Source organism: Cynocephalus volans, chromosome 6 (genome assembly GCF_027409185.1).
Source record: "Cynocephalus volans isolate mCynVol1 chromosome 6, mCynVol1.pri, whole genome shotgun sequence".
In the NCBI taxonomy this organism is placed as follows: domain Eukaryota; kingdom Metazoa; phylum Chordata; class Mammalia; order Dermoptera; family Cynocephalidae; genus Cynocephalus; species Cynocephalus volans.
The window spans coordinates 144,832,235-144,976,413 of NC_084465.1; the positions used below are offsets into that span (position 1 = coordinate 144,832,235).

General features: G+C 40.3%; 1 protein-coding gene across 1 annotated transcript; it reads left to right on the forward strand.

The window, feature by feature from the left end:
* The first annotated feature begins 33,097 nt into the window (after positions 1-33,097).
* On the forward strand, positions 33,098-113,291 carry GAD2 (glutamate decarboxylase 2). Its single transcript, XM_063100260.1, has 16 exons — positions 33,098-33,173; positions 33,923-33,982; positions 34,172-34,321; positions 35,466-35,699; positions 40,417-40,507; positions 41,065-41,177; positions 45,172-45,287; positions 58,067-58,146; positions 85,232-85,286; positions 86,777-86,893; positions 89,358-89,422; positions 95,389-95,467; positions 99,891-100,040; positions 105,303-105,410; positions 105,737-105,826; positions 113,118-113,291. Exons 1-16 carry the CDS (start codon positions 33,098-33,100, stop codon positions 113,289-113,291), a joined length of 1,758 nt encoding a protein of 585 aa, XP_062956330.1.
* The last annotated feature ends 30,888 nt before the right edge of the window (positions 113,292-144,179 follow it).

Here is a 144,179-nt window from a genome sequence, read left to right on the forward strand (position 1 = left end):
AGAACTTCCTGACTCTAGGGGGAAAAAGATACCAGATACTTTGTACGTTAGTTTCCCACCTTTAGTCTATGACAGATTCGAGGTGACTGTGTTCTCTCTTGGGGAGAACCTTTGTTTCATTTTATTTCTTATGAGTATAAACACATTTTTTCCAGGATGTTCTACCTACCTCCTACCTTCTCTGACTTCATTCTCTTCCTCTTTTTATATATCTTTTTCCCCTTATTATACACCTTAAGTAGAACTTTGCATATGATACCAGGAGAGAACAAAAGGATGATGTAGAGAGGGGGGCCAAGGTACAGATTAGATAAGGGAGAGCAAACAAATGAAATATTTTTATTTCTTTTGTCAGCATCTACAGCCTTGAGTATAGAGTGCAGAAAGTGAAAATCTCTATTCAGATGTACAAACTCAGATAAACAAGAAATACCATTGCTAAATATTCTTCTAATCAGCCTCAGTCATACTCTTCCTCCGTTACACTAAACTGGTGGGGAATTCAAGCTCAGTAATTATCAAGCTTCCCCTCCCTGGGCTGTGCAAAGGATCCACCACTGAAGAATCAGATAGAGCCTGTAGTCACTAGTTATTTTCCCATGAAGTTACTGTTGGGACACTCATTGTTCTAACTGGCCTCCACGACCCCTTCAAGTCTGGAGACTCTTCTGCTTCCATCCCCTGCAGGCGGCACCCGGAGTCCAGTGAGTCTGGAGTCTCACCATGACAACACACACTCCAGGTAGCCGTCTTCTGTGCAGCCTTGTCACCTCCCACAGGGGCTGCCACTGAAGGGTTCAGGAGTCCCACAACCCTGAGCCCTGCTGACCTCTGCCTGGGAGAATCTGCATTTATTTCAGTGGAGTCTTCCCACGCACTCCCAGACACCTGGCACCATCTTTGTAATGAGTTAGGTTCTTACTAAAGACAGTTGGAGCTGTTGACTTCATGCAGCTTCTGATTTCTTACCTGCAAAAATCTCTGAAGCAAAAAAATACCAAAATGAACTTGGCTATTTGCCTGATGTGGGAGAAAGAGAAACTATCTTAATGTTTCAATCAAGTATTCTGCCACCTTGTTTTCAAGTCAAGAATTTTGGTAAAGCTTAAAAAATGGCTGTGCACAAAGTGACTCTTTGGTGCTCACCCCTGCTGCTCTCCTGCTGTCTGGTCCTGGCCCAGAACCTCTTACTGTGAAAAAGAGAGCTTAGCAAGTCAGAGCCAAGAGGCCCAGCAGTTTGGCTGCTGTCAATGGCCTGTGCCCAACAGGGCCAAAGGCTAGAGCAGAGGGTGGAGGCAGGGGCTTACATTTTCCCATTGGTTGCATATGTGCAATGTGGTGAGTGTGGGGCAGTGAAGGGCAGGTGGTGTGCAGGAGCAAGGGAAGCCGGGCAGGATCCCTGTGCCAGCAGCTCATTCCAGTATTCCTGGGAAAGGCAAGTTCAGGGAGGAGACAGCATCGAGGGGAGGGAGCAGAGGCCAAGGGTGTGCTGCCATGACCTTGCTTTTCAAAGTCTCAGGGACTTTGAACAGGCCTGAAAAGCAGCAGAATTTTACTGGAAAATCAAATTAGTTCACTTTATTTTTCAATCTGCCATTGTGTTTTATGGATTCTGAAGAATATCAGAAATCAATTCTTAGCTTATATGAAATAGATTGTAACTCAGAAGTATTCCTTTAGCCCTTCTGATTTATAGGGAGAATATTTTTGTTCTCTGCACATATGGACAGGTTGCTTATTCTACTACACTTGTTTAAGGCTAAACTGGCAAACATCAGAATTGTCCCATGTTCCCAGGAGTAGCAGAGAAAGTGCCTGAGAGACAGCCTGAAGTGAATCTAAAGACACAGAGGGATCTGGTGGACCTGACAACCCAGAACTCAGGAGTAGGGGAGGAGGTTGGGAGATGTAGTCAATGCCAGTGACCAGAGACTAGACAGGACAAGTTACTCAGCAGACACCCGTGAACAGCCAAGAATGGCTACAGAACAGATCGCACCCTCCCCACTAATGCCCTGAAGCTGCAAAAGTCTCCTATCCCTGCTCCAGCTTACATATGGCCCAGGGAGGAAAAGGAAAGGGTCCAAAACCTAAAATGACTAAGTTTACTCAGAAGACACTAAAAAAAAACTGAAAGAACTGAATTTCACTAGCATTTGTTAAAAATAATTTAATGCTAGAAAGTAGAAATGAGCACTAAGAGGTAGAAATTAAGTCTAGTTTTAGGAAAAGCAAGTTCTATTTTTGTACATCTGAAATGTTGCACATGAAAACGAAATCATTTCACATTTTCATTGTGAAAATGAAATTCTGCTATATATGTAGACACCTGTATTTTTAGGAAACTGTTCTGATTGCATTGTATGGACGATAGAATTTGATGGCACAAAGGGAAATGTGGAAGACCAGCAAGGGATGATGGTGGTTTGGACAAGGTGGTAGCCAAGAAGGTAGTTTCAAGCTGTGGTTAGTTGGTAGATTACAAAGAATTTGGCAATTGAGTGCACAAGAAAAGAAAAGGAAACACTTGTCACATGTTTCTAACCTGATCAGCTGGGTGGATAGCAGTGCCATTACCTGATATGGGAAAAAATAGATAAAAGGCAAGAGTGTGGGTTGGGTTCAGGGTGTGTTAAGTATGAGAAGGCTTTGATGAATTCAGACCACCTCTCGGGTAGGCAGGCGGACACATACATGGTAGCTGAAGCCATGGAGCAGATAAGATCATCAAGGAAGTCCTACAACGAGAATAGAAGAGAGCCTAGCATGAGCGCTCAAACATGTGCAGGTCAGGTCAACAGGAACCAATGGAGAGGACCAACCAGCGTGGAGGAAAGCCAGGGAGTCTGGTACCGCAGAAGCCAAGGGAAGAGTGTTTTTAAGAAGATATTGAGCAGAATGATGCTGAGAGAGCAAGCAAGAAGGGAACTATAAATATCTATTGAATTTCTTATTCATTTATAATTACTTACTGTATTCCCCAAAAGTTACTTAAATATTAGAATAGACACAGATGGAAAGGAGGGATGCAAATAATCATTGGACTACTTTGGGGGAGATTCATATTTATATTCAATATTCGTGGATATAATCTGTGTTCGTATATTTCAACAATCTATTTTTTTAAATCCTTGAATAGCTTATAAAAGTTCATTATAAAATATAGTTCAAAGAACTCAAACTGAGGTCACAAATTGGGCCAGATATTGCTTGGTCAATATTTAATCTCTGCAATGGATCGTGATTCATTATTGTATCTTTGGTTGTGCTGCTTTACCTCAGGATAGGCAAACACTATCCTAAATTTTATACTATAATTTTCTTTACATAACAGCTTCTCTTTGCCAATCTCCTGAACACATTTAACCTAAGAATTCCCACCCTCTGTTCCTTGTTTTTCCAGTTGTAGTGATTTTCACACAGTTATCTTTATACAGTTTACAGATATCACAGAGTAGATTATCAGTACAGTCTGCATTTACTTATCCTAAAAAGTTATGCATATTAGTTTCGTCTTCCTACAATAGATTTTCAACACTTTGCAAGCAGGATCATGTCGTGTACTATATACTCATTTATTTGTCACACAGTAGACATTCAATCACTGCTTATTAATTGTCTGGAATGCTGCTTAATTTCCTTTAAGCATTATGGTGGAGAAAAGTATGGTGGCTAGGGGAGCAAGAATTTGAAAGTTTGGTTTTTATGAAAACATACTGCAATATTACATTTTTTAAATGTTCTTTTATTTTTTACATATTGTCCGCTTTTGAACTCCTCTGGTCAGAAAATAAGGTCCTACAATGTATTAATACCCTGTCTTCTTAGTTAATCAGAATCGCTAGCCATGGAATTTGGAACCTTGCAGTGCAAACAGCTGCCCTCATCTGCAGAGGAAGAATGCAGGCAGATTTAGCTGATGCGCTGCCTCATGGCAATCCATACCTCGCCAGGGAAAATTTCATTTGGGAAACCAAAATCAAGCTCATTTACAAATAATTCTGATGTTAAAATAGCCTACAAGCCACCTATTTATTATTTTATGCATTCCGAAAATCTGCAGTCATCTTCAAATAATTGCTACACCCAACTCTGTTTTAAAAACTCAACAATCCTTAGCTGGATTACATACAGTGGCCTGGAAAAGCTTCTCACTTATTCAGAAAAAAAAAAAAAAGCCCCCTAGAACACATGGATAACAAATGAGAATAATTAAATTTTTCAAATGATCTTAACAAAGTGTAACCTTATTTTAAAAGAGGTTCTTTCTGTGAGACATAATTTTAAATGGGCAGAAGTATCAAGAATAAAATAATGTCTGCATGAAAGCTAAGAAGCTAATTATGAAGTTTAAAAATAAAATAAATATATGAACTACTTATTTTATCTATTTGTTTGGATAATAATTGTTATAAATTATAACTGATATGATCTAACTGCACCTGCATTTTCTTTGAGAGAAATACAATATAGGATATATATAATTAAGGCATGGCTGTTTGATCACAGATCCTAATAAATGCTGTTGTATTTTAGGTATACAATGACATCACCTGCATTGCATTATTTCTCCCTGCAGAGTGCTCCATTTGGGGGATGTTTTTCTTCTTAATTCTGGTACACCTGGCAATCTGTGTTGACCATTGTGAAGAGGAAAAAAAGAAAGATTAAGTAGAGTACAAATAAACCCTGGTGATACGGAAGCATGTTCTCTTTCTCCATTTACAAATAAGCTATAACTATCAAACAGGCTGTAATTTTTTAATGGGTTTCCAGGTTAACAAATAAGGATGCTGTTGTATTTCCCATGCTTCGTTTACATAATATCATCAGTAAGGTCAACACTAAATCAAATCAGTCTCTTGCCATGCACACATACAGTTGATCTAATGAAAATGCTTTTGTGTTGCTTTCAGAGTAAATGTCAGAAAAAAATTAGCAATTTTCTATTTATTTAGAAATGTTTACGTCATTTAGATTAATACAATAACCCTGATATTCTCAGTTATTATGGTGCAAATTTGATGCACTTTAGTGTTTAGGTATCCCTATCATTTTACCGTTGTAATTTGGGCACCTAGCAATGTGTTTTACAAACTATCCAATACATCTCCACATGTATCTGTAAACACACTTACATTCATGTGAAGGCCAGGTCGTTCAAATAATGTTGGGTTATATGTTTTAAAGGAATATGTTTTCATTAAGAGTAGAAAGTAAAGAGATTTTAGAAGTTATATTGCTTCCCACTCAACATACCTCTGGTGAACACTTATCTTTCTAAGTTTGTTAGCTAATACTCTCTCTGCATAAGAAGTAATACTAACTCCCCAAAACTTCTTTTTTAAAAATAACAACTTTCAGGATCTAAAACAAAATTATTTTATTCATGACCTTACAATACAGTGAGAATCACTTACTGTTAATATTTTAATTACATTAAATACTAATTATATAAAAGCTATTTCCTTTACATAAATTTACATTCTGAAGTCTGAAGAATTAACTGAATTAGGTCAGACAGAACACTCGACCTAGAAACCTTAAGTGAAAAAATAGATAAACTTTTTATACTCAATCTATTCTCTTCATCTCATAATTTTTGTCTCTTCTGGAGAGGACATGGAATTAACATGGAAGCAAGAGAGCAATGAACAATATGTTTCCTCCCTACTTCCCATTAAATATTTAATAAAAAATGCACATGCACATAAAGGCCAAAGATGTCAGCAGCACTAGAAACTTGGTTTTTCTTTACATATTTTGACACCATATTATTTAGCTACACAAGATCAATTCAAAGGGAAATTTCATAGTGTATTTAATATAATAATATAGCTGATGCTAGTAATGACACTTTTTTATGTTATTCAGGAATTTCTAGTTCATGTAATAAGACAGCAAAGAGAAGTTTCTAGAAAGTCTAACTATAAAAAAGGAAAAGATAGGATTGTAGGAATATTAGAGACAACATGTTTTTTATCTTAAAAATGCAACAACAACAAAAAAACCCCAAAATAGTGATTTGAACTAGCAATAGAATTTAGTAAAGATATATAGATATAGATATATAGATACTCTTTTCTATAAAATTTTATAATGGAGAAAGAACTCATTGGAAATAACAGACAAAAAAAATTCTAATACTACCTTGAAATAAAGTTAGCAAGAAAACCACAAAAAGACAAAAAAGAATGGGTGCATGATTGCATGGTACATTGTGCTTCTGGACTGGAAGATAAGATATTGTAAACATTACAATTCTAAATTTAATTTAGAATTAATTTCTAAAATTAATTTCTAGCTTCAAAAAAATTACATCCAAAATCTCTATAGATTTTCTTTGGAACTTAAGAAAATGCTCCTAAAGATCATTTGTAAATTTCAGGGGGGAGGGAATAACTATAAATGAGGACTTTCCTTATTGAATAGTAAAATGAATAATGTAATGCTGTAATAATTAAAACCATAAGCCTCTAATACAAAAATCAACACAGATTAATGGAACAGAATAGCCCTAAAAGTGACCCGAAGGTTTATAAAAATCTGTCACTTACAAAATGATAAATCACAAACCAATAAGAAATGGATGGATGATGCTTAAAATTTCTCTGATTTGGAGAGAAGAAATAAAATAGATTCTTACCTTACGCTGAATACCCAAATATTTTCCAGATATATAAAACATGTAAATGTAAGAAATAAACCAAAAGAAGCCAGTTGCAGGAACTGAGTGTTTCAGAATATCTGCTTAGGAAAGGACAAAGCATATGAAGTAATAAAAGGAATTACAAAGAAAAACTGTAATAGATTTGGATTGCATAAACGTAAAAACCTTTTAGAGTTTTGAGAGCATCATTAAAAGTTAAAAAGCTGAAGATAAACTGTTTAAAATATTTAGAACAAATTTAAAAAGGGTTAACATGTGTAATGTAGAAAGAGCTCTTATAAATCGTTAGAGAAAACATTAATATTCCAATGGATAAATGGGCACAAGACATTAATTTATTTACAGAAAAAGAAATGCAGAAGGCAATACTCATTTATATGACAAGTTGCTATATTTTACTTATCAAAATGGCAAGTATGAAAAAAATTTAACAGTGATGAGAATGTGCTAATTTAATTATTCCCAAACATCTGGTGAGACTGTAAAGAGTCAACGTTTTGAAAAGTTATTTGGCAATATGTTAAAAAAGAAAAACTATATAGTTTATATCATTGACCCAGTTAACCCACTTATGAGAACATAGCCTAAAGAAATAAGCAGAGCTGAAAAAGAAAAATTTGTGTACGTGGCAAGAAATAAAATTGGACAATAAGAAAATGAGTAATAAGTAATGACACATTCGTATATGGAATATTAACAGCCCTTAAAATTCATTTTTCAAAGAGTAACCTTAGCAAACTGCTAGCTAATCTGCTACAGGGTAAAATACTGCAGAATTGGAATTGGAGTACTGTAAATAAATCAGCTTAATTTTCCCATACATGAGGTGGTTCATTCACAACAAGAGCACCTGAGTATAGAGTTCTAGAAAAGCCTAGTGACTGGTTGAGTGAGAACAAAGGGCTCACTCTCCAGTAGAATGCATGCTCTCCATCCTTCCCTGACTTGACTTCTGTATAAAACTAAGAATCTGAACAATGTTACTGCAACCTGGTATAGGGCTTCCACAGCGTTAAATCTTAGAGTGTCATCCCAATATATGTTATCTTTGCTGCCAGGCTGTCTTGAGCCACTAAAAGCTTGCTTGACCTCTCCAGCCAGCTTGTGACCAGACATGCTCTAATAAGGAACTATGGCTTTTAAAAAATACTGATATATTCTACCTCACCTTGATATGAACCAAATACCCTTTTGTCTGTGTATTATGAAGTATGAGCAGAGGGCAAGAAAAAACTAAATGTTGCATGTTTAAAATCAGAGAATGTTCTTCCATTCTGTATTTTTAAAAGGCCAATCTAAGAAAATGACTATAAACAGTCAATAAATAATTTTTTTAAGTTTGGCTCTTCAGGAAAAATTAATGAAGGTTTTTACCCAAGGCTATAGTCCAAATATGTTTTCAGATAAATTAAGATCAACATTATTTTGAAAAATAGCCAAGATGTAATTAGGGGCTCTAAATGCCACCGAAGTTGTCTTTAATCTCCAGGAAAGTAAGTATGTATTTTTGTTGTATAACTGTATCTATAGTCCTGTGGATGATCACAAATGGAAGGCTGTTCACAGTTTTCACCATGACAGCTCACTATCCCCAACAAAGATGGCACTCTCAAGACACCATCAGCGTCATCGGGCACATTCTCATGTGCTTCTGTTATGGCACCTTCTTTTGAAGACATATGCAAGAAGGCTGGGGAGTATGGGTGTCATCTGACCCCATGGGCTAGAAAAAAACTAACTGCCTTTGAGGACTGTAGTCCATGATTTTCAGCCCAATGGAGATGACAGAGTAGATGGCAGATATGTAGTGATCATGTCCAAGAGACAAGTGATAGTCCGTAGGGTGAATCTATTCGTCTCACCCCACAAACAGGGGTGCTTTATCTTCTTGTTTTTCCTGTGACATATGAAGAGACATGAAGGGCAGCACCTTACCTAAGAATGTAATTAAAAAATTAAAAGCTCAGTTTTCAAGGCTCTGGGTATTAGTGCAAAGTACCCAAATAAGAGAATGGAAGAAAGCTGAGAGCCCATGACCTAGAGGATAGGTACAGGTGTGAGGTGGCCCCAGGACATCTGTATTTAGTTGGTAGAAAAAGAAGAGCCAAAGGAAAGGGTTGTGCAGTTCAGAATGGGGGTGGGGGCTGGTAGCTGCCTATTGAGACTGTCAGAGAAGACTATGACTCAGATCCACTAGACAGTAAAGTATCTCCTAAGTGCTAAGGACACTCAGAGCAGGACAAGCACCTGCCCTTACTCTTCATCTCAACTAAGCTCAAGAGAACACAGATACCACAGAGTAGAAGCAAGAGGTAAAATCTTGGGTACCCATGAGAATTGTACATATTTCCAGGAGCTAAAGAGTGAGGCAGTGCAAGGCAGAGAGGAGCACTTTGGAATTGAACTGTCCACACAAACTCAGAACCCGCATGTAATCCATGCTGAAGGACAGATGAGGTGAATGGTGGAAATGGCAGCTTCTAGAAGGCAGGTTGCAATCATGATTAAGGTGAGCCTGCCTTTAACATGAAGTAATGAAAAGTTCTCCCTCATAAGATTTCCTGTAGGTCACAGTATTCCTTGAAGGTCACAAACTGTCAGGAGGAAATGTAAATCTACAAAAACTAAAAAATTAATTTCATAAAGAAAAAACTACAGTAACATAAGTATATTTCTGTTCTACTAATATCAGATTTAGACATGTGATACTTAAGTAAATTATACTCTGCATGTATGCTTAATTAAAATAGTGTAATTATCATTAAAATGAGAATAATACTGAAATTTAATTTTCTAAAACAAATATTGGCAATGAATTTTAAATCTTTTTGATCTGAATGCAAAATGTTGAGATGTTTGTCTATTTATTATCAAGAAAATAAGACAATGAAATTATTACCAAAACTAATAAATAAATATCTTACCTTATGGTTATTTAATACGGCAATAACATTTACAAGCTAATATTTATCACACACATCACATAAAATAGACACAAACCTAATTTTGCTAGTGCCAACACTGATATGCTGCTGATAATTTGTGATTATAAATGTTTATGTCACTTTTGCAATTAAGGTGTTAGGATGATGTTCGTAGACAGTGTTTGTACTCCCTCCAAAGAAACAAAAATTCACAGAGCCTTTAGAGGACAAAATAAACTATGCCTCTCTGAAATATTTGTATGCTGATAAGCTCATGGGAAGTTTGGTATTAAAAAAAATAATCTGAAGAAATTTAAGCTGAGCAGTCCAACTCTGGAATACATTCATCAATAATCTTTATTTACTGGCTGCCCTCTTTGCATGGCAATTTCTTAAGTGAGGAGTCCTTTAAGAATATTCAGCCGTCTGCTTTAGATTTTCCTAGAGAAGAAAAAAGTCAATAACCTAACATTAAAGCAGAGTATGCAAAACAGGAATTAACCAGAAATTCTGAAAATTAAACAAATTTTGACTTTTTAATCTCTGTAATATATACACTCCTACATGCATATTTATAATTTTGCATAAATGTGACCATAAATTTTACATAAATTTCAGGGTTCTTTTTAATGAAGTATTTTTTCTTTTTCTCTCTTTTTATATTTCCTTCCTTTTGTTCTCCCTCCCAACTCACATTACTCTTTCCCTGAGAGGAAATTTATAAAACACATATTCTTTCATGTTTTTTGCAGATGTGCATACATGACACTTACACACATATGACATAGTTTTTATCGCTGTTTTATTTAAATAGGATCATAATATAAACACTTAAGCAACTTGCTTTTCTCATTCAATACCATGGCAGGAATCCTCCTACATTAACTAATATAGCTATAATTCATTTTATTGGCTACATAATATTCCATTTGTGGTTCACAATAATCACATAATCTTTTCCCTATTGTTAGATATTCTCTTTCGGTGTTTTGCCACTGTGAAGAATGTTTCAGTAAACATCTCTGAAAATGTTCTTATATACTGGGATTTTAATTTTTTAGAATAAAATTAAAATTTTATTTTATACAATTTTATAAAACTTTATTTTATAAAATATTTATATTTATAAAATTTTATTTTATAAAACCTCACCTAGGGATGGGGTTATTGAGTTGAAAGGTATTTTTGATTTTGATACTTCTTTTTAATCTTTGCTAATGTGTCTAGAGTAAAATATCCTCTCATTATTTGAATTTATATTTCCTGTCTGTTAGTAAACTTGGGTGCCTTCCCATGCTCATTTGCTTTTTGGATTTGCTCACCTTGAACTTCCTATTTATATCTTTTGCCATTTTTCTGTTTGTCTATGTTTTTGTAGTCATTTGTTAACATTCTTTGTATATTAAAATTACCAATCTTTTATTTATCATCTCTGTTGTAAATATAGTTTTACAAGTCTATATATGTCTTTTGGCATGGTCACCATATTTAAAGGTTTTCGTTCATTTTTTAATAGGCAAATATGTCAACGTTTTTATGATTTTTTAAGACATTTATACCCCTAGATTGTTCATGAATACTCTTCCAAATGCTTTATTGGTTATTTTTTTTAACTTATCTTTAAAGAATCAGGAATGTATATGTGGTAACAACAGCAACCCAGTTAACAAAAGTCTATTGAGTATCAACTATTCTCTTAGCACTGTCTGTAAGCTAAAATGGAATCAAACCTTTGAGCATCTCTAACATCTACCACATACAGACCAGCAGTGAAAAGGCAGGAGGACATCAAAGCCTAATCATGATCCACACCATGAGATGGGAGATTCAATAGGGACTAAGAAATTAGGGCAGGAGCTCTTGTGGGGTGGGAGGGTCAAACATGATCTATGCATTATAAAGTCATAAGTATGGAGTACCCTGTGGAAATTGCAGGGAGCTGAGAGGTGGATAATTCAATCCAGGAGGCAAGGAGAAGATCACTTACTCATCCAGCAAACTTTTATTATGCACTTACTGTTTGTCAAGCATTTCCTTAAGTGCTTGGAATACAAATAAGATAAGAAACTTCATCCTCAGTCATGAAGGCAAGAAGTTGATCGATAATGTTTAATGATGAAGAGGTTAGAGATAATAAGGACAGATACAAGGTCTTTTGATTTGTCAATGAGGTCCACCCTTGACCTTGTAGAAGGCATTTCAACAGAGTCTTGGTAAGAGAAATCAGAATGAAAGGGGAACATTTGATGAGAAAATGGAGACAAGATCAAGAATTTGTTTAGTCCCAGAATCTTTTTTTTTTCACTCTCATGGCATTTATTCAGATCATTTGCTATCCTCAATTTAGTGTTACAATACTAATGTTTTGACATTTTAATTATTATGACTTTATATAATATTAAGTCAAATTAAAATTTAGTAACAGCCCCCTTTCATATGTTTCTAAAAATATTAAGAATATATAACTTGATACTATACTTATATGTTTCTTGCTATTTGATTCAAATGTAATATAAGTGAACATGACCAATACATTTTAAAATGATAAAACTTAGCAGGAGCCAATAGAAACTGATTATTTGCTTTTTGGGGGTGGGGGCAGCTGGCTGGTATAGGGATCCAAACCCTTGACCTTGGTATTATAACACCGCACTCTAACCAAATGATCTAACCTGCCAACTGAAGCTGTTTAATAATCAGCACTGAGAGAGAAGTGAGGAAAAGGAAAAATAAAAGACCACCATATATGGTGGTGGCAAGAATTCAGGCTTTCTCATCTTTCCTTGTGCCTGTGACAGTCTAAGATGGGATCCAGAAATGACTTTAGATATTTGGACTTCTTCTACCTCCTTTGTCTATTCCTGTGGAGAAGGGAGAGAGAGAGTGGGAGATGAACTTCAAGGGATTTCTTGAAAATTTCTCTCACTCCTGTCTATTACTAATCTCTATTAACATGGTCTCATTAACAAATATTTCATTTTCTTTTGTTTTATTCAGAAAAGGACAGCACAGGTTGAATATCCATTATCCAAAATGCTTGGGACTAGAAGTGTTTCAGATTTTTTCAGATTTTGGAATGTTTGCATTTTACTTACTTGTTGAATATCTGAATGAAATCTGACATGCTCCAAAGAGCATTTCCTTTTTTGTTTTTTGCTTCCAAATTTTATCAATATACAATGTGGTTGCTTATTGTGGCCCATTACCAAAACCTCCCTCCCTCCTCCCTTTCCCCCCTCCCTCCCAACAATGTCCTTTCTGTTCGCTCGTCTAGTAGCAACTTCAAGGAATTGTAATTGTTGTGTCTTCTTCTCTCCCCACTCCCCCGGGGTTTTTGTGTATTTATTTATTTATTTATTTTTAGCTCCCACAAATAAGTGAGAACGTGTGATATTTCTTTTTCTGTGCCTGACTCATTTCACTTAATATAATTCTCTCTAGGTCCATCCATGTCGCTGCAAATGGCAGTATTTCATTTTTTATAGCTGAGTAGTATTCCATTGTGTAGATATACCACATTTTCTGTATCCACTCATCTGATGATGGACATTTGGGCTGGTTCCAACTCTTAGCTATTGTAAAGAGTGCTGCGATGAACATTGGGAAACAGGTATACCTTCGACTTGATGATTTCCATTCCTCTGGGTATATTACCAGCAGTGGAATAGCCGGGTCATAGGGTAGATCTATCTGCAATTGTTTGAGGAACCTCCATACCATTTTCCATAGAGGCTGCACCATTTTGCAGTCCCGCCAGCAATGTATGAGAGTTCCTTTTTCTCCGCAACCTCGCCAAAATTTATCATTCACAGTCTTTTGGATATTAGCCATCCTAACTGGGGTGAGATGGTATCTTAGTGTGGTTTTGATTTGCATTTCCCGAATGCTGAGTGATGTTGAGCATTTTTTCATATGTCTGTTGGCCATTTGAATGGCCAAAGAGCTTTTCCTTTAAGTGTAACCGTGGCTCACAAAAAGTTTCAGATTTTGGAGTATTTCAGATTCTCAGATTTGGGACTCTCAACCTGTAATGTATTATTGTTGTGGTTTTCTCTGATTAGCAGTGTTCCATACATTACACCTCTATGAAGTGCTCCCATCTAGCTGATCTCCTTTGTCATCCAGATATTTCCCATAAACTTTGAAATGAATAAGCTGGATAATGTTAGAATGTGAATGTTGTTAGGATAAATTTGTTCGTCTAGTGGACTGGTCATAGGACTAGAAAGCTAGACATCTATGAGTCTTGCATCCTAGTTGAAGCTGATTTACATTGCCAGTCACAGTTGTTTACACATAGTAAGTATTAAGTATTAATTGATTTGATTAGATATGACTTGATTTGATTAGTATGGCTTGAGACAATTTAGTTTCTCTGTGTATTTCTACATCTGGGAATTAGGAATCATCACTGCCCCTTTATTATATGCAATAATGATCTATTACTGTCTCTAAGGTTCTGATAAGAAATATATGCTTAGATATCTGTTGACTGTAGCCAGTCTCCAATAAGCACCCATACCCGACACTCACCTGATATATGTGTAGAGCAGACATTCCTGCATGAATGCAGTTGGCAAATGGGATGGTCAAGAATCATGACAAATAGAGATACATGGCAAGAGGCCTCTTAGCTCTGTACAAATAAAGCCACTTGTAATGAACACCGATAACCAAGCATGCAGATCCTCAGAAACTCTGACAGTGTTGCTCCAGCTTTGAGAACTTGGCTATCTTGACAGAAAGAGCAGAAAAAGATGATAAAATTTATTCTTTCTTGGTCAGTATTTTAAAGTCATATCTGAAAATTCTAAATTCTAATAGGCTTGAGATTCTAAATTGTGGTGAAAGAATAAATTAGGCTTTTAGAAAAGAATCAAACCAACAGATGAGCAGTCTCTTTGTCTGGGCCATAACAAATGAGGTGGTGCTTTAAAATGAAGACAACTCAGTGCTTGGTTGGATGGGTCACCACGTGAGTCTGACAGAAGAGGGAGGGAAGGGCCAGCAGAGATTCTATGAGCACAATAACCCTTTCTAATGTTTTTCTGGCAGCTTTGACTCCTTTCCCCATCCATCCTCAGGACTGCTGTACCCTATTCTACATTACCAAATTCTGTGTTCCTTTTCTTCCTCTTCCTCTCCTTAGCTCTCAAAGTCCTAGACCACCAGATAATTGGAGGAAAGCACATAGTAATATGATAAGGGCTGATTGGGGGAAAAAAAGAATTTCTCTTTCTCCCAGCTTTAGCCCTAATTGTATGTATATAACTTCTTATTTACCCCAAAAGAAAAACATTGCTTAATAATAGTCTTTGTAATTGAATACTTGTTTATGATCACCTTTCTTGTAGGTATCTCTAAAGGAGAAGAACCAAAAATATTGAGACCCCCAAGACGACCCCGGAAACCCAAAACATTAAATAACCCTGAAGACTCCACATACTATTATCTACTACATGTAAGTGGCTCGCTCTCTTATCAGATGGGAGCCATAGCAGCCACCAAAGGCCAGCGTGAAAACTGTGGCTACGTTAGGCCTGTTGCCGAGGAGTGCCCGGCACAACAGAGACACCCCTCGGTTTCCTCTTCGGTGCCCTACTCCTGGCTGAGTATCTGGGTACTTTGCTCTCCTTTAGCCACTCTTCCTCGTGATCCAAGCCTTTCCCATGGTCCTGTACCCACCTTGTACTCCCAGCAACTTTCTCTGCTGGTCCATTAGTCTGAGCTGATATGCAAATACCACCACACACACTTATCCATACTGTGGGTGCACATGCACACACACATACACACACGTTCACACAGCATTGTTGAGATATCAGTCACATGCCATGCAATTCACCCACTTAAAATATACAATTAAATGGTTTTTAGTACAACCATTACCACTGTGAATTTTACAACACTTATATCACTACAAAAAAGAAATTCTGGGGCTAGGCAGTTAGCTCAGTTGGTAAGAGCACAGCCTTGTAACAACAAAAAGAAACTCTGTACCCATCAGCAGTCACTCCCATCCCAAACCCTTTACCCCTAGCCCTAGATGATCACTAATCTACTTTCTGTCTCTATAGATCTGCCTGTTCTGAACATTTCATATGAATAGAATCACACAATACATGATCTTTTGTGAGCGACCAACTAATTTCACAAACCAGTAACCTATTATCCTGACTCCTCCCTCTCTCTCACCTTGCATATCCAGAAGTCTACCTCTTAAATATCTCTTGAATTTCTCTGCTTCTCTCCATGCCCTCTGCCAGTACCCTCCTCTGGGCCAGCATTTCTTGTCAGTATTTCTGCATCACTCCTCTTACTGGTCTCTTGGTCTCTTGTTTTGCCCTCTTGTAATTAACACATCTTTCACACTGTATCCAGAGTTGTGATTCTAAAATTAATATCTGATCGTGCGACTCCCCTGATGGAAACCTTTCAATTACTTCCCACTGTCCTAAGGTACAAAGCCCTGTGAAGATCTGGGCCTTGCTTACCTTTCCGGCCTCAGCTCTTGATAGTTATCCACCCCTTCAAGCTCTCCCCTCCAGTGTCCTGCCTCATTAGCCTGCTTTCTCTTCTTCAAATTGTCCATAAACATCTATCCTTGGACATGGTCTTTCCTCAGCCTAGAAAACACTTCCTCTTTCTTTACATCTTTACTAAAACACCCTCATCCTAGATGTCTGTTTCTTCAGGAAGCCTTGCTGACATTCCCAGTCCCAGAGGAGCTCTTCCTTTATCCTCCCTAAGCAGCCCATACTTCCCTATCATGACACTTTACAGTGCTAAAGAGGGAACATCAATGTGGCTTCCATGAGGTCAAAGAGTTTGCCTGTTGCATTTAGCCTATCACGTAGCAGGCATGCAATAAATACTTGCTGTATAAAGGAGTGTAATGAAATAAAAGAACGAAATACAATTAGGAGTAAATCAAGAAAAGCCAAAAATTCCAGATACCTGCATTTGATGGTTACTTTATAAAATCTTAATATAGATTAAGAAAGGATATTGATTTTTTTCTACACTGCTCAAAAAAAAAGCATAGCTTGACATTTATTTATGTAGTTAAATAGAAAGAATAGTAGAGAAAAATATTATAAATTAACAAACATTCCCTATTAACCCTGAATTTAAGTAGTACATGATACTCAGTGACCTTTATTCAGTAACTGAAATGATGATTGTGATGACTTCAGCAACAGATACTATTCTCAATGTGAGAAAAATTTTGAAAAGACTTGAAACAATGTGAAATGTTTATTACTAATAAACAACCAGTCACTGAGAATTATGGAGCAGATTCTGAGCCTCATAAATGAGTCCCTGCCCCCAAGCTTACTTTGTCATCACACTATTATTTTAAATGAATATGAAGTGTTTTAGTACATCCTAAGTTATTAGTGGCTGGAATTTTTTTTATAACCCTGAGTTTTGAAATCTGTGGCTTCAAAGAAATATAAAACACAGAAAACTGGAATATTATTAAAAGTCAAAACACACCATGTGTTCATATTTATCTGGCCTTTACCAGGATTCAGGGTGATACACAGAAGTGGAATTTATAGATGTAATGCGAACCCACTTCCTTTAACCACTAAAACACTTTCTCTGTAATTGTAAATGGTTTTCATGAAAATCTTTCTAAAATATATTATATTAAACATTTTAAACCTTTTTTTGATGATGCTAAGTCACTGTAGTGAGCAAAAATGTTTCTGCTTTATTCAGATCTATGCTTACCAGAAAGGCTGCCTGTCCACCGCGTCTAAGGCAGCACCCGAAATCTCTGTTTCCCCCTGACCCCGCTTCATTTTTCTTCAGATCTTTTGCAAATATTTGTCTACTTGTTTCCTGTCTGCCTCCCCCTGGAGACTATAAGCTCTGTGAAGTCAGGGACGTTGCTCACTGCCATAGCCATAGTACGTGAAACAGCACGTTGCTCAACGTGGCAAGTGGAAGACTATTTGTTAAAAACAAACTACCGCAGTAGGGTACTCTTGGCTGCCGAGCTGTGGAAAATTATTTCCGAGCCTCACAGTTGCCCAACACAAACATCTGTGCTTTCAGTCATTTTACCTACTTTATACCTTTTTTTCCTCCTTGTATGTAACTTCTTACTGTGGTCATTCCGGCTGCCTTGACGTCAATACCAGTTCTCTCCTATGATCTGATGCTCTTAATCTCTTCTATCTAGGAAATGCTGCTGTTGCTGTTCCAAAATAAGAGTAGATGAAGCCTCAGACCCATGCCTGTGGAGCAGAGGGCGTTAGCTGAGCATGCACACCCTGTTCTAAAAGTGTGTGGTGCCCAGCCTAACACTCAGAAGCTGTGCAGCCACCAGAAAAATGACACAGGGCCAACCGTTTCCTATAAAAATGAGTAATTGAACACAGTCATATCAGAGGTGCCCTTCAGTTTTATTATTCTCTCCAGTACTTTCCCTGACCTACAGCAGTAGTTAGACCACGCTAACATTTTTGTGTGTGTGTGTGTGTGTGTGTGTTTTCTATTTTTATGTTTTGTCTATCTTCTTCACCCTTGTGGAGACCTCTAAATAAAGTGTTAGTGTACTTCCAAAAGGAAAGTAAGATTGTGTCCACCATGGTGTAATGGATATGAATTTTAAAGTTTTGTCATAAAATGTGTTTATGTCAGGTGGAGTTGGGGGGTGAGAGAGAGAGTGATGCAGCTGATTAAGGAACAGATTCTTCAAAGTCCTCTGAGTTAAGTCCTCTCTTCTTTCAAAGGCCTCCTCAAGAAATACCCTCACTGGAAAATCTCACTGAGTCATCTTTGTCTCCTTTTTCTCTCTCTTCTTTACTTAGTTCTACAAGAAACTGCCATAGGACATTTGCTTCTTAATTTTCATTTCAAATTCCAAGTTTGTAACTTGTAATTTCAAAAGTTATTATTCTTCTTAGCAATAAATGCCCCGAATATGAAGCCCTGTGTGATAAAATTCTTATTAAATTCTTACTCTTGAAGAACAATATGCTTCTGTGATGTAGAACATGGTGCAATTAATGTGCATCCTTCCCTTTAGCCCCAGCTGCTAGGAAACTATGAGACATGTGTAGGCTCCATCTTTACACATGTGTTTCTTTTGTCTCCTTTATTTCTCATTTACAACTTCCACTTTATTACCTTGATAGTTTAATTACTTCTATTATAAACCATCTTAAATAATTTTTGGAAAAATATATTATTGAATTACATTTCATTCTAATATTCTAGCACCAGCAAGAGTGAAAGAGTCTGGATAGTATTTTCTCTTCTAGGAATTCCTGTAATGAGAACCAAGTTATATATATCATCTCCCAAAAGGAAATGCTGATCTAATATACAAAGGGATTCTTGCCAGCTTGAGAATTCAAGGGCAGAATCTTATCTGATTGTTGGGTGTATAAAGGGCATCTCTGTCACTCAACATAGTGCTATTATTTAAGCATAGAAAAATATTACCAAGAACAAAAGAGACATTTTTTCAGGTAATGGATCAAGAAGGCAGGACCTCTGTAGGAAACTACTGATGTCATATTAAAACAACAACAACCAAAACTAACATCAACTTAATGCTGGGGATTATTAGCTAGACTGCTAGTGACCACGGCAACTATGCTGGTAATATAATTATTTGTAAGCACTTCTTAGCCTGGGACATTGAATCAAGAATGTGAAGCTATAGGAAATGGAAGTAGTACAGGAACATAATTGGTATCCTGCTTCTTTTGTTATTTCTGGAATGGTCTGCTCCCAAACTTGATGCATTTAAGCATTCACTTCTACCTCATTCCCCCATTAAAATACCAGCCAATAAGAATAAAAGAAGCTATGAACTGTTTAACTCTTTTTAATGTTTTAGAGTATTATAAATGATAAGTCATGCTAAAAAATGATTTACTTTATCTCTGAAAATACTGAGGGAAACTGACAATATTTACAAACCATTACTAATTGCCATTTGTATTATTTTGCACTTTTATGGTGCCGGGGAACTTGATATCTGCAATAGGTTCCCACAGTTATAATATCTTCAGCTTGTTCAGGTGAGTATGGTATTTGTTTTCTTAGCCTGAAGGATATATATGCTCTTGCAACATGTAAATGTATGGGCTCAAATATATTGAGGCAGCACGCAAAGAAAACCATTACTAATGCTATGTAGTATAAAAGATAATGTTACTTTGCATGTAAAGTAAAATGCAGTACCATTTTGTTAGTGTTCAAATTGAAGTATTGCTTAAAATATATTTAATTATATGCATACCAAACTATTCTCATTTGTGCCTTGATACATAAAATTCTCAACTATGAAAACATTTCGCAAATGGAAGTATATACCATCTATGCAGCTACCTTTATGCCATGAATGGGCTCCAGTAGGTTCATGAAGTCACATTACTGTTCTTTTTGTGGGCTGTTTGTTGCACTACACTCCATATTCAGCATCTGCTTCACCTGCAGACAAAGATGACATTTAGGCCAGACTTCAAAGCAGCCTAAGTAACCTTCTTAAATCACACCTGTATTGGTGATAGAGAAATGGATTTCCCAAAAATTTTTATGATTTTCTCTCATTTGTAGGTAAATAGACCATCTATAATCTTGTCTATATCTGTCATTGTATGGTAAACTCTTTTTTCGTATGGAATGCAAAAATTCATCTAGTCCAAGCTTGGTATAAATAATCACAAATTCTTAATTTATAAAATTTGAGTAAATTATGTTTCTTTAGATTTTTAAAATATTGTATCTATTTGCTTATTTCTAACTTAGCTTTATAAGGGTATTTACATATTCAGATTATAGTAGTATATCAATTACATTATGTTAAGATTATAATATTATATAGATCTTTTGAATTCTTCTATTCCGTTTAGAAGTCAATCCAAGAAGAAAAACGAAGATCAAGGAAAGACAGGTAATTATTATTTTTATTTTCAATAAGTCATCTTATGCAAACCAAAATATAAATCCATATATTGAAATTATGATTAAAAATCACTTATTTGATGCAGATATATTTGGAAATTAATGTGCTCTTAATACATTTATGTTATAAATATGTGGTTTATATGTAATTTATAGGATCTTGCCTATTGAAAATAGCCAGCATAGTATGAGGCATACACTAAGAACTCAAATATGTTTTGAATGAATTGTACTGTCCCAATATAGAATTTGCTTTTCTTGTTCCATTGAACATTTTTAATTGGGCAATTTGAACATGCCTGTATCCATAAAGTTTCTTTCTCCAAACTCCTTTTCGTTTTTTGTCCTTTGACATACACTAAAGCTCACTTAAAAGTTTTATGGATTTGTCAAGAAGATAAGGTTTGTGTCAGCTGCAGGTATGGCACACTGAAATCCACATTATTCTTCTTTTCTTATAATATTCCAGTTTGTCAATATTTTACTATTTTCATATTATACCACTATTTTGATCAATATTTATGCCAATTAATTTCCAGAAGGTATTAATAACAAATGAAGAGTTCTTCTATTAAGCATGAGTGAACACAGAGTTCCCAATTTATGAATCTGTGGCACTCTGAAAGTTCATCAATAATTGGTACCTCTAACTTAAAAAACACATTTCCCTAGAAGCTGTGTGACACCTTGTGGTTTTCCAGACCTACCTGTTTACTTCATGTGAAATCCCATAAGACTACAGATACTGAGCACCACAGGAACCAGAACTGTGCTTGCTCTCAGTAGATACAAGGATTAAAAATGTCGAGGACACACCCATGTGTACATGTCATGTGCAGCTACTAAAATCTAGCACATTGTATCCCCATACTCGCCAGCCACCAAAAACAAAACAAAATAAAATAATCTAGCACAGAAATTAATCCCCTAAAGACCAATGGGGACAGGGAGGATGGAATGTTACCTGCGAAGGAGGTAGGTTACGATTATGAGACCTTGTGTGTATCAATGTACTGATGGCTGATAAAATTTGAAAATACTGTGCATTAACAAAAAAAGGCCAGCTTTTATCATAATGGTCCAAGGGTCAGGAATGAACTCTGATCTAGACTGGCCAAATTGGAACACTGTAATCACTGGCCATTTTAGTAACTACTAGTTTTCTGCCAACTTAAGCGCAATAGAATTAGAAAAACCTACTCCAGCAGCTAATGTTCTATTTAAAGTAAGAGATGAACATTTACCTTTTTAATTTATGGTATATACTGTTTTTGCACATTTCAAAATTCTCCTATTTCCATTGACATGTATGTATTACTAGTAAATTATAATAAATACTTTTAAAGAAGAAAACAAATATCCTGTAAGTTTAAGTGAGTAGAAAATTACATTGATGCTATGGTATACTTATGTGTTTATTTACAGTCAGGGAAAATTATTAGATTTGGAAGATTTCTACTATAAGGAATTTTTTCCCAGTTGTTCTGGACCAAAGGAATGTAACTCTAGTTTAAGAGAACGAAGACCACAGCAAGAACTCCAGAGTCAATGTTTTAAGGCTAATGAAAGGTAATAAACTATAATTTAAAGTACAGCATTTTCATTTTAAGCCCAATTACATTTTCTAAACAATTTCATTTGATGTAAGGACTATTGACAAAGCAGTTTTATGAATATTGCATTTTATGAGTGATATGTTGTTTAAAAGTAAAATCATAAGTGTTACGGTAGGGTAATCAAACATCTGAGTTTTCCTAGCAAAAATACGTTTCCTTGGTGTAATTATTAATAGCACTCACTTTTAAAAGTACCTAAGTTTAAATAATAAATTCTATGGTCATTTAATTATAAGAGTTACCACATCCAAAATCTATGTTCAAATTTTAACCAATAAAATTTTAATCATTTATTGGTTTCTTAATTATGTTTGTAATTTCTCAGAATCAGTGATATCAGACTAAAAAATATTTGACAGAAAAATTCATAGAAAAATATGCATTTTGGATTTGATATCTCACCTTGCCACTGACTTTGTGACATCAAGTAACTCCTTTTGTAGCTTATCTAGTACTTTGGGGATTTTTTTTCTTTCCTCAGAAAATATTTATGAAGTTTTGAGATCTAGGGTACATCATAAGATGGAAAAATGGTATATGAGAAATGGGAGTAGTGACAGGCAACAGAAAGCTGTTTATCCAAAATTCTCAGCGTAGGGCACTCAGATCCCCTCCCCCATCTCTTTTACAGTGTGACATGGTGGTTAAGAGAAGAGGTTTTAGAGTAAGGCGGTCTTAGATTTGGATCCTGACTCTGCCACTTAGTGGTTGAGTGACCTTATTCATGCTGCCCTACCTCTTTAAGCCTCATTTCCACATCTGCAAAAAGATTTACTAATAACTGCCTCACCAAGTTGTTGTAGAGATTAAATAAAACAATAAAGCACCTAATACTATATGCAGCACAAAAGAGGTATTCCAAAGATGGTGGCTGTTACCACCTTTATTTGCTTTTCCAGAATCTACCTGAACTATGATTTCTGCTCCTTGTCTTCAAAAGAAGATTCATTCTTCCATTTTGGGATCAAGAACTGTAACGCATTGGAGCTTAGAGGTGTTCTAGTCTAACCACAGAGTTCTATACAGGAGAACACCAAGTGCCAGAAAGATGAAGTGACTTGCCAAAGGTTACACACTGAGTGTGTGAACTAAAATTTAAGGTTTTTCACTCCCTACCCAATTGCTTTTTACTGACTGATCTGTTTCCCATTTTAACAGCCCACCCTGCCCTTTCTCCAGTATATCCTTTCCCTTCCCCCATCCCCACCAGAAAATACACATCTATTGTAAAATCATTATATCCCTGAAATATTGCCTGATGTTCCAGTGACCTATATGGATATATAGTCAGTAAACACTAGAATAAGAATGCTAGCAGCTGGCTTTGGTTGAGTCCTTATTTTGTGCTACACACTATGCTATTATATCATTTCATCCTCACAGCAACCTTGTGAGGCAGTTACTATTATTGCTCCATTTTATAGATGAGGAAGCCAAGTCTGCAAAGTTTAGTGACTGCAAATAGTCACCCACATAGTAAGTGATGGAGCTAGAATTTGAACACGGGCCTTCCTGAGTTTACAGTCTATGATCTTAACCACTATGCAGTATTGCCACCCTTTGCAAAGCACCACACTGGGCATTTGAGGAAGGGGTGGATACAATGGTGCATTGGATGTGATCCTTACATCTGAGGAGCTTGATGCTAGAGAGAAAGTGTATTGAAATAACAAAGGTGAGCAAGGTAACTCCAAGAAGGGATTTTTTTTTAACTAAGGAAGCTTAACAGCCAAATGCTGTTTTGTTTCTATGTAGAGTGAATCTTAGTAGGGTCCTGGATTTAAAATAGAAAACAAAACAAAACTGAAAAACAGCTCTAAAGGACATTTGGGGACAATTGGAGAATTTTGAGATTAATCTATATGTTGGAGGATGATACTGCAGAAAGAATATCTTTGTGTGTGTGTATACACACACACACACACACACACACACACCAAGTACTGACAACACCCAGAAAGGTGTGAGTAGGTCCGGGAGTAAGGGACAACAGCAAGGATGAATTGAGTGCCTTGTGGATTTTTTAAATTGTCAAATAAAAATCGTATATATCTATGGTGTAGAACATGATGTTTTGGAATATGTATACATTGTGGTGTGATTTAATCGGGCCACATAACATAGGCTTTACCTCACATATATTTTCTTGTGATGAGAACACAATGTCTGCTCTCTTAGCAATTTTCAAGTATATAATATTTTGTTACCAACTATAGTCACCATGTTGTACAGTAGATGTTTAATTTATTCCTATTATTTAATTGAATTTTGTATCCTTTGATTAACATCTCACCAATACCCCTCACCAAGTCCCAGATAACCACCATTCTGCTCTGCTTCTATGAGTTTGTCTTTTTTAGATTCCACATATAAGTGAGATAATGCAATATCTGTCTTTCTGTGCCTGGCTTATTTCACTTAACGTAATGTCCTCCAGGTTCATTTGTGTTGTCACAAATATCAGGATTTCCTTCTTCGTTAAGGCTGAATAGTATTCTATTGTGTATATATACCACATTTTCTTTATTCATTCATTTGTTGATAGACACTTAGGTTGACTGTATATCTTGGCTATTGTAAGCAATGCTATATTGAACATTGGCATGCAGATCGATATCTCTTAGACATACTGATTTTATTTCCTTTGGATATATACCCAGAAGTGGTGTTGCTGGATCATGTGGTAGCTCTAATTTTAATTTTGGGAGGAACCTCTATACTGTGTTCCAAAATGGCTGTACTAATTTACATTCCACCAACAGTGTGCAAGGGTTCCCGTTTCTCCACACCCTCACCAACATTTGTAGTCTTACATCTTTTTGATAATAGCCATACCAAAAGATGTGAGATGCTATCTCATTGTGATTTTAACTTGCATTTCTCTGATGATTAGTTATGTTGAATAGTTTTTCATGTCCCTGTTGGCCATTTGTATGTCTTCTTTTGAGAAATGTTTATTTAGGTCCCTTGCCTATTCTTTAATTGTTTTCTTATTATTGAGTTGTTTGAGTTCCTTATACATTTCGAGTTTTAACCCCTTATCAGATGTATGGTTTACAAATATTTTCTCCCATTTTGTAGGTTGCCTCTTCATTCTGTTGATTGTTTCCTTTGCTCTGCAAAAGCTTTTTAGTTTAATATAACCCATTTGCCTCCAGCTCTGTTCTTTTTGCTCAAGATACTTTGGCTATTTTGGGTCTTTTGTGGTTCTATATGAATTTTAGGATTTTTTTTCTATTTCTATGAAAAATGTCATTGGAATTTTGAATAGAAATTTTGATAAGAATTGCATTGAATCTGTAGATTCCTTTGGTTAGTATGGACATTTTAACGATATTAATTCTTCTAATTCATGAACACAGCATATCTTTCCATTTATTTGTGTCATCTTCAATTTCTTTCATCAATGTTTTATAGTTTTCAGTGTACATATCTTTCACCTTCTTGGCTAAATTTATTCCTAAGTATTTTCTTTTTGTAGCTATTGTAAGTGGGATTGTTTTCTTGATTTCCTTTTTAAATAGTTCATTGTTCTCATAGATTTTAAATGAATAAAAGCTGGTAGCAGGTAATTGGTGATTAGAAAATGGCATTTAAGGGCAATAGGAGCTGACATCTTGCCTTCTTCTAGAATGGGACCCACTGGAGTCTCTGCTTGGCAATAATGAGATACGTGGGTTTAATTAAGGAAAGAAAATAAATGGAGAATGGAATGGCAAAAAATTAGATGGAACAAGAGCACCTCAGTTAAGGGATGGGGAATCGTGATAAAAGCATCAGCAGAAAAGAAGCAGAGGGATACAGTGGGAAAATCATGAGATTTGAGGCTGCAGAGCTGGGTTTGAGTCCTCAGTCCACTTCTTACGAGCTGTATCAGCTAGAATTAGTCTGTTTTCTCATCTGCAGACTGAGGATAAGGAGAATCTAAGGCCTTGTGGTGCTGTCCTTAGAATTAGAGATAACATGTGCGATGTCCCTGGCAGATGGTTAATACTCAGTATTATAACAGAAATCAGCTGAACAGGTATGAGAATTCAAGTTGGTAACTCAAAAGAGAATGATCTGCTCCATTGATACCCATCATGATGCCACATAAAGACCTTCCTTGTCAAGTATCCACTGAGTTCAAGATGTTCTAAAAGACCAGTATAGCAACAGAGTAATGCATGAAAGGATACTGATACTACCTCGTCCGTGTCCTCTCTTCCACTCTCTCTTGAGCCACTTCACTCAGGTTTCCAATCCCACCACTCCAATGAAGCTGCTTCTGCCAAGGTCTCCAGTGACTCCATTTTGCCATGCCCCACGCTCTATTGTCAATCCTTATCTCTCCCTATTAGCTGCCCATAACACTTATTATTACTCATTTTTTTTCTTTGAACATGTTCTTCCTTGGTCTCCAGGACAGTACTTCCCTTGCTTTGCCTCTTGCTTTTCTCCTTCGCTGAGGCCTCCTCATCTCACTAATCTCAATATTGGAGTGACCCAGTCCTTTGCTTTATCAACACACATTCTCATGACCTTAAATATTGTCTATGTACTTCAAATTCCTGAACTGAAATCTCTATCCTAGATCAAGACTCATATATCCACATTCCCACTCAATAAATATCTCCTTTTGAATATCTAATAAGTATCTCAAACTTAGTATAACCAAAACTAAAATCTTTATCCCTCCCCCACCAAAAACAAACAAACAAACAAACAAAAAACCCATTCTCCTCTGCAGCCTTCCCCATTTGATTAAATGGCAACTCCATATTTCCAGTTGTTTAAGCCAAAATCTCTGGGGACCTTCTTACTTCCTCTCTCCCATACCCCGCATCCAATCCATCAGCAAACTGTTTTAGCTCTACCTTCCAAGTATGACCAGAATCTTACCAATTCTCACCTCCTCCTCAACAAGCCTTATCCAAGCCCCTATCAGTCTTGCTTAGACTATTGCAGAATCTCTTAACAGGTCTTCCTACTTCCACTCTGGCAGCCAAGTCCTTTTATGAGGCATCCTTCCACTCAGAATCCTTCAATGTTTTGCTCACTCTGAGTAAAATTCAAATCCTTACCATGGTCACAAAGCACTATATTTTCTGCCGCACTGTGTTCTCTTTGCTCCTGCTCTCATCTCTCACTATTCTCATCCCTGCTTCTTACTACATTTGAGCCACAATGGCCTCCTTGCTGTTCCTTGAACATAATATGGACACACTAATCTTGGGACCTTTCCATTGGTTGATCTATCATCCTGGAATGATTGCCCTTCCCCAGGAGATCTGCATGGCTCACTCACTTTCTTCTTCAGATCTCTCCTCAAATGTCAGCTTATCAGAGAAGGCTTTCCTGACCACCCTCCATGAAATAGCTTGTACACAAACATGCGCACGCACAGACACCACACAGACACCACCACTCTTTCTCCATTAGCTTGCTTTACTTTTCTGATAGTATCTTTCCTTCCCTGCTGTTTTAAAGTTGTGTGTGATCCTCTCCCACACCAGACTACAAACTCTATGAAAGCAGGGACTTTTGTTCACCCATCACCTACACTGGTGGCTGGCATTTAGTAGGTGCTCAATGAATGAATGACTATGTAGCTGCATTTTAGGGAACAACCTACTTTCCCAGGCAAGCTGCTGAATCTAAAGATGAACATTGGCAGGGTTTCCCAACAGGTTCGGGAAAGTTCGCCCGCAGCCTCCCTGAAAATATTGACTGAAAAAGCTAATTAAGGGCTGGCAGCTCCTGTGTCACTCACTAACAGAGTAATTGGTCAGATTTGGAGGATTGTTTTTTAAGAAACCTTTTAGCAGTTTTAAAATGCAAAATGATGAATGTCTACTTAGGCACTTTGAATTTTCCTGTTTGACCAAAGTATGTTAAAGGTTAAGGCACTAAAATATTTGTTTATTAATTGTGAATTATTTCCACCCAAACGAAGTTCTCACAGTTTTGAACTGCATCTTCTGACGCTTTGCTTAGCTCTCATCCAGACACAGTCACCAGCTTCCACCAGCCCCTCTGCTGCTCGCTCAGAGGAGTTTTGGAAACCTGCTGAGATAATTATCGCAGATACGTTTGGCCATTACGCTGACGTTTTTATTGTGCCTTTCTGAAATGCGTACGATTTGGTGGGAGGTGTGGGGTTCGCTGGGTGGATCCTCTGGGCGGTGAAGCCGCCGACACTCGGGCCCTGGCTGTCGCTCGCAGGTGCTGGGCGGTGGAGAACCCCGAGGAGGAGGACAGCGGGCCCGCGGCCAACCCCTACGACTACAGGAGGCTCCTTCGCAAAACCTCCCAGCGCCGGCGCCTCGTCCAGCAGCCGTAGCCCAGCTCCTGGGCGGCCGCAGCCGTCGGGAAGTGCAGCCTGCGGGGCTGCAGGAGCCAAAGCGGGAAACCCTCGGGCGGCGCTGGTACCCCCGCGCTCTGCCGCTTCGGCCTTGACCACCGCAGGGGTCCCCTAATGTGCCTTTGTTCACTTGCTTGCGACTCCTTCTGTGGACGCGACTGCGCCGGAGCTGCCCCCACCCTTTCCCATGTTGCGTGGCCTCCGAGATGACTTCTTTCCTGGAAACTGCGCTCCAGCCCCGCGGACACTCGCGGGCCGGTTGAGGCTGCGGGAACAAAGCCCGGGTGGGGTGGGGTGTACCTGTGAAGATGAGCTTTATCTCGAACTTAGGCTCTCCCCTCCCTTGGTGATTGAGGGTACTAAATAAAGGAAGAGCCTCGTGAAAGTCTGTTTCGAGGACTGGTCCGCCGTGTTCCCCTTTGGGGCCGGCTTCTGCCGTACGGCTGTGCTGGTGGCGGCGCCCAGGAAGAGGGGTCGGGGTGCCTTCTGTCCCCATCGGGGAACCCCTCACCTCCGCATCCACACGGCCACCTCAAACATACGATCTAAGTTATTAAAAATCCTGTTCTGGTGACACAAACGCGGCCTCCAGATAAAGCTCCAAACCCTCCATGCACACACGCACGCCGCCTTCCCAACCAATGTGGCTTTCTTTGAATCTGTAAAAATTCCGGCCCCGCCACTGGTCTGAACTGTCAGACTTTAGGTTGTCCTGAGTCTGCAGATTTGGGGTAATCTCTGCTCCTCCGATGGGTGTATTTAAGACGGGGGAGATGGTTGGACGGGCAGAGGTTTGCAGTCTCAGCTCCCTGCACCTATTTGAAAACCCGGGTTCAGCTCTTCTGTGGTACTGACCGTCTCCCCTTCTCCGTGGCCTGGAGAGGATGAAGAAGGGTGGCGACGTGGTTCCACAGACAGCTAAATCGGAAGAAGGGTCTGGCCCTCCTGCGGGTGCCTACGGGCCCGAGCCAGAAGACTTTGGGGAAATACTGGAGGAGCGAATGACGGTGTAGTGTCTGCAGCCGGCTGATAACGTTTCTTGTGCCTCTTATCCACGCGGCGTAATACTCTCTTCAACGCAAAGAGTTGGCGCAGAAAGGTCCCCAGAGATGACTCGTGCAACCTCTTCATTTACGAGTGAGATCTGGCAGAGCTGAAACCCCCAGCAGTGACCGGCCGAAGCCCACAGTCCACGTGCACTCTAGGCCTTGCTCCTCTTATTTCTCGGGGTTCGCACCGCGGCCTCGCTAGGGGCAGGGACAGGGAGGGAAGGTGTCGCCACCAGCTGTGCGGACCGTCGGAGGCTGGGCCTGGCCCCGGCACGTACGAAACCTGCGCAGCAGGGCACGGGGGGGGGGGGCAGGAGTGTCTGTAACCCGAGGAGGCCCGGCCCCCTCCACCCCTACCCACCCTTTCACCCAGTGCCAGGAGGCCGAGGAGAGCCCGGCTCTGCTTTGCTGCTAGGCCCATCCTTCCCTCTGGGCTTGGGGTGGCCCCTGTAGACCAGAGCCCTGGCAGCCCTGCCCTTCCCTTGCTGGATGGGGAGGCAACAGACCCCACCCTAAACTCTACCACCACCACCACCACCCCCACACACACACACAGTTTCTAAAAATTAGGCTGGAAAAAATGTCAGACTCTTGGTGAAAGGTTGCAATGGTTAGGAGTTTTTTGTTTGTTTTTCTTTTGTATGTCTTTGTTTCCTCTCCATTTTCTTCCTCTTTCTTCCATCTCCCCTTCTTTGTCTGTCCTTCGACATTTAAGCACTTGCAGGACACAGGGGAAAACTTGTACCAGACACTCTGCTTTGGCAGGTCCTGCGGCGCGACCTCTGGGTAAACCACCGACAAGAAATAGGTCACCCAAGGAAACCGTCCCTGGGGGGCTGCCCCTGAAGCGCAGGGTCTTTCTCCCCTAACTCGAGGGAGAGCCTTGGAAAGCTTCCACCCAGCGCTGGCCGCCTTCCCAGTCGGTGGCTGCCTCCTTTGTGAACTAATGACTGTAATTATTACCTCCCTGAGTTCTTTTGTGGTCTCCAAACCCGAGCCGAGATAGGGAGGAATGGGCTTTTTTTTTTTTTTTTTTTTTTTCAAAATAAAATTCTCTACAAAGCAAATTATCATCTAGGGAGGGACAGCGCGTTAAGGAAAGACGAATCAGATCCCGTCTGCGTCTGAAGTAGGGTGTGTTTAAATTAAAAATGTAAATACACCCATTAGATTCAAAGTGCTCCAGAGCTGCGGGATTTAATGGAGTTTAAACAGTACCATTAAAGTCATTGGTTACAAAAAAAAATGACGATAATAATTATCAGTTAAATTCACGTGATTTCTACTCTGGGATTTCTAGCCTCCTCGTGTTTTAATCCGTTTCTTCCTGTAACGTTTTGCTTGCGTTTTAAACGCTTATATTTTTGACCACTCATCCACAGTAGAAGAGTTCTGCAACCCCCGTCTGCTGGCTTGAAGTGAAATATTTGCAGCATTTCGTGTGGATTTTGACAAAGAACCGGTCTCTCCGTCTCGTATCTGCACAGCTGGATACTCTCCGGATACTTCGTGGCCAAACTCCATTCCTGGAGTTGTCAACCTTTGTCAACTGCAACGTGGGAGCCAGGAGGGCCGGAAAGAGGGACGGAAGTGAAGCTCCCGCAGCCTGGCCCGGGACAGAGCCGAGCGACAGAGCCAGCTCAGCGTCACGCCTTCGGCAGGACCCCTCCAGCGCCCTCCCCGGCTCCCACCTCTGGGCCCGGTGGCCGCAGTGCGGATCCTTTGGCTCCTCCCGTATCCCCTGAACTCGGGCACGTGAGAAGAGGACAAACCTTTGTGGAGAGAATCGAACAGGGGACAGTTGTGCCCGGGGACACAAGACCTGAGTGCGTACGCGACCACCCACGCCCCAGGACACCCCTCCTAAGCGAGGGCCGAGCGGTGGTGGTCAAGACTGAGCATCTGCGGGTCTCTCTGCTTCGGCAGCAGCTTTGGTGGGTGGTTCCGGAGGTCAGAGGAAAAACGGCATCGTGTAAACACGGTGGAAATGACAGGCGCACGCTCGCGGCGCGGGCACGGCCGACTCCGCAGGAAGCGAAGCAGCCCTTTCCCGCCAGGGTCAGTTTCTCCCTCTCCCCACGAGTCCCAGCCGCAAGGCGTACTTTGAAGTTGATCCTGACCGCCAAGAAAAAGTAACGCGAATTCCACAGGCCACAAATCCTGTGCGTGCCTCCCCGTGTTTAACAGCTTTCGGAGAAAGGAAATCATCGTAGAGAAAAGATTGACTTTCTCTTCCTTTCCCTGTTAGAAAGGAGAACGCCCTTTTCAGCAGGCCACAGAGACAGCCAGTCTCCCTCTTGCCGCCCCACCCCACCCCGTGAAGCCTCTCTGGGGTCTCAGGCTCTCTAGAACCGGGGCCCAGCAGGCCGTGCCTTCTTTCCTCCTCAGACTTGGAAAGCCCCGATTGCTTAACTGGAAACCCTGTGCCCCCCTCCCACGTGCACCCAGATTCCCGTCACACGTAAGCAGCGGGCCCCTCCACTCTTCTGCGGGCCAAGGTCACCAAATGACCTGATCCCATCCCCCGCCATCCGTCAATCCTGCCAGTTCTGGCCGCTCTCCCTCGCGCGCTTCCAAGAAGCTTCCGTTTGTTTTGTTTTTTCCCCCAGCCCGAGGTCCTAGGTGATAGACTCCAGCGTGGATTTTAATTGCCTCAATCAGCAGTCTTTCTCCCCAGCCGTCAATCAGAACCTGGACAGTGGGTCCCACGAACGGTGAGCCCCCGGGGACGGCGCGGCTCAGCAGGCAGGCACGAGGCGCTACCAAGGAGCCGAAATGAGCCCATCGGAGCGTAGACGCCTTTGCCCCACCTTTCCCTCCCCAAGCTCATGAATGGCGCCTGATCCCAGCCCGGCGGCCCCGGCTCTCGAGGTCGCAGCGACCTCGGCACCAGCTTGCAGGAACCGTGCTCCCTTCCCCGCAGCCGGAGCCGGACCTCAAACAACACGCCGATCGATACGTATATAAAACTCGCCTCGGCCCCCTCCCCGCCTGGCCAGGGTCTCCCTGGTCCTCCCCTAGCTGAAGCCAGCGCGCAGCGGCCGCGGCAGCACCCTGGACAGCGCGCCCGGCCGGCCGGGGCAGCCCGCACTTCACGCCTCTGCCCTCCCGGGGCCGCCTCCTCTCCTCCTACCCCCTCGCTCTGACTCCAGCTCGCGCGCAGCCCGCCTCGCACCCTCACGATCCAGCTCCCTCCCTCTCCGTTTTTTTCCCTCCTCCTCCCCCTCATTCGTCCCCACAGGGCTCCCTGTCCCTCAGAATCTCGCGCGCGCTCCGCGCCTTCAGATCTCGAGGCTGGGAAGACCCTTCGGTCCCCTTCCCTAGTTAACCTCCACGGCTCGCAGAACGTTGTCACGTCTTTAAGCTTTAACTCTAGCACAGGCACACGCAGACACGCACGTCTCCTGACCCTGTGTGACACCCACCCTCGCCGCGCGGCCGCGCTGGTCCCGTGTGGCGCCCCCCTCCCGCCACACGTACGCGCGCGCAGGGCCGAGCCGAGCCGAAGGCAGCTCGTCCGCAGCTCGGACTCGGTGGCGACCCGCTCCAATCTCTCAACGCCGATGGCATCTACCGGCTCCGGCTTTTGGTCCTTCGGGTCTGAAGATGGCTCCGGGGATCCCGAGAACCCCGGCACAGGTAGGAGAATGGGACCTTAAGCAGGAGAGCTTTGCGGGGGGACTGGGGTTTGCGGGAATACGAGCAAGAAAAAGGGATTTTTCCATCTGAGACAGGAAACTTCTCCGGGCACTTCGCCCAGCTGTCGGGCTAAGTCCTTGACTGATGGCCCAAGAGCCCAAGATCCCCGCAGCCCCTTTTCTCCTGGGAAGATGCCCAAAGAAAGAGCCTCTAATCCCTTCCGCTGAAGGCTGGGAGAGTCCCCCAAAGACGGCGGGGTCTCCAGGACACCGAATTCCGTGGGTCTGGGCGTTGCTACCACCTTGGTGTCTGGACCCTGGGGAGGGACAGAGTGGCGGTGGAGATAGAAAAAATGGGGAAAAAGACAGAATTCTTGGTCTGGAAAGAGGACATGCGAGGAAATGTACAGCTTCGGTGTCTAGGAAATCTCGCCCCAGCTAGGTAGGGAGAGGAGTTTGCCTGAACCGACTGGCACCTGGAGGAAAGTGCAAAGAGCCGCTGTGTGGGCTTGTCCTTGGGAAACAAATCAACGAACTGAGGACCGGTCTGGGCCGGCAGGCCCCCGCGCGCCTCCCGCACCTACCCTTCGCTCCGCGCCAGTGAGCCCGGGGTCCGGGGCGCATGCCGGGGCAGGCGGCCCCTTCCCGGACCCCGGGCTTATTGACGTCGTTCACCTAGAGCAAAATTTCACTCGTGCGTCTGCTGTTCTCTTTCTGCCTCGCTGCCCGTCTGCCTGTCTTTCCTTGCAGCGAGAGCCTGGTGCCAGGTAGCCCAGAAGTTCACAGGCGGCATCGGAAACAAGCTGTGCGGTGAGTGCCCGCGCCCAGGGAAAGGGGAAGGGCACGGTCTGCGCCCGCGGCCGGCGGGGCAAGGTCGCCTTCTCCGCTCAGCATTCCCATCCGCGGAGTCGGGCTTTCTTGGCCGCGGATCGTGGGGGGGCGAGGGAGTCGGGCCCGGCGCGCGGCTGACCGAGTCTGGTGCTGCTTGTCCTTACCCAGCCCTGCTCTACGGAGACGCGGAGAAGCCGGCAGAGAGCGGAGCGAACCAGCCCCCGCGGGCCGTCGCCCGGAAGGCCGCCTGCGCCTGCGACCAAAAGCCCTGCAGCTGCTCCAAAGCGGATGTCAACTACGCTTTTCTACACGCAACAGGTGAGGGCGCCTTGCGGGCCGGGGGCGCCCCTGCCCCTCGCTCTGCTGCGCCCGCCGCGGCCTGGCGGAACCCGGCCCTGGGAACCCGACCCAAGGCGTCGAGGCGGCGGGGGGAGGCGGGCTCTACAGGACTCTTTGGAAGATAGCGACAAACGCTGGGCCTGTCCGCTCTCTCCGAGCCCCAACCCCGGCTCTGCGCTCGCGGAGGGTTCGGAGGCCGCGGCGCGCTCCCCCAGCGCCGCCGTCCGGATTGCGGTGGCCGGGGCACCCGCGCGCCCAAGCCCGATGTCGGCTCTCCAGTGCCGCGGAGGCTCCGAGCGGGACTCGGTTTCCAGATGTCGGTCGTGCCAGGAGATTCAGAACTGCAGAATTTTTTTAGGTCCTTAGATCGTAAGAGTAATTTGTACCTGCGATTTCACAGGAGAGCGATTCTATTGACTTGAGACCAGCGCACGCAGCTTTACCCCCGTTCGCTTACACACCTGGTCTCCCAGATGCACACACACACACACACACACGCACATGCACACACGCGCCCGCACACACACACACGCATGCACACACGCACGCACACACGCACACGCACACACACACAAGCATGCACACACACGCGCACGCACACACGCACACACACGCACACACACACGCACACTAACTTTGGAAACAGCGGGCCTTCCTAACAGGCCAGAGAGTCTAACGTTGCAAGTTCCACTTTGCTTTGTTGCCCGAAGGCATTCGTCAAACATTTCTGACGTGAAGTGTTTTCATACGCATTTAAGATGATTTACTGAGAGATAACATTTAGGACGAACTCCTGTGAAATAGATAGAGAGGCACACTCTCTTTTTCAGAGAGAGAGAGAGAGAGAAAGAGAGAGAGGGAGGGAAGGAGGGAGGGAAAGAAAACAATAAATTATGAATTGAAATGCAAGAATTAATTTGGGAAAGAGGAGAATCGTAATTTCTCTCATCCATTTCCCCTTGCCTTTAAAAATGCCTCCTCCTTAATGAAAATGTTCCGCGTTTTCCGAAAGCTTTTTTTAAAACATAAAATCTCTCAGTTCAAAGAGACATTGCTGATCAAGATCTTGTCTGAATGTTTTCATAGTAAATCTTAAATGTGGTATTTTAATTCCATTCTTTAGACCTGCTGCCAGCGTGTGATGGAGAAAGGCCCACTTTGGCGTTTTTGCAAGATGTTATGGATATTTTGCTTCAGTATGTGGTGAAAAGTTTCGATAGATCCACCAAAGTGATTGATTTCCATTACCCTAATGAGCTTCTTCAAGAGTATAATTGGGAATTGGCAGATCAACCACAAAATTTGGAGGAAATTTTGATGCATTGCCAAACAACTCTAAAATATGCAATTAAAACAGGTATTGTCCAATGAGAAATAATAAAGCTCTTTCTTCTTTTACAGTATTTGCTTTTTCTATAAAAATGTTATCTGTTTTATGGGGCTACTGATATTTTTTTAAATTGCAAAGTTATTTTCATCATTTAAAAAACAGTCATTATCGGAATGATTCAAATCAAAAGTACCTTCTACTATTATTGTTAATGCTTCTGAAGTTGATAATATCAAAAACATTATCTAAGTGTAAATCTTAGATTTTTCATCTCACTTATTTGGCCACGGAGATTAACCACCGGTGTAGAAGCAACCATTTGTCAGCAGAGGCCAGTAGAAGTGACCCAAAATGTAGAAAGAAAGGGAATATGGAAATGAAATCTCAAAAAGTGGGATCTGGACAAAAGCTGGTAATTTTCTTGGCATGATCAGAGACTGGATTAACCATCCTATGTAATCACTGAGCCGTGCCGGAGGGATGTTTTGGCATTGTCTCAAATGGCCAAGACTTCAGATTTGAATTTCAGATTTTCTCCTATTTTTAAAGAAGGGTGTACACACATACAAAAAAACACAATATAGACTAGCAATTCAGCCATTTTACATAAGGATGTGTGTCCCTCACAGCCACGGTGTATGTATGTAAGCTAAACAAAAAAGGGGGAGGAGCAAATCAGATACCTTTAGGGGCAGTTTTTTTTAAAATGTATTTTGTGGTCTTACTGTTAGTTTTTCACAGTATTTCTTATATTCTAGTCATTTTATAGCTCCAGGTATTACATTTATTTGGGTGCATTCCAGGCTTTCGTTTCATCTGCACAAAGCCAGCTATTCATCTGCCCAGGTCATGATCACCCTTCCTTTCCTACATTGTCTCTAATCATCCTAATACACGGTGGCATGGCACTTCATTAAAGTAATCAAAATAAGTATGAATGAATTTTGAGGGAGAGGGGGTGTGGATCTAAATTGATTTGTAGCCTTAAAAAGATTTGCTAGCGAATAAAAAACATAAAATATTACTTGAACATCAATTACCATATAAATGTCATCTTTTTACATTGCAAATTTTGGTTGATGAATTATGGGTACCATTCTAATCAACAACAAGTATTTTAATCATGTTTGCTGTGAGACTTTCAGCTCCTTTTTTTTTTCTTTTGCACATTCTTTATACTAACAGAGAGGAAAGGTATGCATAAAGGATTATTAGTATCTGCTTTTATGAGACTATGGACTTAGTACTAGATACATAGGGGAAGGAATTTAACTTGCTAATTTCTATTAAATTTGGTCTGTGGAGTATGATTTTTGAAGTCTTATTAGATATCATCTTCAATGTTCGTAGAGAACCCACATAATGTATATACTAGGCATTTTTAAATTCTCCCCCCACCAGCTTTTCATGTATTGGTGGGTGCAAACCTGCTCAATGCTCATTGCTCAATGCTTTTAATTCATTTTGTTTGACCCATTCCTCTTATCTAATATTTAAGTATGTTAATAGTAAATTGCTACCTATTACTTTTACTGCTACCACACCAAAAAGAATCTATAAAAATATTTTACATCTTCATTCTTAAAGGCTGGTGGTGTTTAAAATACAATTTAGAGATTTAAGAGAATAGGAACTGCAAGTCAATGAAAGTAACAGTTCTGCCTATCAGCGTTCCATTCAGTGTCAGTAAAAGATGGGATGATTCAATACTCAGACTTTGCCATAATGCTTGTGAAACTAAGTGTTAATCAAGTGTTGCTCTAATGCATTTTATTTTAAATTTCCGATAAAAATATGGATTAAGTTGGATTTCTAAGCAAGGTGTATCAGTATTAATTCAATGTCTCAATATTGTTCATTGCATATTTAGTCTCCTGGCCTTCTCCCCCAAATAGCACTTCGAAAAATTAACAGCAATCACCTTCTCTCTTCAACTCTCAATTTTATAGATTTTTATGCTATAACTGTTGTATTTGTCAACTAGTACTCTTTAGGGTCTGTCAGAGTAGTTCCCATCCCTGCTACCATCAGGCATTTTAATGCTCCTTGGGAGAGAGGTTATTTTACAAAATGCATGTTGTTACCTGGTTTCTACTGAGTCCTTAACCTGATTTCCACCTAGACTCCAAGCATAGAGAGGAGTGAGAAGCAGTGGGAAAATACTTTAAAATGAAGTCTTAATGTATTGTTAAAATTATCTCTGTAAGAAGTGTTGGAACAGAAAACTGCAGGGAATGATGGGATTCTGGAACAGTTTGTGGGATCATCAGATTTGGTGGTACTGGTGGTGGTTGGGGAGAGAGGAGTTAATGTAGTCTTGAATCTTTGACCTAACCATCAGACAAAGGGAATTTAAACATCAATAAATGAGGCTGTCCTTCTGTGTGTGTGTGTGTGTGTGTGTGTGTGTGTGTGTGTTGCCAATACACAAAGAGCAGTTTGGACTGACTTTGGGCCCCTTCTCCACTGATTGTGAGCACCAGGGTCAGAGTTGCCTAAGGCTGGTTGTTTGCAGAATTTTGCGCATTCTTCCAGGTTCATTTGCTAATCTGTGGGGAGCGGTCCAGAGTGTGGAGCCTCCCTAATCTCACTTGTCAAACTCACCGTCTCCCTGGCTGTGCAGACTGTTAGGTCATCAGATTTCTCAGTGGCAGAGAGGCCCGTGAAGCTACAGCTAGAGGCCTAGGGCTGTTGGGACAGCTGACAGGCTCAGAGGCAGGTCTCTCAAACTTTCAGAGAATCCTGCCTGGATTTGCTGGGCAGCCCTAGGAGGCAGCCTGTAGGGGCCACAGGAGGAGAGCAAATGTAATTAGGGAATATTTCTGCCAGAAATCGAGAGGGGCTGTTCTAACCTGTCAAACTATCTTCCTCAATATTTTCACATCAGTGAATGAAAATTTTGAGGCAGGAGAGATTCAGGTTAAATGTCAGACCAAGTTCAAAAAAATAAAGGAAGGGACACCTGGAAATTAAAGCATGAAACTTGTTTTCTCAATATTCCAAAAGTAGTCATGAAGGTGGATTGATTGGCTTTTTGATATCCTGGGGCATTACACACACTCTGGAATTCCTTTCAATTTCAGGCATGAGGTTTTCATGCCAAAGTTTCCATGGCATTAAATACTGTGTGATAATAGACACTAGATTCATCCAGACAATGCACATGAATTGGGAGAGTAGATTAATGGATAGATTTGCTAATCTTAATTAATTTCCTCACTTTAAAAAATGGCTTAGAGAGAAAGAAATGAAGGGGCATCAGGAGGAAGAAGGCAGCTATGATTTCAGCTGCAAGCTGTAATGAAGTGGGGAGTCAATGAGGCAGAGAGGAGTTGGGGGTTGTTCCAGATGTCAGCAGCAACAGCAGGAAAGAAGGCCTTTTCACTTTGTACAGATGGGTAAATGGATGGCGATCAGAATCAAAGGTCCTGGAAAAGAGCGAAAAGACAGGACACCATGCAAGGCTGTAAGGAAGTAAAAGCAACCATGCTGGAGAATGAACAAGAGATGCACAAGTCCCAGTCCCTCTAAAATGTGCCCTTTCCCAGCTCCTATGCTTTCCCTGTGTCTAATTCTCTAATCATGTGCCTGGGGCTGATAAAAGAGCACTCTGGTCTGGGAGATAAGCTATATGTTGCCTTTTGTCCCTGCTTTCCCCATTGCCTTCCTTTATCTTGTCTTGCCTATGCTGGTGATGAGAGACTATCACATCCCCAGGCTTCAGACAGGTGTTCAGTAAGTGGCAGATATCTTTTTATCAGATGCTATTTCCATAATTGTCAGTCTTCCAAAATTTTGGCTGCTAAGCAAATCACAGACTTATCAATAGGCTTTTATGGGGCAAGGCGAAGAAACAGAATTTTAATGAGATATTTAAAATCACATTTTAAATGATAGCCTCAGGAGTATGTGGATGTCAATCCATTTGGAGAGTTTTAGAGAAATCTAGACATTAATTAGATAAGCCTGGCTAATGAACTGCTCAGTCCATTGAATATATCTTCTTGGATATTGTTGACAAGACAGTGATTTTAACTGTATTCGGCTCTATTTTAAATCACAAATTTGAGGGAGCTCTGTTATTTATAATCAAGTATTCAGAGAGAGGAGAATTGACAAGAATTAGCTTTGTCCATCCAATCCTTAGACAATCATCACCTTTTGAATCCAGGGCAAATCACTCTGCAGAGTGTCCTATTTTCTCATTTTTGCCCTGTCTTTTGTAATCATCAGCCATTTGTCACAGATATTATTATGAATGTTGGCATGCCTGGCGGATGTCATGGTGTGACTGATTCTCCGAACAACTACAACAAGAAAGAATTTTTAGCAGCATGACTGTAAACAAGAAGGAAACTGTCATTAAATTGCTTTGGCTTGCAGTAGCATTTTAGTTTGCAAATGTATTGAAAGAGTGGTAGGAAATAAACTAGTGTCCAGATTGCAAACTGCGTTTGTTGTTTTTTAAAGTGAATGTTTAAAGAAAGATTTTTAGAGTGTGTTTTAAAAGAAATACCAAAACCCAACATAGTCTCTGTGGTTAGAAACAGTGCTCTTTGTGTGTGTGTGCATGTGTGTGTGTGTTTTCTTGTGCACACGCATGTGTGTACATGTTGGGTTTCTGAATATGGGTTTCCTGTTACTGAAGGATCTTTCAAGGCTCTTTAGCTAGAGACATCATGTGTTTAAAAGGCATTTATTTTCATTGGATGCAATCCTGATTCTGGTATTACATTTTATTCAGGGCATCCCAGATATTTCAATCAACTTTCCACTGGATTGGATATGGTTGGATTAGCAGCGGACTGGCTGACATCAACAGCAAACACTAACATGTAAGTAGCTAAATGCGTTTTTATATAATCCAGGATAACTTTTAGTGAGATTCCATAGTCTTTACCTCTGATGTAAAAATCTCTCTTCATTAAGTAGCCCTTAAAATAGTGATACCAACTGCAGAAATATATGAGTGTTCACTATAGCTTAATAGAAAATAGTCCTGATATATCTTTCATACAAACTATATAAAATTTTAAAAATACAAAAGGACTATTTTGGCATTTTGGATTTATAATTATATATCTTATAAAAGAGAGATGAAACTATATGTTGTCTTTTAAATACTATTACTCTGCAATTTTCTTTATTTATTCAATATGATAAACCACCCTTGTGCATTATGCCAATAATTGAAGCTCTTGACTTCAGGGATATAAAAAAATGAGCATGCCTATTAGATGACCTTTTAGAAATAATTTTCTCTCTGCTTAATGTTATAATCATAACATTTGTGAATGTGTGGTTTGAAAAAGGAAATAGTCCTATAGATATTGTAATGATGAATTATTTCTTTGAGTTACATACATAAAATTTGGCCATTTCTACATTTCAGGTTCACCTATGAAATTGCTCCAGTATTTGTGCTTTTGGAATATGTCACACTAAAGAAAATGAGAGAAATCATTGGCTGGCCAGGGGGCTCTGGTGATGGGATATTTTCTCCTGGTATATGATATTTCAACCTTTCCTTGTGTTTTTTCTTCCGATATGCCTCATTATGAACATAAGAAAGATTAAATATCTAGTCCATATTTATGATTAGGTTAATAGGCTATGTGTCAGTCAGAAGAATGAGTGTGATTAAGTGTACATGTCCATTGAACATGCCTCCAAGCTAACTACCCCATGCTTGGACATTAGTTATTTGTGTTCAAAAAGAGCATAACCAGAGAAGATATTTACCCAGTACTTCTACTGTGATCCTACATGCAGGATGTGTGGATAATGTGGAACAAAGGAATAAAGATTCCTAATAAGGAATTCACTCTCTGATGCTCTTCCTAGAATTAGTGAAAGAAAAAGGTTAGCCTTATTTAACAAAACATTCACTGCTTGACGGAGCATAACAAGCAAGATCTACTCAATAGAATATCTGTACTACTGTAGTCTTTGAAGTAACAATGAGGGAAGCTGATTTACACTAATTTCAAGGAGGACAGAGTATGCCTTAGATATTTTCTTAGAGCTAAAAAAAAAGGGTAATGATTTCTTCAAGAGGTTTCTCATTCCATCTCTTCTTTATCATGCTATTCAGCCTTGTCCATCCTGCCTTTTATTACCAGCCATTGCATTCTAAGCTCCATTATTTACACCTCTCTCAACCAAGAGAATCAACCTGAAACAAAAAGCTGTGTCCTTGGTTCACAGGTCTGTGTGTGACCTTGGCTGATGTAGAGAAAAATAAAAGTTAGAAAGGCAGTGGGAAAAGAGAGTCACTGACCCATGGAAAAGATACCTGGTATGCCGACCACCATCTAATGAGTGGCAGGAGGGGACAGTCATCAGTATGCTGTTGTACCAGTCCTGCCGGAGATGCCAGAGCCACTCCTGCCATTGTGTGAGGCATAGCAAAGACCAAGTCATGATCTCTCTTCAGCAAATCTACCAAGTCATGCAGATGATGAGAGAGAGGGGAAAAAAAGTGGAAGGAAGAAATTAAGAACAATCAACAGTGGAGTGGCCTCAAGGCCCTGGTTTAAATTAAGCATGTTTGGGTGCATGCTCAGATCTGCTGTTTTATTTTTTGTTTTTAAATACATAGCACAATTTTACAGGTGCTGAAGGAAAAAGTATTAGTTAAATGGAAGGGAAAATTAGCCTTTTTTTAAGTCATTGAACACCAGCTGTGATGAATTTTAAGCTAGTCTTTTTTTTTGTAGGGCACTTAGTACTTCTTTTCCTTTGGAAAGCCATCTCCTGTTGAGGGAGATTTGTCATCAATGCCTTTGAAGGCATTTTTCATGAGGAACTAGGGGGGCTTGGGAGATCAACATGATTTTTACTTTTATTCTCCCTCCCCTTGTATGGTTGGTTGTAGGACTGAGCTGTCCCTGAGAAGAACCTAGAGCATCGTGGGTTCTATTTTAATGGTTCCTAGGAATGAAGAGAGAACAGCTATACCCGTTGACTCTGAAAATTTGACTAATTTGACTAGGGGCCAGGCCTAATTGACCTGGCTGGTCTTAGAACCTCCATGTCCCAGAAAACATACACCCAGGTAAAGAATCCTCTTTGGCAGTCCTGCTAGGCTAGTTATAGACTTAGGGCTTGCCTCTCCACCCTCATCGATGATGGGAAATTATCAGGTAGAGAAGACTTAAATTTGATCATGGATGGGGCTCCTTCCTTGGGGTCTAAAGGCCCATATGCTCTCACCCCAAGACAGAAGGTATAGATATGCTGCAGTATAATTTAGACATTGCAAAGTTGGGAGGGGGCAGCAGAGAAGCAATTGCTAGCCTATTTCTGTTCTACTTTCTACAAGGCATCACAGAAGAGAAATGGCTCCTAGCATCCTTACTTGTTAATGGATGCTTCAGCAGGTAGCATCTAGCCTTGCTACTGGTATAAAGGGTCTTACGATTTAAGGGGTAGGAATAAGAAAAATCACAGATCTTATGTGCCTGTGATCTGAAAGTTCTATTCTCTGGGACTAAATGTGAAGAGTTAGATCTGTAACTTGAATACATAGCTCAGCTCAGTTTGCCTTACACCTCCATCTAAGACATCCAGGTGTTTCATGCTTCATGGGAAGTCCTTTAGGACTCCCAGAAGAAATCTGTGTATGTGATGTCACCTACAGCTGGAACCAGAGAGAACTGGAACACTTCTCGCTGCTCAGCAGGTCATGAAGCACGAGGACCAAGGAGGAAAAAGGAAAGCATGGCTTAGTCACAAACCTTTCCTCTCATAGATAATAAGAGCATGAAGTGGTCGTGCATCTGTCCTCACACCTGTGTTGCACAAAGAAGTCCACTCTGTGCAGATACCCAGAAGACTCTTCATCTGTCTTGGGACTGCAGAGCCTTTAGCCAGATGATAACTGAGCTGCAAAATAAGGGATGGGAGGTCAGGGCTGGAAGCTGCCTGACTAATTGCACTGTGAAGAGCATTTTCTTCAAGTTCATCTTCCCCTTTCTCTTCTCCCCTTTTCCCCTCCCCAGCCTCTTTAAGAAGAACAACTAGAGCTGTACTTCTCAACTGTGAGCTATTTTGCTGCCCACTCCCCCCCGCCCTCCTCACCTCCCTACCAAGGAACATCTGATAATGCCCGTAGACATTTTTGGTTGTCATAACTGGGGAGGGCAGGTTGCTACTGGCATCTAGAGGGTAGATGCCAGGGGTACTGCTACACCCTGTAATACCCAGGACAGCCCTCACCACAAAGAATTATGTAGCCAAAAATGTCAATAAGCACCAAGGTTGAGAATCCATGAGCTGGAGTGTAAGGTCCTTTAAAAGATGGCCCCTTGTTCAGCATCCTATAATCCACCTTTTAGACATAGTATCTGCTCAGAGCAGACTTGACCTGGATTCTGCTTGTCTTGTGTCTCTGGGGTCCAGAAAGGTAGGAAATGCCCTCATTCTGACTGATGGGAGGCCAGGATCTGGGTAATGACTGCTCTGTGCCAGGCGGCCTGCTTGGGTCAGAGCTCAGGGCTCATGAGGCAAAGGTTACAGCCCTTCATGGGCCACTCAACTTGGCATGGGGCCCTCCAGCTCCTCAGTCGCCAGGAAGGAAGGCAATTCCAAGCACCCACGTCATGGCAGGGCCTGGGGTTGTCTCCCTTTGGGTGGGAGGGGAGGGGGTACCCTCACTCTGCCTCATAGTCTCATGTCTTCCACACCAGCATATTCATTTACATTTGTAACAGTCTGTCTTTTTCCTGAAAATCCTAAGCTTCCCAGCTACCCAGAGGAAAGTTCACTTATCTTTGCTTGTCAAGTGAGACCCTACCTACAATATCTAAATCTTATTTTATGAAATCCCTGACAATTTTAGGATGACACAGGAAAAATAATTCAATATGGACTTAAAACTCTCTTAGTTGTGTGTTTTCTTATACGTATGAAATAATATTTTGTTAACTAATGCAATTATGTTTCAATGATGTCTTTGAGAGGGAAGAACAGTTATGGGGGAATGAACTGATGACTATGATGAGATAGACTTGGATATTTATCCTGCATTCTCTAAGACTCATTGATTATCAGCCCACACCATTAACTTATTTGTTTCAGTCCAAGCACAAAGCATTGCATGAGTTGCAATGAAAATAATAATAATAATAATAACTCTTCTCTATCAGGTTATTAGTAGGATTTTACAAGCCTAATGCAGAACGAGCACACTCACAAGTTGGGAAGGAAGGCAAAAATTTCTCTTCTTAAAAGCCTCTTCAAAAGATTCTCAGCAAGAGCAGAACCAGTTGCAGTTGCAGTATGGGAGGTGGCATCCATCCTATGGTTGGGCTGATGTACCTTCTCTGAGCTCTCTTAGGTCCTTTGAGTTGAGGGTTCAGTTCAAAGGATAACCATTAAGGTTTTCTCCTGTGTGCGAGGAGGACTCTAGGTCAGTGGAATTAAGGAATGCTGCTTGCATGCGAGATGATGTTGATAATGAACAGAAAAAGTAACCGTGTGTTGCTGTGCACTTTAGGTGGCGCCATATCTAACATGTACGCCATGATGATCGCGCGGTTTAAGATGTTCCCAGAAGTCAAGGAGAAAGGAATGGCTGCTGTTCCCAGGCTCATTGCCTTCACATCTGAGCATGTATGTGTTTCTGTTCTTTCCAAGTTTAAGGTTATATTCCATCCCTGAGTTGAAGGAATGATGGCTTAGAAATGCTTTTTCCCCAGAGGTTCTCTTTCTGGAATGAGGGGAGAGAGCATCTGAGTGGTACAATGGTGTGTTGTGTCTTCCTTTTCTCTTTGAAATTCAAGAAAATCATCAAAGATAAAGGAGAGTATTTTACCTGTAGTTTATTACCTGTAGTTCCCACCCTCCACTTTTCTGTGATAATGTTGTGCTTTAGGGGAAAGGGGTGAGAAGAGAAGGCAGAGTGACTACGAACTCATTTGGATCATCGGTGCTGTGCCTACATGACAAAACTCCAGTACCCTGTTGAAACAGTCTTTCTGTTTAGAAGTTCAGTCAGCTGATCAGATAGATATTCTACCCTCATGGTATCTTGAACCATTTAACATTAATCCTTGGACTTGGCCAGAGGTTTTATTACTATAAAGAAATAGCAAGGTGATCTGTCACATCTGATCTTTGGGTCAGATCTGTCTCAGCCAAGCACAGACTCCTGCCTGTGGCCAGGCTGCTGGCCAGACAGAGGCTGATAGCTCTAGTCTTCCTTGTTGAACGCTGTGGCATAGAACTTCATATTCCTTCCATAGCCTTCAAAGAGTCAGCGCTGTTCCTTCTACTAACACCAAGGCATTGAAAAAGTGGCCCATCCTGTTCACATAAATTGAGCTAAACACTAAACAGCTTTAGCCTACCAGGCAACCAGCTTTCTCCCACATGCAGGGGTAAAGCAGCAAACAAGCTCAAAGTCATGCTGCAGCTGTCTGAGCAACACCTTGGCTCCAAACCCTCCTGCTACACATGGTCTGCAATAAACCAGAGGTCCATTCCTGGACAGGCATCGGATAAGCATCACCTGCCATGTAATTCATAAAACTGTTCCTTTGTGACCTCTGCCTCAGAGTAGCCTAGGGTTTGGAAAACAACTGCTTCAAAGAAGGTCAAGAAGCCCTCTGGTGGCTAGGATAGGAGACAGGGAGGGAAGAAAGGGTCCGTAAGGAGACTAGAGACCAAGTGCTCCCGTAAGATGTCAGTCAGGATAAGCAGGGAGCCATAGTGGGTCTCAGTTCTACCACGGAATTTTTTATTTTTCCTGTTTTAGGTGGGGTGTGTCTGTCTGTGTGTGTTTATAACAAAGAAACAAAGGGCAAGTACTGATTGGAAGCCAGCGGATACAGTTCACTACCATAGCAGTAGCCATGGAATTAAAGGAAACTAATGATTATATGTTAACAAATTATCTTGAGCATCTTGTCTTCAGTCATGTTTTGGGCTTTTGTTTTTTAATGCCCTTCCTCAATGTATAGGGATCAAATTTAGCAGAGAAGATCACAGCTTGAAATTACCTAGGGTTTTACCTTTCTATCGCTGCTGGAACAAATTATCACAAACTTAGCAGCTTAAAACAACATGAATTCATTTCTATAGTTTTGGAGGTTGGAAATCTAAAATGGGAAAAGCAGGCTGCACTTCTTCAGGAAGCTCTTGAAGATCCATTTCCTCACCTTCTCTGGCTTCGAGGCCACCTACATTTCATGGTCCGTTCCCCCATCTTCAAAGCCAGCAGCATAACATCTTCAAACCTCTCTCTCTCTCTCCCACCTGTGCTTCCCCCACCACATCTTCTCTGACTCTGACTCTTCTGCCTCCCTCTTTCACATATAAGGACCCTTATGATTACACTGGGCCTGATCAGATGATCCAGGAAAATCTCCCATCTCAAGATCCTTACCTTAATCTCATCTGCAAAGTTTATTTTGCCATGTAAGGTAACATAATCATAAGTTTTGGGGATGAGGATGTGGACATCTTTTGGGGGGAATGGGATGCTCATTATTTAGTCTTCCACACCTGGTACCCCACCATGAGGTAGCTTTCATTCTCAGCATCTCTAAAGGTAGAAAATATGATATAACTTTTCTTCTCTGTTACTATTTCCTTGAAGTGGATGTGGACCCCTAAATAGTTAAATGTTACTATAGTCTCAGCCTCAAAAAGCCCAGATGATCTTATCTTGGCATCTTTTTCTTTTGAATTCCGAGCTGTTTCTGCAAGCTAAATTGAGGTTGGCTCAGTAGCAAGTTGCCCTGTGCTTCCTGCCAGGCATCTCTGGTTTCCACATGAACTTCTCAGCCTCCTGCCTGATGTAAATTGATGTAGCCTTGCTCAGAAAGCTAAGGCCATGTGGTCTGACAATAATCTTTCTATACCTTCTCTTCCTAACATTGTAAACTTACTTTTTCATTTCTAAGGGGAAGAAAGGCGATTCTGCTATACAACAACTATTAGATTCTCCCTCTTCCTTCTCTATCCACACACAAAATTATGAATGATCATATGAATCCTTCCTAAAATACCAACTGGTTCTAACTATAGATTTATCATATTTGACGGATGAACTGCAATTCCAATTTGCAATATCTGATTACTATTTGACAGTTTTTAAAATACTTGCAGTATATACAAGCTTGTTTGATTCTCGCAACAACCTTGTGGGATAAGTAGAACAGAGATTATTATCAGCATTATAAAAATGAAGTCAGCTAGGTAGGTAGAGCCAGGATCAAACTGGGTTTCCTGATTCCAGACCAGTGAGGTCCCTGCCCTCACTACCACTGTAGAAACAAGATTAAAAGATTCAGTAGAACAGTTTTGTATACAACAGTTCATCGATTGTCTTAATATTTTATACCTTCCCCAATCAAATTTCCACCATGTGCCTTTTTCTAAATGTGAAGGTGATTCTAAATTGTTATTCCCTCCACCTACCAAAAAAGCCCTTCTCATTACCTCATAGGGCTGGGCTAGAGGGGGCTTTCAGCTCTCATTTAAAGTACTCCTATGTCTCCTTGAACAATTGACCCAAACCATTCTGGACAGATGAGCTCTTAAAAGTGAGATCTGCCCTTGAAGCTTCAGGTTAACAGTAACACAATCCCCATCCCTAGTTCCTTCTGGACCCTAGACCTCTAGCATTCAATTCATCATTTAGCTCCTTCTGGCTTCAGGCCAAGCCACATATTCCCTTGGTCTTTTCAGATTTTACAATCACTTTGTCTTTACCAGCTCCAGAAATAGATCTCTGCAGGCTGAAGGTAAAAAAAATACCAAGTCATTTCTCAAATGCCTTTTCTTCAGGCTAAACAATGTCACTCCTTGCATGGAGGTTTTTCCTCCTGAATTTCTTGGCCTATGGGGAGAAAGGGTGATGGAGGCGCTGCTGTGTTGATCCAGTGAGGAGAGGCGAGGCCAATGGCTAAGGCAGAAGCTGCTTCAAGTGTTCTCTCTTCATGCTCTTTGAGAGGCTTCCAAGGCCCAAGACTTTTGGAGAAGTAAGTGAGAACCTTATAAACACTGGCCTCAGTGCTTGGGGCATAGGAAACTCTACATAAGTACGAGTATTTGATAACTAAAAAACAACAACTTTGTTTTATAGATGAAGAAACCAAGCCCCAGAAATGGCAGATGCTTTGCCCAAGGTTTCACAGCCAGTCAATGGCAGAGCCAGATCTAGAGCCTCAGTTTCCAACAATCCCAGGCACTGCTCTTTCAACTCCTGGGTTGGATGACTTGAACACCACTCTTTAGCTGGCTGCTCTAAATTCATTTATAGCATCTTTCCTCAAAGCCCATTTTCCCCCCGTGGTGGTTATTCTAGTGCTAATGCAATTTCCTGATCTACTGAGCCAGGTCAAGTTAATGTCCTTTCTTCTATTCTGAGCACTGAGTTTATAACTTGGCATGTTCAGAGCCATAGAGATGGAAATGATGTTGAGAAACTCTGTAGCCTTCTGCATCCAACCAGAAACTTCACACATTCAGAAACGAAGAGTCATCTTTTGTTTTCTAAATGACCCTTCACTCTCTCTCTGTTGCACCCCACCAAAGCTACCCACATCTTTTCTGGTCACCAACACAGACTAAAACTTTACGTCAGTTGGGAGAGAAAGCTTTTAAATTCTTCTGTTTGTTCAAGCCAACTGTTTTCTTGTAAAACTTAAATAAGACTAAATTAAACAAATAGTATTGCTGTGAAGAACATTAGAGGAAGTAAATAAATCACTGAGTTGAAACAAAAGATGGCATTTAAGCTATGACTGATGAGCTCCAAAATTACTTTTCTCTAAAGTACAGAATTACAAAATCACAGAATTGGAAGGGATTTTAAAGATCATTTGGTTTAACACTCATCCTTTACTGGAAGCTCATCACCTTCCCCAAATCTTCAGTCCTAGAAAGGATTTGTAAAAATTAGTCTGATGAGTTTTCGGTCCTTTCTTGAAACTAGGTTTAGAGGAAAGCTAAGATTCCAGCCCAATAGTCCACATCTTTAGCTCTAAATCCTTTGAAAGCATAAACCATTAGCTTAATTCCAAATTCCTTCTATTTCCTTGAGTGACACGAGCTCTTCCAGAAAGAGCTTCCATGAAACAGCATAATCTCCTCTAGAGGATTATGTTCTCCATAATCACAACAGACACTGGGACCCTTTAGGCAAATCACCATAACTAATTTACTCTACCTTTCACACACCAAGCCCAGCTCCCGTCCGTATCTCCTGGAGCCAGTCACCAATGTTCTCCCGAGGCTCCTCATGGCCTCAGCCTGCTTCTGAAGGAAGGTAATTCTCATAACTGCTTTAGAAAGATGGTTTTTACATACTACTACTTAAGAGCATTACAATTCCAAATATAGATCTCCTTTAGAAAAAACAAAGTGACCTGGGCAGCTCAATTTCTTCCCAACCTCCTTCTCCCTCCATCCCTCCCTCCCACCTCCAGTAACCATAGATTTGTTGTCTCTGGAAAGTTCAATGTATTGTTGTGGTCTTTTCTTCCTTCCTCCCTTTCTTCCTTCCTTCCCTCCTTCTTTCCTTCCTTTCTTTCCTTCCTTCCTTCTTTCTTAGCACCCACTTATGAGTGAGGACATGCAGCATTTCTCTTTCTGTATCCGGCTTATTTCACTTAACATAATTTTCTCCAAGCTCATTCATGTTTTTGCAAATGGCAGAATTTCATTCTTTTTTATGACTGAGCAGTGTTCCATTGTGTATATATACCACATCCAGTCATTTTCCTTATCCAGTCATCCATCGATGGACATTTAGGTTGGCTCCAGATTTGGGCTACTATAAATAGAGCTGCAATGAGCATGGGAGTGCAGGTATCCCATCCACATGATGATTTGCATTCCTTTTCGTATACACCAGAAGTGGGATTGCTGGATCACATGGTAGTTCTATCTGCAGTTGTTTCAGAAACCTCCATACTGTTTTCCATAATGGCTTTACTAATTTACAGTCCCACCAAGAGTGCAGAAGAGTTCCCCTTTCTCCTCATCCTCACCAACATTTGTTATTCTCTGTCTTTTTAATAATGGCCAGTCTAACTGGGGCAAGATGATATCTCAATGTGGTTCTGATTTGCACTTCCATGATGATTAATGGTGTTGAACATTTTTTCATGTAGCTGTTCATAATTTGTGTGTCTTCCTGAAAAGTGTCTATTCAGCTCTGCTGTACATTTTTAAATTGGATTATTTGGTTTTTTACTGTGAAGTTGTTTGAGTTCCTTATATACTCTGGATGTTAATCCCTTGTTGTATGTACAGTTTGCAAATATTTTCTTCCATTATGTAGGTTGCCTTTTCACTCTGTTGGCTGTTTCCTTTGCTATGCAGAAGCTTTTCAGTTTGATATAGTCCCATTTGTTTATTTTTTCTTTTGTTGCTTATGCTTTTTGGGGTCTTATTCATAAAGTCTTTGTCCAGTCTTACTTCCTGAAGTGTTTCCCATATGTTTTCTTTTAGTAGTTTTATGGTTCAGGTCTTATACTTAAGTCTTTAATCCATTTTGAGTTGATTTTGATATATGGTAAGAAGCACAGGTCTAGTTTCATTCTTTTGCATATGGATATACAATTTTCCCAGCACCATTTATTGAAGAGGCAGTCTGTTCCCCAATGTGTGTTCTTGTTGCCTTTGTCAAAGATCAGTTGGCTGTAAGTATGTGGGTTGATTTCTGGGTTTTCTATTCTGTTCCATTGGTCTGAGTGTGTTTTCATGCCAGTACCATGCTGTTTTGGCTACTATAGCTTTGTAGTATAATTTGAAGTTGGTAGTGTTATGCCTCCAGCTTTATTTTTTTGTTGTTAAGGATTGCTTTGGCTATTCGTGATCACTCCCATGTTATTTTCTCCTCTACCCTGTCCTGTCAAAACCTACTCTCAGGTAAGAACCTGAGAGTGACGCTGAAATGTAAGTGACAGGTAAGACCTAAGCATTGCCACTCCTGGCGGTACTTCCATTGCAATAGAAGACAAAGGAATGAGGCAGGAGGGCACAATTCCAGCCACTGGGCTGTGAGATGTTTCTTTATTTCTTCCTTCCTTTACTCAGTGCTGCTTTGTGCCAGACATTGCCTCAGGCACTGGGGAGGCAGCAGTAAACAGACCCAGTGCCTACTCTCAGGGAGCGTTCATTGTCCTGGAGAGAAAGGAAAAAGAAGTGGTCTGGAGGGGGCCCTTGAGATCACATTCCACATCAGGTGACTGACTGTTCCTTGCTCTGAGTGTCAGGTCAGAAGTGACTGGATAGAAAGTTTTCTGCAGGTTAACAGATAAAGCCCATGAGCTTTGGAATTGACTAGAAATGGTGACAAGCCCTGCTCTGCCACCTCCCAGGGCATGACCTCAGACTAGTTACTTCATTTCCTCCTCATCTGTGAAATGGACATGATGATACCCAGCTCACATAGTTGTTGGGAGGATGATGTGAGATGATACTTGTAAAGGCTAGAGCACAGCACCTGGCCCTCGGTGAGCATGCCACAAATGGCACCTAACGTTGCTATTATAACCAGCCCCCCACTGGTGTCCCAAATGGAGAAACAGTTGAGTCCATCCAAGAGGCAAGACGGAAGCAGCACGGAGAGCAGTGTGTCAGGAGACATGTCTGGGGGCAAATTGTTTCCTTAAGATGGATGTGTCCCTTCTTCCAAAATACCAGAGCCATACTCAAGGATTCACAGCCTTGGAAGAGTCTAGGTCCTCTATCATTACTTGTATAATTTTGAGATTTTCCTACACACTTAATACGGCACATATTTATTTTAAGAAATAAGGTGAATTGACATTAATTTAGTTTGAAGATTTCAAAATGCCACTCAAGGTAATGGAGGATGGTATCACATTATGTAGGAGGATGGGAGAATAAGAAAGGCAACACCCTTCTGAGCACCCGTGGAGCGCTTCACGTGCGACATTTGCCCTTCTCACACCAGTTTTTCCAAGAGAGGAGCTCATCATTGCAGTGAGCAAACAGTAGCTCAGAACAAGAAAGTAACTTGTTTAATAGAAGCAGGTGTCAAACCCGGGTCATTTTGCCTCACATTAGCTCTTTCCATTACACATTTTCATTCACTCTTCTTAAGATCCCCAAGTCATGGAAATAATTGTTGTCCATTTAGTGTTCAAAATGACATGCTCAGTGCTGGTGTTCTCACTTGTCACCAACTGTCATTTTTGGATCTCTCTTTTCACGTTAAACTTAATCCTGGTACACAACATTCCTTTCTTTTAACTCATGTTTATGGTACAAGCTCACAGTGGGATGACTTTACTAGTTAGAATGAGTGTGCGAACGATAAGGTAACAGCTTCACAGAAATGCCTTGTGCACAGCTCCATACCACCTCCCAATCACACAGAGCCCCCAAAAACATGGATGGGTGAACCCCTCCCTTCCAAATTATGATCATTAGAAATCAAAGAGGCCATCTGACGGAGTCCAGGCGTCTTTGTAAATCAGATGCTTTGGAAAGCAGAATGCTCATTTTGGACAGTTGATGAGCAGAAGCAGGGACAGAGGCCACCATTCTTCCTCAGGCAGATGGAGCTGTCATCTTCCCCAAGTCTTAGGATGCATAGGAGGCTAACCAATGGGTGTGTCAGGGGTGTGGAAAAGGAGAAGGACAAGGACAAGGGGAATACTGTTGGCACTGCAATCACTGAGGTGGGGGAGGTTGTCCAAGGTATGGAAAAGGTCAAAGAAGCAGATTCCAGATCAGTCACACGCTGGGCTTCAAGATCTACTTTTTTGCGGATCCATGATACATAATGATCTCCATTCACCTCTCTTCATTGTTTCTACACACACACCCGTTCACTCCACCCACAAAGGGGAGCAGTCTTGGTACAAAAAGATCAAGTCAAGGACAATTGATAGATCTTGGATCTAGAAGTTAGGATGTTTGATAGAATGCCCAAAGAGTTAAGAGCTGACATTTCCAAATTAGTGTGTTCTTTCTCTTTCTTTATTTGAAGGGTCTGGGTTGCTTCTTTCTTTCCCTAAGCAGCTGGTCTTGTTAGAAGAGCCTACAGTAGTGTCCTGCTTGGTAAGGATCCCATCTTAAGCCTACTGGGGTAGGTGCCAAGAGGACCCCTGGATTTGATTTTATAATGGCCCTTAGATTAGAGGCATTGGGGCCCACTTAGTCTACCATTGTCTGGTTCCAGTCTCTAAAGCCACAACTCAACATTGGGATTCGTGACCAGAGATTTATGGCAATAAATAGTGACATTTCCCAGTACTTGTTCCCTGAGCTTATGGTCAACAGATTCAACAAATATTTATCAACTCTGTAACTCTGCTTTGTCCTCATGCAGCCTCCCATGTTCTAGTAAGGGACAAGCAGTAAACTAATAAACATTTACTATAATGCCATGTGGTGGCAAGAGAGTAGGATGGTAGTTTGCCATTTTATAGGATTATCATAAAAAGGATCTCTCAGTGGAGGTGATATGTGAGCAGAGATCTACACCAAACGAGGGAGGGAGCCATACAAATATCTGAGAGAAGGATTTTCCAGGGAAATAGAACAGCAAGTACAAAGTCTCAGGGGTGAGAACGAGGTTAGCAAGTCCCAGAGGACCAGGAAGGTCAGTACCACCAGGTAGAGAGAGCAAGAGGAGGGGAGGGAGGAGATCAGGTGGGAGAGGTAGCTGGGGACTGAGGACTGTTTTAATAATCCGTGTGTCCTCCAAGCCTAGCAGAGGCTTTCGCCTGAAACCCTGTGATCCACCAAGCAGTTTAATCTGGGTCTCATTTAAAACTTTGGTGGTGACTACTAATGGCTTGAAAAAAATGAATGCAGCTTTCCAAACTCATTACCTAAATTCTAACCACAGAAGAGAAACTGGCATGCTAAAACTCTGAACTGGTTTGTCTCAGAGCTTCCTACCACTCACCTTACTCTCCCCCATCCCGGAAGGTAAGATTTATTGTCCCCACTCATGCCGCACTCGGTGACCCTTTAGTCATAGGGCTGAAGGGAACCACGGAGCTCACGCCTCCTCCAGCCTGACAGACCCTCCTTCTGACTCATTCTAATGCTGGATGACATCATCTCACTTAACCCAGAATGCCTGCTTATTTATTTTTTTTATTACAAGTATTTTACAACTATAAAATCCCATATTATTTGCACATGTTTTAAAGGTAAGCTGAATCATGAAACCTGTGTATAGATTACCTATGTATTAAAAAAAATAGAAAAATTATTCTTCCATCAACCTTGAATTTTTCATTTAATATAAAATTAAAATCATATGGGCTTTAATATCTAATACCCTTAAATATCAATATGAGTTAGTCCTAAATAAGCACTAAATTCCATCAAGGGTCTATTGTTATTTTTCCCAATTCAGGGGAGGAGAGGGGTGTGTGCCCATTAGCTCATTCCCCAGCCATTCTATTGATGAACAGCTGATTGATAATAATCAAACCATGTCTTGATTATTTGGGAACAAATTTGAAGCCTTGTAGTTTTCAATTTTAGTTCATAATTTTCCCTTCTGAAGCCACTCAGAGCAGTCTAGCTCCCCATCCCCGCCTGGGCACAACCCTTCAGATCTGATGGCCACCCATGCCACATGTCCCTACTACCTTCTGCTCACAGCCAAGCATCCTGTGAGTTCTCTATAGACACAGGAGGCTGTTTTTTGGACGCTGTTCTTCTCTGGTTCATCAAGAAGTGGTTCCATTAAACTGGTGCCAAGGATTTAAAATGATTCTTCATGCATTGTCTCACCAGCAGCAAGAGAGACATGCCATTCAAGCTTTCTTCACTGTTCCTTCCTCATTAGGCAGTATCTTTTTCTCTTCCCAAGTTCCTTCCTATCCTGGGGTCCCTTGCTATTTGTGGATAACAGTTAGCTATTTCTCTGCTCTGTTTCCTGAAAATATAAACAGACACAGTGTTCAGTGACTAATTTTCTTTTTCATGCCTCATATCACCTTTGTTCCCCATCTTTAAGCTTCCTATCTGGGCATATGTTTTTCTTTAAATCCATGGCATTTGGTACAGTGATCAATTATCTTGGGTAATTGCTCCTCATTTAAGAACCCCTATTCTTTCTCATTAAAGACCAGACAAGAATACTTCCTCTCATTGACCAGGTGCACCAGATCTCTTACTTATCCCCAATTTGCCATTTTGCTGTTTAGTGCTCAAGAGCTCATTTAGCAAGGGGTACAATTTGAGTAGCTTGTGCTCGCTCAGTGGGGGCTGCTGGCTCTTCTGTGCCCTCTTGGCTGTAAGAGACTTAGCACTGTTTTCCTCTGAGCTCCCTCTCTTTAGGGTCACCCAGAGCTCTGCTAAATACATAAAAGAGAACGCTTCTTTTTGGTGGAAGAGTCATGCATCTTTACAAACCTTGACCCAATTAAGCTCTCTCTCCTTGTTCCCAGATATCTTGGTAACGATTGCCCACTTTGTCATTCTGAGGTTGTAAAATGAGTCTAATGGCCCTTCCTCATTACATCTAGCTACACTGGGCTTTTTAAACTCCTCTATTCAGTGTCTGCTTTATTGGTTAACATTATTTTGCTGCTGCTATAAATGTGATTTCTTCTTGCTTTTTAGACAGACCCCCTAAAAATATGTGCATTAGGAGTTTCTGTGCTGCATATTTAAGAATTTAGATGAGTCAAAAGTGGGCATTTGAAGAGAGAGTACACTCTTTGGAACTGTAACTTAAAATTCCAGTCAGCAAGCCTTTGGAGATGTAAATTGAGGAAGCAGCTCTCCTTTTGGAAAGCTTAATGGCCTGTAGTTAATAGTAAGAGGCTGATGGGCAGATGCAGTACAGCTGGGTTTAGGTTAGCCTTTCTCTGCTCTCCAAATGGCACAGTGATTACAGCCATTGAGATACAGAAAATCCGACCCAGAATCAATAACCAAAAGCACAAACAATGATTTGGCGGTGGCCTGTTAGTGTGGCCTGTTCTCCACACACAGACAAGTCGTTCTGCCCCGGCCAGTATCCGATGCCTCCTTCCTGAGCCTGCCCCAGGCTGGGCAGTCACCTGCACTACAAATGGAGATGACTCTCCGACAACTCTGGGATGAAGAGTGCTGGATTTAGGGCCAATTTCTCCTCTTACCTGAATGCACAAAATTTCACTGAACTTGGGAGAAACTGAGTGTAGTAGTCTCTTGGTAGCAAAGTGTAAGTCTGGAAGCTGTACAGCACATAGCTGCTGGAAGGAGTTGATGTGTTCTTATGCCTCACGTGTAAAATCAGCTTGGAGTTACTGTGTGTTGGGGTATCGGGCCCATTTGAAATTTCCAGAAGTGTTATCTTCCCTCAAAAAGCCCAAGTGAATTCAACCACAGTAACAAAAAATAAGCAACCCCATTCAAAAATGGGCTAAGGGCTTAACAGACATTTCTCTGAAGATGTACATATGGCCAAGAAGCACATGAAAAGGTGCTCAACATCATGAATCATTAGGGAAATGTTAATCAAAACTACAAAGACATACCATCTCATACCCATTAGGATGGTTACTATAAAAAAAAAAACAAGTGTTGGTACGGATGTGGTAGAAATGTAAAATAGTACAGCTACTGTGGAAAACAGTACAACAGTTCCTCAAAACATATAAAATAGAATTACTATATGACACAGCAATTCCACTGGTAGGTACCTAGGTATCTATCCCAAACAATTGGAAGCAGAAACTCAAAGAGGTCATTGTACACCCATGTTTCATAGCAGTGTGATTCACAGTCACCAAAAGTGGAAGCAACCCAAGTGTCCACGGATGGATGAATGGATAAACAAAATGTGGTGTGTGTGTGTGTGTGTGTGTGCACGCGCGTGTGTGTGTAGAATATTATTCAGCCTTAAAAAGGAAGAAAATTGTGACATGCTACAACATGGATGAACCTTGATGGACATTATGCTACGTGAAATACGACAGCTGTAACCAATCATATACTGTATGATTGCACTTATATAAGTGAGGTAACTAGCGTAGTCAAATTCACAAAGACAAAGTAGAAGGGTCATTGCCAGGGACTGGGGGAGGGAGGAAGGGGGAATTATCATGTAACAGGCACAGAGTTTTAGTTTTGCATGATGAAAAGAGTTCTGGAGATGTACGGTGGTAATCGTTGCATAAAGGTATGAATGTACTTAAGGCCACTGAACTGCACACTTAAAAATGATTAAGATGGTATTTAAGTCATGTTTATTTCACCATAATTTACAAAAAAAAAAAAAAAAAGAGCAGAAGTGAGGGACGCCATCTTCTCTTAGCAGCCCAGGCTTTGGAGGTACAGACTAGAAATAAAAGGAGGCAAAAAAAAAAAAAAGCAAAAACCCAGCTAAGGGACCAGATCTTGTCTTCATATGGAACTAATTACAAATATGCTTTTTTCCTTTTTTTTAACAGAGTCATTTTTCTCTCAAGAAGGGAGCTGCAGCCTTAGGGATTGGAACAGACAGCGTGATTCTGATTAAATGTGATGAGAGGTGAGCATGTATCTTCAGCCCTTGGTGGTTAGCAATTTGCAGATTCCACACAGATACCTTCTGGTCTGAAAATGGATGATGTGACAGCAGGGGTGGCGGGGGGCAGCAAACCCACTTCTATCCCAGCCACTGCCATTCGCCATTTCTTTCTAACACGGGCTCTTGCTGAGAGTCCGCACGTGTTGTTCCTCAATGCCATGGAGCCTTTCACAGCCCTTGACTGAATCGGAACCTTTGTTAAATCAATCAAAATATTCTGCACCAAGAAGGTGCAGAAGAACATTCATCACCTGGGCACTTTTGCAACAACAGGCAATTTGAACACTGATTTATGGAGGTATCATCACTTTAGGCACCACGGATTGTGTAAACTTGATGGGATGATTACAGAAGGGGGGACAGTTTAGTGAGCAGGAAGTAAATAATGCCTTGGCAACTCAACAATTTTGTGCTGGAGTCAGAGCTCTCTTGGGGAAAATCTCTGTCCTAATTGGCACCTGAATTTCATAGGTACTCTAGGATTACATGTGGTGCTTTGTGGGGAAAATTTAAACACGTTTTCAAGATGTCCATGTAAAGTATCACTGGCCTATTGGCCTGTAAACTACAAGAAATTAGATTTAGTCTTTAAGGGTTTGAGTAAGAACTTTTACTAAATTAAAAGGAAGTCACTCGATGAACTGTTTACTTATTCAGGTGTATTAGACAGATGCATGCTGATTGCCTAACATGTCACTTGGCTCTAGAAAAGCATAAGACGTGATCCCACTTCCCTGACAGTAGGTGATCTAGTAGGAAGATATAGTGGCATCAGAAGGAGACGGCTGCATGGTTAAATTGCGTGGCACAGAATACATGCACATTTGTACATTGGTAAGGCATGGAAATCTTCATGCAACAGGCAGGATTTGAGCCGGATTTTTAAAATTAGGAGTGAGTTGGATGGGTGGAGGGAAAGGCAGGGACAATTACAGAAGATCGAATACCAAGGGCAAAGCCACAGAAGTAGGAATGAGCACCTTATAGGGCTCGAAGGGCCAGGCCTGATGTGAGGTCGGGAGGAGGGGACAGCCATGGCAAATATGAGTGGCCATGTGGGACTTTGAAATCCCTAAAAAACCCAACTGATTAATAACCATGTTTACCATTGGGTGGTGAGATAAAAGAGGCTTGCCACTGTCTTGTGTACACCTTTATATATTGACTGATTTTGTCTGATCGTTTACAAAGAACACACGTTACTTTTACAATCAGGAAAAAAAGAAGATGTGCTATTTTTTCTTCAGGTGCAAGAGGAGCTAAACTTAGGATATGAGCTTGATTGGTCTGGAAACAAGGTAACTTGAAAGTATTTTTACTCAAGGACATGAATGAAGCCTCCTTTCAGGAAGCAAGGAAGGGGAAAGGGTCTCTGGTCAGTTAGTCCAGGAGAGAGGCTCTAGCAAGAAGACGGGGGTGAAATGATCAAAGGATGGAGTGAGGTGAACACATTTTGAAAAAGGAACTGCCTTGTATTTTTAAGGCTACCAGTGTTCCTCACTATCAGGTACTTAAGAACTGAGATTTGAGGTGAAAACTGGGAAATAAAAAATTGCTAACTATGAATAAAGGTTTAAATAACTTTAAACTTTTTGTTAATCTGTAGCCAATCTGTCCTAAGTAAGGAGCCTAGAATTCAGGGAAGAATCACCTAGGCAGGCTGTGGCCTTCTGGCCTGGGCACTCTTCTCATCAGCCTAGTTAGCAGGCATTCTGGAGTTCAATCCCAGGGGACTGATAGGTGACTTGGGAGAATGGAGAGAGCTCTTGACCCCACTCTGTAAAGCATCAGTACCGCTGCTTCCCGTCCTGTGAATATTAGGAGTGACAGCGGAAGTGGTCATGATGGGCCCACCAGGCCAGCCAGCGGGTACTTTATAGGGGCATAGGGCAGGCCTGAGGACAGCCAACTGTCTGAAGGCACCAGTGCGCTAGAAAAAGAGGCACAGCCTGGAAGAAGGAAGAGCAAAGAGGGAAAGCAGAAGAGTGGCAGGAAAAGGGACCACAAACAGGGCTTCCAGGACAGAGGCGCCAACGGGCTTGTTTACTCCCTGACAGGAGGGCAGAGAAAGAGGCAGGAAGCAGGGAACACTGGAAAGCCAGTGGGGTCTAGAATCAGTGACTGGCCAGGTGGCCTCAATTTTAAAGTCAAAGAATTTTACTTCAACCGTTGTAGAACTTGTTAGAAAAACTAAAATACAATGCTAAAAATTATTAGGTTTTTTTTCAGAAAATGCCTCACTGTCTGGTGTCCCCCCACCCACCCACACCCTCCTCACACCTACCCCTTGTAAGGCAGGGATGAAAGGGGGCTGCCAGGCCGCCAGGGCTCGGGGGCTCTTCCTCTCTTTCCTCACAAGCCTTGTGGGATGGGGAGGTAGGAGGGAGCAATACAGGAAGAGGAGGAAGGAAATTGGAAAGAGAAAAAAGGACGAGAAATAAGGGAAAGAACATACCTTGGGATACAAAGTGGAGTGGGGGGAAGGGGGCAGGGAGGTGGGGATAATTGGGTGGGGGACACAGGGTACAAACACAACGTGTGGTAAGGTGCACGCTGCCAGCATGGATCTGGCCTTTACCTCTTGGGCACGAGGGATGACAATCAGCTTCGTATCTCATGAATATTCATGACCAATAAAAAGAAAGAAAGAAAATGTAAAAGGCCCAGGAAGAAAACAATGGTGGTGGAAGTGTGACGTGAAGGAAGGAGGACAGATATAACAGGAAATGTGGGTGGAAGCAGAAATACAGTAAGGGTGTTAAAAGGAATAAATTATGATTTTCACCACCTAAAAAGCAACACATGCTTATTTTTCTAAAAATAGAAAATAAACAGGGAAAAATTCTAGCTCTACCGCCCAAAGATCATCATTAATACCATATTGATTTCTAGACCTTTGAATCTCTTTTCCTAAGCATAGAAGCTTGTTTGGTGTTTTTTGGTTTTTTGGGTTTTTTCTTCTTTTTCTTTTCTTTACATATTTGTGACCTTGTTTCTTTTTGTAACTAGATATGATGACATAAGTATTTTTTTACATTATTACAGACACAAACACACCTAACTGTATAATATTTGAGGTGTGACTATGTCAGAAAGTAGAGTACTTTAGAGAGCTGGCTCTGGAGCTGAAATGCTTGAATTCAAATCTCAGCTCCAGCACTAGCTTGGGCAAATGCCTCTCTGTGCCTCAGTTTCTTTATCTGAAAAAAGGAAAAAGTAATGGCACCTGCTTTATAGGATTGTTTTGAAGAATACATATGTTGACAAATGTAAAATGCTAAAAATGATAATGGGGTAAGCATTAGTCCCCTACTGTACATTTAGCTAAATCTGGTATTACTGTTATAAACAACTTTTACATCCTTCAGTGAATGTCCTTATGTGTCCACAGCTTCTCCATTTATGATTATATCTTTTTATAAGTACTAACTTAAATTATATGAATGGTTTTAAGAAAAGAGATAATCAGGCCAAACTGCCTTTCAAAAGGTTTCACCAGTTTATTCTCCTAGCAGTATCGTACAAGAGTATGTTGAAAAAAACCCAAAGCTGTGTCCATAGCTACATGTCTTTAATTCCATATTGACATTTCTCAGCATCTGTATAGCATGAGTTTACGATGGAGAGCCTAGCCTTAATGGTTTTAGTGAAATTGAAGTGTTCGGGGTTAAGAGCCAAGGAGAAGGCCTTGGACAGTCATTTGTAGCCACTGTTCCAGTCAGAATCCACTAAAACACTCTTGGCAGCGATTTTGTTCTCATTATCGCATCCCCGTGAAAAGTCAGGTGTGCAGTTTAGGAAATTGCTTAAGGTTGACAAAGTGAGTCCCTACATGCTTGTTCCACCTCATGTGCTTCGTAAAGCTCATCCAGGCTTCCCATTACACAAACCTAGACCTGCTCTCTAAGGCTTTCATTTCTTGTAGCTACTCTTTCCACCTCTGCACATCAGTCTATCAGTGGCTGGGGTGATGGGTTCTATGTTGTTCTACAGACAGTAGAGTAACTAAAGGTTCACAATTAAAGGGAAATGTCCTAGTGAAGGAGTGCAGTCTGTGCCTTTCTAGCAATAAGTCCAGAGCCACACGTGGAGGAAGACCCACGAGGTACCCTCCCCTAATTAGCAATCACTGGGGCTTACTTTGGTGAACAGTTTAAAGTAAAACATGGCTCTCAGCTAAAATAAAAAAGAGAAATGTATGGTAAATCTTCATTTGTTTGGACTAGGTTCTCTCAGAGTTGAAAATCAAGAAGTATTTTAATTTTATTCTACTTATCCTAATAAAATAAAATAAGGGACTATAAAAGCTTAGTTCACCATGGCCTACACTTTCATGTGAATTATAACTAAAGAAAGAATATCCTATTCTGTAAAAATTACTTATTTGATTCAAAAGGGGAAAATGTGTTAAGTGAATTGTTGATTTCATAAGTTCTGGTTTAAGAGTTCCCTTTCCTTGTGAACAAAATGTTGAATATTTTCAGTGACAGGATTAATGAATTTTTGTTCAAGCATCAGTGGGTCTAATGTTTGCAATGTTTAAATTAGTGGAATCCAAATTAGTGATGTGTTGATGTGCTAAGGATAAAGAAGAAAAATAAATTAATATTTAGAGGAAAATATATACTTGTGAAAGAAAACTGAATGATATTCCACAATTGGATTGGGCCACTGAATAAAAAGATGTTTCCCAAAGATTCAGCCAGATGAGGAAGAGAGAAAATTTCTATGATATAGATAATAATTTGAAAGAATATGAGGTTCCCATATGATGGAAATGGAAGCCCTGTGAGCTGCTTCTTTTGGCAGTAGGCAGTGGTCTTTATTGGGAACACAGTGACAGACAAGATGGACATAGTCACAGATGCTACAAAACTAACACTGCAGGAAGGTAAGAACCATGGCAGGGCAAGTGCAGGTTGCTACCGATACATCTAATTCTACAGCTACAGGAAGGATGATGGAGCTGGCCAGATGAAGAGAAAAGGAAACAGTATTCCTGGCAAAGGCCACAGCACATTCTAAACCACGGTTGGGAGAGAGAACTCAGCTTGTTCAAGGAACCGAAGTGCATGGTTAGAATGTCTGTCCTGAAGGGCCTTATGAGCCATGTTAAGCTGTTTGGACTTCAGACTGAAGACATGGGACATCACTGAAGGGTTTTGAGCAGGGGAACAGCACCATAGTTTTGTGTTAGAAAGATGATTTTAAATGCAGAGTGAAACGTGGCTTAGAGACTAGAAGTGGTGGCTGATGTAGTAATATGAACGGGAGATGGTAAGTGGTGGGCTGACCGATATAAGACCAGTGGGGAGGGATGTTGGGATTCGTAGGAGTGTTGATTGGTGGGAGTGCAGGCTGAGAGAGAAGTCCAGTGTCAATGCCAGGCTTCTGCCTTGCCAGCTAGATCAATGTGGTGCTATTCTCTGGAATCAGGCACCCTAGCCGAGGAGGAAAGTTCAGATTTGGAGATGTTGAGATTGAAAAGCTCACGAGACGTCCAGGTGAGCATGTCAGGTAAGCTGTTGGGAATAAGAGCCTGGAGCTCAGGAGGTATACAGTGAAAGCCAGGGAGACGTGGGCCTAGGAAAGAGCTCTGAGGAGCATCCACATTTCAGGGACTGCCAGAGTAAGAAGCACCTGCAAAGGAAATTGAGAAGGAGTGGCCAGAGATGTCGGAGGGGAATCAGGAACTGGGGCCCGGGGGCCCTGAGAGTGTTTCTAGAGGAAGGAGTAGTTAACAGTCTCCAATACCATCAATGGATGAAACGAGGATCAACAGCTGCCCTTTGGCCTTACCTGGAAGGAGGTGGCTGCTGAGTTCCGCACCAGCAGTTTCCGTGGAGGGGTGAGGGCAGAGGGCGGTTTGCTGTGGGTTGACTGGTGAGAGGGAGGTGAGGAAAGGGAGCTTGAAGCCAGGCCACACTTCCGGGAGGTCGAGCCCTGATGGGCAAGCGGTAGGGCAGAGGCCAGAGGGGAGTGCTGCATCCAGGATGCCTTTTGGTTTTGCTGTTTTAAGGAGAGGGACCTAAGACCTGTTTCACTGTGAGGTGAAGGACCTGCTAGAGTGGAAATGTGAATTGCATGGAAAAAAAAAAAAAAGGGACAATAAATGCCAGAGGTTTCATTTCCCTTGTTGAGTTCCTTATGCTTTTGGCTAAAATTGTGTAGGCTCTTTCTCCAAGGAGCTCACAGAACTGTGAAATTATCTCACATCATAAAATGGGAAGGAGATACAGGAGAGAAGAAAGGGGGGGTGAGATGGAAGAGCAGGTAGAAGGTGAGCAGGAGAGGGCAGGCCCTGGGTCCAGCCTTCGCTGACAAGCTGCTAATGGGTCTCAGATCACACACCCTGAGCGTTGGAAAGCTTCATAGACATTAACTCATCCAACTTTTTTTTACGTTGCATTTTTTAAAATAATTTCAAACTTAAAGAAAAATTGCAAGAATAGTAAAAAGATCTCCCCTACACCCTACAGCCAGATTCACCGATTGTCACCATCCTGACACGTGTTTTGTCTTTTGCTTTCTCTCCATTACATAAAATTCAGTATTCCATATTGAATGTAATGAATAGTACAATATTACATACATTAATTATATATATCGCATAGATACCGTTTTTTCTGAACCATTTGAGAGTTCCTTACAGACCTCATGCCCCTTCCCCTTTACCCTTTCATACCTCAATGTGTATTTCCTGAGCACAAGGATATTCACTTACATAATCACATACAGTTATCAAAATCAGGAAATTTGACAACACAATACTATTATTAAATCTACATACCTTATTCAAATTTCAACAATCGTCACAATAATATCCTTTACAGAATTTTTTTTTCCCCCGTCCAGGATTGCACATTGCATTTAGTTGTCATGTCTCATTAGTCTCCTTTTGATCTGGAACATGTCCTCAGCCTTCCTTGATCTTTCACGATATTGGTATACAGACCATTTATTTTGTAGCTGACTCAGATTTGTCTAATACTTCCCCGTGGTTAGACTGGAGTGATGCATTCGGGCAGGGCTACCCGGGAAGTGATGCTTGTCTTTCTCAAGTGCGTGTCATCCAGAAGTGAGTCCCATTATCAGTGATGTTAACTTCGGCCATTTGGTTAAAGTGTGGTCTGTCAGGTTTCTCCACTTTAAAATGACTGTTTTCTCCTTTGCAGTTAATAAGTCTCTTGTAGTAGATGCTTTGAGACTATACACATGTCCTATTCCTCCTGAATATTCACCCACTAGTTTAGCATCCATTGATGATTCTTGCCTGAATTATTGCTGTGATGGTTGCAAAACAGGATTTTTCTGACTCCATTATTCCTTCTGTGTTTATTAGGTCCTTTCATCCTACTGCAGGGAAGAGCTCTCTCATCATTTTGTCCTCTCTCTCATTTATTATCTGGATGAACTCGAGTGCACTTTTAGAAATTCTCTCCAGCACCCTCTCCCACTCTCTCTCCTCTCTCTTCTACTTCTCTGCCTTTTTCCTCCATTCAGGGTTTCCTTTATATAATCTGAATTACTAGTATTTTCCTGTAAAACCTTACAGAAAAGAAATCTGACCAAGACACGTGATATCTGGTTGGCAAAAGACTAGAAGAGACACTAGACTCTCTAGCTCCCATGAAATACAAGAATTCTGTTACCTATGTTGATTAATTGTTTTATGCCACAAATTAACTATGAGTGCTTTTGTGTACATTTTAGCTTTTTTTATATGTATCACTCTAGCTTTATAAATTACAGTTAGATTACACCTCCCTTTGCTTGTTAACCACCACACTTTATTATACAATTGATTGAAACAATTGAAAGTATAAATAATCCAGGACCGTTATACCCTTTTATAAAATTAGCTGAATTGTGGCGAGTGCCCGAAGGTGGTTAGGGATGCTAATTAACTCTTTCGGGTCTTTGGGGAGCTGTTCAGTGCACCGTAATAGGATCAACTTAACAGAGATAATGAATCAAGTATTATCGAGCAGGGCTGTGGGAAGCCCTCTGAGTGTCGTATTTCCTTTGGGTTTAAATGCAGAGAACTCAAAAATGCTGGTGGTGTGTGTGTTTCACTATGCCCTGTATGAGAAAGAATTATAAAACAATAACAGCTCACACTTACTGAGTGCTTGTTATGTGCCAGGCACAGTCCTCAGTACTTTTATCAGATTGATCTAATTAATTAATTTCATGAAGTATGGCACATGTAGCATGTGTCAAAATTTCCTTCCTTTTTAAGGCTGAATAATATTTCATTGTATGTATATAGCACATTTTGTTTATCCTTCATCCATCCGTGGACACTTGGGTTGTTTCCACTTTTTGGCTATTATGAATAATGCTGCTATGAAACACAGGTGTACAATTACCCCTTCGAGACTTTCTTTTCAATTGTTTTGGGTAGATAACTAGAAGTGGAACTGCTGGATCATATGGTAATTCTATTTTCAATTTTTTGAGGAACCACCATACTGTTTTCTGCGACTGCTATACCATTCTACATTCCTACCAGCAGTGCACAAGGATTCCAATTTGTCCACATCCTCACCAACACTTGATTTTTTTTTATAGTAGCCATTCTAATGGGTATGAGGTGGTCGCTCATTGCGATTTTGATTAGCATTTCCCTAGTGATTAGTGAGGTTGAGCATCTTTCGTGTGCTTACTGGTCATTTGCACAGCTTCATTGAAGAAATGTCTATTCAAGTCCTTTGCCTATTTTTGAATTAGTTTTGTTGCTGTTGTTGTTGTTGTTGTTGAGTTTTAGGAGTTCTCTTTATATCTGGATATTAATCCCTTAATCAGATATACGATTTGAAAATATGTTCTCCCACTCTGTGGGTTGCCTTCTACTCTGTTGATAACGTCTTTTAATGCACAAAGTTTTAAATTTTCATGAAGTCCAATTTGTCTTTTTTCTTCTTTTGTTGACTGTGCCTTTGGTGTCATATTCACAAAATCCTATGTTGTATAGGTTTCACCATATATATTCTTCTAAGAGTTTTATAGTTTTAGCTCTCACATTCAGATTTCTAATCTATTTTGAATTAATTCATAGGGTGTTATGTACAAGATGATCCCATTTTATTAGAAAAAATAATAATTTTTTTTGTTCCAGAAGCAGCACATATTCATTATAGAAAAATTTAAAAATAGAAGGACCTAGATATAGTCTCTCATGATGCTTTGGTGCATATACTTCCAAATATATTTCCATATATTTTAACATAAAAGGAACCATAAGTACTTACTGGTTAAAATTTTTTTTTTATATAACAAATATTATGAATAACTTCCATGTCATTAGAAATTCTCCAATACAATTCTCAATCACTATTTAATAATCCATTGTTTAGAATTAATATTACTTAACAAATTTGTTGTTAAACATTTAAATTGCTTTAAATTTCTGCTATTTTAAAAAATGTTAATACAAACATTATTGTGGCTAAATATTTGCACACATCCTTATGTTATTTTCTTAGAATAAATTCCTAGAAGTAGAATGTCTGAGCCCAGAACTGTGTCTATGCTAAGAGTTTTGACACTTGCTATTATGTTTCCCTTCAGAAATGACCCAGCCAATTTACACTCTCTCCAACCAGTATATAGGGGTACCGGCTCGCCACTTCCTCACTAACCCTAGCAATTAAACTTTAAGTGACCTGTGTCAATTTGATGGATGGGCCTTTTTTATTATTCGTGTTTTCGTTTGCATTTTGGTAGTTAGCAAAATTGAATGTTTTATGCTTAATAGTTGTACTTCAAAAAAAAAAAAAAGAAAACAAAGTCCTGTTTTGTCATGTATGTTGTAAATGTTTTCCAGAATGTATCATCTGCTTTCTAATTTCATCTGTGGTATTTATAAAAACATTTCATTTTTCAGTAGTCAGAGCTATCATCAATTACCCGTTTTCTACCTTTAGAGTCTTCTTTAGAAAGTCTTTCCCATTCTAAGTACATGTTGATATTCATCTATTTTTCCTTAGAACATTTATATTATTATTTAAATAGTTGATCTAACTGAAATTTAGCTTGGTCTGTGGTGTGTGAGAACTATGTAAATTTTTTTTTTCTTTTGGCTAAATGTTGTTCCAACACCATTTGAGATCCCCCAAAATTACTGATCTGTATATACTAAATTCACCTTGGATGTTTCTTGTCTTTTAGTTTTGCTCCACCTATTTGCCTATCTGGCTCTATTACAATACTTTTAAACCACTATAGTTTTACGATACCTTCTGCTATCTAATAGAAAAAAACCTGTTCCCTGCCTAGTCTTTTCATCCAGTCATACTTTAGAATTACTTTCCCTGATTCCTACTTCCCTAAAACTTACACTAGGAATCCTGTTGGAACTGTGTTGAGTTTAGATGTTCATTGTATTGTAATGTTTTGACGTCTCTCTCCATTTGTCCAAATCTTTTTTATGTCCTATGGTAAAGAACTGTTTTTCTCTTACAGATTTTGTAGTTTCTTAAGTTTATTTGTAGATATTTTAAAATTTTTGTCACCATTGTTAGAATTATCTCTTTTTCATTGTATTTTCTACTGATCGTTAGTGGAATATAAGAAACCTTTTGACTTTCGAATTTTTTTTAGACTTATGATAGTTTCAGTTTACTCATTTATAGTTCCAGATACTGATTGTTATTTTATCTCTCTTCCAATAGTTGTCTTTTTCTTAGTTGATTTATTGGTTAAAATTTTAAGAAGAATGTACTTTTTTTCTTCAGCTTTATTGAAGTATAATTGGCAAATAAAAATTGTATATATTTAAGGTATACAATGTGATGCTTTGATATATGTCTACATGGTGAAGTGATTACCACAATCCAGCTAATTAACATATCTATCAGCTCACAGTTAACCCCCCACTTTTTTTTTCATAATAATAAGAAAAAAGAATATTCAAGATCTACTCTCTTAGCAAATTCCAGGTATACAATACATTATTGTTAACTACAGTTACCAAGCTGTACATTAGGTCTCTAGAACTTATTGATATTATAACTGAAAATTTGTGCCATTTTACCATCTACCCATTTCCCCTGCACCACCCCCAACCCCTGTTAACTATCCTTCTACTATTTCTTTAAGTTTGACTTTTTTAGATTCCACATATAAGTGAGATCATGCAGTATTTGCCTTTCTGTGCTGGATTTATTTCTCTTAGCATAATATCTTCCAGTTTCATCCGTGTTGTCACAAATGGAAGGATCTATTTCTTTTTCAAGGCTGAATAATATTCCGTTGTGTGTATTTACCACATTTTTTTATTCATTCATTTGTTGATGGACATTTAGGTTGTTTCCATATCTTGGCTATTGTGAATAATGCTGCAATGAACATGGATGAAAGTACAGATATCTCTTTGAGATGGTGATTTTATTTCCTTTGTGTATTTACCCAGGAGTGGGATTTCTGGATCGTTTAGTAGTTCTATTTTTAATTTGAGAAACTCAGTACTGTTTTCCATAATGGCTGTACCAACTTACATTCCTACCAACAATGTATAAGAATTCTCTTTTCTCCATATTCTCTCCAACATCTGTTATCTTTTGGCTTTTTGATAATAGCCATCCTAACAGGTGCGAGGTGATATCTCATTGTGGTTTTGATCTGCATTTCCCTGATTATTAGTGATGTTGAGAACCTTTTCATATACCTGTTGGCCTTTTCTATGTCTCCTTTGGAAAAATGTCTATTCATGTCCTTTGCCCATTTTTTAAACGTGTTATCTGGTGTTTTTTGCTATTGAATTATATGAGTTTCTTTTATATTTTGGATATTAACCCTTTATCTGATACACGGTTGCAAATATTTTCTCCCATTCCGTTGGCTGCCTTTTCATTTTGTTGATTGTTTCCTTTGCTGGGGAAAAATTTTCTAGTTTAATGTAGTCACATTTGTTTATTTTTGCTTTTGTTGCCTGTGCTTTTGGTGTCACATCTAAAAAAAAATCATTGCCAATGTCATGTAGCTTTCCCCCTATGTTTTCTTCTAGGAGATTTACAGTTTCAGGTCTTATGTTTAAGTCTTTAATCCATTTTGAGTTGATTTTTGTGTATGGTATAAGATGAAGTCTCAATTCCATTTTTTTGCATGTGGATTTCCTAGCACTATTTATTGAAGAGATTGTCCTTTTCCCATTGTGTGTTCTTGGAGCCTTTATCCATGATTAGTTGACCATATATGGATGTGTTTATTTCTGGGCTTTCTATTCTGTTTCATTGGTCTATGTGTCTGTTTTTATTCTAATACCATACTGCTTTTTTTTTTTTAAAGATGTTCAGTAAGGGGATCTTAACCCTTGACTTGGTGTTGTCAGCACCACGCTCTCCCAATTGAGCTAATTGGCCATCCCTATATAGGGATCCAAACTTGTGGCCTTAGTGTTATCAGCACCACACTCTCCCAAGTGAGCCATGGGCCAACGCTGTACCGTACTGTTTTGATTACTATAGCTTTGTAATATAATTTTAAATCAGGAAGCATGATGCCTCCAGCTTTGTTCTGCTTGCTCAAGATTGCTTTAGCTATTCATGGTCTTTTGTGTTTCCATATGAATTTTAGAATCGTTTTCTCTATTTCTATGAAAAACACCATTGGAATTTTGATAGGGATTTCATTGGATCTGTAGATCGCTTTGGGCAGTGCGAACATTTTGACAATACTGATTCTTCCAACCTGTGAACACAGGATATCTTTCCATTTATTTGTGTCGTCTTTGTTTCATCAATGTTTTATAGTTTTCAGTGTATGATCTTTCATTTCTTGGGTTAAATTTATTCCTAAGTATATTATTCTTTTCAATGCTGCTGTAATCAGAATTGTTTTCTTAATTTCTTTTTTTGGATAGTTTGTTGTTAGTGCATAGTAACACAACTGATTTTCATATATTGATTTTTGTATCCTGCACCTTTACTGAATTTGTTTATGAGTACTAAGAGCTTTTTGGTGGAGTCTTTAGGGTTTTCTATATACAAGATTCTGTCATCTGAAAACAGAGACAATTTAACTTCTTCCTTTCTGAATTGGGAGCCTTTTATTTCTTTTTCTTGCCTAATGCTTTGTCTAAAACTTCCAGTACTAAATTGAGCACAAGTGGCAAGAGTTGGCCTCCTTGTCTTGTTCCTGATTTTAGAAGAAAAGCTTTTAACTTTCCACAAGTATCTTGTGTTAGCTGTGGACTTGTCATATATAGTCTTTATTGTGTTAAGGTACATTCCTTCTATACCTAATTTGTTGAAAATTTTTATCATAAAAGGCTGTTAAATTTTTTCAAATGATTTTTCTTAATCTGTTAAGATCATATAGTTTTCATCCTTTATTCTGTTAACGTGGTGTATCACATTTATTGACTTGTGTATGTTGAACCATTCATCCTCACATCCCAGAGTTAAATCCCACTTGATCATGGTGTGTGATCCTTTTAAAGTGCTGTTGAGTTTGGTTTGCTAGTATTTTGTTGAGAACTTTTGCATCTATGTTCATCAGGGATATTGGACTGTAGTTTTCTTTTCTCATAGTGTCGTTGCCTGGCTTTGGTATCAGGGTAATGCTGGCCTTGTAAAATGAGTTTGAAAGTGCACCTTCCTCTTTAACTATATGGACAAATTTGAAAAGGATTGTCATTAATCCTTCTTTAAGTGTTTGGTAGAATTCACCAATGAAGCCATTAGGTGCCAGCCTTTTCTTTGATTACTGATTCAGTCTTCTTACTCATTACTGATCTGTTTGGATTTTCTATTTCTTTAAGAAGAATGTTCTTTTTTCTAAATTTAATAGAAATATATCTAGGATTTTGCATTTAGATGTGATGTTGACTCAGTTTGAAATAGATGTTCTTTATCATGTTAAGGAAGTGCTTTTTTTTCTTAATTTATAAGAATTGTTTCTTCTTCTCCTTCTCTTCCCCCTTGTTTCTCTCCCCACTCCTCTCTTTTTCTCCTGCCGCCTTTCTTCCACTTTTGGAATGACTGTTGACTTTCATAAATGCCTTTTATACATCAACTGAGATAATGCTATGATTTTCTAACTTTGATCAATTGATAGGATGGGTTGTGCTAAAAAGACTTCTTAATAGCTCATACCTTTGCATTCTTGCAACAAATCCTACTTGGTCCTGTGCTAATCTTTAATTTCCTAATACTATTTTCAGGATATCTGTAAGAAATATCTGTAGGTTTTTCTGGGCTATCTTTGACAGATTTTGCTTTCAGATTTAGCTAGTTTTAGAAAATGAATTCTGCAGCTTTCCATTCTCTTCTCTGTAAGAGTTTAAAGAGCGTTATCTGCCAATGGTAGACTTGTTAAAACTCACCACTAAAACATCTGGGCCTGGCATTTCGGGGTGCAGTTTTTTGGCAACTTACTTATTTCTTGGTCATTAGGGTTTTTTCACATTTTCCATATATTCTTGAATCAATTCTTGTAATTTACATTTTCCTAGGGAAAAATTATTATTTCCTCAAAATCTTAAAGATTAGCATAAAGCTCTACATAGAATTATTTTAAAATATTAAAATATCTTTATCCATAATGTCCTTTCTCATGTCAAATGTTACATTCTCTCTCTTTTCTTCATTAAACTCATCAGATATTTACGTATCCATTGATTTTTTTCAATGTCCTGGCTTTTGAATTTATTAATTAAGTCTACTTTATTAAGTTTTTTAATTCACTAAAAAATTTATTCCTTCTTTCTTCTGCCTGCATTGTTTTTGTTTCCCTAGCTTTGGGCATTAAATATTTAGTTTAGTTATTTTTATTCTCTGTTACTTAATTTCAAAAGCATTTTAGGGCTATACATTTTTCTCTGAGAATGATTTAGGATGCTTCTCACATTTTTATATGTAGTATCCCCATGTCATTAATTTTTAATGTTCTGTGATTGCCATTTTTATTTGCTCCTGGACTCAAAAGTTATTTAGGATAGCCGAGCATTGTTTCTTACATGGCAAATTGAACTTCTTATCATAATTCTTTTTTCTTTACAGACATGTTCAGGGAAGAGGGATGGTAGTGTGGGTGTTTGAAGGAGTGGTGTAAGGTTGTCAGCACACGCTCTTGCACACACAAACACTTTTCACCATATACTTCCCTGCCAGGTCTAATACTAGCCTCCAGTGGCAAAAACCAGAAGGTTTTATATAAAAAAGAAAATAACTCCTTACTGCATTGTGGTTGCAGTTCCCAGTTGCACATCACTTGGGTTGTTGTATAAAGTGGGAGTGTCTGTAAATGCTTTTGGAGAAGGTCAAAGAAAAGAATAAATATTACTAGAATTATACACACAAAAGAACCAAATATCCTGACATCACCTGACTATAATACTAAGTGATCCCATTGTGCATATTAGAAAACAAATCTTGGATGAGAAAAATATGGTTAATAGTTACAGTTAAAATTCTTTTTCAAAATCAAACTATATATTAAAGGGACCAAGGAAATTTACCCTTTATAATTATGGTAAAATTTTTTGCAAAGGAAAGGGCTTGGTTTTGTAATATAAATACTTTTTAAATGATCTGTTTTGACTTTCATTTGTTCATCTATCTTAGGGGCCTTTCCTAAGACAGGCTGTCCACTTTAGCGGCAGCCGTGTAAAGCCACATGGAGCTCTTTTCCTCAAGGGAACTTTCTGGTAATTTTTACTGATGCTCTGCAATTCATCTTCAACAATTTTTTCCCAAGTCACTCTGTGCAATTTCTGTAGTCCCACACAGTCCAGGCAATTTGAACATTCACTTGGGTCTATGGACTCTCCTTGCTATCTGTATATTGCGATTTTGCTAGAGGCATGGTTTCGCTTAGCACTGACTAGTCAGACAACAAAAACAAACTAGCAGGTTTCTGTTACTCCTACAGCATTTGGGTGCTACACTAGAAAGAACATTATCATCAAAGAATGATAAAGCAATATGTGTTAGGACAAGGTTACATGTTTTTCTTATTTTACTAGCCACTGCTGATAACAGTAAGAATTGAGGTCAAGGAACTTTTCAATTTAGGAAGCTTCTAAAAAACCATATGGAAATTTTGCATACATCACCATAACTTTAGAGCTCAATCTGTAAAGTTTCTGATTAAGTCAAGGTAGTTATGAAGTGCTAAGAATCTGGGTTTTGATATCAGACAGCTCTAGGTTTGAAATCTGCCTTATACTAGCTGTGTAACATCATGCAAATCAAATAACGCAAGTACTACTAGTAATAATAACAACACAGAGACTATCTAACACGTATTGGGCAACTACTTTATGCTACGTGGAGTTTTATACTTAATGCTTTTATAGTGTTTATATTTACTATCTCACTTAATCCTTATACAAACCTTGTATAATCCTTATACAAACCAAGTATTATCCTCACTTTATAAATGAGTAAAAGGAAGAACTTTATTGTTCAAGCACGCAGAGTTAGCATAGAATCTAGTACAGGAACCCAGTTATTCTGTGTCCATATTCCAAGGTTTTAGCCACATTCAACTGCCTTTCTGAGCCTCAGTTTCCTCATCTACAAGGTAAATCCAATAATAACTCTCATAGGGCTGGCAGGAGGAGCAGGGAACATGTAGTAAGGCACAGTGCAGTGACTGCTTCTAGAACTGTCATTCATTACTGCTGGTGGTGTTGCTATTAAAAGTGATTGTACCATTAGTCAGTTTCTTAAGGAAGGATTCACACATCCTTTGTTCTTTGCACACATATTTCTATGAACAGAACCAAGCTCTGCTAACTTAGAAAATGCTAGTAAACTCTCTACAGCTTCAGCAGGGCCAATGAGCAAGGTCGACTGATGACTCAAGCACCCTATAGGTTTCCACTTGGAGGCCTGCCTAAAGATGTACACTCTCCAGTAATGTGCTCCATGTGGTAAGATAGTTAGTTCTTTCCTTTGGAGCCATGAGCATATAAGTATGGATCTGGGCCCACAGTCCACAGTGTAATCTGTGTCTTTTGCTTCTTCCATAAAGAGAAGATTTTTCCTTCTGGGGGTTCTGTCTGGCATTCTACATGGAATTTTGCCCGGGCAAGTTTATGGAGTTATCTGACCTATAGCATCATATCCATCTCAGTGCAAAACAGCCACATCCAAGGCAGCAGACTAGTTCAACAGTCCTCACCTTAGTGGCAGTCCCTTCTTAATCCAGAGCAGTGTTACAAAGCACCAGTGACTACTTAATTGTGAGCTTAAAGGCTGGATGAGTAAAGATTAAAGACATATATCCATGCTATAGAAATACTTTTAGACCACACGTAGAGGATGCAACAGCTGCCCTGTAAAGCCTCCCTTGCACCAAGAAATGCTTGTCCGGAGCAGGCAGGACTGTCCAGACAGCTTCGAATCCTCAGAGGAGCCTGCTGGTTATCACCCAATGTTCTCTCGCCCCACAACATATGGGCAGGCAGGGGATGCACAGCGCTACATCTGGAGCTCCTGCGGCTCGCTGTTCTACAGCCAGAATGGCTCCAAACCATGGGTTTTATGAAAAGTACTTAGCTAGTGTGTTACACAACTGTTTACATACCTCCCAGGCTAAAATTTCCTTTTCTAAAGCAGTGTTTCTCAACATGTAGACCTGGGTCTACCTGCCTCAGAATCACCTGGGTGCTTGTTAGAAATGCAGATGCCTATTCATATTTGTCTATTTATTAGTTTATTGTTTGTCCCTCTTGTTAGCATATAAACCCTGGAGAGGTTCTGTTTACCCAGGTGTCCTGGCTCCTAGAACCGTGTTTGGCACATAGTAAGTATTCAATAAATATTTATGGAATGAATTAATTCCTAAACCCTATACTGACCTGCTAAATCAAAGTCCCTACTAACAGGACCAAGGAATCTGCATTTTATTTTATTTTATTTTTTTTTAATTTTATTTTGTCGATATACATTGTAGCTGATTATTGCTTCCCATCACCAAACCCTCCCTCCCTTCTCCCTCCCCCCCTCCCCCCCGACAATGTCCTTTCTGTTTGCTTGTTGTATCAACTTCAAATAATTGTGGTTGTTATATCTTCTTCCCCCCCCCGGTTTGTGTGTGTGTGTGTATGTGTGTGTGTGAATTTATATATTAATTTTTAGTTCCCTCCAATAAGTGAGAACATGTGGTATTTCTCTTTCTGTGCCTGACTTGTTTCACTTAATATAATTCTCTCAAGGTCCATCCATGTTGTTGCAAATGGCAGTATTTCATTCGTTTTTATAGCTGAGTAGTATTCCATTGTGTAGATGTACCACATTTTCCGTATCCACTCATCTGATGATGGGCATTTGGGCTGGTTCCAACTCTTGGCTATTGTAAAGAGTGCTGCGATGAACATTGGGGAACAGGTATACCTTCGACTTGATGATTTCCATTCCTCTGGGTATATTCCCAACAGTGGGATGGCTGGGTCGTATGGTAGATCTATTTGCAATTGTTTAAGGAACCTCCATACCATTTTCCATAGAGGCTGCACCATTTTGCAGTCCCACCAACAATGTATGAGAGTTCCTTTTTCTCCGCAGCCTCGCCAGCATTTATCGTTCAGAGTCTTTTGGATTGTAGCCATCCTAACTGGGGTTAGATGGTATCTCAATGTGGTTTTGATTTGCATTTCCCGGATGCTGAGTGATGTTGAGCATTTTTTCATATGTCTGTTGGCCATTTGGATATCTTCCTTAGAGAAATGCCTACTTAGCTCTTTTGCCCATTTTTTAATTGGGTTGCTTGTTTTCTTCTTGTAAAGTTGTTTGAGTTCCTTATATATTCTGGATATTAATCCTTTGTCAGATGTATATTTTGCAAATATTTTCTCCCACTCTGTTGGTTGTCTTTTAACTCTTTTAATTGTTTCTTTTGCTGTGCAGAAGCTTTTTAGTTTGATATAATCCCATTTGTTTATTTTTCCTTTGGTTGCCCGTGCTTTTGGGGTCGTATTCATGAAGTCTGTGCCCAGTCCTATTTCCTGAAGTGTTTCTCCTATGTTTTCTTTAAGAAGTTTTATTGTCTCAGGGTGTATATTTAAATCCTTAATCCATTTTGAGTTGATTTTAGTATACGGTGAGAGGTATGGATCTAGTTTCATTCTCCTGCATATCGATATCCAGTTATCCCAGCACCACTTGCTGAAGAGGCAGTCCCTTCGCCACTGAATAGGCTTGGTGCCTTTGTCAAAGATCAGATGGCAGTAAGTGTGTGGGTTGATTTCTGGATTCTCTATTCTATTCCATTGGTCAGTGTGTCTGTTTTTATGCCAGTACCATACTGTTTTGGTTATTATAGCTTTGTAGTATAGCTTAAAGTCAGGTAGTGTTATGCCTCCAGCTTTATTTTTTTTTGCTGAGCATTGCTTTGGCTATTCGTGGTCTTTTATTGTTCCATATAAATGTCTGAATAGTTTTTTCCATTTCTGAGAAAAATGTCTTTGGAATTTTGATGGGGATTGCATTGAATTTGTATATCACTTTGGGTAGTATGGACATTTTCACTATGTTGATTCTTCCAATCCAAGAGCATGGAATATCTTTCCATCTTCTTGTATCCTCTCTAATTTCTCTCAGCAGTGGTTTGTAGTTCTCATTATAGAGATTTTTCACATCCTTGGTTAACTCAATTCCTAAGTATTTTATTTTTTTGGTGGCTATTGTAAATGGGCAGGCTTTCTTGATTTCTCCTTCTGCATGTTCACTATTGGAGAAAAGAAATGCTACTGATTTTTGTGTGTTGATTTTGTATCCTGCTACTGTGCTGAAATCATTTATCAATTCCAACAGTTTTTTTGTAGAGGTTTTAGGCTGTCCGATATATAGGATCATGTCATCTGCAAACAGGGACAGTTTGACTTCATCTTTTCCAATCTGGATGCCCTTTATTTCCTTCTCTTCTCTGATTGCTCTGGCTAGTACTTCCAACACTATGTTGAATAGAAGTGGTGAGAGTGGGCATCCTTGTCTAGTGCCTGTTCTTAAAGGAAAAGCTTTCAGCTTTTCCCCATTCAGGATGATATTGGCAGTGGGTTTGGCATATATGGCTTTAATTATGTTGAGATACTTTCCCTCTATACCTAACTTATAGAGGGTCTTTGTCATGAATGAGTGCTGAACTTTATCAAATGCTTTTTCAGCATCTATAGAGATGATCATATGGTCCTTGTGTTTGAGTTTATTAATATGGTGTATCACATTTATTGATTTGCGTATGTTGAACCAACCTTGCATCCCTGGGATGAATCCCACTTGATCGTGATGAATAATTTTTCGTATGTGTTGCTGTATTCTGTTTGCTAGTATTTTAGTGAGGATTTTTGCATCTATATTCATCAAGGATATCGGCCTGTAGTTTTCTTTTTTGGTTATATCTTTACCTGGTTTTGGTATCAGGATGATGTTTGCTTCATAGAATGAGTTTGGGAGATTTGCGTCCGTTTCAATCTTTTGGAATAGTTTGTAAAGAATCGGTGTCAATTCCTCTTTGAATGTTTGGTAAAATTCTGCTGTGAATCCATCTGGTCCTGGGCTTTTCTTTGTTGGGAGCCTTCTGATAACAGCTTCAATCTCCTTTATTGTTATTGGTCTGTTCAAATTTTCTACGTCTTCACGGTTCAGTTTTGGGAGCTTGTGTGTGTCCAGAAATTTATCCATTTCCTCCAGATTTTCAAATTTGTTGGCGTATAGTTGTTTATAGTAGTCTCGAATGATTCCTTGTATTTCAGATGAATCAGTTGTAATATCGCCTTTTTCATTTCTAATTTTTGTTATTTGAGTCTTCTCTCTTCTTTTTTTTGTTAGCCATGCTAATGGTTTGTCAATTTTATTTATCTTTTCAAAAAACCAACTTTTTGATTTGTTGATCTTTTGAATTGTTTTTTGGTTTTCAATTTCATTCAGTTCTGCTCTGATCTTAATGATTTCTTTCCGTCTGCTAACTTTAGGATTGGATTGTTCTTGTTTTTCTAGTTCTTTAAGGTGAAGTGTTAGGTTGTTCACTTGCCATCTTTCCATTCTTCTGAAGTGAGCATTTAATGCAATAAATTTTCCCCTCAATACTGCTTTTGCAGTATCCCACAGGTTTTGGTATGATGTATCATTGTTTTCATTAGTTTCAATAAACTTTTTGATTTCCTGCTTGATTTCTTCTTGGACCCATATGTCATTAAGTAGAATGCTGTTTAATTTCCATGTGTTTGTATAGTTTCCAGAGTTTTGTTTGTTATTAATTTCTAGTTTTAATCCATTGTGGTCTGAGAAGATACATGGGATAATTCCAATTTTTTTGAATTTATTGAGACTTGATTTGTGACCTAATATGTGATCTATCCTGGAGAATGATCCATGTGCTGATGAGAAGAATGAATATTCTGAGGTTGTTGGGTGGAATGTTCTGTAGATATCTGCCAATTCCAATTGGTCTAGAGTCTTGTTTAGATCTTGTGTTTCTCCACTGATTCTTTGCCTAGATGATCTGTCTAATATTGACAGTGGAGTGTTCAGGTCCCCTGCTATTATGGTATTAGTGTCTATTACCTTCTTTAGGTCTAATAGAGTTTGTTTTATAAATCTGGCTGCTCCAACATTGGGTGCGTACATATTTATGATTGTTATGTCTTCTTGATGGATCAGTCCTTTTATCATTAAGTAGTGTCCCTCATTGTCTCTTTTTATGGTTTTTAGTTTAAAGTCTATTTTGTCAGATATAAGAATAGCCACTCCAGCTCGTTTTTCTTTTCTGTTTGCATGGTAAATCTTTTTCCATCCTTTCACTCTTAGTCTGTGTGAATCTTTATGGGTGAGGTGGGTCTCTTGTAGGCAGCATATAGTTGGGTCCTGCTTTTTAATCCAGTCAGCCAGTCTGTGTCTTTTAATTGGGGAATTTAAGCCTTTAACATTAAGAGTTGTTATTGAAAGGTGTTGATTTATTCCTAGCATTTTATTGGTTGTTTGGTTGTCTTAGGTGTCTTTTGTTCCTTGCTTTCTGATTTACTGTTTGGTTTCTTTGTTTGTTGGTTCCTTAGGTTGTAGATAGTGTTTTTGTTAGCTTGTTTTCTCTTCATGAATGCCATTTTTATTGTACTAGCGGGTTTAGATTTTTCTTAGGTTTTTATGGCAGTGGTAGTTATTTTTCAGGAACCAAACCCAGTACTCCCTTGAGGATTTCTTGTAAGGGTGGTCTTGTGGTAGTGAACTCCCGCAGTTTTTGTTTGTCTGAGAAATATACTATTTGCCCCTCATTTCGGAAGGATAGCCTTGCAGGGTAGAGTATTCTTGGCTGGCAATCTTTGTCTTTTAGTATTTTGAAAATATCATCCCATTCCTTTCTAGCTTTTAGGGTTTGTGATGAAAAGTCTGATGTTAACCTGATTGGGGCTCCCTTATAGGTGATTTGACGCTTCTCTCTTGCAGCTTTTAAGATTCTCTCTTTGTCTCTGAGTTTTGCCAATTTGACTATGACATGTCTTGGAGAAGGCCTTTTTGGGTTGAATACATTTGGAGATCGTTGAGCTTCCTGGATCTGAAGATCTGTGATTTTTCCTATACCTGGGAAGTTTTCTGCCACTATTTTGTTGAATATGTTTTCAATGGAATCTCCATTTTCCTCCCCTTCTGGAATACCCATGACTCGGATATTTGAGCGCTTGAGGTTGTCTGATATCTCTCTCAGATTTTCTTCCATGTCCTTGATTCTTTTTTCTTTCTTTTTGTCTGCTTGTGTTATTTCTAACAGCCCATCTTCAAGTTCAGAGGTTCTCTCTTCAACTTCGACAAGCCTGCTGGTTAAACTCTCCGTTGTGTTTTTTATTTCGCTGAATAACTTCTTCAGTTCAGCAAGTTCTGCTACATTTTTTTTCAGGACATTGATTTCCTTGTATATTTCCTCTTTCAGATCCTGTATACTTTTCCTCATTTCGTCATGATGTCTAGCTGAGTTTTCTTGTATCTCATTCAGTTTCCTTAGAATTATCACTCGAAATTCCTTGTCAGTTATTTCAAGGGCTTCTTGTTCTATAGGATCTAGAGTATGAGATTTATTAACTTTTGGTGGTGTACTTTCTTGATTTTTTGTATTTCTGGTGTCTTTTTTTTGGTGTTTATTCATTGTGGCAGGGGGTTTCACAGTCCACCGGTTTGAGACTAATGACTAACTAGGATGTTGCTGTGGTTGCCAATTTGGTATGGCTCCCGCCGTGACTGCTCAGTTGGCCTCTAGTGTCTTGTGTGTGTGGTTGCCTCGGGTCTTGGGCTTCTCCGGGGATCCACCTTTCTGGTCAGCTTGTACTCTGCTGGGCTGGTGGATCACGCACCACAGGGTGTGTGATCTCTGTTGAGCTTTCACTTTCTGTACAGGACTTCTCCCCGTTCCATGTGCTCTGGCCCAGGCTGTTAGATCGTGCAGTGGCGACCCCACCAGGTGTGTGGTTTCTGTCGAGTCTCCGCCTCCCTGGCCGCACGTCTCCCCCCTCTGTGCACACTGTGCTGGGCTGGGGTGTGTCTTCTGCACCCCTCGTCTATCAGCTGGGCCTTCAAGACCCTGCTCAGCACCGCCTCGCCCAGGAAGTCTACCAGGTTTCTGCTAGGCACAGACGACCGGTCTCTCTGGGTGCCTTTGTAGCACTGTGTAGATCTTTCTCGGGTCTTGTTCACCTTTGTATCCCCCCAGTATAAACCGAGTCTAGTGCCCGCCTGCAGCCTGCTCTCCGGCAGGTTCTAGCGGACCTGGGAACTCTCCTACCACACTATTCCCAACCAGAAATTCATTAGGCTTTTTTCCAAACTGGTGGTCGCAAAGATGGTATCTGCCTCCCAGTAACAGGAAGTTTACCGGGCCGGAGTCCAGGGTGTGGTGGAGTGACAGTCGGCCCGCCCGTATTTCCTAGCCCTCCCAACACTGGTCGGGACGCCCCACACCCCCAGCCCTGCCAGAGAACCGCGGAGGGAGTGGGAGAGGAGGCCGGTCCGCAGGCTCCGGAAAGCCCCGTGCCAGGCCAAGCAAATGGGCTCAGTGATGGCCGATCAGGGCGGAGCTGCCCGCACCTAGGAAAATGGAGGCAGCACTGGGGCAGTGAGTGGCCTGGTGGTGCAGGCGGGAGCCGGGTGGGCAGGGATCATTCACAGAGCTGTGCCAGGGATCACTCACAGTGCTGTGCCAGGTCGGGCGCTCGCTCTGTCTCTGGTTTGTTGCCTTCCGTGTTCTCGGCGCTGCCGCCTCGGGCTGTTCAGTCGCAGCGCCGAGGAATCTGCATTTTAAACAAATATTTAGATGATTCTTATGCACACTAAATTTTAAGAACCAGTGTTCCAAAGTAATTTGGGCAATTCTAAGATGAATCAAAAGGTGAAAGGTTTTCTCCCCAGAGATCCCCATACCACTGTCTGGTCAGACATTAAGGTAAAGTAAACATATTAATTTCCTTGGGTTAAGCTTTTCCTTCTAGTTGCATACCTCCAACAATTATATATCTACCACCTGCCATATGCCAAGCCCTGGGTTCCTAACTGGACAAAACAAATACTTGGGCTTGGAAGGCAGAGTGCCTGAAGACATCTAGAGCCTGCCCTGCCAGGAGCCACACCGCCTCTTTCCACTCTGCCAAACACAAACACTTGGAGGTGATTATTATACAAGCCTGCTCCCTCCTGCTGCCCAGAGCTCACTAACATGGAAATGAAACAGACTATATGTTCATTGCTGTTTTCCCGGAAGGCTTGAATGACACCTCTACTCCATCAAAGCCAGATATTATCTTAAAAGATTTCTCTTATCTTAAAACAATCCAACTTTTCCAAATGGCTTTCCTATATGTTTGGCCCCTTCGAATTTGTTCCGGGAGCTTGGCATTTTACGTCTAAGGTGCAACCTGGCCTTTTACCAGCATTTGATCTGGGGCAGTCACTTCACTCTTTGTTTCCTCATTTGAAAAACAAAAGTGCTAGACTGGAATCAGCTCTCAAGCCCCTTCCAATTCTGATGTACCGTAATCTGTGACTTCTCAGTGACACCTCACCACCTTCTACGTAACAAAATGTCCTGATGTGACTAGATGACCAAATAGTGATTGTCAATCGAGTCTACCTAAAATTCTCCAAGTCAGAAGTGTTTAGCTTGTGGTAGACTGGATAAGTTCTAGATCTGCAAAACAATTTCTAAGAATTCTCTCTCTCAGCTTCCATGTTTACCTACAAAAATATTATGGCAATTTTAATGTGCTTGAAATTGTATTTAAAAGATAAATGTAATACCCAAATTTCCTCTGAAATGTGAACATTTTGTTTATATCAGGACCAGAGCAAGGTGTTTTAGCCTGATCTACGGAGAGGTTGAACATCAGTGCTTTAAGTGATGCCCCCAGGCAAGGCTGTGAAGTGTGGGGAGAAATGCAGGGAGTGAGATGCTCCCTAGGGCTCTTTTCCCCAACCCAACCACTCTACCTTCCATCCCCTAGTCTCTAAGAAGCCCCCCAAGGGTGGGTTGCTCTGAATCTGGGTCTGCATTCTTCTCACCAAATGTACCTGTAATGCCCTCTATTCCATTCCAGCCCGCCAAACTAATTAATAGTAACTTGTCCGTTACCATTGCCTAGGTCATTGCATTTGAACTGCCTTTCTTTGGAAAACAGCTTTACCCAATTCAGTGGTTCTCAGTGCTTGGAGGTTTAATGTCTGCTTTATATTACAACTATTTTTATCATATATCCTTTATCAGCCTGAAATGAAAATTGTAGAAAATATAACTTACCTAGTTGCTGTACAATGTCCAAATTATTTCAAAAAATAAAGATATGTTAAAGAAGCAATTTTCAATAAAATAACATATTTCAATTTGCAAAAGCGTAGGCAGGACAACACTAGGAGATGTAATGAAGTAGGCCAATGCTTGCTGTGAGTCTGGACTCACAGGGACAGCTACAAATCTAGCATTGAGCTAGCAACCAATATCAAAACTCCACTCACTGCTCACTAAATGACATCCCCCAACCATTTGTTGTGACAACCACCTTTTCCATAAGCTACTTTTCCAAATTGTCTTTTCAAAACCTGGATCAATGACCCTGATATGAAAAGTGTAGCCATTTTAGCAAACTTAAGAGAACTATTTTGGTTTAAAGAATATTTCACTGTCTCCAGTGCCATGTGACTACTCTGTCTGTCCTTTCTGTTTTTTTCCCAAAGTGTTAAAATAAGAACATCACACTGCATTAAAAAACCTCAACAATTAAAGCTAACATTTATTGAATGCTTGCCACATGTCAAGCCCTTTTAAAATTATTTAGTATTTATTAACTTATTTAATCCTCATAACTCAGTAACTAATATTATTTTCCATGGATATTAGGCACAGGAAGGTAAGTAACTTACCTAAGATCACACATCTAGCCACATCTAGGTTCTTATAGAAATCAATTCCTCTGATTGTCATCATGGTAAGCAAAATACTATCTGTGTTATTTATTTATTTATTTTAATTTTAGGAAAGAAACATTTCATAGGTAAAAAAAAAATGTTTCGTTCTCTGATGCCTTCCTATCTAAAGGTCAGAAATTCGAACTCATGAGTTTTTGGCCTGCTTTATGCTTTTAGCACTTGGAATGTAATTAGGTAGTTTTTTGACTTGATGGTTTCATTCAAATGTTTCAGAATGGATTTTCTCTTCTTGGCATTTCATCTATATGTAAAATTGCAGGTTCATTCATTAGAAGACTTGGAATAAAAATGTTTTTCTGCACTCTCCTTTCATTGCCAAATGTCTTGCTCCAAATCAGGCTTGTTTTAACTAAATTAAGAGGACGACTTAAAAAGCAGTGTCTGTGCAGAGTAGAGGGACATTGTGGCAGTTCTACAGCACAGTGTGGTGGGGAGTCTCCCAAATGTGCCAGAAATGACAGCCATGCTTCATTCGGGAAGGTAAATGCATCTCTTCCTGGAAACAGCCAAGGAGTTGTTTTAACTGAGCATTATTATCAATGGTTTAGGGTTGGACTTCACCTTCATGTGGCTATTTATACTGTAAAGACAAAGAAGTAAATTACTCAAAGCAAACCTATATTTCTTTCTCCTTTCAGAGGGAAAATGATCCCATCTGATCTTGAAAGAAGGATACTTGAAGCCAAACAGAAAGTAAGTTTTATAGGGAGCTTTATCCAGTCCATAAAAAGCTGCAGATGCACATTTCTATTTCCATCTAATGGAGAATAAACTTTGATTTTATTTTTAAAAGAGAGTCCAAACTTGAATTTCCCAGCTTTAATGAAAATGTGGAATTCTGTATCCAATCATTATTTATTTCTTTGAGTTATAGGCTCTGTTTTAGAAAAACCCAAGTTGGAGAATAAATAATATATACAGAGCTATTGTAATAGTTTCCAAAACATTTGTCTTCCCATGTGCTGAGGATTGGCATTAAACAGACACTCATTTGAAACATCATTTTTATACATGGAAATATCAGGCTGCTAATGCATCATGTGAGTTATTGTTATGTGGTTATTTGAGAAGCCAATTTTTTCTGCCTAGATGCATGCTGATATGATTGACTCTCCAAACATCTTATTTTGCAGGAAGCGATTTAGAACTCTTTTTAGAAGTAACACGTTCTGAAAACCTGACAAAGATTCCCACAGAGCTTTAGAAAGTCATTTAATCCCCTGATGGTTTGCAAGTCAGAGAGTTTGTTTTTAAAATTCTCTGTTTAACTTTCAGTAGATGTAATCTACAGTTCCTGGTCTAATGACATTCACATGTATTTTATTACTATGAACTCAGGAATAACTCTTTATTTTCAGATGCCTTTGTTTTTTTTCTACAAAGTGGCAGCAGGAGGTTTCACTCATTCTCAAAAGAACTACTTAGAATCACTTCTAGTGACATGAAGTTTAAGATTAAACCTTTGCTGCCACCTAAAGACTGACTCTGTAACATCATGCTCTACAAACCAACAGGACAGAGTCGTTATGGAATGAGCAGCTAGGTTGATCCTGTCTGTGGCATTCTTTGCCTTCTTATGCCAGCAGCCTATTATTGTAATCAGTTTTCATTTAGCCACGACCGGACAGGATGAGGACTACCTAGATGGATGAAAGTCATGGCTTATTGTTTAGCCCCATGTGAACCCTCCACTCTAAGACTCCAAATAAATTATCTAAATAGGAATTTTCAAAATAAGAATAATGGGCTGTTCAGAGTTCCATCTCTGTACTCCTGTCTGCTCATTTAAGGAGATTTAGTAAGTTTAGAGACCCTGTTGTGAAGGAGGAAGATGAGCAAGTTAACAAGGCAGTACAAAGGGCCAGAAAATCTACCCAGGATATATGAATGACTTGTGAACATCACTGACAGTCTCTGGGTTCAGTAAAGCCTCTTCTGAGAACCAGAATGTCTGTTCTCATAAGGCAACTGTCAGGTTCAGCAGAATGGCCTGGAGAACTCAAATTCTGGAGAGTGAACCTCGGTTCATACCCCAGACTGCAGGGTGTCCATAACCTTTCTGATGGTTCCAAAAATGCAGATGTGTGCGGTATGGGGAGAATTTCCATTGTTATTAAGCAGCTTTTTAAAAGAATCCTTGAACCCCTGTTTTATTTTATTTGGGGCTTTCTCATTTTGTGTAGGGTTTTGTTCCTTTCCTTGTGAGTGCCACAGCTGGAACCACTGTGTATGGAGCATTTGATCCCCTCTTAGCTGTCGCTGACATTTGCAAAAAGTATAAAATCTGGATGCATGTAGATGTAAGTATCCCCTTGCAACTAGCCACTAAAATGTCCTTGCACATTTTTCACCTGAGGCTCATGGAATGAAATTTGTTTTCTCTTTTTACTTTAGCAGCTTATTTTCAGAATGGTGATATTTAAAATTTTACAGATTGCAGAGACAAGTTAGCATACTACTCACATAGAACATGGCCTGAAGCTGATTATGCCTTAATGTTCCCAGTGTGATAATATTTTATTTCTATGGCCAGTACGTAAGCTGAGCACTTAGTTCTCAATTCACTGAGCCATGACTTCCATGGAGGACTATATCTACACACACAGTCACACACACGCAGATCTTCCTTCTTTACAAGGTTGATCCAAAGGGTAAAAAGGAGTTGTGTTTATATAGGAAACCCAGACGATAAAAAAACTTATACTCAAGTTGGGTATTCTTATTTTGGGGTAGGATATCAGGCTTGACAACTTACTAGGGAATATGGACCACCAAATTTCCAATTTCTTAGCTTGGTCAGCAAGAAGATAAACTGTATTTGAGATATTTTGATGCCAGGCCTAGTCACATGAAAAAATAATGGAGATGTGCCCACCAGAACATTTTTAAATGAAAAAAAAAAATTAACTTTTAGAAAGATGAATTCAAAGGAAATAAGTTTAGATCAGTATCACTCAAAGTGTGGTTTGAAGATCAGCTGCCATCAGCAAATTGTTTGTTAATGGCTCATCCTGAGATAAGGAGTTTGAGCCAAACCATCACTAATCACAAACCATCACAAATTAAGCACAATGTTTGGTTCAGCTGATATTTTTTTCACTGCAAGACTTTCTCAGTGAAGGAAACCATACGTTGATGTACGTTTTGGCACAAGATCCTTAGGTCGTTGTGGGCCAGTACTTTGAGGAGCACTGGCTTAGATCGTTTTGGCTTTATAATAAGTACTTGGACCAAATTAATTCCCATTTCTTCAGGAGGAGAAAACTTCCACAGGCTAAGCTGGGTAAATTTCCATTATTCCAGAGTTAACTTGAATAGCAATTACCAATTTTCTTTTCCTTTTCTGATTCACAGTGTGAGTTGTTCATTAGGCTACCAGATACCCTTCCATTTTACACATGAAGACACTGAGAAAAAGGTACCACCGGTGACCCAGGTCTCAGAACTGGAAAGCCTGGTAGACCTTGATGGCTGTTTCAGGAAGAAGATAACTTGACTACTTTAGAATTTCTTTTTTTTTTTTTTTAATTTTATTTTGTCAATATACATTGTGGCTGATTATTGTTCCCCATCACCAAAACCTCCCTCCCTCCTTCCTCCCCCCTCCCCCCCAACAATGTCCTTTCTGTTTGCTTGTCTATCAACTTCATAACTTGACTACTTTAAAAATAGGAATGTCTGTGTGTCCTGAGCCATCAGAGGCTGTGGTCTTTCCTCCAGGCTTTCTCCTTAAATTAGAACTAGCAGATCTTCTAACCAGTTATATTAGCTTTTCTTTGAAACATAACAAGTTTACCACTTATTAGTTTTAATGTCCATACATTCTAAAAACTAGGAAAAAAATCTTAAAGTATTACACATTTGGAAAATGGACCGTTTTTCAAAGTGTGAAATAACTGAAATTACAACAAAATGGGGGGAAGCAATTATACTATAATAAGGTTTTTTTTTCTTTAAAATTATCCCAGAATTATTTTTACACACAGAGTGAAGAATGTCAACATTTTCAAGTGAAATTCATCTTGACATTCTATTTTTTAATTGATCTGCCTTTTGAATTTTTATTTTTATTTTTATTTTTTTATTTATTTATTGGCAGCTGGCCAGGAAGGGGATTCAACACTTGACCTTGGGGTAATCAGCATCATGCTCTAACCAAGTGAGCGAACCAGCCCTTAAGGAGATTACTACATCAATTTGAATCTTCAGACTTGAGTACAAATTTTTGAGGGATGTGTTCTAATTGTTCAGCTAATTGACTGGTACAAATCTTTCCTACTTGTGGTTTTTGTTGTGTTTTGTTTGACACAGTCATTATCTTAGCCAAAATTTCACATCAGTTTCAGAATTTTCCTTGCAACTTAGAAGCTGTTTAATAGGCCCCAAGCCCATCTTCTCTACCTTCAACTCTGGAGACCATAGGGTTCCTCGTTCTGAGAACATGGGCTTTACTAGGATTAATAATGATGGTGATGGACTGAGGGAAGGATCTTTCTCTATCTCAAGCAGATTGAAGAAATGTGCCCCAGTTTGACTCCTTACACTCATGTAAATGTGGCTTAGAGTCTGAGAATTTGAAATGACCCCCAATTTAATTTTTGAGGGCCTTGTACCAGAAGAAGGTGGCCAACCCTATAAGTAGCCTGGGGTCAAGGAGATCACTTTCACCCTGTGACACTCTCAGTAGTCTGGACGATGCCAAACTATAGAAATATAGGCAATGACAAACCGCTACCATTTTCCTTGTATTATCTTCTTTTTCAGGCAGCTTGGGGCGGGGGATTACTGATGTCCCAGAAACACAAGTGGAAACTAAGTGGCGTGGAGAGGTATGTGCATTTATCTTGTTAACAGCATAAAGTGTTGAAAGCTAAATGTGAAGAGTAAATTACACTCAAATTTCCAGGAACTCCTGGAATAAGGTGAGCCCACTCTGTTCAGTACTTCTGTGCCTTGCCTTGTATGATATTACATTCGTGATTTACATTATTTGTAAACAACAAAACAATCAAATCCTACATCAAATGACTCAGGTAGAATGCCTCTCAGACATAGAGATTCCTGTCTGGGATCTATTCCTGGGATCTCTGAACCAACCACCAAAATTGTTTAAAACTGGCAGGCAGTCCCTATTTTTCTACAGAGAAGATCTATAGTTTACATGTTCTATAAAAGGATAATATCTACCACTCTAAATAAACCAATAAATGCTTTGGCAAGGCAAATAAGCACCTTGTAATTTATCAAAGCTGAAAGTTCGGGTTTGGGGTTTAATATGGCCAGTTCTCTTAAAGAGAGACATATGAGGATACTTCAAAGTTTATGGAAAGATTTGTATTGTCTTTCAATTCCATTTTTCCATAAACTTTTTGAAGTACCCTCATCCTTGTAAACAACATTATGTCATGGTTTCAGTTCCATAATAATCTTTTTCTGATATAGCTCCAATTGACACTGCAAAGCACCTTTTATTTACAGCCTAAGCACTAGACCATTGAGAAAAGTTGCGAAACACAAAGGAGATATATTTGATTAGCATAAAGTGTATTCAGGTCCAAAGAAAAAACATACAGAATGCAAAATTCAGCCTCTGGCTTTCGTTCTGGAGCCCTGCTCTCTCACCACACGTGACAGGTCAAGTACAGTTATGAGCTGTGACCCTCCAGGCAACTGAGAAAGCCAGAATTCATCAGAGGCTGCCAAATGCCTACCATGCTTTGCCAAGTCGCCAGATGCTGCCCAGGCAAAGCTTCACACTGGCTTTGCCCCCTAGACATCTTGGCACGACTTCTGTTCCAGGACAAGGAGAGAGGCTGATGGAGCTCGGAAGCCTCTGTCAGCACTGGTCACGCAAGACACCCAGGCCAGAATGATGTGCAGGGTCTGCTGTGTGACAGCCAGGCCCACTCACACACAGAGAACCCACAAGTGCAGCAAGAGGGAGTGGAGTTAGTAGGCTGGAGTCAAGGGTATCCTGCTGAATTAATGGAAAGAAGGCTGTGGAAGAGTTGGGATAGACCAGCTGAGAAGGGCTGTGTCCCTGAGTCTGCTGACCAGATCAGGATGTGGCCTGGGCACTGCTGAGTTAAGGCACCTAGGGCTGCCCAGGCTCTGATTGCAGGTACCCATTTAGTTGTGGGGGTACAGGGGCAGGCATGTCCTGCCCAGAGGCTGCCAGTTCTAGGCCTCTGCTTCTGGTCCTTCAGGGCTTCTCCCAGGCCTAATCCTTTTCTGTCGGGAAGATCCATTTGAAACCAGAAGCTTAAGAGACAGACAATGAACTAAACAGAGAGAGACCATAAAAAGAAGTAAGAGGACAACTTGGAAGGTGTCAGATGATCAGAACAAGAATTAAATTCATGTACTTTCAAGTGATGTGACCAGTACATAGTACCTTCCCTTCTTTGAATTTCTGATTGGCACAAAAAAAAAAAAAAGAGCATCTGTTATTCTACTTTTGATGCCACATTCAACTGCAAGTGCTGAAAACAGTGGAGTATCCTTTAGTTGAAAGCTCACTAAATTGCCTACCCTGAACTTCAGAAAAATAAACACCCACACGCTTTTGTACTAAAGACTATTATTTGAGAGCAAAGCTTAGAACATTCATCATGGAACATAGAGTCCTCTTTTATTGCCATAATTCTTGAAACTATTGTAGCTAATGTACTAAATGAAATAACCAAATATGAAGTCCTAAAACTAAGGGGACTGCAGGTGTTCTGCTTCCAGCGGCAGCCCGTTAGCCACCCGTTCACCTGAGAGTCTCCATCTTGCCGACTCGTTAGCAAAAGTCACACTTTCTCTGGTGAATAAGGCTGTAGGGCCATGGAAACCACTTGAGCATAATCTGCATGGTCACAGGTTTAGGAAAGAAATTTGCCTCACTTGGGAGAGTTACCTTTTTCCGAGCATCATAAACCAAAGTTTAGGACTCACTCTAAAAGTGGAGGAAATCCATGTTCAATTCTTGTTTCCAAACCCAGAGGTTCTTCAGTGGTCAGGGGATCCCAGAATGCTGTCTCACAACAAAATGGCAAAAGTACCTAGAGTCCTGCCTGGCATCCCCTTTGAGAACCTACAGATTTCTCAGAAGACAACTCTCTTCCTTGCTAGCATTGTCAATATTTCCAGAGATGGAGTAGCTGACAGGGTATGCCAGGAACCCTGATACTCCAAAGTACATCTCTGTGCATTGCAGACTGACTGTTTTTCAGTCCTTCCTCCATGCAGGCTGTTGCTTTTCCTATAATCCTTGGGTATGGTTCATACTCAAGGTGTTAAGGCTCAGTGGAAGGCTTCAGTGTAACTTCTGCTGTATTACCAATTGCCCTCACATCTGCCCTGAGAGCCAGGGGATCAGAAATTAATTCAACAGCTCCTGAACCTCTGTCACATGCAAGCCACAGCACTGGTCACTGTATGCACAAAGGTAAATGGGATATGAAGCCTATCTTCAAGGAGATTAGAATATAGTAGGGAAGATCAACAGTTAACAGTGGATTGAAGGCAGAGGAAGTAAAGGCTCAGGAGACAGACAGGCCACCTGATTGGAGAGCACAGGGGAAGGAATGATTCGTTCCAAACAGCATTATTAAAGGGAGATTTCACCAGCAGGGTCAGCACTGGAGCTCAGCATCATCAGATGAGGGGTACTTCAGCAGCAGAAATGGAAAAAGGGCCAAGGAGCACAGACACAGAAGTTTGAAAGCATACAGGGTCGCTGGAGAAAGTTCAGACGAGTGTGGTTGGGGAATGAGATGGACCATGGCAGTGGCTAGGACACTGGTGGAAAGAGCACAAGGCCTGTCCAGTGAGTCTCAGCTGAGGACCTGTCACAGAGCTACATCAGAATCCCCCAGTGGTGCTTTCCACATAACCTAGATCCCTGAGCTGGGAATCACTACTATGTGAGCCACTGTCACAGGTGAAGAGCATTATACTCCTCAGGTGGGAACAAGAAAGATGGCTATCTCTGGTGTAGGAGCCATAGCAGGGTTTTGAGCAGAGGAGTGATGTTATCTCACCCAGGGTTTGGAAAGATATCTGGATTAGAGAGGAGATGGAGGCCAGGGAGTGACAAGAAGCTATTAAGCCATTATAAAGGTCAGGGGCGGGCAGGGGAACTGGTAGTAGCTGAGAGGGAAATGAGTGGATGGAGCTGGGAGATGGGGAAATAGAGCTGCAAGGGGTGACATCAGGAGAGGGGAAGAAGAGAATGAAACCAAACACAGTGCTGAGGTGTGGGGGCAGGATGCCTGGGAGCAAAGTGGTGCCAGGAACACAGAATGCAGAGGAGAAAGAGTAGATGTGGAAGGATGAGCAAGTTAGTGAGTTCATTTCAGGCCTGCTGATTTGGGATGCAAATAAAGACACAGGATATGTCTTAAAACAGCCCTGGGGGATTCAGTTCTCTCCAACTTACCAAAAACTACAGATGACACATGACCGAATCCCACAGCAAAACATTTTGAGATGAACCTGAGACTGTCTTTCATAAATTGCCAACATTTCTCAAATAAACTAAGGCCATGGCATCGAATCACCCTGCACAGTTTCTGCCATCTTTATGAGATGTCCTTGTGCCTCTGAGAGAGAGGTAGGACAGAGAATTCAGTGACAGGTCATCAAGGGCCTCGGAGCTTCTAGTCTACCAAGACAAATGGGCTACTGCACAGAGATAAACCCCCACAGTCACAGAATGGAAGACCACTGCTTTCTTATCCCATCAGGTGTCCTTAAAAAGCCACATTCATTAGGATTAAACATATAGCTATAGAATATTATAGAATGTATAAAATGGTGGTATGTGCCCAATGTCACAAAGCTTATAAATGACAGATGAAATGAACAGCAAGGGCCAGATTTATTTAATGCTCTGTGTTAGGCACAGATATAAACAGTTTACCCAAGCCATTTAATGTGCTGTTATTCTCCTTTTACAAATGAGGAAATCAAGGCCCAGGGAGGTGAAGCAAATTGCTCAGGGTCGCGCAGCTGGGAAACGATGGAACCTGGCTGCAAACCCATACTCCGTGGCTTCTGAGCTGCTCTCCTTTAACCACTATTACCTACTGCTTTAGACTCGAGGGTCATTCTGCAGAGCAAAGAGATAATTTCTCGGAAGGAACTTTTCAATACCACAGTTCCATTATTATTCATCAAGTCATTTAGTCCTCTCTCCAGAGGCAGCAAGCTGACTATGAACTGCTTTTGCTTCTGTTTACCCAATTCCAGTCCTAAATGTATCTGACAGTCAGTGTCAGAGCCAGAGAAAGACTAGAAGATGAGCTGGACTATTTAGTAGCTCAGATAAGATCCCCAGGGCAGTAAGTGTTCTCTGACTGGCTGCCTGACACCCTCCCTTCATCAAATGGATGGATGGGATCTTGCCCAGCTTCTCGTTCCTTCCACAGGCTCTCACACTCCAAGAGGTAGGAGCAGGTTGAGCCCACGTCTGGTCAGCCAGAGCAGGGGCAGCAAGCCACAGCACTCTGGAGGCAGCCACCTCAGATTGTTCTGCTACCCTCCTTCCTCCTGTGGGCTTGTTTATAGCAAGGTCACATTCATGATCTTCATTCTCAAGGACCCCCCAGTCTTCCAGAAGATTCAACTTGCCCAATGAACGTGTGAAGTGAGCAGCAGGATTCACAGTTCTCGATGGGAGCAGTTGCTTTCCCTGGGAACTGGGGGAGGCGGGGTTGGAGCAGCACAGTAGGGAAGTTGAAGGAAGCTGAATAGCAGAGACAATCCTTCAAGAATCTGGGGCCATAAAGAATAAATAAGGTTTAACCAAATGAAGAGAAGAGAGATGACGTTCCAGGAATGTCACATTATGAGACCCAGGAGCATGAGAATAGAATTTTTGGAAAACAAAAAATAATCTGGTGCAATGAAATGGATAAAGGAAAGTGAAGGCAGGCATCACGAGCCATACCCCACAGTTGGGAATTTGGGCTGAAGGCAAAAGGGAACTTGTCAACAATTTAGGGAGAGGAGAGGGCCATAAACAGAGCTAGAAGACCGTTCTGGTACCCGGCAGAGGATGAAATGGAGACCAGGAGTCAACGAAGACGCTATTGCTGTGTCCAGATTAAAATAATAATTATTATTAAAGGACTCAGAACTAGGACTATGGTTTAGACTTTTCAGACGACATAGATCCCTGAGCTGTGAATCACTGTTGCTGATGAGAGAGCATTATATTTCTCAGGAGTGCGAGGACAAAAAGATTGAAAACCTCTGCTGTGGGATCCACGGCATATCTCACCTGTGGTCTGGAAAGATAAACCCGAATTTGAGAAGAGATGGAGCAAGGGACTAGCTAGAAGCTACTCCAAAAGGAGCATATTTGGGAAATTTTGTCATCAATAAGAAGAAGGAGAAATTGGGTCGAGCTCCAGGCCACTCCAGTAGTGTCAGAAGCAGGGACAGTGGAGACAGATGAGGCAGCTCCCTTCACCTGCCCGGTGCCCTCATGATTGGTGGCCAAAGGTAGAACCCTGGACTGGACGATCCCTCACTTCAAGGGCCCTCAGACCAGCGTGAGGCAGAATGCATGCTTCCACGCAAGCTCAGGTGGCACCGCATGGAGACACATGCCTGGCACACTGTCTCTGTGGACAAAGAAAAGGTTGCACACTTAACAGTCTACTTTATGTTTCGTAACTTTATTGTCATCCTGGAGTCTGAGAAACACTGCCAAGCAACTGAAGCTCTGTTGCCCACGAGCAGGGCCCTGGTAGTCTAAGCCTGCCATGGAGTGCCACTCTCTTATGTGATTTGTTTATTTTAGGGCCAACTCTGTGACATGGAATCCACACAAGATGATGGGTGTCCCCTTGCAGTGCTCCGCTCTCCTGGTTAGAGAAGAGGTACGTCCTTCCTGACTCTGCGTCCCGGTGGGGTTTGACCGTCCTTGTACAATTGACTTTCTCTTGAAATGTCAAGATCGCTAGGTCTTCTCTGTCGGGTTGCTCACGTTCCCCAGAGCACTCTTCTAAATTCCTGCCTGAAGGGTAAAAATCTGGCTCCTAGAGGGAAAAAAGGCTTAGGGGGGTCTCAATTTTCAGAATATAAACTTTGACCTAATCTCTGTGTTTTCAGTATGATACTCCTTTCCTCAACTGTACCATGTGTCCCCTAATCCAGAGACCCTCTACGTTATTCCCTCAAAAAATTAAATTTCCAATTTTGGGGGGGTTTTCGTGTGTGGAATATGAGAAGTGATAGTTTTTACCATAAGGAAAAATATACATGACATAGGATTAAGGTTAGTGCTAGAATTCATATATATATATATATATATTTACATATATGTATATGTACGTGTGTGTATTATATATCTCATAATTACATTCTATTCTATTTAATATTTAATGCCATGTTCAGAACGTAAGGCATCTGCAAATGTATTAATCAGCAAAGAGAAGAATAAGCAATGACCCCTTTCACTCAAGGCTAAAGGTCATTCTCTGTAGCTCACTTTGGTAATTTCCCTTCCAGGATGCCAGGTCGGAGTCAAATCTCACTTCTCCATTTATCTTGTTCGTGAGACTCAAATAAGGAATTTCAGTTTATCCCTGTTAATTTTTATCTCATAAGCAATAATAAAGCAACACCAGATTAAAGGGATTTTTAAATAGGTTATCTTTATTTACTTAAAAATATTTAGCTTTTTCCTAGTTATGAAGTTAACACACATTGTTTTAGAAAACTTGGGCAGTACAGGAAATACAAAGAAATTTAGAGTCCCCCAAATTCTGTCACTTGTAGATAAACATTACTACTGTTTTTGAATATTTTTCCCACAATTTTTCTAGAAATATATACATATTTAAAACATATACAGAGGCTGGCCAGTTAGCTCAGTTGGTTACAGCATGGTTTTGGTAACACCAAGGTCCAGGGTTCTATGCCTGTCCTGGCCAGTCACCAAAAAATAATAATTACAAAATGTGTAAATAAATATATATAGTTAAAATGGGTATTGTCTATGTCATATATACATATTTATTCTTTTTTATACTTAACATTATATTGTGAGTATGATCTTCCAAAACATAATTTTTAATGGCCTCATACTATTCTATCACATAATTGAATGAATCATACCCTTATGTTAAAATATTAAACAATATTTTATGTAGTGGCTTGATAAGATCCTTAAACATATATTTTTGATCACATTCCTGATTATTTTCTTAAAGTAGATTCCTCACACTGAGATTGCTGGGTCAAACGGTGTTATTATTTCTATGGTTCCTAATACCTCCTGTTGTCAACCACAAATTTAAATAGCATGGCTACTGTGTCTTCATCAAAGTAATTAAAAAAAATATTGACACAGGATTGAGATAGAGATTTCTCTCCAAAATGAGAGGAGTCATCGAAAAATATCCTTTCATACTGGTTTTCCATCAGTTAAAAATTCACTTTAATATAGTATCGTCTACCCTTGCTCATGCAAACCTCAACTAATACTATGTGAAAGGAGAAAGTCAGTTTTTGCTATTTAAATTTCACCCAGATCTTTGATATCAGCTGTCATCATGTCCTTACAGAACAAAAGAGAAACTCGAGTCAGATGAAAATAGTTAGGCAGATTTGGAACTGATTAGATGACTGCACTGGAAGGACCCACTGATTGGTAATTTGATGTTACCCAGGACAGCGGCTTGTGGCTTGGTGCTTAACCCTATATTATTCAAAATACTCATCAACAGTTTGAGTAAAACATTAAAGTTTATTAACATTTCAGATGAGAAGAAGCTGGGAGGTAGAGTAAATGCGTGTAGTGACAGAATCAGAACGCAATATTATTTTTACAGACTGGAACAGTGAGTCACATCCAAAAAAGGGAAATTGTTCATGGAGATCATCGTAAGGCCCTGCCTATACGTCCAAGTGTAGGGTGGTTATATTTTGACTGGCCAAGGTAGGCTTTTTCACACATGGCTAAATTGCTGGACTAGTGAAAAAGGCATGGGACGTTCAGCTGTACTCTGCAGAGTCAACCATGAGTCAAAAGAAAAATACCATTCAGAAAATATTAATCAGATAAAAGAAGTGGAGTTCCCTCATAAGGCCGGTGGTAGTCTCCCACTCTCCTCTGGTTAAACCACACCTGCAGCGTTTTGCTTAGCTGGGTGCCAAATCATACCGGGACCCCATCAAGCTAGAGCTCAAACAGTGAGGAGCAATTGCTAATCATGTAAGAGGGAAGCTTGAAAGAACTAAGGATGTTTAACCTGGAGGGGGAAAAAATGAACATAAAGTGCCAAGAGAAGGATAGCTGCCTTCACAGTTTAAAGGACGGTCAAGTGGAAGAGATTCGGTTTTTTCCTGAGGCTTTGGGGGACTTGGGGTCAGTAAAAGGAATGCTTTTCTAAAAATTAAGCTGTCCAACAGGAGGAACAAATTAATCATCAAGGAAAGTGATTAAATAGAGATTGGACAACTCCTTATTAGTAAGGGTATAGAAAGGATTCTTTGTTGGGGAGGAATAGCTTAAATAAGCTCTAAACTCCCTTCCAAACCGAAGAGTTTATTATGCTCTGACAGCATTTCTTTTGTTGGAGTCCAACGAAGAATACCATTCCATAAGATAGTGATAAGTGTTCTATGATAAGAGAGTTCTTAGTTAAAAAATGTGGAGATATATTGGATTAGAGTTAAAAACAAGTCTTATTGTTTCAGGGCTTATTGGAGCCTTTAATATGCTGATATGTACTGCAATATCTAAAAAAGAAGGGATTTATGATATAAAGTTTCCTCAGTTTATTTGAGCGTGGGAATCTCTTTTTGTACAGCAATTATTAATGTGTTTAAAATAGTTTGGGACATGATGGTCGATAACTTTGTCATGGCTCAGAACCAGGGCACTATCTCACCAAGGCCTTCTGAATGAAAAACTACATCTCTTCTATTTATCCTTCCGTACAGTGATGAGACTGGTGCTATCCAGCTTTTTAGAGATCGTGTGCTTTGAGTTCTTTTTTCTACCCCAATAGCAGTAGGTCTGATCCATCCACCATTCCACACTCTGAGGTGGTCTCCCCTAGCATTGATGGCACCTATTTGTGAGCTTGTATGGCCAGGGGAAGAATTGCACAACATTTCTGTGACCGTGAAACAAAATAAAAGGATCTGTTGCAATTTTCACATCTTAGTCTTCAAGTGAATTTTCTTTTTCAAATGTATTGAACTGAACTACAATGTAGAGTTCAGTTCTGTTGTCTGCCATCTGGACACTCTGTCTTTCAAAACCTACTTAAAATTGTTGTTGCATTGCATTGTGTTTTAGTTCAGATAATTTTTTAAAAGTTTTCTCACTTCTAACTTCAACTAAGTGATCACATTTTAGCCTTTTCTTCTCTTGTCATGAGTCACAAGAGAAACAAAACCAAATGGCAAAGCTTTTGTAAAATCGCAATTATATAGTAGATAACAAAAGAGTCAAAGGCTTCCAGTGGATTGTGACAAGTTGAAACATGGTGGGGTTTCTGGTAAGGAGACTGGCAATGCTATTTTAGTCATTCACTGTTCTTTGGAATAGTCCAATCACTTTGCCACCCATTTCCATAGTGAGGTTATGGTGCTAGGGCAAATGAATGGTCATTGATAACGAAACTTCCCACAGTAATTATCTTAAGCAACTGATTATGAAAACGCAGTCCTGAAGCTCTGACCACTCTTAACAGAAGAACATGACATTTGAAAGGCTGGTTATTTAAATTCATCTCAGAACTGCAATGTATTTAATTTTTTAGATTTTAGCATATAAAAAAATGATAGGAATGATTTGCAAAGAGAGCTCAAATTCTAATGGCTAAATGATAAAATACTTGAACTAGATATGGATGGAAACACTCAGATAATTGCACTAATATTTTACAGAATGAAAGAGCTTCCAAAATATTTTAATTACAACAAAACCAAATATCAGGATGTTCTCCAAAGAATGGTTGTGATTTTTATTTATCAATTGATTTTTATAAATGTCTTCTCTTAAAATAGCGAGTAAAAGTGTAAGTACAAGTATGTCCTTGTTAACCTCTACTGACATTTGACCTACATTTATCCCATTTATCCCACAGAGTTGACCTATCACAATGGCTTGGACGTTCCTTTCCAGATTTTGGCCCCATCTTTTTTTTTTTTCATTTGATTCTTAATGTTTTCTTTCTCCAAGATATACAATGTCTCTTTTTTTATATATTTTTCCTAACAATTCCCACCACAATGTAAATCTAATGGACAGTCAGCAGAGTTTAACTTTTCTCTTCTCTCTTTCAGGGACTGATGCAGAATTGCAACCAGATGCATGCCTCCTACCTCTTTCAGCAAGATAAACACTACGACCTGTCCTATGACACTGGGGACAAGGCCTTACAGTGCGGACGCCACGTCGATGTATTTAAATTATGGCTAATGTGGAGGGCAAAGGTGAGTACATGGACGCCAGCTAAATGTCAACTAAAAACAAACTCTTATCTGGCAACCCCTATTATGACATGTTAAAAATTGATTTCTAAGTTGAAAATTACCCACGATTACATTTCTCTTTAACCCTATATCTATATTGATATCGATATACCTGCATTCTACATGAGCAACCATATAATCAAACCCATTATTTGCTTTTTGCCTTTCAAGCCAAATTTCTTCTCCTGCTCACTCATCTAGAAAACAAATCCATTTTGCTTTATAGAGCAGAACACCTTAATTTTTAGTAGGTGTTTCTTGTTGTTGTTAGGTTTTTTTAATCCCCTGACTCTTGGTTTTTACCCAGGGATTGATCACCGGGGTAGATTAATGCAATCTGAAAGCATATGTTTATTTATTTTTTTAATATGAAGAAGAGGCATAGCAAATTTTATTGTTTCACAGTTTTACATGACACAGGAGCCTTCAGAATGCAGACCCAAAGATTTGGGGAAAATTATCCATACTTAGGCTTAGGTTCTATGAAGCAGGCCCAGCCATGTAGAAATGTGATTGGACAAGAAAAGTGTGATCTGATGCTAATAGACTGAGTGGGAAACCCAGCAAGGCCTATCTGTTCAGATTCCTCTTGGCTTCTCTGAATAGCATTCGATCCTCCAGGATATGGGGCAGGACCTTTTCTGGAATGGGAGTCTTATGACCTACAATCCAGGCAAGGTAGGTCAGAGAATTCCTGAAAGTATATGTTTAGAGAACAAAAAAAGCAAAGTAAAAAGCCCACCATGGTAGCTTATTTTTGACATTTCAAGGGATAACCTCTAGTTACAAAGCTTTTTCTAAAACTCCAAAAGTACCTAATCACCTCCTTTTGTACAGGTTCTCTGTTTACCTCAGAATTTAACCGTAGGTGATCCCTTCTCTCTCGGCAAGGTATACTCTTTAACTAATGGTGTGTAGTACTGGCTGGACCTAATGGTAGCCTTCAAAGAGTATATATTTATATTTACATGTAAGCAGGCTGGAAAGGTCAAAGATTTGATTTTGAATGTTGATCAGATTCCTAACTTAAAGGTCACAAATCAGTGACTTCCCACCTGGTTTCATTTATCTCTCCCATGAGGCAATGGCCAGAGCCAGCTGTATATGCTATAGAAATCCAACTGCAAAAAGAGTATTCGAGGGAAACCTAACAAAGGACAATGAGAAAGAGAGAGGGGAAAGCTGGTGTCTCCTGAGGTCCTGCATGTTTGGTAGAGAGGCCACACGTGTGGCTCTAAGCTTTGTAGGTAGCTTACACAAAGAGGCAACAGGCTCAGTCACACAGGAAGAAGCAGTTAACTTGGTCAGCAGGAGTGAGTCGTGCCTGAATGAGACCAGCAAATGGCTTCTTCCTCGGGTCTGTGTAAAGAGGTAGAAACCATGTCCACAGCAAGAAATTCCACATGCTGTTGTCCATAAAATTTTTCACAGTAAACTGAATTGCTTTAAGCTGTTCAGATGGGAAGGGTTGCAAACAAGAAAAAGAGGGGGCTTGGGAGTGATACCATGCAACCCACAAGTATTTTTTTTTTAATCTTTTAAAAATCCATTCTGGAAAAAAGAGGAAATTTAAATAGATGGATGGTCTTGCTTAATGCAGAAATAATTCTTAGATGGTTTCCAAGGATGGCTAGTTACATGTCCTTCAGGTAAGTCTCCACAATAGGATCTACCCCAGCTGAATTTTCTGCAAGTATTGCTAAGTGTTGGACAGCGACTCGAACTCTACTGTGTTTTCCAGTAAAGGGGGTGTTGATGGGCTCCCTTCCCTTGATCTGGACAGGGGCTCCCTCCCTCTTTTGAAAGTTGAGAACCACATAAGGACATGTACCTGGCTTCCACCATCCAAGATGAGACTCATTCTGTTGGGAATGACACTTTGATCTGGAAAAAAAAAAAAATCAAGAGTATCAATTGTTGGTGTACTCCCAGGTGGTTTTTAAACGAGCAAGTTTTTTATTTCATTGATTTTGGGAGATCACAAAATGATAAACGTAAATATCGGGTAGTGAGTTATAAAGAGCTTGATCTCTCTCAGCACCACACTCTCCCGAGTGAGCCACGGGCCAGCCCTAAAGAGCTTGATCTCTAAATAGTGTGCATGTTTCCTCTTACTTCAAGTATCATTCTTTTTGTCTCTTCTTCCTGTGGTGCTTTTATTAATTTGATGATCATTAGCTATATTTACATAAAAATGTTTCTCTCATGGTTCATCAGTTCCTGCTGCTCTGTTTCTATCTGAAGCCTCCTTTCCAGCGTGGTGCAGCTCGTTGGTTCTTAGGGAAATAACTTGGAGGACATCAGGTGTGAATCAAACAGCAAGACCAGATGAAGCCTGAAATAAAGGCAAAAGATCTAGTTTTTAAAGTGCTGAAATAAAGGCACTGGGAGAGAGGATGAAAAGAGAAAAATCACAGCAGCAGCGTTACTTATGAGCAGATAGTCTTTTAATTCCTTATGCAAAACCTCGAGTATCTAGACATCTAAAAGGCAAAACTTCATTTGGTTTTCAACCTAAAGCTCTATTTTTTTGCAAAATGAAATGATAATAATTATTAAAGCAATAAGTTTGGTTCTACAATCTAGATCTGAGATGAACATAATTGTACTCTCACATCAGACGCTATCTAGTCGTGCCAGCCAAGAAAGGAGAAGTCATCCTGTCCCCACAAGCAGAACTATGACAGAGCTGCTCTGATGCTCTGTCCAGCATGCCCCAGAAATGAGGAAACAATCTGAAAAAGAATAATTAGAAGAAGCATAGCATTAATTCAGTAAACCCTCTGTTATCAGATATGCCTAGAGCATGCAAATTTCAAATTAATTCACAATTTCTCCTTAGCCAGATAGATAAACCATATGAAAAATAATAACCTAAACTATAAATTTCTATTCCTCAAACTAATCCGTTAATAACTAATGGAGCTAAATGCACCGATATGGCCATCATATTAAGTCCAAGATAACATGATTAGAGCAAATTTATGCAAAAAATGAGCCTCCTGATATAGGATGCTGAGAGGCGTTCTAGATAGTAAGATGCAAGCCTGTCGTTAGCAAAGATACAGCGCTTGCCCTCCATTCTATTCTCATTGAGTGGGACTTTAATTTTGTCTGCATTTTATTAGAGAATCCTAGGATTTGACAATTATTTTCCATGTTGATAGATTTTCTCAGTGGCTAAAACTTGGTGGCAGACAAAAATAAATAAACCTTAAAATGACTGCCCTTCTTTTAAACCTGCAGGGATGGCTTAATATGTAACTGCCAAGGTTTCACAGTAAATCTCTGTGTTTGTTTGTGGTTATACAAATTGGCAGGTTTCCATGTAGTTTTTACGATTGGACTTCCTAATAAAAATGTGGATAATAAAGGGATTCAGCAAATGGCTGAGAAAAAAGAAAAAGTCATTATAGGATAGAGAAGTTGAATGTTCAGTTTCTCTCTAAAATATTTTAATAAGTAGAAGTTGAGCATCTGTTATTGTGTCTGGTGCTGGATGGGATGAGGAGGTGACTATGTTCCAGACAGGACAAGATAAATGCACAGATAGCCATCTCATAAGATGGAATATAAAGGGTCATGAAAGAAACACAGACGCACCTTCCTAGCTTGAGAACCGAGAATGCTTTATTAAGAGATGACCCTTGACATGGGGATTGAACAGGATAGGAAGAATATTAAGAATTCAAGCAGCAGAGCTGGGAGAAGGCCTTTCCAGGAAGATGGTCAAGAAGAATCTCAAGTGCATATTCTGAGACTAGTGGATGACAGAAGAATGATTAGGGAACTACAGTCCAGTTGAAAAGTAAGAGGGCCTGACCTAGGGTGGTGTCAGTAAACATGGACATAGCAGCAAGGGATACACTAGTTATTTCGGAAGCAGCATCTTATGACATATGCATGTGTCTTTAGGAGAAATTTGACCTTGGTGCATAGGTTACTCCCTTCTGTGGACTCCTGCATAGCCAGGGTTCATCGCAAATAGACCTGAACTGACACATCAGTCCATACCAATTCTCATTTCCATAGCACACAGACTCCTGGAGCTCATGGCATAGGTGCTGTCCTGAGCATTCAGGCATCAGCCCAGGCCCTTCCTGGGGGTCATCAGGAGCCAGTCATCCTCCTGGTGCCAGTCAGCTGGGGCAGCAATCTCCAAAGAAATGAATTTCTGAACTCATTAGATCGCTTCCCTATAGCTTATTCTTAAACGTGCTTCAGATGTTACGAGTCACTGGGCTATGCTGGGTCCCCCTTTTAGCTGAGTTGATGAGACCACGTGTAAGTAGGAAAGCGGGCCCATCTTATCTCCATTGGAATTGTTCCCTTTAGTTTCCGTGTTGGATTAGTTACTGGTAGGCCAGTTCTAAGTGCTCATCGGGGATGAGCATTAACTGTTTTTCTAAGCTTTCCATTAGCATTGAGCAAAGGCTGAAGGAGATAAGAGGAAAGCCATTGTAAAAAGTAATGCCCTAGTGTGTCCTGACATCAGTTAAAGAGCTCCAGTCCAAGGCTGTTGTGTTTTTTTTTCTAAGTCCAGATTCAGGGCTTCCAGAGCTAGAAACCTCTGTGATAATGTTCCCCCATTACAGACATGTGAGTCTTTATCCATAACCAAAAAAGAACACTAAAGAGCATGGCAGAATGACAGGCTCACAAAGCATCTGTGTGCTCCCTAAGATTCATTCATTTATATATTCAACTAATCTTCATCAAGTACCTACCCCATTTGTCCTGTAACAGGAAAACAAAGATGGGGTCTGGGAAGGGAAAATTTACACGGCAGGGAGGGTTAAGCAGGTGTCCTGAGGGATCTCTGAGGATGCTTCCTATCCACAGGAAGATAATAGCCCAGCTCTCCTGTTATTAACGACTTGCATGATTACTACTATGAACAGCAGAGGCAAATTTTCCCCTTGAGTAATTAAAATAATTGCCTGGGGGATGGAGGCTCAGAAAGAAAAGGAGTCTGCTGTGGAGAGCAGTTATGCAAAAGAACAAAAGCACCTGAGCGGGAGAGCATAAAGAGAAAATAATGGCATAATGGCCAGAAAAGCCTATAGAAACAGTCTTGTGTCAGGAAAGTGCCAGAGCATTGCTACGACAGAAGTAGCAGGATGACCATCCATTTCCAGAGGGATCACTTCGTCCCTGCACCTCCACTGAGAACTCTACCCGCATTCTCAGCTGCCTACTGAGCTTTGTTCTTCTCTCACTTAGGGGACTACTGGGTTTGAAGCACATGTTGATAAGTGTTTGGAGCTGGCAGAGTATTTATACAATATCATAAAAAACCGAGAAGGATATGAAATGGTGTTTGACGGGAAGGTATGTATTGTACAACCCCAAAAAGTTTAGTCAATTCTAATTCTTATCACTGACATTTCTTGATGTAAATGATGTGCTGTCCAGGTATGTGGGACCATTGCAAAAAGGAAGGAGTGGATGACAGGGTAGCTATTCTGAGCCGGAATAAAGATCAAATTCCCATAACTCCATATAATATTGTGAAAGTCAGACACTCCAAAGGCGATCACTGCCTTAAAAGTAAGAATTATAGTCTGAACCTACCAAATAAATAGATTTGAAATATCCTTGGAATTTTCAAAATTGTCAGTTTGGGCTGGGTGTGAATCTTACTTTCCTCTTTGTAGCCTCAGCACACAAATGTCTGCTTCTGGTATGTGCCTCCGAGTTTGCGTGTTCTAGAAGACAATGAAGAAAGAATGAGTCGCCTCTCAAAAGTAAGTGCCCAGCTTTTTCCTTTTTGATATGTGTGTATATTGGGCCTTTCACATGCATTTCATCTTTATGACTTATGCATATGTCTTTAGCAGAAATCCAACCTTGCTGCATGGACCCACTCCCTTCTGTGGCTCCTGCAGAGCCAGGCCGTGCAGAGTTGATATATGCAGACTTTTCACAACTCTACTTGCTTGTATTCTTAGAGTTTATAATATCTTAAAATAAGTAATTAGGTGATATCTTTAACTGGCATTTATAAAGCAGCAAGAACCGTTGCTGAAGTTGACTGATCTTCCAAGCGAAACCAGTTCTTAGTTAAAAGCACAAAAGAGGCTTCAGGTACCAGGAATGGTTAAAAAATAAAGCTGCTGCTGACCCCCTTGAGATGCCAAGGTCAAAGCTACCCTGTGGGTTTTTGGAGCTGTCCTGACTCCCAGAAGGCAACAGGACAAGGAGAAATGTAAGAACAGCCACCGTTTAGAGTGTGTATTGTGTACCGGGCTCAGCTTTTATCAGGCATTAGATCACTTAAAGTCTCATAGCAAACTGGTGTGGGAAGTACTGGTGTGGCCTCATTTTGCTGATGAGGAAACTGAAGCACAAGGGGAAAAAGTAACTTTCCCCAAATCGCACAGAAAGTCTGACTCCAGAGCCTGAGGGCTTGAGCTTTAAATTCTACTGTGGTCAGTAAGACACCCTTTATCTTTTATCCTCTCCTGCTCCTAGCATATACATATGGGCGAAATAGGAATGGAAAACTAGGGACCATCATGTATATTTGGACCTCAGAGTGGGTTGGTTGGCTGGTGGGTTGGGTTTTTTTTTTCATTGTGCAAGAGCGATCCTCCTGCAGTCACTGCCCGGAGCCTCTGCCCCACGGCTAAGGAGCTTGAAGATCCTCACTCAAGTTTTGGGACACTTAATTTCCTTCCACGTAAAACAAAGAACAGGATTTTCTGTGGATTTAAAGCCTTCAGAAAAGCCTGTAAATGTTAACACCTGCCCTTAAGCAATCCAGTATCAAACTCCACATCATGCTGGCTGGTTAGCTCAGTTGGTTAGAGCATGGTGCTGATAACACCAAGGTCCAGGGTTCAATTCCTGTGCTGGCCAGCCGCAAAAAAAAAAAAAAAAAAAAAAAAGTTTGAACTTATCTGGGGAAGCTTACACATGATTGAGGTCTTTAAACCAAGCCTCCTAATTAGAGTAGTAACTCCCAACCCTGGCTATACATTAGAATCATCCAGAAGCTTTATACACAACACTAGTGACCAGGGCTTACCCTGAGAATTTAATTGCTGTTGGGTGAGCCTGGGAACAGTTCTAAAAGTTCTCTGGGTGATTCCAGCAGGCAGCCCAGGTTGAGAACCACTGACCTAGAGAAACAGATGGAAGAAAGCTTCAAGAACCAGGATCTGTGGTGCATGTGTTGGGGTGAGAGAGGTTGTGGTCGTGTTTGAAGTTTTAATGAAGTTGGTTCATTTCAAGAGGTGGGAGGGAGTAAGTGGAGGTCGCTTTGGACAAGATGATAGGTGCAGGCAAAAAAAAAAAAAAAAAAGAATGAATGATGGGGGAGTGTCTCCTATCTTTTGAGAGGAAATAATTCATATTTTTCCTGGAATTTTTATGGTATAGCTTCTCCATAGTGTAAATTACCTTAACAATGACTAATTTTATTTCACAAGTTAACAAAAATTAGATGTTTTCATTCCAGTGCCTTTCACTTCTTTAATGAACCCAGACAGAGAATCCACACAGTAGTTTGGCTGATTTCATTTGTTGAATCAGTTCATTATCACTTGGCCTAGGGACAGGGCAAGAAGGGAATACAGAACAGAAAAGGTTCCTTCATTTTCTGAGCAAAAGTCAACTCTGAGATTCTCCCATTTAAATACACCTCTTCAAATGCCTCTTAGATTTTAGCTCATTGTATAACCTGTGATGGGGGCGGAGATTATTTCCTGGAGACAGCAATTAAAATACTAGTAAACTGTTTTTATACAGTTGGTATTTCAAATTTGAAATTCTCTGGGGATTGCAAAATGAATTGTCCTGATTTTTGTCTCTGTTATGACTCCATCGTCATTTCTCTCATAGAAAGAATTCAGCAATTCAGATTTAGAAATGAAACTAGAACCACATGAAATATCAGGTTAACTTTAGTTTATTTATGTAAATAATTCTTCAGAGTTCCAGAAAAGTTCCTTATTGAGTATAAAGCCCTTAAATTATAATGTACAGGAACCCACACACACACTTACACATGCATACACTCCCAGAGCTAAAAGAGCTGAGGTGAAATAAATAATCTGTACTGACCAATACGGTAGTAGTAATCACATGTGGCTATTTACATTTAAATTTAAATAAATTAACATTAAATTCAACTAAATATTCAGTTCTTCAATCACACTAGCCACATTTCAAATGCTCAACTTGTGACTAGTAGCTATTGTATTGGATAGTGAGGATATAGAACATCTCACTCATTACACAGAGTTCTCTTGGTCAGTGCTGATATGGATCCAACACTGGGGAAATGTGGAGTCTTCTGTGTACTGTGTGGGAAACAAGAAAATAAAGTTAAATTCTGGACAAGTCAGCAAATTACCCTTTGTACCCTCTTGCCTGGTACGTGGCTTTAACATACAAAAATCAAAAGCCATTTGTTGAGCTGAAGTACTGTCTTAGTCTGTTCAGGCTACAAAAACAAACTTCCATAGACTGCGTGGCCTATAAACAACAGAAATTTATTTCTCACAGTTCTGAAGGCTGGAAAGTCCAAGATCAAGGCACTGGCAGACTCTGTGTCTGTTAAGGGCCCACTTTCTGGTTCATAAACAGTCTTTTTGTCACATGGCAGAAAGAAGGAAAAGGTGATCTCTAGGGTCTCTTTTATAAGGCACTAACCCCATTCAACACCCAAAGGCCCCACCTTCTAATACCATCACATTGAGGGTTAGGATTTCAACATATGAATTTTGGGAGGACACAAGCATTCAGTCTGTAGCAAGTACCTTTTTCATATTCCAGAATAAGGAAGGGAAACGACATTTAGGAAACCTAACAGTGGATCATAGGCCTTTTCTCAGAGTGCACTGGCTGGGGACAGTTATCTAGATAACAGACACAGTTATTACTATAACAAGCACAGTCACATCCTCAGAAGGGAGAGAAAGAGGAGTATATGGTTGATGTGTTTCTTGCTGCTCAGTCAGGACTGTGAGTGTGCAGGTGATACATTGTCCCTGAAGCAGAGCAGACGGAGAATGCATGGGGCACCAGGGGGACATGACCACACTTAGACACAAGGAAGCAACAACAAGTGGACTCCATGCAGATGTTTATCAAACAAGAATCAAAAGGCTGGTCTATTGATCACCTCTTGTGTTTCTAGTTCTTTTTCATCATCATCTTCTTGTAATATTTATTATTCTTGATCATTTTCCACATCTCTTCTATCAGTTTTCATAGTCCTACACTAATTGATGAATTTTCAAAAGGTCAACAATGGATTTAATAGTAAATATTTAAGGTGATTCTTTTAAAGTTTATGTTAGTAAGTATAATGGGGAATTTAATTGATGAGACTTTAACATTTCAGAGTGTCTTAATTATGGTTATTGTGCTTGTTCATTTTTCAAAAATTTCTTTCAGGCTTCCAAGATTTATCAGTAAAAAGGTTTTCTAACACATAGTATAAAATACATTTCTATGATATCTTGTAAAGTTATTTCATGATGCTTTAGTATGAGCTCTTTTTGGAGGAAACAAATGTGGATTCAAATTGTGGGAGAATCCCCTGGTTTGTTTTTTGAAATTTTTTTTCAATGTACATGTTTATGGGGTACAGTTTGTTTAGATACATGCATATATTGTATAATGATCTAATCAGAATAGTTAGCATATCTATTACCTAAATATTTATCATTTCTTTGTGGTCATAACACTCAAGATCCTCTATTCCGGCTATCTTGAAATATACAATACAATATTCTCCTATTCTGCAGGTTGTCTTTTCACGCTGTTGATTGTTTCCTTTGCTGTGCAGAAGATTTTTAGTTTGATATGATCCCATTTGTTAATTTTTGCTTTTGTTCCCTGTGCTTCTGAAGTATTATTTATAAAATCTTTGCCCAGACCTATGTCCTGAAGTTTGTCTCCTATGTTTTCTCCTAAAAGTTTTATGGTTTTACATTTAAGCCTTTACTCCATTTTGAGTTGATTTTGGTATGTGGTGAGAGACAAGGGTTGAGTTGCATTCTTCTACACGTGGATATCCAATTTTCCTGGCACCATTTACTAAAGAGGCTGCCCTTTCCCCAATGTATGTTCTTGTCTCCTTTGTCAAAAATCAGTTGGCTATAGGTATGTGGATTTATTTCTGAATTCTCTATTCTGTTCCATTGGTCTATGTGTCTGTTTTTTTGTGCAAGTACCATGCTGTTTTGATTACTATTGCTTTGTAGTATATTTTGAAGTCAGGGAATGTGATACCCCCTGCTTTGTTCTTTTTGCTCTGGATTGCTTTGGCTATTTGGGTATCTTGTTTTTTCCACACAAATGTTTGAATTGTTTTTTCTATTTCTGTAAAGTATGTCACTGGTAATTTGATGGGGCCTTGGTTATTGTTTTCTGAAGGACTAAAAAAAAATGATGGCCCAAAGGAGAAACAATACTCTAAAACTCTTAAGATAGCCCCAAAGTGTTCTTACTTTGGAGTCTGATTAGGTCTTTAGTGAATTCTTCAACATGCAGTATCTCTCTTTCTCAGCTGACTTTCTTTCTTCAGCAAAACCAAAAATCTGAAAGAAAAAAAAGTCTAGAAATAAGTGAAAACTCTATATATTCATCAGAATCTTATCTTCCTTTTCAACTTGCAAGTAGTGAGTATGCAGTGAAGTAGACGTTCCATGTTCCAGCTAATTTTAGTTCATGAGCATTTTCTGGAAGCAACCAAAAGTCATATGTATTTAGACAGCTGTGATTTCTGCCATCTCAGCTTGCTTCAGGAACTGGGGAGATTCAATCTTCAATCTCACTTTATGCCAAAATCTGTTTGGGATGTGGCTGTTAACATTACTCTTTTGACCTTTGATTTGCATTCATCTGTCCTTAATAATTAATGTCATGCTTATGTGTTTTTGCTTGAATTGCCCATGAGACCTAAATTAGAATTTAATTCACTGAGTAAAACATTGCCATTATTTTATCAGTTCTAAAGAGCAAGCATGATTTATTGTACAAATAAAACTAAGAAATAGTTACATGACTTGTCCTTAAATTCCCATAACCATGTATATTTGGAATTCCTTTTCTAATCTGGGATTTCTCTTCCCAAGAACACACTGACTTGCCATATCTCACAGCACAAAGTAATAATGCTCTAGTAGATCTATTTTCAGAACTGAATTCCAGACTTCAGATATTTAAATTCTTTTTTATATTTATTATCTTGGATTAGCATGATGCTCTGCATACATCCTTACTACTTTAGGTGAAAAGAAGTATCAACCCAACAGAAACATTCCTCTCTGCATCACCTCCTCACCCAACAAGGGAGGGGCAGGAATAGATGTAAGAACTTGTTACTGTAGAATCAGAATATCTCAGCACTGGGATCATCGGCCACATTCATTTTCAGATGAGGAAATTAGGTTCAGCATGTGAAGTGAAGGTGAAGTCTGTCTGTTGGTTTTGTCTTCAGTAACTAACACATGATCAGGCTTGATGGGAAGGTTGCTGATTTTGTGCATTGAGTACTTTGAAGATGAAAACCTCATTGTCAATCAATGATTATTTAAGAGTTGATATTCAAAAGTCAGATGTTCATAACAGCATTCCATTAGAATCTAACTATCCTTTATTTAGAATGAATCCAACTGCGAGGTAAGGCACAGTCCCCATTTTGAATTGAGTTTTTGACCAGGTATATCTCAAATAAGTGTAAAGCTTCTCCTATGTCTACCATTCCTGGCTATGTATTTGCAGCAATGAACTTAAAAGATCAGATGTTATATTTATAATCTCCAATGGTAAATATATGTGTACAGATCATACATACAGTTAGTCATATTTTCAATTTGTGCCTCTTCCTAGATAGTAATAACACAGAAAACTCTCAGCATGTACCCAACACTGTGCTGGTAAACAAAAGAAGCAAAAGACACTGTGCCTGCCCTCTAGGAGCTTACAGTTGAGATAGAGAGAGAATATGTATTTGCTCATAAGTAAGAGGACAATAGGAAATTAGCATATAGTCAGAATTTATGGGTAAGGGTCGTGTATTTGCAACTTAAAAGAGGAAAGATACGAATGGACTGAAGAAGTCAGGAAAGACTTCATCACAGTTATAAGACTGTGCTGGAGTCTTGGAGTGTGTGTAGGATGTGGACTGGAAGAAAAAAGGGATTCTGAGCAAAGAGAACAAGTATGACATGGTTAAGACTGATGACAAATGTGAAGGAGTAAAAGTGCATGTGGTACATTCAAGGGTATTTAATAAACGAGTCTTGTCAGAGTTGAAGATTCATTTTGGTGAGCAGTGTGAGGTGAGTCCTCAGAGCTGGGTGACAGAAGGCTTTAATGCTGAGCTAAAGAGTTTAAACTTTGTTTCATACACAAGGAGAACTAGTGAGAACCACAGCAGTCCGGCATAAATGCAGTAAAATCTTGTCTGTGATATGCTTCTGTATGTTAAATTCCTGTGGGTTCAGCTTTTTGCCCCAGCTGATTCTTCATCATTATTAAGGAAAATCTTTTGAAATATCTTATCAACAGAGGCAATGCAAAAGGAGAATGAAAAGAAACTAGAAAGCTTTAAGGTCTCGGTAAAGTTGCCAAAAGTCTGCTTCATGCATCATTTGGTATTGAGGCTTACCTCTTGGTAACAGTTCTCTGCACTATGTTTTATTTCCAATGATTTTGCATTTGCTACAGGGGAAAAAAAACTCCCCCAAATATTGTATTGCTAAATAATTCAACTTTGGGATCAATACCAGATTCTTCCCATTCTCCCAAAACACTAACTAGGAAGTCAAGGGTAAAGTGGCAAGCATCTGATAGCCTACCATTTATTATTCTTCTTGTCACCTTCCGGACCTTGAAGGTACTGAACTGTTCTAATCCTCTGATCCCAAGAAAACTTGGAGACAATTCCTTCAAGAGAAAAGAGATATGGTTCTGATTGTTTAGTTAGAAACTAAAAATGCTGCTTGCTGTTAGGTTCTTTGGCAAAGGGAAGATACCCTGGGAGAAACAGTCACTGTGCTGATATGGTCTCTTCCACAGGTGGCCCCAATGATTAAAGCCAGAATGATGGAATATGGGACCACAATGGTCAGCTACCAACCCTTGGGAGACAAGGTCAATTTCTTCCGCATGGTCATCTCAAACCCTGCAGCAACTCACCAAGACATCGACTTCCTGATTGAAGAAATAGAGCGTCTTGGACAAGATTTATAATAAGCTAGCTCATCAAGCTGTTTCAATTCTCTAGCTAGACAATTAAGTTGTCACAAACTGTGTGAATGTATTTGTAGTTCGTTCCAAAGTAAATCTATTTCTATATCGTGGTGTCGAAGTAGAGTACAGTTTAAAAATTTTTAAAAATTGCTCCTTTTAAAAATCCTTTCTTAAGTTTAGAATACCTCTCTAATAATTAGCAACAACAGGCTGTGTTCTAATCAATAAGGAAAAGCTTGAAATTGTTATAAATACTTCCCTTACTTTTAATATATCGTGTGCAAATCAAACTTTATTTTCACTTCAGAGTAGTAGGACTGAACAGTGCCAAATTGCCCCTGAATCATAAAAGGTTCTTTGGGGTGCAGTGAAAAGGATAAAGTGAATATAAAATGTATGTTGATAATAAAAACTCTTGCCTTTTTCATAGTATTAGAAAAAAATTTCTAATTTACCTATAGCAACATTTCAAATGTATTTAAATACATATAATTTTACAAAAGGAAAATATATATATATATAAAAGAAATCCTATTTTGTAACATATAGATTTTTATTTTATATGGGTTATACAAACTGCAGGGGCAGATATGAAAACTAAGCCAGATTTTTTTTTTTCTCTTTCTTTTAAGGGAGGCACAATTAAACGCCCAATGTTATTTTGGGACATAGGCCCACAAAATTCTCAAAAGGTATGATTCCTTCTTTCAACACGTGTTATGGCTTATCACATCTCTAAAGTTAGTATTTCAAAACAAACACAAAAGAATACTGCAAGTTCTTTAAAATGATTGATCGAATTGATAGTAAAATTTTCTTATTTATGTTTTCCACCCAGTTTCCCCTTAGCAGAGCCACTCTGTAAGCGTGACAAGCCAAGCTTCATCTTAGATCAAATTAGGGTAATTGTCTCTATTCTGCTTTCCAATTTGGCCTGTTTTGAACAGAAGGTTGATGGTGATTCTTAGGGCATCTTCCCAAACAGTATTCTTTTATTAGGTCATTTGTATTAATTAGAAAAAATAAAAATAAAACCTAATCAGCCTGAGCAAAGAGGAATGAAGCATGCTCCCAGAATGTGGTGAGCCCAGAAAATTAAACTTGGCCTTGGAAGAAGAGATCTCTGTGTGACAATAATGCCATCATCCTGGATGCCATATTGCCACTGTCCAGGAAGGAGTAATTTGCCTCCTCAGTAATTTCTTATTCCCATACCCCCCTCCATTTCTACCCACAGAAGTCTCCCTCGCTAGACTCCTGATCACTGGGATCCCAAATAATTAATTTATATTCCACGGGTGGTTATTTTCTTTTGATGAAATGAGCTTCTCACCCTAGATTTTGAGACATCATCTGAAGACCTTCTTGTCTCTCATCAAGATCCAAAGTGACCAGAATATGCAGAGATAATAAGATCCTTAGAATTTAGAATAATATTTTTAAAACATCCTTTCTCCTGCAAACCTGATGGAGAGACATGAGCTAACAAAAGCTCCCATTGGTACTTATGGGACCACAGATTGTCAGATTCCAAGTGCTGGTAGGAAAACTATGGACTTTTATATGCAGGCTGCTGATACAAATTTAGAAACATTTGTCCTTTCTATATGGACCGGGCAGTTCAGTAGTCAAAAAGATACAGGTATACAGGGGAAGAAAGAAGGCCCTGTCCTTCAACAGATGGATATGCCCCATAATAGAACCACACAATTCGACCATCTGAGATCTTCATAAGCTTGCCCCTATATTATTTCTCCCAGGTTATATACAAAAACTTTGATACTTAATATGAACATGGCTTTGGACCCTTTCCGTCTGGAAAGCAAATGGATTCCCTATGACAACTGGAAGAAAACTCTTTATCTGTGCTGCAGAATTTCATGAAGGAATAGCCTCCTGTTCTAGGCTTTGTCTAATGGCCAAGCATCCCTTTCCATTCTAGAAGCTGACTGCTGAAAATAAGCATACCACTTCCCATCTATCTTGAGCCAGAGGCCAAAGGTCCCCCCTCAGAAGCAGAGACACTCTGGGCCGAGCCCGTGGCGCACTCAGGAGAGTGCGGCGCTGGAAGCGCGGCGACACTCCCGCCGCGGGTTCGGATCCTACATAGGACTGGCCGGTGCACTCACTGGCTGAGTGCCGGTCATGAAAAAGACAAAAAAAAAAAGAAGCAGAGACACTCATTGATCAAGCCTATGTCCTGCTTGGAGAAAACGGTGGGGCCCAGCACCCTGATGGGCCTGATGCACTCTCTACTCCGGGATGCTTAGCCCTTGGGGTACAGATCCTAGACCAGAAGCTGCTGCTTTATAGCTTGATGAGATGACAGAATTTAATAGGAGAATTTGTGCCTGTGTGTGAAATTGTAGCAAAATAATTTCACCAATAGGTTTTCTCCCCCACTCCCCTTCCAGATCCTTCCTCAAATTTGCTAGGAGCCTTGCTCAGACCAGTGCAGGGAAGGACGCAAGTAAAAGCCTAGAAGGTCCCAGTAGTTTAATAAATATGCTTTCAAGTAGGTCTGTAATCCGCTCAGGAGAGAGGAAGGGAGGAGGAGAAGAAAAAAAAGAGGAAGGAAAGAAAGGGGCAGGCAGGGAGGGAGGGAGGGAGGGACAGTGTTTTGAACATTAGCCCAAATTCCCAGTGCCAGAGGTCTTTATGTGGGACCGTTCTTTACAGAGTTTAGAAAACTCTGGTTTTAGCTTTAATCAGAATTGACATGGCCATTTTCATTTACACAGCAATATTGTGTTCGTTATTTAAAATACTTGAAAAAAAAGTGTGGTACATTTTTATCTGAGACCCATAAATGGTGTGGATTTCACGTACTGTCCCAGGATGCGAGGGAAGAAAAGGGAATCGGTTGTGCGTGTGACTGTGTTGCCTTTATTATACTGATAGTACTGTCTTGTCACCTCAGACTGGGGTTGTGCACTTTAGATCTGAACTATACTGTGTTGCAAACCAACATGTGTTGCTATAAAAGCTTGTACAATATATTATTGGTATGTTTTTTTCTGTGTGGTAGCTGTACTGAACTTTGATATTACAAAAACTACCTTTGCATCCGTTCCTGTTCTCTCTCTCTCTCTCTGTCTCTTCCTCTGTCTTCCTCTCTCCTAAACTGTATACCCTCCACATCAGCATCAATAGAGCATCAACACGCCTTCAGCTAAGCCCCCTACTGAGAAATCTCCTTTGAGAATTGTGTGATTTCACAAAGTGGCAGATGAATACTACTTCGTCTCTGAGAATAGAAGAAAGGAGTAGTCACAAACTGCCAAAATTAGAGGTGTTGATTCTGCCAGGCATTACAGGAGGTGCACCTCCTCAGAATATGGACAAAGAAACACAGGTGTAAATATCATAGCAGGACAAGGAATCAAGAAACCCAACTGGGTACCATCTTGCACGTGCTCTTCTGTTTTCAAGTGCTAAACGCAAACACTGTGTATTTATTAGTTGCGTGTGCCAAAATCCTCTTCCCAGTTGGTCTTTCTGAATGACATTGACATTCCCGCAACATTACTCCATGACTAAAGACAGAAAAAAATTTACAAATTTACAACCATGTGGCAACTTGTTCTTACCAAATATAAACTTGTGTATGATCAAAGTATTTTATCTGTGTTGTCTCTCTAAACCCCAATAAATGTGTAAATGTGGACATATCCCAGGCTGTGCATGTTATTTCTGCCTTTGTCATGTAGTGGAGGTAATTTTCAATGAATCGTCCGAATAAAAGGCCCTTCACTTGTCACAGAGCGCAGAGTGGCTTTGGGTCTTTGCTGAGGGGAAAGCTCTTATTTCTGCAGTGTCCCCCAAATGTAGCTTCTGAAGGATGTTGCTGCACCACTCAGGTTTCTCCTTCGACAAATCCAATCTTTTTTAAAACAAAAGCATTTTACTGTGAAAATTTTCACATACATAAACAAAGTAGAGAAAATAGTATAATAAACTCCTATGTAGCCTCACCCAGCTTCCACATTTACTGATTCAGAGCCTGAATCTAGTTTCATCCATTTCCCCACCCCATTTACTCACCAACACCAATTTTTTTATGGATCTGTAAAAGATAAGAACTTTCAAAAAAAAAAAAGGCCTCAATACTATTATCACAGCTAAAATTATAATAATAATATTGCCATAATAATAACAAATATTCAATTAGTGTTCTCATTTCTCTAACTCTCAATTCCATAGCAAAACCCACGGCTGTGGCCTGTGGCTCATGAAACCCAGTGAGGCACCTGTTTCAGGACAGCTGGGACATCTACAATTCAGGTTCCCAATACAATGCCATACTCATACAGGCTGTGCATATGCTGTTGTGTATTTGCCACTGCGTTGAGTTTATGTGTGGACCTCTGTGGGTTGCAAGTTTTGGAGGTGTTTATGTGTTCAGAGGCTTTTCTCCCAGGCTCTTAGGAGCAGGGGCTAAGAGGTGTGGTCAGATTAAAAGCTAGAAAGCCATAGAAATGTAATAGGTGAAGTGCCTTCTCAGGGCCAGGCTGCCCCAAAAGGTTTGAGATGCCCTTAAAGATATCGTTCTGGAAGAAAGACACTACTGTAAAAATATTCAGGGGTGGGAAAGAAAAGGACATAAAGGGGAACTCATTTCAATATTGCCTATAGGTGAACTAACAGACAAGAGCCAAATAAACAGGGGACACTGCACATTCCTGCCTTCGTTCACAGATTCCCTTAGCCCAGGAGGAATTTCCCATTCCTCCTCAATTTGGGGAGCAAGATCTCATGGGTGTTGAGCGTGCAGACTTTGGAGTCGGATCACTTGGGATCAAATCACAGCCCCATTGTGAACCAGCTGTGAGAGCTGGAGCAGCTCTCCCCGCCGCCCTCTTTCCCAGTTTTACAACAGTAATCTTCACAAAGTTTTTGTGGATATTAAATAACATGCATGTATAGCACTTAGCATGCCGCTTGGTACCCAGAAAGTGCCCAACAGATCATGTTCTTATAGGGATGATGTTCCTTGTATATGGATTCTGTGAGTCAGCTCGTGTCACCTCCTTAAACATTCACTCCCCTCTGCACTCCCGCCTACCTACCCTTGGTCGGTAGTGTCCACTGGGCACTTACCTAACAATCTCAGGCTGGACACGTCATCTTTTGCATTGTCTTCTGCTCACCCAAGGTAGAGTACAGCAGAGTCTGTTTCTTATCCTCCCATTTTATCACCCCTCCCTCCTCACCCCCCTCCAACAACACACACAGCCCTGGCAGGACTCTCCATGGTCTCCGGTAGTATCCTGCAGGTAGAAGGCCCGCCATCATACATGTCAATGAATCTTCCCCTGGGGCATGGTGTGACCTTGGCCGGGTCAACTAGCATCCCTCGGCTTCCTCGGCTGTGAAATAAGGTGGTGCAACTTGTTTTTTCATGGAAGATGGTTTGAGATTAAACCTGGAAGGGCCCTTAGATGCATTAATTAATTCAGCTAACTTTTATTAATGGGCTACTATATGCCAAGATGCGTTGGTACATTAATCCAACACCTTCATTTGACAGTTGGGGAAATTGAGGCTCAGGGAAGTTTAGTCACTTTCCAAAGTCAAACAGTGAATTTGTAGCACAGACAGCACTTGCTGATGAGTTCATACCCGTGAAGCCTCCGTGTGTCGCTAACCATTCTGGACCGCCCAGCTGCGTCTAGTCTACCAGAGACCCCTTCCTCCACTCTGTCACAACGCTCCCCATGCTTGATGCCACATTTTTATTGTTATTGTTTATAGCAACATTTATAAAATGTCATTTTAAAATCACATTTATAAAACAATAGCGATGTTATCTTACTAGGCAAAAGAGTAAAAAACACTATTTTGAAACCCTGTGTTTTGAATATTATATTGGTACGTAAACTGTAAATGTGAGAAGCACTAATTTCATCAAATCTTTCAGATTCTCCCCACCTCTAGCCTCCATTTTAGGGCACTTAATTAGCTTTTAATAAATGCTATTTAAATGGATCTGAATATTTATTAATCAAATTGAAAGCTTTCAAAGACTGTGGACTGTGTAATCTACATGTTACTAAAAGCTAATAATTCACCAATAATGTTTTCATTTTCAGATTCACACACATCCCAACACCTCTTGGCATTGATTGATACCTGATCATGTGCATTTTATTGCAATTTACCCATGCAGGTGCTATCTTTGGCTTCACTCTGGCAATGCAAAATAATGAGTTTTTTAATCTTTCCCCCCCCCATGCAGCCATATTAATGATATCAGAACCTAAGATCTTACATGATGTTTCAAAGAAACGAAAACCTTTAAAGTTAGTCCTTGATCGATGGATGAGAAGCTGTGACTATGAAACAGCAAAACTGTCTGTTTGCTTCACTGTTTACCACAGATAGGGTGAGGTTTAGGGCTGTTCTTTGGTGTAGATGCTTCCCAAGCTCCCACGAGTGGAGTGACAATTCTTTTTCTACTTCATGTGTCTTTGTTCGTGAGTCTGACAAATTCACACATTGGACAACATCTGCTGCTGCATACAATTCTGGGCAACATATTTCAAAATGTCTGCTTAGGGAAAGCATCAGGTTTAACATCTGTCTCTGTTTATGCAAAGGAAGCTCTGATTTGAAATGACTTTATAAACTCACTGCTCCTCTTGATTCTTGATGTCCCAGCTAATTCCCAGTGGAAGCCTGCAGGAGGGGATAGGAAAGGAGAGGAGCACAAAGAGGGAGAAACAAAGCCGCCATTGTTTAATATCATCCCAAAGGGAAATTAGAGAGTTTCTTTTCTTCTAGCCTTTGATGTGCTGCACTTACCAAATATCTACATCACACACATATATGTATATGTGAGTATTTTAAGACTAAATGTCTAAAGGCATTTGTTTTCATTGCAAAAGCGATATTTTCCCAATGTAAATGAGATGTTTAATGTGCCCCTATTCCCACCACCCTCACCTGATATTTTTTTTCATACATAATAGCAAAGGGATTCCAATGACCATGGTAAGCCAAACAGCATTTGAATTACCTACCGAGTGTTTACGGTAAAACAACACATTGGCGCTGTTAATTCTGGAAGCCAAGTGTTCCAAGGGGATCCTCCTCTTGTCATTGACACCTACTGAGGCACCACATCCTTAATTTTCTTTCCAGGGATTTCCATGGCCAAGTAAATACAAATCTGATTTAGTACCCATCATGATTGCTATGATCTTCATGGGAGGACGTATCCTAAAGGATTCGGAAGCCTCAGCTCCTGCCAGGAGAGGTCAGATCACGTTCTCATTCCTCTCATGAGGCTGCTGCTGCTGCAGTGACAGCTGGGTCAGACTGCCTGGCCTCAGAGGCTGGCTCTGCCATTTATGAGCTCTGTGGCCCTGAGCAAATCACTTAACCTCTCCAAACCTCCATTCTCTCATCTGTAAAAACAGGACAAAAATATCTCTTACCTCATATAGTGACAGTGAAGATTCAAATAAGAAAAAAGCCCAATGCCTGGAACACAGTGAATGTTCAGCACATATTAATCTCATTTTTATTCTGGGATGCTGCCTATAAAGACCAGGCTTAGCTGCAAGCCCTTTTTCCTACCTAAACTCACCTAGAGAAGACTGTCTTGACACATGAAGGACTGACCAGCAGCATTTGCCTGTAGAAAGCCACTTTTTGAGTCATCCCTGAGGACAACAAGCTGGTGACAGGCAGCCCTGTCACAGCCTTAGTCTTGGCTTTAATAGCAAGTGACTGGGAGGAGACCCAGAAGGGCTGGGCTAGCCAGCTGAGGGAAAATGGAAGAGAAAGAGCAGAGGAGTTATTTCAGCTGGAATGATGACATAGGACTTGTTTTGAATCCCTTTCCCCAGGTGCATGCAACCTCAGGCAGGCATCCATCAAAGACTTAGACAAGATGACGTGGAACTGTGAAAGTTATCAGAATCAAAATGGATTTGCTTGTGTTTAAAAAAAAACAACCTGACAAACAGAGCCAGGGAAGACCATGAAGGGAGGGTTATCACGAAGGACTCTGCAAAAACACCACCTTGCACAGAGGCCATTGCAACCTCACACAAAACACTTCCACGAGGACATCTGCTCAGCAACTGCCTGTCCAACCTTGAACTGGTGTCACCCTTCTTATTGATCCTTGTAGTCAAGGATAATCATGCCAAAACAATTGTGTAATCCTCTATCACTTTTCCTTTAAAGCCCTCTGTCTTCCTTTACCTCCCTAACTACACACATAGTTTACTATGGCACACTTATTCTCATTGCAATGCCCTGGCCCAAATAAATTCTACTTCATGTATTTGGCCTTAGTTTATTTTTTAGATCAACAGGATATAGGCTTTGGCCTCACTGGAATTGCTAATATGGTCACTTACCCAATGGTTACTAGCTTCCATTTATACAGTGACAATTAATCATTGGCGCAAACTAATCATTGTGTCTCTGCATAATCCATATGTAGAAACCTACCCCCAATGTGATGATATTTAGAGGTAGGGGCTTTGAGAGGTGATTAGGCCATGAGGGTGGAGCCCTCATGAAGGGGATTAGTGCCCTATGAAAGAGGCCCCTGAGAGTTCTCTTACCCCTTCTGAAAGGAGAAGTCGGCAGTCTGCAACCCAGAAAAGGGCCCTCACCAGAACCCAACCATGCTGGCACCCTGATCTCAGACCTCCAGCTTCCAAAACAGACAGAAATAAACTTCTGGTGTTTATAAGCCACCTAGTCTATGGTATTTTGTTATAGCAGCCTGAACTGACTAAGACAACTGGGGACACACCCCAAGAAGGAAGAGTAACTCATTTTCCTCCGAGCCATTAAAGAGTTTCCTTCACCTCAAAAAACAAGTAGAAAAGCAGCATAAAAAGTTGTGAATTGAAGGTCGGCCCTGCCCCAGCAATAGCCCTTGCCTTGTAGCATGCGCACGGACAAACACACATAAACTCCAGACTCAAGTGGGCTGAGCGGCCCCTTCTCTACTTGGAATCCGGTTTCCACTTTGGGAAAAAATGCTTGTGATCCCAATTTAAAGTGTCAGAACTGAAACTTCTGGCTTTGGAAAAGTAATTAAAAGCTCATTACAGTTGGCAAGAAAATGACTTTCGAGAGGAATTTCAATTTATTTAAACACAGTAACTTTGTAAATGCCAAGAAAATTCAATTATACAAACTTGGAAAAAGGAAAGCATCAAAGAGTTACTTTCCGTTCAGATTTTAGTCAGTCAAAGGGAAATATTGCTGCTATGCCTTTTGTCTTCTCTTTATTTCCTTATACATCTGTTTTAGGATTGTGCAGATTACAATAGTAAAGAATAGGGATTTCTTGATTATTTATTTGTATTTGAATTATTGTGTAAGGTTTAAACTTCCTCTGTACTATGGAGACATATTCTAATGGAAAAACCATTCCTCACCGTGCATCTCCACAGCTGGCTGGACTGGGGCTGGCTTATGTTGAAGGAAAAGCAGATGGTTCCAATTATTACGTAGCAGCCAAGATGCAAAGAAAGAGTTACTATTTTTGTATGTGTGTATGTACTTGTTTAAGCTGGAAAGAGAAAGCATCCTCTTACTTCACTTTTCAAAAAGAGTGGGTGGAATATCAGGTAAAACGTATGTCAAGAAGGAACCATCTATAGTTAGGCATGAGCGGGAAATTAAATTCTGACATTGAGTGATTATCTCTGCTCCCATCATAATGACCTATAATAATTTATTATAAGAGACTATTTAGTCTATGAGTAAATTCAATGCATGAAGGACCCAACCCACTGACATCATTAATCTAGTAATTACAGCAAAATTCAATAAAGTCATGGAAGAGTGGAGGAATCAGCAAAGTCATGGCCTAATTTTTTTCCCTTGCAGCTACTCGAAAATTCCAGAAGCTCCTTCAATACTTCTCAGATAAATGACAAAATTCCCTACTACCCAATTATATGTTGTCCCTTCTCTTTATAAATTCTGAGTGTCTTTTCCTCATTGGTAAAATTGGGTTAGCGATACCGATCGGAGAGGGTTGTGAGGATTCATTGAGAAAATATCTGTAGCCCTTGGCCAGGGTGAGCTGCCAGTGACTGTCGCCCTTCCTTGCCCTCCTCTGGCCTGTGATTGCTCTGCCTTCGCACAGTATTAGAACTAGATCAACATATTCACTGTGAATGCCTTCACCACCCTGGGCAGCTCCTCATATAAACTAAGGGGTTTGGTTTGGTTTAAATAAAATGTCAACTGAGACCGTGTGCTTCTGTGAGAAGAGTCATGGGTCTGAGCACATTGGGAGCAGGTTTATTCTAGTGAACTCATTAATAAGGACTTTATTGGATTCCACTTAGACAGGGCCCCACAAGGGGCAGACCAGATAATCACCTATTAGCTGGTGAGCAGCAGCCACCTGAGACAGAGGACCCCAGGTTGACAGACGCTACTGTGGCTGCCCTTGCTGCAGAGATGGCCGTAAAACTGCAGATGGCCTCAGCACTCAAGGAACGGAATCCACTAGGCTGCGCCTCCCACATCCCACCCCTGAGACTGATGCTTGGGAAGAGCCTCCTGCCTTCCTCCACCTCTCCCCAGGGCCTCTGACGGGAGCACACAAGGACCCCATCAGCCAAGAACAATCCAAGGAGGAACCATGTCCTTTCCACTTCTGTCTGGCACAGGACCCACAATGATCTTGTCCTGCCTGTGCTCAGCCAAGGAGGAAACAGAAAAGGGAAGCGAAGAAAATGGAAAAGGCTTAGTTATTATTCCTTTATGAGTATACATAACACAATTTGCTTCAAGAATGAGTAGAAACATAGTGGTGCCTAAGAGCACACACATACGTACACACTCTTGTATAAACTTCCTATATTAAAGAATATATATGTGTGTGTGTGTATATATACACCTATATATATAAAATAGATAGAGAAATATATATATAAACTTCCTACACCCACAGCTCTACTTTCCCTCTCCAGCTCTGCCTTCCAGGAGTCATGGCCTTGCTACTGAAAGAGTAAGTCAGGAGTGAGTAAGCACAAACATCGAATATTTGCAATGTGTTAGCTGGGAGGCAAAGACGAAACATTATAGTCTCAGACTTCAAGGAGCTTACAGTGTGGCAGGAGACACATGTGATAAATCAATACAGAACAGTGTAGAAATTACCATGGTTCTGTGAGGGGGCCTCAGCAGGAGCACAGGAAAGGCTGGGTCTTGAAGGATGTTTTCCAAAAGCACAAGGGGAAAGGCATTCCAGGTCTCCCATGCATAAGAAAGGCACGGGAGTCCTTCCCGAAGAGGGTGTCCTCCTAGCGAGTGCAGCTGGCCACCTGGGACCAGCCCTCCACTCTGATTAGGGCCTGTGGTCGTAAAGAGGGCTATGCATATTGTTGACTAAAAGGCATTTAAAAAATCAGAGCTAAACAATTATTGTCCTTGTGAGAAATAGGAGTGGTCTGAGGGTAGATGACAAATACATACGTATTTGGGGTGGGGGCTGCCTAGGGGAGGCCCCTAGGGCCAGAGCAATCACTCCTGTGACAGAATTTCCCCAGCACCTCCACTTGACCCTTGACCTTTGAATGCTGGAACACTCGTTCTGGACAAAGAGCGTACCAAAAAGAGAAGTCTTCAGTGAAAAATTTTCCTTCATTAGGAATTATATTTTCTCAGAGGAACAGTTAATCAGATGGAAAGAACAAATTTATGGTTATTAGAGGAAGGAAGAAAAAAGCGGAAGGAGAAAATAAGAGGGGGGAGAGGAAGTGGGGGTGGGGAGGAGAAAGGAGGAAGAGGGGGAGGGGAGAGACTGGATAAGGGGCATAAAGAATATGTATGGCCTCTTGCCATCTCTTAAGGGAGGACTGCTGCTGGTGGCCGGTCGTGGGGGCTGAACGCCACTTTGCCCCCGGCAGGAGAGGCTGCCTCATTTACAGGCAACAGCTTTGAAGTGTGGAGCAGGAAAAGAACTGTTTCTTAGCTGCAAAAGCGAGTCTCAAAACAGGGAACACGGCGCCAGGGCTGCTGTGGATGCAGACAGGATCCCGGAGGCCGGGGCCGCGCTGAAGGCGGCCAGCTGCCCTATCCAGGATTCGAGGTTTCAGGCCGGCATTAAAGAAGATTCCTGGGAGCGCCCGAGCCGCGCCGCGACTGAACAGCCCGAGGCGGCAGCAGCCGAGAACAGGGAAAGCGGCAAACGAGAGACAGAGCGAGCGCCCGACCTGGCACAGCACTGTGAGTGACCCCTGGCCCAGCTCTGTTTGGGGGGCTTTCCGGAGCCTGCAGGCGGGCCTCCCCTCCCACTCCCTCCGCGGTTCTCTGGCGGGGCTGGTGGCGTGGGGCATCCCCGGCCAGTGTCGGGAGGGCAAGGAAGTACGGGCGGGCAGACTGCCACTCCACCACACCCTGGACTCTGGCCCCCGGTAAACTTCCTGTTACTGGGAGGCAGATACCATCTCTGCAGCCACCAGTTCGGAAAAAAGCCTAACGAATTTCTGGTTGGGAATAGTGTGGTAGGAGAGTTCCCAGGTCCGCTTGAACCTGCTGGAGAGCTGGCTGCAGGCGGACGCTAGACTCAGTTTATACTGGGGGGATACAAAGGTGAACAAGTCCCGAGAAAGATCTACACAGTGCTACATAAGGCACCCAGAGCGACCGGTGGTCTGTGCCTAGCAGAAACCTGGTAGACTTCCTGGGTGAGGCGGTGCCGAGCAGGGTCTGGAAGGCCCAGCTGATAGACGAGGGTTGCAGAAGACACGCCCCAGCCCAGCACAGTGCGCACAGAGTGGGGAGACGTGCGGCCAGGGAGGCGGAGACTCGACAGAAACCACACACCCTGTGGGATCACCACTGCACGATCCAACAGCCTGGGCCAGAGCACACGGAACAGGGAGAAGTCCTGCACAGGAAGTGAAAGCTCAACAGAGATCACACACCCTGTGGTACGTGATCCACCAGCCCAGCAGAGTCCAAGCTGACCAGAAAGGTGGCTCCCCGGAGAAGTCCAAGACCCGAGGCAACCACACACACAAGGCACTAGAGGTCAACTGAGCAGCCATGGAGGTAGCCATATGAAATTGGCAACCACAGCAACATCCTAGTTAGTCATTAGTCTCAAACCGGTGGACTGTGAAACCCCCTGCCACAATGAATAAACATCAAAAAAAAGATACCAGAAATACAAAAAATCAAGAAAGTACACCACCAAAAGTTAATAAATCTCAAACTCTAGATCCTATAGAACAAGAAGCCCTTGAAATGACTGACAAGGAATTTCGAGTGATAATTCTAAGGAAACTGAATGAGATAAAAGAAAACACAGCTAGACATCATGATGAAATGAGGAAAAGTATACAGGATCTGAAAGAGGAAATGTACAAAGAAATCAATGTCCTGAAAAAAAATGTAGCAGAACTTGCTGAACTGAAGAAGTTATTCAGCGAAATAAAAAGCACAACGGAGAGTTTAACCAGCAGGCTTGTCAAAGTTGAAGAGAGAACCTCTGAACTTGAAGATGGGCTGTTTGAAATAACACAAGCAGACAAAAAGAAAGAAAAAAGAATCGAGGACATTGAAGAAAATCTGAGAGAGATATCAGATAACCTTAAGCGCTCAAATATCCGAGTCAAGGGTATTCCAGAAGGGGAGGAAAATGGAGATTCCATTGAAAACATATTCAACAAAATAGTGGCAGAAAATTTCCCAGGTATAGGAAAAGTCACAGATCTGCAGATCCAGGAAGCTCAACGATCTCCAAACGTATTCAACCCAAAAAGGCATTCTCCAAGACATGTCATAGTCAAAATGGCAAAACTCAGAGACAAAGAGAGAATCTTAAAAGCTGCAAGTGAGAAGCGTCAAATCACTTATAAGGGAGCACCAATCAGGCTAACATCAGACTTCTCATCACAAACCCTAAAAGCTAGAAAGGAATGGGATGATATTTTCAAAATACTAAAAGACAAAGATTGCCAGCCAAGAATACTTTACCCTGCGAGGCTATCCTTCCGAAATGAAGGGCAAATAGTATATTTCTCAGACAAACAAAAACTGTGGGAGTTCACTACCACACGACCACCCTTACAAGAAATCCTCAAGGGAGTACTGGGTTTGGTTCCTGAAAAATAACTACCACTGCACTAAAAACCCAAGAAAAATCAAAACCCACTAATATAATAAAAATGGCATTCATGAAGAGAAAACAAGCAAACAAAAACGCTATCTACAACGTAAGGAACCAACAAACACAGAAACGAATCAGTAAATCAGAAAGCAAGGAACAAAAGAGACCTAAGACAACCAAACAACCAACAAAATGCTAGGAATAAATCAACACCTTTCAATAACAACTCTTAATGTAAAAGGCTTAAATTCCCCAATCAAAAGACACAGACTGGCTGACTGGATCAAAAAGGAGGACCCAACTATATGCTGCCTACAAGAGACCCACCTACCCATAAAGATTCACACAGACTAAGAGTGAAAGGATGGAAAAAGATTTACCAGGCAAACAGAAAAGAAAAACGAGCTGGAGTAGCTATTCTTATATCTGACAAAATAGACTTTAAACTAAAAACCATAAAAAGAGACAATGAGGGACACTACTTAATGATAAAAGGACTGATCCATCAAGAAGACATAACAATCATAAATATGTACGCACCCAATGTTGGAGCAGCCAGATTTATAAAACAAACTCTATTAGACCTAAAGAAGGAAATAGACACTAATACCATAATAGCAGGGGACCTGAACACCCCACTGTCAATATTAGACAGATCATCTAGGCAAAGAATCAGTAGAGAAACACAAGATCTAAACAAGACTCTAGACCAATTGGAATTGGCAGATATCTACAGAACATTCCACCCAACAACCTCAGAATATTCATTCTTCTCAGCAGCACATGGATCATTCTCCAGGATAGATCACATATTAGGTCACAAATCAAGTCTCAATAAATTCAAAAAAATTGGAATTATTCCATGTATCTTCTCAGACCACAATGGATTAAAACTAGAAATTAATAACAAACGAAACTCTGGAAACTATACAAACACATGGAAATTAAACAGCATTCTACTCAACGACATATGGGTCCAAGAAGAAATCAAGCAGGAAATCAAAAAATTTATTGAAACTAATGAAAATAATGATACATCATACCAAAACCTGTAGGATACTGCAAAAGCAGTATTAAGGGGGAAATTTATTGCATTAAATGCTCACTTCAGAAGAATAGAAAGATGGCAAGTGAACAACCTAACACTTCACCTTAAAGAACTAGAAAAACAAGAACAATCCAAACCTAAAGTTAGCAGACGGAAAGAAATCATTAAGATCAGAGCAGAACTGAATGAAATTGAAAACCAAAAAACAGTTCAAAAGATCAACGAATCAAAAAGTTGGTTTTTTGAAAAGATAAATAAAATTGACAAACCATTAGCAGGGCTAACAAAAAAAAGAAGAGAGAAGACTCAAATAACAAACATTAGAAATGAAAAAGGCAATATTACAACTGATTCATCTGAAATACAGGGAATCATTCGAGACTACCATAAACAACTATACGCCAACAAATTTGAAAATCTGGAGGAAATGGATAAATTTCTGGACACACACAAGCTCCCAAAACTGAACCATGAAGACATAGAAAATTTGAACAGACCAATAACAATAAAGGAAATTGAAGCTGTTATCAGAAGGCTCCCAACAAAGAAAAGCCCAGGACCAGATGGATTCACAGCAGAATTTTACCAAACATTCAAAGAGGAATTGACACCCATTCTTTACAAACTATTCCAAAAGATTGAAACAGACGCAAATCTCCCAAACTCATTCTATGAAGCAAACATCATCCTGATACCAAAACCAGGTAAAGATATAACCAAAAAAGAAAACTACAGGCCGATATCCTTGATGAATATAGATGCAAAAATCCTCACTAAAATACTGGCAAACAGAATACAGCAACACATACGAAAAATTATTCATCACGATAAAATGGGATTCATTTCAGGGATGCAAGGTTGGTTCAACATACGCAAATCAATAAATGTGATACACCATATTAATAAACTCAAACACAAGGACCATATGATCATCTCTATAGATGCTGAAAAAGCATTTGATAAAGTTCAGCACTCATTCTTGAGAAAGATCCTCTATAAGTTGGGTATAGAGGGAAAGTATCTCAACATAATTAAAGCCATATATACCAAACCCACTGCCAATATCATCCTGAATGGGGAAAAGCTGAAAGCTTTTCCTTTAAGAACAGGAACTAGACAAGGATGCCCACTCTCACCACTCCTATTCAACATAGTGTTGGAAGTACTAGCCAGAGCAATCAGAGAAGAGAAGGAAATAAAGGGCATCCAGATTGGAAAAGATGAAGTCAAACTGTCCCTGTTTGCAGATGACATGATCCTATATATCGAACAGCCTAAAACCTCTACAAAAAAACTGTTGGAATTGATAAATGACTTCAGCACAGTAGCAGGATACAAAATCAACACACAAAAATCAGTAGCATTTCTTTTCTCCAATAGTGAACATGCAGAACGAGGAATCAAGAAAGCCTGCCCATTTACAATAGCCACCAAAAAAATAAAATACTTAGGAACAGAGTTAACCAAAGAGGTGAAAAATCTCTATAATGAGAATTACAAGCCACTGCTTGAGAAATTAGAGAGGATACAAGAAGATGGAAAGATATCCCATGCTCTTGGATTGGAAGAATCAACATAGTGAAAATGTCCATACTACCCAAAGTGATATACAAATTCAATGCAATCCCCATCAAAATTCCAAAGACATTTTTCTCAGAAATGGAAAAAACTATCCAGTCATTTATATGGAACAATAAAAGACCACGCATAGCCAAAGCAATGCTGAGCAAAAAAAATAAAGCTGGAGGCATAACACTACCGGACTTTAAGCTATACTACAAAGCTATAATAACCAAAACAGTATGGTACTGGCATAAAAACAGACACACTGACAAATGGAATAGAATAGAGAATCCAGAAATCAACCCACACACTTACTGCCATCTGATCTTTGACAAAGGCACCAAGCCTATTCACTGGGGGAGGGACTGCCTCTTCAGCAAATGGTGCTGGGATAACTGGATATCCATATGCAGGAGAATGAAACTAGATCCATACCTCTCACCGTATACTAAAATCAACTCAAAATGGATTAAGGATTTAAATATACACCCTGAAACAATAAAACTTCTTAAAGAAAACATAGGAGAAACACTTCAGGAAATAGGACTGGGCACAGACTTCATGAATACGACCCCAAAAGCACGGGCAACCAAAGGAAAAATAAACAAATGGGATTATATCAAACTAAAAAGCTTCTGCACAGCAAAAGAAACAATTAACAGAGTTAAAAGACAACCAACAGAGTGGGAGAAAATATTTGAAAAATATACATCTGACAAAGGATTAATATCCAGAATATATAAGGAACTCAAACAACTTTACAAGAAGAAAACAAGCAACCCAATTAAAAAATGGGCAAAAGAGCTAAGTAGGCATTTCTCTAAGGAAGATATACAAATGGCCAACAGACATATGAAAAAATGCTCAACATCACTCAGCATCTGGGAAATGCAAATCAAAACCACACTGAGATACCATCTAACCCCAGTTAGGATGGCTAAAATCCAAAAGACTATGAACGATACATGCTGGCGAGGTTGCGGAGAAAAAGGAACTCTCATACATTGTTGGTGGGACTGCAAAATGGTGCAGCCTCTATGGAAAATGGTATGGAGGTTCCTTAAACAATTGCAGATAGATCTACCATACGACCCAGCTATCCCACTGTTGGGAATATACCCAGAGGAATGGAAATCATCAAGTCGAAGGTATAGCTGTTCCCCAATGTTCATCGCAGCACTCTTTACAATAGCCAAGAGTTGGAACCAGCCCAAATGTCCATCATCAGATGAGTGGATACGGAAAATGTGGTACATCTACACAATGGAATACTACTCAGCTATAAAAACGAATGAAATACTGCCATTTGCAACAACATGGATGGACCTCGAGAGAATTATATTAAGTGAAACAAGTCAGGCACAGAAAGAGAAATACCACATGTTCTCACTTATTGGTGGGAGCTAAAAATTAGTATATAAATTCACACACACACACACACACACACACACACACACACACAAACACAAAACCGCGGGGGGGGGGAGGAAGATATAACAACCACAATTACTTGAAGTTGATATGACAAGCAAACAGAAAGGACATTGTTGGGGGGGAGAGGGGAGGGAGAAGGGAGGGAGGTTTTGGTGATGGGGAGCAATAATCAGCCACAATGTATATCGACAAAATAAAATTTAAAAAAAAAAAAGAAAGAAAAAATAAAATAAAATAAAATAAAATATCATTGAAATGAAAAAAAAAGAATATGTATGATTTGTACAATGAATATGCTAAAAAAAATTAAAAATTAAAAAAAATCTGAACAACAAAAAAAGAAATTATGTTCTCTACAGACAGATGATAATAGAACAAGTGCAGTTTTAGCTGTAAGCTCAGTAACCAGTCAGTGCTATAAGCTGTAAGAAATGTTCAGCCGTGTTCTATAAAGTGGGGAAACCTCACTCAGTTTACTGTGCTTGAGAAAGAAACAGGCTAGTGAAATCACGCTCATGCATCTACATCTATTTGACTTAGAAGCAATGAATGTTCAGGCACATACATTACTTCCTGGGTTCCTAACCCAGAGTATGTTAAAAATCATCAGTTTCCATTTCAGACGTAACGACATGGAATCCTGACCAACTTGTCACCAACTTCTGTCAATATCAGTTCTACTTCTTCAAATACATCACGTCCTCTCTGTTACTACAGCCACTCACCTTGGCTGTGGCCCTAATTTCTGACTTGGGATGTTGCAATAGCAATACCATGTTGGATAAGGTTCTTTGGTTGTGAGTAATGAAAACCAACTTGAACTAGCTTAGGAAAAGAAAAACTGGTAGAATACTGGAAAAGCTCATAGAATCCAAGGAACTCCAGGAACACTCAGAGCTCAGAAAGGGCAATGATCAGGTGCTCCAATGACCTTAGCCACAAGAGGTCATGTTTGTTCCCATCACTAACCTGACTCATCTCCCAGTTTCCAGTCTCTGTCTCATGTTCTTATTCTTAAAGAAGAATCTGACTGGGTCAGCTTTGATACAAGTGTCCACCCTGGGTAAGGTGGCCATGTCCAAGATGACAGGATCATGTAGTACAAATATGGCTCCCTGGGCCTACCCTTATAGATCAGGGACAAATGTCAGGAAAAAGGGGGATGACTTATGGGCTTCACACGCTTTACAGATATCCCAGTAGGTGTGGTTGGTTACTTAATGTGCACAAGCACAGGCACACATGTGAGCATTCATGCACACAACTTCTCTAACCATAGGCAATGTCATTCATTCGCTCAACAAATATTTATTCAGTGCCCATGATGTCTGGCCACGGAGATACAATGGAAAGTAAAAACAGGCATGGTTCATTATGTAATGGGGCTATTTCCAACTGGAAAAAGGGCAATAAAACAAACCGTAAAACTGCACCTTCAGAAAGGAGTGGTCCATGACATTATGAGAGCCTCTGATGAAGACATTACTTTCCTGAGAAATTACTTTATGAGCTGAGCTCTGAAGGATGAGAAATAATATTATTCCTTTTCTAAACTGGAAAAGAACTTTCTTATTTTAGTTCTCGTAGGAGATGGTAGACTGAACACATGTATTTCCTGCTCTATCTTAACCAAATTCCATTAAAAGTAGAGAAAAGATGAGGAACTAGCCCACAATAGTCCAACAGGAGAAGGGTATTGTCAATGGACCAGAAATTATATGCTTCTGAAAGCAGAAAAGCAGAAGGACTGAAGAAGTGGGGAGAAAGCAGCAGCCCAGAACTGACCTGGGAGACAGGACAGCAGAGGAAGGAGCCAATCTTCTGGCAGAATCTCAGCAAGATCTAAACTCCAACTCACCAGGCATGGAGAGCAGAGGTGAGAAGGGGTCAGCAATCAAGGTAATTAACTGAGTGCCTGTCACCAAAAGATCTATGCAGGTGACCCACGGCACTCACTGCCCCACAAAGTACCTGCCTAGTAACTTGCTAAAGCAGTTTGTGCCAGGCAAAAACTAACAGTTCAGCCTTTAATGAAATTAAACAACCTATTATCACCCTGAGCAGAGCTGTTGTCATTTTGTCACAGTGGAGGCTCACACTCATGCCCACTGAAAAGAAGGCCAGAGTCAACACATCCCACCTGCAGAATTCTCAGGCAGTCTCCCATTCAAGGGACGGCTCTTCAGAGATAACGTTTCTAACCAACTGCAAAGGAAACCCATGCCGGCTAATTCATTAATCTAATCTTTCATCTGTATGTATCAACAACACAAACAACTGAAAAAAGTACCACTCAACCAAGAAAAACCAAAAACACAAGAAAAGTGTATGAGGAACTAACAGAACAGACCCCAGAAGAAGCAGATAACTCAGAACAAGAAAAGAATATGCAAAATTCTAACGAGCGTCATCAGAGCAATGTAAGAAGTCATTGCACCAGAGAGAGTCAAGACTATATTTCAGCGCCATGGACAGTCCCACCCAACAGAAGGCAGGAGCATGCCTGGAGACCTAGATAGGAGTTGAAGGCAGCCTCCGCCACCCAACAGAGGGCAGGAACACAACTGGGGACTGCAGCCCCAGTCACTGCTGCAAACACTGCTTCCACATGGGTGGTCCACCATAGCCACCACTACAGCCACGGTCTCCACAAGGGTGGCTCGCTGCCATAGCATTAGCCACAGCCACCATGCAGGCAGCCCACTGAACACTTGGCTGCATTGACACAAGGAGAGTAACCAGCAGAGTTTTGGTATCAGGGTGATGCTGTCCTCATAGAATGGGTCTGGGAGAATGGCCTCTGTTGCAATTTTTTGGAATAGTTTGAAGAGAATTGACATTAATTCCTCTTAGAGATTTGGTAAAATTCAGCAGTAAAGCCATGCGGTCCTGGTCTTTTCTTTGTTGGGAGACTGCCGATTACTGTTTCAGTCTCATTATTGGTCTGTTCAGGTTTGGTCTGTTCAGGTTTTCTATGTCTTTTTGATTCAGTCTTGGTAATTTGTATGTGTCCAGAAATTTATCCATTTCCTCCTGTTTATCAAATTTGTTGGTGTATAGTTGTTTGTAATAGTCTCTAATGATTCCTTATATTTCTGTGGTGTTGGTTGTAATGTCTCCTTTTTCATTTCTGATTTTTGTTTTTTGGGTCTTCTCTTCTTTTTTTAGTTACCCTAGCTAATGGTTTGTCTATTTCATTTACCTTCTCAGAAAACCAACTTTTTGTTTCACTGTTCTTTTACAGAGCCTTTCTATTCCAATGAAGGTGGATGAGAGCTTGATTTAATTATTATATTGGGTTCCTCGAAAATTCTGTATAATCAATGATGCTTCAATTAAAAATAAAAAATAAAAAATTAGTGTATTGGCTGGAGTATAGTTTATTGAAATGTAATCAAGCAATGGCCAATTCTTTCTCTTATCGTCACCAACTCACGCAGTTTCATCAGCCATTCTGTTGGCTTTACCTGCAAAAGAACCCATATGCATACACTTCTCAACACCACCTCTGGCAATACCCAGACTTGTCTTCACATTAATGACAAGTATCACCTTCTCACTGGTCTCTCTGCTCCTGCCCTGAGTCTTTCTCCTTTTCTGGTGCATGCATTTAAGTCTACATACAGCTTCTTTTGAGTAATGCTCTTCCCCACTTCCCATAGCTATTAATTTAAAGTACTTTCATTGTCAGTTATTTCTTAATGATCTATAATTTTAGTTTTCATTTCCTTTTTAACACATGAAGTATATAGGACAGTATTCTTTATTTTCATGTGATGAGTTATTTCTGACCATCCTCTTGTCTTTATCTTCTAGTTGTAGTGAAACATGTTGGAAATATGCATAGCCTGAACGATGCCATTTAGCAACATTTACTGTCTGTCTGGCCAAGTATATGATTAATTTTTTAAAATATTTAGTGGCCACACACAAATTTCTATGTGTGTGCATATGTAGGTATGTATAAACACATATACATGTATGTATGTATAAAAATTCTCATTTTATATATACATATAAAAAATTTCCAAGGTTTATATATGTGTGCTATGTATGATACATATACACATGTACATGTAATCTAACTATAAAATTTGCCATTTCAATCCTCTATGTTCACTGGAATATTACTCCACAATGGGAGAATTTTTCATTTATTTCCTTACTGTCATTCTCGGCATGAAGAACAGTTCCTGAAACATGGTAGGCCTCTAATAAATGATTATTGAATGAATACTAAATATTCACATATTTTCTGCTTTGTATGTCAATTTTTGAGAGAGATTCATTAAAATGTCACATTGGGATTGTGGCTCTGTCAGAAACTATTTGAGGGGGCCAAATGTTTGTGAGAGAAAAGAGCTGACAACATTGCTGGGAAATTTAAAAGGCCAAATAAAACCCTTGATTGATTCATCACTTACAGTCTACTTCTGGTTTGCCAGGCTCTGAGAATTTTAAGACACCACAGCTACTGTTTCATATAATTCCAGGGGCACTGTCTCCACATCCCAGTCTAAGTGAATGTCATCCCATCAAGTTGTGCTATGCACCCCTACACAACTATTTGCCAGAACCCTGATTATGCTTGGCCCCAAAGGTGCTTAAAAAATCTACTACACAAAAAAAAAAAAAAAAAAAAAAAAAATCTACTACACAGCTCAGAGGTTTGTACTTTGAGGTCCAATAATTCTATATATCACTATATTCAAGGTATGATTCCCCTGTTCTCTGCCCTACCACAACCTCTACATCTCAACATACACACACACACACAAATACTTCTCTTTTTCTCTCTCTGTTTCTCTCTCTCTCTCTTCCTCACTTTTTTCTTTTTTCTTTTTTTTTTCTCTCTCTCTCTCTCAGTCATGGGTGACTTATGTGTTGGCAGGTTTGCTTTGGCAGTAAAAGTTCTTTTAAGGGACTATTTAGCTCTGGACTTTTGACAGTAGTCCAAAACGCACACGTCGACAATGAAAAACGTGTATAAATCTTATTTAGGGCTGTCTGCCACAAGTCAGGAAAGTTCAACCCCTTATAAGTTCCTGGTCAATGATAGCTAAACTTTTATAGCTCTGGGTAAACCAGACCTTGGAAGAGCCTCTAAGTAGTAATTCAATAACTGGAAATCTGACCCCAATCATTGCCACTTGACCCTGCTCAAAAACTGCTGCCACAAAATGGAAACATTTCTCTAAGGAAATTTCCAAAGTGAATGATTTCTTAGAATTACAAAAGAACCATGACTCTACTTGGCAGCTATCGGAATGAAGTAATATCAATGAGTTACATGGAATTTTCTAGAAGAATGTAGGAGAGGGAAAAAAAAGTTACCAAAGATTTGCCAGGCGTTTTGTAAACATTTTGATGTCTTGACCATTATATTCTTTCCTGGCAAATTTCTCTATTCCTAGTTGAGTCTAGAAGCTGGGTGTGACAAATGTGACAGTCTCTCTTCCTTGTGTCAGCAGTCAGATTCCCTGACACCTCCTTCAGACAATGCTACTAATGTCCATCTCCACCCAGTACTGTTTTCTCCCTTACACCTCTATCCCTCCTACTTGTCCTATGGTCTTAAAATTCTGAGGAAAATATTTGCTTTCTAGAAAAATGGCAGAGATGTTTTGGGAACATAAAAACTGCTTCTTGAGCTGAGAAACATTCCTTTTGTTGCTTAAGTAATCCTCTGTTGAATGCCACCCCTGTCGTGTCCCACAGTGCCTGAGAACAAGGGCGGGGGCCTCTCCCACTCTGAAGTCTGTTAGACTGCAAGCTCTCTGAAGGCAGCAACAGTGTCTTATTCAACCTTGTCTCTCAAACACTTAGCACAGTATATGGCAAAGTCCTCATCAAAAGCCTGCTGGATGGCTGGATGAATAAATCAATCCAGAACAAGGTTCATCACGAGAAAATACTTGACCTTTGCATATTCAAAGGCAAAGTGGAGATTCAGAGGGGTCCTCCTTTTTAAGAATTGTGATCAATGTATTACTTTTTCTTATAAAAGTAATGTTTTCTCATTGTACAGGGTCAAAACACAGAGAAAAGTGTAAAGAAAAAAAATGCAAAGTACCCACACTGTCCCACCCCCAACAACTATAACCACCAACAATATTAGGGATATTTTTTTCAGGCATTATTATGCATGTATGAAAGGCGGAGAGAGGAATGGTTAAAAGTTTAGATCCTAGAGCCAGAGTTTCCAGGTTCTAATCCCAGCTCTTCCATTTACTAGCTGATGACCTTGGGGGGGATACTCAATCTTTCTGGGCCTCAGTTTTTTCATTTTAATATGAGGTTAATGATAGTATCCACTTCAGAGAATTGTTGTGAAACTTAAATAAGTTAACATATAGACAAATAGAGTAGTGCCTGGAGCATAGTTACTCAGAGCTGCTGCACTATACAAGCTGTTCACATCGAATACAAATGGCACCCCCAGTTTTGTGCAATGAGTCAGTACTGGAGTAACCATTGCGTGTTAGTGGCTATTATTATTATTCTACTATATTAGTTAAATAAAAACTAAACTGTTTTAACAAAGAGACCGTAACTCAGAGGCATGCAACTGTTTATTTCTCTCTCACTCCCAGGGACAGATTTGCTCCATGAGATCATGCAGGTATATCTGTCCTTCATGTACTATCACTTCACCATCTTCTGGGACATTTCACTCATCTGCACACTCAAGGTTGAGTCACTGCCAACTCTGCTTTGCAGCCCAGGAGAAGGGGGATAGACAGGGCCTGGGAAATGAGCAACCCTGTTTTTAAAGACATGGAGCAGACGTTGCACACATCACATCTACTCATATCCCACTGGACAAAACCTAGTCACATGACCATGCCAGGCTCCAAGGAAAGTTGGAAATGTAATCTCTAACTACATGGCCATGTTCCCAACTCAAAACGGGGGGCTGGGGAGGTAGGTGTATTTTTTGCTAGGGCTGCAGTTACAAAGTACCATAAACTGAGCAACGTACAATAGAGATTTATTGTCCCACAGTTCTGGAGTCTAGAAGACCAAGATTAAAGTGTCTGTAGGGTTGGTCCTTTTGGGGGCTGTTGGAGAGAATCTGCTCCACGCTTCTCATCTAGCTTCTGGTATTTTTCTGGCAATCTTTGGCATTCCATGGCTTGTAGAAGAATTACCCCAATCTCTGCCTTCATCTTCACATGACATTCTCCCTTTGTGTGTGTCTGTGTGCCCAAATTTCCTCTTTTGATAAGGATACCAAGTCATATTGGATCAGGGACCAATCTAATGACCTCATCTTAACGAATTATACCTGCAATGGCACTTTCTCCAAATAAGGACATATCCTGAGGTACCGGGAGTTAGGGCTTCAACATATGAATTTGGAAGGAACACAATTCAGCCCAAAACAGTTAAGGGGGCTCTATTGTCAAAAGGAAGAAAGGGTGAACAGATACTTGGGAGAAATAGCAATCTCTGACAAATATGAATATAAATGCATTGATGTGTACACAGAGAGAGGGAAATTTTTTCAAAATTTAGATCATCTACACTTTTTAATTATTCTTTTTTAACTTAACATTACACAGTGAGAGTTTTCCACTGAAATACTTAGACTAGGCTAGGCTAGGCTGCAACAACACATGAACCCCCAAGTCACAGTGGCTTGACACAATAAGGTTTATTTCTCATTAAAACCATAACCCAGTGTGGTTGGCAGGGTTGTTTATCTCCTACTGATAGCCCTTAGCTCAACAGACTCTCAGAAAGACCTCTGAAAGTCCCTAAGATCTCTTGTAGATTCAGAACGGCCAAGCCAGTCCAAAGAACCCAGAAGATTTTGGATATGAGGAAAATAGGAAGCAATTAAGAAGCACAAAGACATATCCACAAAGGTAAAACTTCATGTAAGATAATGCTTTCAAAACAGGTGTTGAAATTTCAGTTAATTCAGATCACATAAAAATTTAAATGTCACATTGGTGACTAATGTTCAAATATCTTAGGAAAATTTCTTAAACCTCATTCTCTGTTTTTATTTCAACAGATGAACGCCAAAACTCTATTTTCTGTTCCTTTTATCACCCATAGGTTATTAGGGAAACATTTCACAAAGAAAAAATCATTTAATAATATGGTCTGGTTTTCATTCTTTAAAAATTGCTTTCAGATTCCTTGCTCTTCAAAATAATGAAGTAAATCTACAGAAATATAAGATTATTTGGAAACAGTGTAATGGAATGAAAAGTTGTTAAAGTCTCCCATATAACTAGAGCACAATCGATGAACAACAGTGAAATACTTTTTTACTCAAGCCCTCCTCAAACAGATGGGCTCATTAAACCTTCATCAGCTCATTAATTCTATGAGAAAACCCAGGAGCCAGGTGCTCATTCTATAGGATTCTATAAGGAATTGATGACCAGATTGAAAAATAGTTAAAGAAAGCTTCTTCGGTTTGTTCTACACAGCTAAAAATGTGAATGTGAGCATTTTAAGGAGTATAAATTCTTGAAATGTTGTCTTGAGGACATAATCTCTTATGAGCACAAAGTTTTATATAGATGAATGTTCATCATAACATGATTTATACCAGTGAACTATTGAAAACTGGCTAAATATCCAACAGTAAGGCTCGGGTTAAAAACTTGCTACCTTCATACAATGGGCCACAACATTTCTATTGAAATAATATGTAATATTATATAAAAAGTGCAGGATCCAAAAGAGTCTATGACAATGAGCCCAATTATTAAAATTAGTTTCATTATACATTATATAGAGAAAGAAAGAGAGAAACAGAGACAGAAGGAGAGAGAAAGGGACTAGAAAGAAATATACCAAATGTTAACTATTAAGTTTGGAGATAATGGATGATTTTTTTTTCCTTATACTTTTCTACATTTGCTATTAAAACCATGTATTACTTTTCAATTATAAAAATATATTTTAAAAATAAGAGAGATTCATTTAAAGTAAAATTGTATGTGTGTGCATGTGTGTGTTTCATGGAATTTTGGAAAATACAGAAGACATTTAGGCAGAGAATTTTTTAAAAAAACAAACCTTGTTCTATAGGAACTACAGTCATGTGCCATGCAACGACATTTTGGTCAGCGATGCACCACATATATGAGTGTGGTCCCATGAGATTATAATACCATATTTTTACTGTACCTTCTCTGTGTTTAGATACACAAATCCTTACCATTGTGTTACAATTGCCTACAGCATTCAGCAGAGTACCATGCTGCACAGGCTTGTAACCTGGCAGGAATAGGCTATGCCTTATAGTCTAGGTGTGTAGTAAGCGGTAGCATCTGGGTTTGCATGAGTACACACTGTGATGTTTACACAACAATGACAACATCGTTGTGTGTGATGCATGACTGTACTTTGATTTCTATATATCAGATCTCGCTCCCTCAGGCAAGCATTAAATGTTTGCCCAAAAGGCCCTGCCAACGGGCTATATCAGAAAGAGAGAAAAATGCTGTGGAGGACAGATTCAGCCACAGCAATAAAGTAATGGGTCTTTTAAGAGCATCTAAAATGCAACTAATAAAGCATTTTGGTGGGGAACTAAGAAAATAAGTCTTTAAAAATGCCTTCCATAGGCTCGGCCAGGCCTGTCCTCCTTGCTCGGCTGGGCTCCTCACTGAGCCTTCCCACTTGCTTGCCCCAGAGCGGGGCTTCCCGGGCCTGCGGGCCGGCCTCCCCTCCCACTCCCTGCGGTTCTCTGGCGGGGCTGGTGGCGTGGGGCGTCACCGGCCAGCGTCGGGAGGGCAAGGAAGTACGGGCGGGCCGACTGTCACTCCACCACACCCTGGGCTCCGCCCCCAGTAAACTTCCTGTTACTGGGAGGCAGATACCATCTCTGCGGCCACAAGTTTAAAAAACGCCTAACCAATTTCTGGTTAGGAATAGTGTGGTCGGAGCGTTCCCGAGTTCGCTTGAACCTGCTGGAGAGCTGACTGCGGGCAGGCACTGGAGTCTGTCCACGCAGGGGATTCAAAGGTGAACCATGTGCTGCGGGCTCCTCCCCCGAGGAGCTCACGCTCTGGTGTGGAAGATAAGACAAGTACACAAATAACCGCAATACCAGGAGGAAGTTGATAAGTCCCGAGAAAGATCTACACAGTGCTACAAAGGCAACCAGAGCGACGGGTCGTCTGTTCCTAGCAGAAACCTGGTAGATTTCCTGGGCTAGGCGGTGCCGAGCAGGGTCTTGAAGGCCCGGCTGATAGACGAGGGTTGCAGAAGACACATCCCAGCCCAGCCCAGTGCGCACAGAGCGGGGAGACATCCAGCTAGGGAGGCAGAGACTCAACAGAAACCACGTACCCTGTGGGGTCGCCACTGTGTGATCCAGCAGCCCAGGCCAGAGCAACGGAACAGGGAGAAGTCCTGCATGGGAAGTGGAAGCTCAGCAGAGACCACACACCCTGCGGTACCGCCCCGTGATCCAGCAGCCCAGCAGAGTCCAAGCTGACCACAGAGGTGGTTCCCCGGAGAGGCCCAAGACCCGAGGCAACCACACACACAAGGCACTAGAGGCCAACTGAGCAGTCACGGAGGGAGCCATACCAAATTGGAAACCACAGCAACATCTTAGTTAGTCAATAGTCTCAAACTGGTGGACTGTGAAACCCCCTGCCACAATGAATAAACATCAAAAAAAAATACCAGAAATACAAAAAAATCAAGAAAGTACACCACCAAAAGTTAATAAATCTCAAACTCTAGATCCTATAGAACAAGAACCCCTTGATATGACTGACAAGGAATTTCGAGTGATAATTCTAAGGAAATTGAATGAAATAAAAGAAAACTCAGCTAGACATCATGATGAAACGAGGAAAAGTATACAGGATCTGAAAGAGGAAATGTACAAGGAAATCAATGTCCTGAAAAAAAATGTAGCAGAACTTGCCAAACTGAAGAAGTTATTCAGTGAAATAAGAAACACAGTGGAGAGTTTAACCAGCAGGCTTGTTGAAGTTGAAGAGAGAACCTCTGAACTTGAAGATGGGCTGTTTGAAATAACACAAGCAGACAAAAAAAAAAAGAAAAAAGAATCAAAGACAGTGAAGAAAATCTGAGAGAGATATCAGACAACCTGAAGCGCTCAAATATCCATGTCATGGATATTCCAGAAGGGGAGGAAAAAGGAGATTGCATTGAAAACATATTCAACAAAATAGTGGCAGAAAACTTCCCAGGTATAGGAAAAATCACAGATCTTCAGATCCAGGAAGCTCAAGAATCTCCAAACGTTTTCAACCCAAAAAGGCCTTCTCCAAGACATGTTATAGTCACATTGGCAAAACTCAGAGACAAAGAGAGAATCTTAAAAGCTGCAAGAGAGAAGCGTCAAATCACCTATAAGGGAGCCCCAATCAGTCTAACATCAGACTTTTCATCACAAACCCTAAAAGCTAGAAAGGAATGGGATGATATATTCAAAATACTAAAAGACAAAGATTACCAGCCAAGAATACTCTACCCTGCAAGGCTATCCTTCCAATATGAAGGGCAAATAGTATATTTCTCAGACAAACAAAAACTGCGGGAATTCACTACCACAAGACCACCCTTACAAGAAATCTTCAAGGGAGTACTGGGTTTGGTTCCTGAAAAATAACTACCACTGCCATAAAAACCCAAGAAAAATCTAAACCCACTAGTATAATAAAAATGGCATTCATGAAGAGAAAACAAGCAAACAAAAAGGCTAACTACAACCTAAGGAACCGACAAACACAGAAACCAAACAGTAAATCAGAAAGCAAGGAACAAAAGACACCTAAGACAACCAAACAACAATCAATAAAATGCTAGGAATAAGTGAACACTACTCAATAACAACTCTTAATGTAAAGGCTTAAATTCCTCAATCAAAAGACACAGACTGGCTGACTGTATTAAAAAGGAGGACCCAACTATATGCTGCCTACAAGAGACCCACCACACCCATAAAGATTCACACAGACTAAGAGTGAAAGGATGGAAAAAGATTTACCATGCAAACAGAAAAGAAAAATGAGCTGGAGTAGCTATTCTTATATCTCACAAAATAGACTTTAAACTAAAAACCATAAAAAGAGACAATGAGGGACACTACTTAATGATAAAAGGACTGATCCATCAAGAAGACATAACAATCATAAATATGTATGCACCCAATGTTGGAGCAGCCAGATTTATAAAACAAACTCTATTAGACCTAAAGAAGGAAATAGACACTAATACCATAATAGCAGGGGACCTGAACACTCCACTGTCAATATTAGACAGATCATCTAGGCAAAGAATCAGTAGAGAAACATAAGATCTAAACAAGACTCTAGACCAATTGGAATTGGCAGATATCTACAGAACATTCCAACCAACAACCTCAGAATATTCATTCTTCTCATAAGCACATGGATCATTCTCCAGGATAGATCACATATTAGGCCATAAATCAAGTCTCAATAAATTCAAAAAAATTGGAATTATCCCATGTATCTTCTCAGACCACAATGGATCAAAACTAGAAATTAATAACAAATGAAACTCTTGAAACTATACATGGAAATTAAACAGCATTCTACTAAATGACATATGGGCCAAGAAGAAATCAAGCAGGAAATCAAAAAATTTATTGAAACTAATGAAAATAATGATACATCATACCAAAACCTGTGGGATACTGCAAAAGCAGTATTAAGGGGGAAATTTATTGCATTAAATGCTCACCTCAGAAGAATGGAAAAAT

What these genes read in the sequence shown, in the direction of transcription:
- GAD2 (XM_063100260.1), top strand. Translation starts at nt 33,098, where the DNA reads ATGGCATCTACCGGCTCCGGCTTTTGGTCCTTCGGGTCTGAAGATGGC. An exon ending in TCCCGAGAACCCCGGCACAG is followed by an intron (nt 33,174 to 33,922) that starts GTAGGAGAATGG and finishes CTTTCCTTGCAG; the next exon opens with CGAGAGCCTGGTGCCAGGTA. An exon ending in TCAACAGCAAACACTAACAT is followed by an intron (nt 40,508 to 41,064) that starts GTAAGTAGCTAA and finishes TCTACATTTCAG; the next exon opens with GTTCACCTATGAAATTGCTC.